The following is a 144179-nucleotide window of genomic DNA, read 5'->3' as shown; positions in this document are numbered from 1 at the left end:
ATTCACCGGCCCACCAGAGCGCAGGTCTGAATTCATGAACATAATACGCATCGACCACCTAATTTGTTTCCACTGGCAAATCAGTCCATATGTCTTCCTGTCTCTAATTCCATCTATGTTTGGATATCTGTTTTCTATCATTTTCATCCAAACGGCATGCCTACAAGACAGTTAAAGTAATAGCTCTTCATTGATTCATCTACAATGCCATGAGTCTGCTGCGTTCCACTGTTTTCTTTGTCCTTTCCTATATACCCGCCGGAATTTATAGGTAACCCTGAATAAGACAGAAGGTATGTAATCTTACAATCCATTTCAACATTTCTTAGTTTCTTCTGGTGTTGGATGAAAAGAAGAAGAGAAAATCAATCAAAAGCAATTTACGTCATACAGTTATTGGTCTTATCTGCCAGCAAACTTTTGAAATGCTCCCAAACACCTGAACACCCTGATGTTCTTTGCTCAGTCAATTTACATCATCAGACAGTCTATGGCGTCTCTAATTATGTGTGCTGAATCAAACAGATACTGTACTAATTTCTCATTCAAAATCTTCTTGCCTTTTAGAAACCAGCTAAGGTTGAACATGAGGAGTGACTCCTGTGTGGAATATATAGCAGACAGGATGGAAGTACAATGTGGAAATGGCTGTAAATTATGGTTTGTAATTTTTTTAAGCTAAACAAATTGGCTCTACAAAAAGCTTGATGCAATTACCTCGGAGAAAAATAAAAAAATATACGGGTATATACATATTTCTATATACAATGCAAAGACATTTGTATGGACAGAAAACGAAGTTGAATTGTATATTACGGCGTCTCAACAAATAAACTACAAAATCCTATGAAAATATAGACACAAACACCGTTATCGTGTATACGGACATACAAAAGTGCAACACTTAAACATTGTCACGTAAATCCGGCCAATATTGTATGTTCTCAATCAAAGATGTGGATTTGTTTTGTATGAGTGGTACTAAAGACAGTAATGAGAGTAATAAGAGGTTTGTGCAGCACAGGGACCAAGCGTCACCACTGTCGTACGACACAGATGTCGGCACACATGCCGCTTTTGACTCAGGAGAAAGACAGATGTTACCACATGCAAACGAACACTGGCGCTTTCCCTTCCAAACCCTGATTTACTGTATACAGGATGATTTCCTTCCAGCAGATCAGACAAACACTTGACATCCAGTAGGCAGGCTGTAAACTGCCAGAGCATCAGTTGAAGTGCGAAAGTTGTTGGATATCACATACTTTTTATTCTTTGCAAAAGAATTCACACTCGGCCATTTTAAGTATTTCTTCTACCTTTTTGTTAATGTTTTATTTCATTCACTTTTTGCAGACACTCCTTTCTCAATGCGACAGAGAGCACAAAAGAAGAACATCAAATGAGAGCTGATATTATTTGCTTTTCCTATTCAGTCGGATCACAAAGTCTCTGAAGGACAGGACGTGTCTAGATTTCAAGCACCAGCGCAGACAAACGGAGACCTTCAGGAGCTGCTGGTGATGTTGTGACTCTGCAGACCTTGACTGACCCTCTTCAAGCGTCTAGCTTCCCCTCATGTACCCAAAGGAGGACAAAAACAAAAAAGCAGTTCTGGTCATCTTGAACTGAAACAACCCCTCAGTCTGGGTAAATTGATTCTTATAAAAAGACCAGTGACTCAGACCGTTGCGCCAAATGACCTGCATTATTTTCCATTTCATCATATCTGATCGTTGCCCTTTTTTCATCTCGTCTGGAGGAATGAAAAAACATCACAGCAGCGTACTGGTACTTCCGCCGTGCAGGATGTGATGAAACCAGCTCTGAATTCAGATTGCATCAGGTAATTACGGCTCCACTCATTACTTTTATGTCCAACTTTATCTGCTGAGGTGGAGAAACATTCCTATCAACAGAGACGAGCAGATGAAAGGCCGACATTAGTGGCGAGCTGTGGCGCTGCCGCCGCAAAGTTCTTTCCGGATATGCGACGCCACTGTCGGTGCTGTTTCTGTGGTTTGTCAAATGAAAGCATTTAATCTCAATGACAATCTCTTCTATCATCAATGAATGTGGAGAAATTCGTCCTGATGACATTGGTGGAGAAAAGCACATTCCGAAGCCTTTTTCTTAAGTGGTGTGATTTTCTCTCACGGAAAAAAAAAAGAACCCTTTAATAAACAGTAATACAGAATATTTCCTGAAATGAACTTCAATCTCTGTACGTTTTTTCCACCCAGAGAGTGACTCAAGGTTAAATGCAGCACAGTAATCGTTTAGTCCATTCACATTTAGAGGTTAATTATTGCTCTTTTAAAGGCAGGACACATGATTGTACAGGCTCGGTACAGAAAAATGAGTGTTGTGTCCGACATGCTGGATCCAGATTCCACCTTTATCCCTCCACCGCATGTGCAATTTATGGTGAAATGACAAAACAAGGACCAGAAAGCAAGGCACCTTCTGTTTATACGGGTTTATCCTGACCAGATGCTGGTCAATGCTGGCATTTTGAAACAACCTGTTGCTGTGTGTTCTTTTTTTCACAATGGATTTGTTGTCTGAATGTTTAGAAGGCCGTAATAGGTCCAATCTGAATCCACAAATTAATTGCAAAGTGTATAAAATATATTCCTAAAAAATCTACTTTACTCACCCTCTTAGGCCCACTTTAAATTACAATGTTTTCAGGTGAAAACAGAAAAGCTATCATTGCGTTTTGTCTGATTCACATGACAATGGTGTTCAGAGTCACTTAAAATGCAACTTATTTGAAAATGGTTCCAAAGGTGCAACTTTTCGAAAACGCTTTGACAGAATTGCTGTTACAATGCCTGCCCACCACGGTGGTAGTAAAAAGTTCTGCACATGCATAGATGGACAATAGCAACAATGGTGGCCAAGAAGATATCGGTGCAGAAAATAATCATTAATATGAATCTGGTAGCATCTGAATCAAAGAAAGTCTCTTATTTCTCTATTTAAAAACTTTCAACAATTATTTAGTAACTTTTTTAAACTCTGCTGCTGGTAGGTGGCATCAGAATAAAAGGTAAACTAAAGAAAGGATCTATTCCTTTTGATAGGGGTAATTTGATGATAATAAATAGTAATCTATTACTTGATTGTATGAAAAGACAGTGATAACAATTACTCCACATTGTGTGAAAAACTAAAGACTTCTGGACACTAGTTGTTGCAGACCCATTATTCCGACACGATGCACTTCACATCTTCTATCCGGAGTTCCTGGGAAGCTGTGCTGAGTGCGTGCAGCCTCCTGTTTGCTCTCGTCAGGTACCGGAGAGGAGGGTCACCGTCGAGTCATTTCCGCTGTATTGGACTAAACCCTGTGAAAGTGTCCCCGGAGGCCAAAGGACTCATTAGGTGCGGGGACAACGCTGCTGCTGCAGGAGGTGTCATCGGGAAACCAGCTGACAGGTCCTTAAATATAACACACACTTCCTGTGACCTCCCATCCAGCCAAGCTGCTCGGGCGGCCAATATATCTTCACTCGCACACAGCCATTACCCAGTTGGCAGGGATTTATAAATTACTCTGACCTAAAAAAACAAAAACAAAAACCCAACTATAAAATCATTAAACGATAAAATTATGTGTTCGCCAACATCTAAGTGATGATTCTGACTGACACTCACTGGTGACGACCCCCGCCCACACTGGGGACTGTGATGTTTTATTCCCATTGACAATAAAAGGACAGGAGTTGCTTGTGTTGGCTGCATTTCCCAGCTTTTTTTTCCGCCACTTCCTTTTGTGCGGCGAAAAACCAAACAATAGAGCAAATGTTTCACTTTGCAGTTCATTGTCGGGGGAACGAGCGGCTCCACTTTGTATGCCATTGTTATCTCCCCCACCCCCCGCCCAACAACACACTCCACAGCAACACTGGCTCGGGCAACCTGTTTCACACGGGGCCTGATTTGTGTTTGCGGATGTGTTAGAAGCAGAGATGTAATGTGCTGCCAAACCACCTCATCGCTGACGGAGCGGAGGGCGAGGTACACTTCGTACACAAGGGATTTCTTCTCGCTGAAATGTGCTCTCTATTTTCCGAAATGCTATCTTACACATAATATTTGAGCAGAAATCAGGTGGAAGAATGTAAGTACTATGGATGTATATTGAGTAATGTAATGATTTATATAAAACTAATATTATAATATTAAAATCTAAGCCTGGTAAATCAGGAGTTATGAAATAATTAAATAATCCTTGATATAAAGCCATAAGTGTGATTATTGCAGACGATAAATAGATTGACCATCATGTTCCAGGTAGGACTTGATATAACTTTACTTGTGTGAGTTGAAAGCTCCGGATAAAGCAAAGATGGATTCATTATTATTGCATGTTCACTCCGTTTTGTTTGCACACTTCAGTTTCCATTCGAGCATAATAGATGATTCTTAACTGCCTTTCATGTGTAAATATGAGTGAGTGTGTGAGTGATTGTCTGTCTCGCTGTGTTTTCCCTGAGACGGACAGGCTACTAGTCCAGGATGTAATCAGTCTTAACTCCCTGTTAGATGGGGTCAGCTCCAACATCCCAGAATCACATAAAGCAGTAAAGAAGATTGATTGAGGAGTGTAACAGCCGACAATATGTTAATGGCGGTAATATAGCAGCAATACCTGCCAATAATGTTAGAATGTTGGCCTTTTCAATGTGATAAACGCCATGATGTAATAGTAATATACACAGTTACCATTAGTGAAGTAATATTTAAAAGAATCATAATAAGCCAAAAAATGATGTAACAAAACATAATTACAGGTGCATTTCTTTGAAATATTAACATATTTTTTTGCCAATTTTGTGTAGTTTTATGAATACAAGGCCATATTGGATGGAAAAGTTGTCATATTCAATCTTTGAGGACACAAACTCTGCAACAGTGTCGCAATTATGCTTGTAAAAGAAAATCTTTATTTGATTATATTAATGCCAAGTTTTTATGTCATTGGTTTTAGTGCACTCTGAATGGCGAAGGGGATTACATTATTGCTCATTGTGACAAGATGCTTTCTATACAGGGTTTCGGCTTTCATTTTTTATTTCATTATACACGTTTTATTTGTAATATGACTTCTGGAGGAGCTGGACCAATATAAAGTTGAAAGTGTTTACTTCCTAAAATATGTTTTTCATTCAGTGTCTGTTTGTTTTTATGCATTAGTCATACATCATGCTATTCAATACAAAGGAAGGAATAAAGTTTAATCACCTTAGCTGCTATCAACATAATAATGAGATAACAATTTCAGTGTATTCCCAACATCAACTTCTGTGTGATCTTGTTTTAAACAATGTATTTTATGTAGCTTATAGTCCCACAACAATTTATTCTATTGCCTTTTGTTTGCATGTAGAACTCAATATGATTCCCAATGCAGAGACATATAAAGGCGATAGAAATGAAGATTAATTTGGGATTGGTGTGTTTTCCAGGGTGTATTTTGGTCTCCATACGCTCGTGTTTATTTTCCAACAAATACATTCAAAGTACATGCATGAGTCAGTTCTAAAAAAAACAATTTGAATGTAGACCTATGTGAATTGTTCAGGTGTACGTGTGAGCACAGCGTTCCCTCATCTGGGGCATCTGTTATAAGGTCTTCTATTTATGCTGGACACGTGCCAGTTTTGTGGCACAGAGCTGCAGTAACAGCAGTTGTGTTAGCTCCGCACACAAGCCTTAATAATCATTGTAATCCCCGATGCATCTGATTAGTCAAACATCGCAAGGACTCGCTCTGTGTTTTCTGTACCACAGCCTGAGGCCGGACTGCTGACAGACGACTCCTCACTGTGTGTAATAATAAACATGGGACAGAGGAGGAAACACGAGACCCGGCTTGACTTCCAGTGCTTATAGGTAATCCATCATCGCAGTGCTGAGCGGCTAACTTTCACGTACCCGTGTGGATGACACACAATACAGCTCGGGGAGTCACAGAGGGTCTGGGCCCTTCACGGATGTATGTGCGCCCCCCCTCTCCACCAGCTGACACGGAGCATTGTTTCCCACTGTTTCGGCTGGTGCGTCGGAGACCACAAAGGATAAACAGAGCACTGAGCTTGGCACAAAGTTTGTCCTCCTCCCTAATGAAGTGCAACCTCCCCGAGCACAAACATCATTCATCATACTCCAGCCGGCGCTCTGGTGTGCGAGCGAGCGTCCATGCCCAATGTCTTCTCCATATCTGCATCTCAGCGCACGTGATTTCATCTTCTGTCCCGCAGGCAGCCAAACTGAGCTTGAATAACTTTAACTTTAGGGAGATTAAACAAATGGGTATTTATGTTTGGCAGCGAACTCACGCGTCTCATTTCCTGTCTATTAGATGATGATCACAATTCTTTCTCATATCAGATTTTCCTATGGAGTTACACCACGCAGGAGTATCCTGCTAATGTTGATTTATGCACCATTATGCCACAATGTCACAGTTACTCATGAATGAATTAGCTATGCTCCAGCTGCGCCATAATATTTACATGATGAATTGTTAGCCTGTGTTTAGTCTGTGCTCAGATGTATATCTTAATGTAATGTTTTTCCCCATCACAGTGTGCCAAGTGTGGATTATGAATGTCTGCAGCACAAGTCATATATAGACTTGTGTCCTTGAGCCCGGGTTCAAGCCCAACACTCTATTTGTTACCTCAGCGACTGCCTGAGCAATTTATTAAATCATGGCTAAACAATTAAAAAAAAATAAAACCATTCGATGAAATTCATTTTGGGATGTAATTTATCTTGCAGGAACTCTGGTTGTGGATATAAGAAACCTTCCATATGTGCAGATGGAAAACAACAAAAGGAACTGAGCATATCCAGGCATGGCTGTGTGGAGTGTAATATATGAAGGTCAATATGTCTGCTCTGTGTCACATGTTTGCTGGGGCATAACAGCTAAAACTCTGTGTCTGTGTTTATCATACTGACAAATCATTTCAGAATCCTACTCTAATTTCTAACTTAACAACATCACATGTTCTCTTCCAAAAGCTCATGAAAGTGAAAGAAATAAGTCATATTGACACATTGGTTTTCATTGTAAGGAGTTGGGAGAGCTCAGGATGGTCAGGAGGATGCCTTTTGCCTGTATGATTTGCATCCTGAAATTTTGAGAATCATGATAAAAATAACACAAGAGGAAACTAACACTAATTTGTTATGATACAGTACATTTTATCCTTCAATCTATCTTCCCAGACTTTTGTCGACACTAAAGGCCAAAATACACTTCTTTTTCACTCGTGAGTTTGTACATATGTTTCCAATGTTGTCATGCGTTCCAAAGATTTGTGTTGTTGTTAATCAATACTGCCAGTAGAGGGCAGTGCACTTTGTTGGTGTCACATGGAGCAACATTTCTGATGCAAGCTAATAATTGACACAAGTTAAAAACTGTTGAATGAAGTATTTGTATCCTTCGTAGTATTTAAACTTTGGTCTTGGGGGCTAATCCCTTGTCTTATTTTTTAATCTTTAAATCATTCCTAAAGTTTATCAACTGTTCACATAACTCATCTGAAGATTCTTTTTCCGAAGCATTGTCCTATATTTGCTTGTATCGATGGGCATCTTCAGTCTTTCCTCAAAGGTATCGTTATTTCTGTTCTTTTTCATGTTCTGTTGTTTGTGCTGGTCTCACGTGAGCTACAATGCACTTCACTGCCACCACAGGTCATCGGTGGTATTACTCTGTTAGCTATGCATCTTGTAAGCTCTTTGAAAATGTACCAATTAAACATTCAATGAAGGGCACAGAAGGCTCCCTTCGTGTTTCTATCTGAGTATATATTGTATTATATATGGGCCTTTATGGTGTCAAAATTGTCACATCAATCTACACATCATCGAGAAGCAAGACATTCGTATGACAACTGTCACCACTGGTGTGTGTGTGTATGTGAATTGGTTAAAATGATAATAGATGTAACATTTCACCCTCTAATTCAATGTTAACACCCTGTTTCTGTGGTTATTGTTCATGTCCGATGGGAGCCGCTGCCTACTGAGCATTTTCAATATATTCCTATTGAATACTCCTGATTCAAATAAATGACTTGTTTTCAGGGTTCTGCAGAGCGCCACGAAGTGCAATTCATTTTCATCAGGTGAGTTTCAGCAGAGCAACATCTGAAACGCGCATACTGATGGGTCCCTGGCGACCCGGGGTGGGGTAGGTTGGGGGGGTACAGCTGCCATACAGCTGCTCTCCACAGCTGGGTCACTGCAGGAAATCAGCAAAACACCACATAGCATATAGTTTTCTCACTGACATGCTCCACTTCTTTGGAGATTTCACAGTTTGTAGTCGAAATGTGAAATATTTCGATAGTTATCATTACAACAGGAGAACAAAAACAGCTATGAAAAAAAGTGAATACCTTTTTAGTGTCGTGCTGCAGATCTTTATAGTGGTGTGTGGATTTGTAATGACGAGATGCAATCCAGTTTGTACTCTACTTTTTAAAAAATTAAAAAAATTAATATATATTTTTCTCCAACTGCTCGCCTTGAAAATTGTGCTGCTTTGTGGATTTAAATTCAAGGCAATGTCTGCAGCAGTGTAGTTCACCTCATATGGCCCACCGCCACACAGACCGAAGATAAGAAACTATCATAACATCAGGTAACATGAGGAGAAGTAGGTCATATTAAGGATATGAACCTCAGTGTGTGTGTGAGTGTGTGTGTGAGTGTGTGCGTGCGTGCGTGCGTGCGTGTGTGTGTGTGTGTGTGTGTGTGTGTGTGTGTGTGTATGTGGTGTACACAGATAACTCTCCCCTATCTCGATTCCATTTAGTGCCGCCCTGCCTCGGTCTGGGTTACACCGGCGCTCTCCTCGGGGGAAATAAGGATACGGCTCTCGGGTTCCCAGCAGGACCAACATATGGGAGCTGCTCTCATCCAGTGGAGATGAATTCATCCCAAACTCATCTCCTCGCACAGATTAATTTGGCAGACATGGCGAGGCAGGTGGGACGTGTTGAGCAGCATCTGCGTGTGCGGATGAGATTGATGTGGATGCTACACTTTTTTTTTTGTGTGTGTGTCTCACTTCTGTACCACTAAAGACTCAGGTGATGGAAAATGGAATGAGATGTCAGCCTGTTGTTATTTACCGTCACCTCGTCTTATTATCAGCCCCGGGAGTGAAAGATGAAAACTTTGTAAATTACAGTGTGAGCGCTGACCCGTGAATCAAGGTTGTGGGTGTCACTTTGGCATTTCTTACAATGGCAATTTAGATTATTGCAGATCAAGACTTCAGTCAGTTCCTATTATATAACAGATCCAAGATATCGTGTAAGTGACAGCAATGACGGTGTTTGACGAGAACGGGCACTCAGACCACAAACCTTTGCCAACGCTACATTTGTTTGAGGAACAGAGTTAGCATCGCGAGCACAGTAGGATGAAACACTGAGCGGGTGCACAGATAAATTACCTGAGTTAATTCCTGGATACTTGCCAAACCGAGATATTAACTGCCAGTTGCGGAGGGTCTCCATGGCAACAGACTTTGATTTCATTTGATCTCCTCCGTGACGTGTCTCACCCAGCCGCTCTGTATGGGACGTTTTGGGGATTTATTCAGAAACGGTTAGCCGTTTCCCAAAATCTAAATCGATTGATCCTTGCATGATGACAAGTCATCCTTGAAGATTTCGTGCATTTCGGGTGAGTAGTTTTTTTAGAAATACACAAAGCCAAAAACATAACCTTCTCAGAACAACTTTTGTTGGCAAAGGTGATATATGAAGATAAAGCAGTTCATATTGTTTTGGAGTTTGAATTGGTTCAATGCAGGCATTTATTTATTTAAGAACATTTTCAAAGTCCCATAGCTTTCCTGGTCTTCCATCTTTGGCCTTAAAAACCTATCTATGCCCACACACTCACCTTATTTACCCCTCTGAATATAAAACAAACATGAACACAGACAGCCAGAGAGTCAATGAAACCGTGGGGCTGCATTAGGTCTGTTTCTAAAATTGGAGCTCAGGGAAGACTTAGAAAACAATAATGAAACTGGTGCAGCCTTCAGGCCTTTGACTGAGCTGAAAAACAAAACCATATGGTGGCAAACACAACCCGTCTTGATCATCCAAACCAACAAACAGAGCCATTTGGTCCAGCGGCTTTCTGCAGACACGACTCCAATGCTTCACTGCCTTTCTGGTTTTTGATAGAATGAAAGCAGAGGTTAATGGATTTGGTGTTTGGGGGTTAGCCCGAAGTGATGGGATTAATCTTTTATCTTTTCACTGTCAAACAAGCATTTCAACATCAATCTAAAGTCAAAAAATGAAAGGAAACAGAAATCCTCTCATATGCAAGATATTTCCTTAAGACGGATCAAAGTGAGCAGAGCTGATTGTGGACGATTACCACCATGCACATTAATTGTTCCTCTGTCTTTCTGGTTCATGGCTGCTTATGGAAGGAGAATCCATGTTATACAACACAGTATAAGCAGGGTGACTGAAAATACAAATGCAAGATCAAATACAGTAAAAGACGATTAACTGTTGTGCCATGATGCATCAATTTCCTCAGTGGAAGAAACCGAGGACCTTAAAACCTCTTCAAAGACACAATGGCCCCTCAGACCAGCTGCCAAGCTGTTGGTCTATGGCTTGCGGCAGAGGTTAATAACCATTGTGGTTGCTATCTGATGGTTTCCTCTCGACGACAGGGATTATTGTGTCTGTGCGAGGAGACGAGAGAGCGAGAAAGACAGGGACACCTGGCCGCAGTTCGCGCCGCATGTGCTCAATTTTCCTCTCACACACTGATGCTTTTGGGTGGGTGACCGAAACCAGCAAAACTGGCAGCACTTTGTGAGGGAGAATATTACAGGTTTGAGAAGGGAAAATCAGCTCCGGTTTGCTATCTTTGTTTATTCTGCCAACTCAAACCGATCTCATCGACAACTGAAAGAAAACTGGGCCGCAGCATTAAAGAAAGAGTGTGAAGGACTGAGGCGTATCTCTGAGAATGACTGTAAAATAATAACAAAAATAAAAAATAAAATAACAATAGTGGAGTTAACAAAAAGACAAAAGAAAGCTTTTCAAATAGTTTGCACAATTGCCGACTCACTTATATGTCAAAAAGAGAAGTCTTGGACACACTAGAGATAAAGTCATTGTTCTGACTTCACCTCAAAAGCTACTAGATAAGAGGAAGTTCATTATAGCTGCAATCCCAGTCTTTATAGTTGGACAGTTTTAGCTCTGACAAATGAAAACAGGAAACATTTGTGGCATTTCTGGCTCATTTGCAATTTTTGAAAACACCATCCAATGTTTTTAAAATGCATCACTCTGTCTTTGGCTAAAATGGGAAATTGCAACATTTACGAAATGCACAACGTCGCACATGCACACGACTGGCTCAAAAGCTCTTTTGCACACGAGCAAGTTAATGTTTACATAATCACAGTGAAAATCATGTCACTTGGCACAAAACAATTTCCTGTCATTATTTCGCCTAAACTGCAACACATTTTCTGCACTGGATGTAAAAATGTTGATCACTTTTTCTTCTTCTTTTGGGTTAATGGATGCAGTTTGCATCCATAAAGTTGCATTATCTCCATCTGCTGGTTGCATCCATCCACATACTTTCTCAACGCTCTCTCCGTCCCTGATGACTGTTTCCCTTCTTCTTCTCCACTTGGGTTCAATGGCAGTTGGCATCCGTGAAGTTGCACTACGGCCATCTGCTGGTTCCAAGTAGTCGATACCATTCCCACCACCTTAAAAAAGAAAGAAAGAAAACACTGATCACAACTGTTTGCTATCGTATGAGTCACACAAGCAACCTGCTGAGGTGCCATTTTGCTTTTCATATACATACTTTGGGAGGCCATGTGAACCATTTTATATCTGTATTGGCGCCGTTAAGCAAACCGAGTGATCTCAAAAGGAAATGTTGTAAATGCTGGTGTTCGACACATTTAAAGCAGCAGGGGAAGCCTTCACAATGCCAGGCAGGTATCAGAATTGTAATGGAGCTGCCAATTTTTCGCTGCCACTCGCTCTCATGAGCCAATTCTCCCGAGACCCCCACTGACACATTTGCTCTCAAATCCATTCATTGCAAATTCAGATTAATTTTTTATTTTTTTGGTTTGTTTTTGTTTTGTTTTTTTGCATTGCTAATTCAAAATCTGCAATCTGAGAACTAATGTGACACAAATATGGCACCTTTTGTGTGTAAACACCATTAGGAGATAATTATGACATTTTAAACAGCCACAATAAAACCAGAGTAATGAATGAATTCCTCGTTTCCTTTCCCAGAACAGCTTTTGGAGGCATTAAATGTGTGCGTAAGAAGAAGAAAAAACATCATTGTGCAAGACCCTGGCCCTGCTGGTCAGGATTAAATTAGGCCCTTGTGAGAGACCGCTGTAGCTTCAGCTGGGTGTTGCTGTCTTTCACCCTGTTTGGACAGGATTAGCTTTACAGTGGGTGGTGTGCTGATGCAGTCATTTCTGCAGCAAGTCTATAAATTAAGCCAAACTGACCATGTCGGTGTTTTTCTTTTTATCCCCCCAACCTCTTTCACTTTGTCATATTTCATTGACTCTAATGTGAGAGCCATGCTGCGATTTTATTGCAGCTACACACATTGCAGCTTGTGTGGCTATTTTTTTTTGCGTCAGAGGGACAGACCATCGCGAAAACCTCAAACTGATTTGGAATGGAGAACATTTTTTTCCCCCTCAAATTGGCCGTCAACACATCAGGTATTATGTGACAACAGTTACACCCTGCACATTGTGCTGAAGACTAATCTTGTTTGAAACAGAGTGCCCGAGTCTGACTCTGTGCGGGCATCTGGTGAGGTCAGCTTTGTGCACTTTCTCAAAACATGAAGTCCTTTAAATAAAAATGGAAAAATAAATAACTCACGTTTTTACAATGGGAACCCAGTATAAGGCAAGGCCTTCCGAAAATGGCAGGACAGAGGCTTTTTTTACCCTTGTTACAGCCTTTTTTACTTTGGGAGGCGCAAAAGGGACACAAGTTAAATTCTTCATGAGTAAAATACAACTTTAAATGGACAAAAAAAAAGTACTTGAACATCTCCTCCTGCAACTCACGCCCCATTTGCACAACATTTTAGCACCACTTGAACAATTTGATTTCAGCATACAGTAAAACCACCAGAAAGTAGGGCTGCTGGAGATGGATGATACTGACTGCCACACTCAGTGAGACATCAAAACAGCCTTCAGGGCAAGGGCTTTAGCTGTGCGGATGCTAGCGGTGCTAACATGAAACCACAGCCACTTCTCAGCAGAATTACTTCTGTGGGGAGGAATGGATCAGTTCTAAGTTGCTCTGATTGAAACGGAAACAAACGTGAGCCGTTTCGTGGATGCAAAGGTAATTTTGTCAGCCTTGAAAGCGCTCCAGTGACAGACGGTTCAATCCTCCCTTTCATCAAAAGGCCTCCATTTTCTTGCATTTCCTCTCCCTTACATCTCCCCCTGTCATTCCCGAGCTCCCTTCTCCTGCAGCCCTCTCCTCCTGCATGCCACCGCTCATGAGCGTGACATTCCTCCTCATTTTCTCAATGGCGTGCACGTCCTCCTGAGGCTCTGTCAGTTTCTTCTGCCGGATCGCCGTCTCTTTTTCCCACGCCTCACCATCAAACTCTGAGTCGCTCAGTCCTCTGTGTCATCTTATCTACCTCTGCTGTCACTTAGCTTCCAATCTGAGGCAGACGGATGGAGACGTAGACGCTCTGAGGCACACACACACACACACAAAGGAAAAGTAGTGTGTGTAAGCTTATGGGGTACAAACTTGGCTTCCCAGCCTCTGAGACTCTATGTCTTTTATTTTAATGCAGAGACTGTGTTGTGAGCCACTTCACAACTCATTATGAATACAGATTATCCAGAGAGCATGCTCCTGCACCTTCTTCATTTGAGATTTTGAAGATATTCCACAAGAAGAACACAATTATCCAAAAGGCCACTCATGCTTTGATTGCAGGAACTTTGTAAAACGTTTTGCTGCAGTCTGGCCTGTATGGTACAGTCAGATAGATATACAGTGTTTAAAATTCAGACTTTGTGATGGCACAGATAGATCTGACCTTTATGCTGATAGTTCATCCACATCAGTTCATTGGAGGTTAAAGTAACTTGGGCAATAGTGCTGACCAGACTTTGAAAACTTAATTTAGTCTTCATGCAAAGTCAGAATGACCATACTACCGCAAGCTAAACGGACATACAAGCTTGTTCATTCATGTTAGGCTTTTGGTGTGTTCATCAATCACTCTGAGTTACATTTACTATCTGAAACAAACTATTTACATAAAAATTGATCGACTGATGCATCTCCATACACAACAAACTGATGCACGGTGTGTTCCGACGTCCTCTTATCACACCCGATACCGCTGTTCTTTTGTCCCTTAATCTCAGCCATTGCAGCAAAAAAGGAAAAAATCCTCCATTTCTGGTTCTGCAGAAGTTTTTTCTAATTTTCACGAGATATGTATGTTGGACTCTGAAAGGTGCCTACCACTGCGGGCCATTCTCACCTCACAAGGGCAGCCTTTGAGATATTTTGACCCAGTCGACGAGTCATCACAACTAGCCCTCATAGAAGATCGATGTTACTCATTTCAGCTGTCGGTGGTCTTAATGTTATGGCTGATTGGTGTATTTACACTGTTGTATTGATGATGGAAGTGAATGAAACCACTGCAACAGATATTTTGCTGTGATCAGTGCCCTGATGTCTTTTGCTTTTTGTTCTTCAGAAACCCTTTAAAGAGCACTCATTAAACAAAATGATAAAGAGGTGTTACATTTTTTTTTTCAAAAATTCTATATTTTTTTAATCTGCATTGTGAATTGTGATTTTGAAAAACACAAGTGTTATTGGTATGTGTTGAAAAAGAGTCAAACAGTACAGATGTGACCAAAATTACACTGTATTAAACAACTTAAAGTTTAAATATGAAAATCATGAATGTTTGATTGTCCCATAAATGTTTAATGTTACAGCGGTTTGACTTTAAGTATAGAATCTGATTTTGATGAACTATTATTTAATTGACATTATCTTCAACAATCTGTTCTGATCTCCAGAGGAAGCGGAGGAGGAGGAGGAGGATGAGGAGAAGAAGGGTAACATTCACACAGAAAGCAGTGACATTTAATCAACACTGAAATCTGACACTGACACATCGTCCCGGTTCTTTTTTTCTTCCCCCTAATTGATTCAATTTTATGAGCAGAAATGAAAAATCATGCTGCTGGATTGTTTTGGACTTTGTTGTCCTGTCGACGAAGGCCAGAACAAACATGGTGTCACGACAAATTATTCACGAGTTCCAGCCGCTCCGGGCAATGATTCTGACTCATCACACACCTGTTTTATTATTGAAAGCATGTTTTATCAGATCGAGACGGTGTCGGCACAACAGACATCCCACCACTGTTTCATTCTGCAGAGATAAATAAGAGTCCACTGTGAGGTGTGATCACAAAACTATTTATGTTTGATGTCTCTCAGTCTGGGAGTAACTGTAATTAATCCAGATTCATCATGGCTGGGCTGACACCTCATGTGATGGTGTAAAATTGCAGAGAAAAAAATGCATGTAATTAGATTACGCTTTGTTTTGGGTTTTTTTTTCTTATTGGAGACACGCGGTGGACTCAGCAGATACAGATGAGCACCGCTGATAAGCGGCCATGAAACCACAAACAGAAAACAGCAGTTTCATTCTGTCTTATTCACCCCTTTGAACCAGACACCCTTTTAATTCCGCCACACTGCCAGACTTTTTAAAGGGATCTTTTTTTTTTTGGGGGACCGTTTCTATTAGTCTCCACCATGTGCTGCACAACTGTCACAAACAAACAAACAAACAACAAAAACAAAAAGAGCAACCTTGCAATTACGCGTTGGCACGGGGAGCGGGAATGAGCGGGCGCCGCAACTCGATTAGAAGGACGACAAAACACAACGACACAAAGGGAAACAAATTGCACTGTTGTCAGCGAAGGCATCAAAAAGCACCCAAAGGGACGACCTCACGCGGCTCGGCTCGCCTCCCAAACCCGGCTCCGCCCGAAAACTCCTCACAGCTGCTTCTCCCCGCATGACGAGCCAAGTGAATCACTCATTGGCGAAAACAAACAAACGCATTTGTTGCAGAGTGGCGGCTTTATCGTGTCGTCTGATCATTTTGTTTCTCACTGTTCACCATCAGAAGCCCCTGGTTTCCTAAAGACAAGCCATGCAGATGTGATCGTTGCCAGAAATGATTTGCAATCTAAAACTTTATATCCACTTGTACACGGTTGATGAGAGCAGATGAGTGACACGCCAACGCAGTTTAGGAGTGGCAAAATTGGCTTCCTCATTGTGAAAAACATACTGTTAGACCCGAAATCAGTGTGCTCAGATTGTGCTGAAAATGGAAGGCATCTTGGACTATTGAGGATGCTTGCAGGTGTTGGGGGGGGGGGGGTCAAAGTCAATTTAATGGAGGTCCCACATTTGATCATGAGTTGACCATTAAACAATTAAAGCCTTTATATAGAAAATATTTCTATTGAAAGATTAAAGTTATGAGCTGGATCAAATCCTCTTGGGGTTCAGTTTTACCCCATGAGCCACACGTTTGATATACTTGACTGTCAAGACTGGAATAAAATGCATTTCTAGTGTTTGGTTGTAGTGAGCCACTGTCAATAAAACAGGTCGATTTGAGAAGGGTTGTTTTGGAAGTGTTTAAACATTTATTTACAGACAACTACTCCAACTGGCACACACGCTGCGATGGACATACTATCACAAACAATCAAAAAGAAAAACTCACAGCTAAAGTCACCGGGAACTATCTTCAGTGTGAAGGAGAACAAGATGTGCTGAAAGTGACGGTTTGGCTCCCAGCAAGCTCTCATTTCAACTTCCCAGCTTGACATAAAGGGGAACGAGGGGATGTGAGTAAACCTACGACTCCAGAAAACTCCAAGGTTACGCTCTCCAAGATGTTTGGGACAAACTTTCTAGTGAGTTTCTCTGAAAGCTGTCACCGAGTGCACCGAGAAAAACTGAAGCTGTTCTGAAGGATAGTAACACAGAATACTGATGTCTTGACTGTTTATTCTGCTTGTTTTTTCTTAAGTCAACAAAGATACCGCAGCAATTTTAACACCGTTCTGCCATTGCAACAGTCTGTGGGTTTATTTTTCCACAACCTGCTTTTCCTACTTTGACTCTGAATAAAATGATGAAATTGATATCAAACATTTTCATAGTTCCGCCAAAGACAAAAACACTGATTTTGATTTCATCTACCGAGGCAAATAAATGACAATCATAACAAAACTAAAGTACCCTAAAAGTGCCCTTTGTTTTTTAGGAAAAAATTAACTAAATGCAACCTGTTTAGCTGTGAGCGTGGTTGATTCTCCATAAAACTACAAAACAAAATTAGCTGACATGTCTCTCGAATTAAGCAATTACAATTACAAATGGCATGTCTTATTATTATGGTACTAGTAGAAGTAGTGGAATGTGGAATTGTAATTGAAAATAATTGAGTGTAATATGATTCTTTCTACTTTAAATATAATAATCCTGTCGTAAGATTTTGTTAAGCGTCTAACCTTTTGGACGTCTGTGGGTCCAGTCAACTCCATACACTTTACAAACATGACTTTAGTCATTTAACTGAGCACAGGCAGGTTAGTGTGAAAACCAAACGGCTCATTCAGCCTGCCTTTTAGAGAACGAACTGAGTACTGTGTACAGAGAGCTTCTGCATAGATCTCATAAAGATTTTATTAGAAAGCTATGTATTATCTGCTCGTATTATTATCTGCCGTCCTATTTTTATGACCCCTTTTAGTCCGCTGCGCCTGCATTACATCATTTACCTTGTCATCTCTACACACTCTTCATTCATTAGCATGGATCCTTTCTCCCTTCAGTTTAATTCTTTATTCCGCTATTTCTTTGTTGTAACACACAAACACACAGGCACACACTGTTCTCCGTCTATTTCTTGCTCCAGATGTGATAGCTGGAGTGGTGGACCAGCTACAAATTATTCATGATGTAATTAGCCAGCGGGGAAATCATATTAGAGAATCTTAACTTAGACCTCGGGGAAACTTTAAGCACTTCATCAAATAATGGGCCAGGCATCCAAATAGTATCCCTGCCCCATTTTCCATTTCCCCTGAGATGGACCGCCTCAACCACTAAGAAGTGAGACATATTTGATGTTTGATCCTCCAGCCTGCCAGGTTCAGCGTGGAAAAAAAAAAAAAAAACCTGAAAAATATGGCATAATGAGAGCAGCTGAAGTAGCTGACTGTAATTGGAGATGACTGTAAAAGGATAATAGATAAGAGTCCGTGTTGTGGTTTCTTCATTTTACTTGCTTTTGATCTTGCTCGAGTGGCCCATACTCTGGCTCAGACGTACATGTACCACATGCGTGTTTTGTTTGTGGTTTAAGTTCCCTAACAAGCATTTAAGTTCCCGAACAAGCGTCTGCTGTCTTCCATCCCTCTGGATCAGCCTCATATTAGCGTACAAAACACACCGACTCCTCCCTGCTAATAAGGTAATAACTACTGGTCATGTGGAGAACGGGGTTGATGGGTTTACTCCATTAGTTGAAGCCCATTGTTGGGTCATACTTTATTAATAATACAAGACGGCAATACAACACCATTACCACCAACAACATTTAAAAGCAAAGCATTTCACAGCACAAGATGTCTTTGTGAGCCCTGAGTGATGTGAGGGTTTTAAACCTAGTTCGTCTGGCATATTCCGATGCAGTTTTGAAGAATTGAAAAAAATCCCTCGTTACCCTCCAGTTGTCTCATACGCTTTAAATAGGATCTCTGTGGCAAAAAGTGTAAGCATCAGACACAGGAATATTAATTACCAGCGACTTCCTCCAGCCTGCCCAAGGGATCCCAGGCCGTCTGGGAGATATGATCTTTCCAGCAGGTCGTGGACTGACCTCAGGGTCTTGTCCCAGTTAATTGAGATGGTGGACCACCAACAGAAAACCTATTGAGGGGGGGTGGGGGGTTAAATCAGTTTCAAATCACACCGGAACTGTTTTGCAAACTGAACACAAACTATTTCCATGTATGTACATCACAGTGTGGATGTTGTTGGGATTCAATCTTTTAAATTACTTTCAAGCAAGACACAGAAATGGTGTCAAACTTTATGAGTTTTCTTTGGATTTGATTGTGTTTTATCAATACAATAACATTTGGTCTTGAAACATCAGATTTTGTATAAAAACAATCTGTGTTGTCATTACATCAACCAAACTCAACAGCTACCTCCAGTGTACAAATACATCCCTATTGGCAAATATAATTTCACCACATTCTTCTTTGTCGTATATTTTCCTTAAACAAATTAACTTAAACGAGCAGGTTTCCATTCTTAAGCTACATTTCTGTCTGTAGATTTGATAGTCTTAGTGGGTGGCGGACTCATTTCCTGTCGCTGTACCTCAAGATGTGTGTTTTCACGTGTGTTTTCCACCCTTCACTTCAGCTCCAACAAATGCATTTAGGCTACGCCCAATCTAAACTGAATCCACACTGATTCATTGCACGAGTCTCAGGTAGCTCAGGCCAATAATACAGAATATAGGGGAAATTTACAGAAATGTAAACTGAGCCAGCTTGCAAGCGCAATCGTTTGACTATAATTACATTTTAAACGCCTCAAGAGATCAGTTGAACCCTAAATACTCTAATGAAGTCCAGGTATTTAAGCGTTTCCTTCAATCACGGCTGTGCTGTTGGTAAAAACCGACTCGGTGCAGCCGCGTGATGCTACATGCTAGCGAACACTAATTAGGTGAATAATGACTGGAGGGGGTTTGGGAATAGGAACAGGATACAGCTCACTGTTTTTGTATATGACAAAGTAGAAAAAAAATGGGGGGGGGGGGGGTTGATGCCAAACGAGGTTTGGTGTAAAAACATGAGCCACCTGTTGTCGCCCCAACATGAAGGTTTCAGAGTTCTACCTCCTCTCTTTGTTTCCTATTTCCTTCTAATAACACCACTTTCTCCCTGAGATCATCTTTGATCCCCAGGAAGTTCTGAGCGTGTTGCTCATGTATGCTCATCTGAGCTGTATAAGTCAGCTTTTTATCCCCAATTCAACCAAGTTTTCATATCTCAGAGTCTGTTGTATGAGAGCTTTGTGAGGATTTGATGTATTAATGGGCAAAACCATAATATTGTGTACACAAACATGTGGAAGCGGATCTTATAATGGGAGGAGCATGTCTGACAGATGAGCAAAATGCATTAGTTTGTCTTTATGAATGCAAATAATTCAGCATCCCTACAAAATTAATATACAAGACAGTTTAATTTTCAATGTCTGACTGGTTTTAACACATTTCCAAAAGTGTGAATCAGGTCACCCTTCATCAGGGATGCTGCTATACTAACACCTCTTATTAGCAAACGTATAAGGTGCTTTCTCTGTTGTAAACCAGTTTAGGTCTTGTGGTCTCAACTCTGTGGTAGCACATTTCATTTTGAGCTTGTTGAGGTTCAGAAATCCACACAATCACTCAATCAGACAACTACAAAAATCATAGTTTCAATCAAATCAAAGTTCCCTTAAACTTACAAGACTCCTGTTTACATGTGATGTCGGTAAATGGTATTATTCTTAGTTGATCACCTATAGTGCAATATACAAGAGCATGCATCAATTCAAGCAGGATCTTAGTGAATCAGGCCCTAAGTCATTGTAATTTTCCCAAGTGGTAAATGTTTTATTCTAACAAGCTGTCCTATAATTCGGGACAGTATTACACATCCATTTCCTACAATCCATGCTTCATTTCCAACTGTTCTTTCCTGACTATTATGCTTCACTCAGTACTTCCTCAAAGGCACCTTTAATATTTTGGGTGGCCTTCTGGATCCACCGATGGAGAAACAGTCCTCAACAATTGATTTTGTGTTTTGTAGTTAGTGACTTTAAAGATAATGAAATAACGTAAACAAAAAGGTATATCCCTCTTCCTTTCTTTACCCTGAGCCGATGGCTGCTTTTATTTCACTCATAAATCTCGTTGTCAGCCTATGACTGGTAGATTGAGCAGACAAAATGGGCTGCTACTCTGAGCCTCGAAGGAGTTTGTTCCACGACATTACACCGCTGTTTGCAGGATGCCTCCATCCTGAGAAAAAAGTGGCCCCCTTTCAGCACAGAGACAGGCAAAGAGGAAATAAATCCAGGAATGCGAGGCCTCACTCCGCACAGTGGTGGGACATCTGTCGTCATCTCCACAATGCAAATGAGGTCATTTTCTCGCTACTCAGTAATGCCATTTTGCCTTCATGCAGTTTCAGACTATAGATTTTGTATTGTGAAAATTTTTTATTTGCTTGGGATTCTGTTTTTCCAAAGCAGCCATGCAGAAACGGGCAGAGCAGCACTTTAACGACGCGACTGAAAGGCATTTCCAGCCCACTATCTCCAACAACTCCAGAGTATTTGAGCTTATTTACCCTCCTATGAGCTATCATTCGGTCGGTGCTTGTGCAGTATGAGCTCATCTTTGCAGAAGCATTCTCCAGAGTCCCCTTCGGGCTTTTGTCTTTGCTGCCCATCTTTCCATCATGTCAAGAGCAGTGACAACATTGGGGACTGAGGTGCACTTCGGGACCAAATGGGCTATTAAATGCTCACCAGCTGGTGTTCTAGTGGCAATGTTACAAAGCGCCCAGCAATGTTTAAGTCAACCCTGGGTTGCACATGCACCTTGAAAGCCAATTCTTTAGAAAAAGGCCTTTTTCTTCGGTTTGTAATAGAAGGCATCTGGATACACTAGCTGGTTGTGATGATGACCCTCCTACAACAATCCCAGACTCGTGTAGCAGCAGAGAGAAGGGAGGCTTATGGAGACTGATTCAGAGAAAATCACAAGGAGCATGGGGATGAGAAAAAAGAAATGGGGAATATGAGCAATACGGGCGAAGCAAAATGAGGATTGGAGGAGGGGGGGAAGTGTTTCGCTTTCACAATAAATGATCCATCTGCAGAGGTGTGTTGTGGCTGCAGGGACAGGGTTTGTTTTGCCCTTGGGATATCTCCATCCTCAAAGTGTAAGCGCGCAGCTGGCTCCACATTCAGTGAACGGTAGCCTCGAGTTTAAGGAAGCAAATTTGCTGTCATATCCTGAGCTTTTATCATTGAACAGCAAAGAATAGTTTCCCCTCGTGAAAATCGTACGGCTGAGCGACAGGAGCTACCTCAGCAGAAGTGGATGACGAAAGGGAAGAGACAAACATCTCTGAGTGTTCAATATCTCTGTAATCCAGCCAAATGGAACCTGTATACAGAAGGATAATATAAATACAAATATTGGAAAAAAGCACCAGCGTTTTCTTACAATCCCCAAAGACCAAAGATTTAGGCTTTAGTTAAAAACATCAAAACAATTATAAACATTAAGCAAACACTCCAGACATGAAGAAGAAACTGCAGGAAAAACCCACTGTCGTAACTGAACACTCATATTATTTTGTGGCTCAATAACATTAAAAATAAAAACTTCGAGCAATTAATTTTGAGTAGGCAATAAACGCAGCAAATAATCGCAATGTAAAACGAATACTCAGAAACATGAAACTAATCAAAAATGTGCAAAAACACTTATCGGCTTGAAGATTACAGCTGTGCGTAATTATCTGCCACTACATAATCTTGGTTATAATCACACAAATGCAGCCAAAGGAGTCGAATTCACAGCCACCTATAGTGACCGCAGTAATAGAGGAGGAAGCAGCGTGAGAAGGTCCAGTCATTATGTTCACATATGAGCCGAAAGCACACTCGTTCATCAAGCTTCTTTATTTGACAGCAGGACTTCAGCTGTGTATCAGTGTGAAACCTGCGATGTCGTCCGCTATTTGTTGTTTCTATTGAGCTGAGTGCCGTTGTTGGTCATGGACAGTGAAGCGGTGAACACAGATTAGCCTCGGTGAGCGTCGACCCTGAATGTGTGCAGGTGTGTGTGCGTGTGTGGTCGCACTTTCATTTGACCACAAATGTCCAATTTCCATGGGAAGCAAAACCAAATTTCCAGTGGTCTTGATTTTCACTGAAAGTTTCAAACAAATTGAAAGCTAAACTCACAAAATCACGATGTAACAATATAAAACACATTTTCTTCATATTGGCAATGAGTAAATAAGATTTGTTTTTGTTTTTCCTTCTCCTAAATTATGAAAATGTGCTTGTGAAGCGGACACAGGGTGCTTCAGTCTCCTTTAATTTGTCCCTTGACGTACTAATAAGAGACAACTGTCAGCACCTGATCATTTCTGGTCAAGGTCGTCGCTTCGGTCACCTCAATTCGCCGTTTCTCCCCCACAGAACAAGTTCAACCCGTCTGATTTCCAAAAGCTTCAATGACTGACAAAAGCAAAGAAGCCTGGTTCATGGATAGAGAATTTCATCCAACTACTGAGCAGCATCCAAAGTAGAGAGAAGCCAAACAGCCTCTCAGCAGCTCTGACATGTGGCCCCCTGCCCTTCTTTGATACGCGGGGAGGCCCCTCAGGTAACAGGAGCCGGCTCTTTGGCCTGCAGGGCCCGCCTTTCAGACAGAGACAGATGTGTCATTGAACACATCCAACCGTGACCTTAGAGGCAGGCCGGACCGGCTGGGAGAGGTCTGACGAACAACCAGCAGATCGCTGCGTGGGAACACACACAGCCACCTGTTTTCATGCTCTTATAATCGTCCTGTTGAGAGGAAGTATCATCCACAGGCTGCGGATGTTGAGAAGGAGCTTCTCTTTCTCTTTTCGCTTTCAATCGTCACATTCTTGATTAATTGTTTTCGAAATGGAATATTTTCCCAAGTAAGGTCGATACAGGTGGAAAGATTTCAAAACCACATGTCATCAAACCTCTTATTTTGAGTTTTTTTTTTTTTTTGCACTGAACTGTAAGAGAATTTTACTTTTCAGTGTTTTCAAGGCATTTAGTCAAACAGACACCCGAAATGCTAAGAAAGTTTTTCAATTTTCACTTAAGAATATTGTAAATGGTGTGTGTCTGTGCTTGTGTGTGAACATGTGCTTGCCTTCTTTAAAAAAAAAAGTCCTCATGTTACTGCATGTTAATGCATCAGATTAGTTTTGATGGTTTCATGACGCGCCTCACTAATAGAAGTCTAATGCATTACACTGGGTTGTTTTTTCTGCTAACTTTCAAAGAGAAAAGGAATTTATGGGTTTTTATCTGTAAATTACCATGTGTGGATGTATGCTGAGATTATATTGCTAATTCAGTTTGCTAACGTGTTTTAGCAGCTGCTGGTGGATGATATTAGAGAGGCTTCACTTTCTTACTTATGGATTTTGTGGAGATGCACATCTGCATAGCCTCTGTATAAAGAGGAAAGCTGACTGAATCGTTCATATTATTTCATTCTATGGGAAGATTTATTTAATAATTACATTTTGAAATATGTTTAATGACAATTTTAAGTTCAGCAACAAATTTAAAGCTTTACTGATTCATTTAATGCTATGTTTGTAAGAATTATTATTATTATTATTATTATTATTATTATTTCTATTATTATTATTATTATTATAGAAATTAACAGTAATTAGTTCCCAAATAAATATTTTAAAAAAAATGTTTTAATCTGTTTTGATTCATTGAAACTGAAAATCAGGCATTGAGAGCTATAGCTACATCCTGAAGTCAGATAAATTCAGGTTGTTCATGGTTTGTGAAGTACATTCAATATGAATATTTTCAGTGTATTTTACTTGAGTTTATTGGCTCTAAATAAAGGAAAACTTTGAAGTTAAGGTATATGTATCTGTATATATACATTTTTATGTCTACATTTTAATGGGCAGTTGAAATCAAACTGACTGAAACAAGTTGACGTGTCTGCCCTAAATGACGGCTCATAACAACACACCCTCCTGTACTCTGCTCAACTTTACCCTCATTAGTACTGTAGAAATGTGTTTTCCTATGGTATAGAATCATAAGTAAAACCTGGCAGCTTTGGTTACTGACTTGCTTTGCAGCTATAAAATCACTCCCACTTCACCATTTCTGCGGCGCGCTCCATTGCTTCACAGTTACGGCGTAAAGTGCGAGCGTGCCTGCGTGGACCAAAAGCGGGGACTACTGACCCTGATGAAAACAAATTGGGGAAAAAAGAGAATTGTAGTCTCTCTGTAAACTTTCCTTCTGTGTACCGTTTAGGGGAGCTGATTACAGCACCAAACACTTTAAATTAAACTACTAAAACGAGTGAACCCTGACAGAAATCAAAGTAGTAATTTGTTGTTGAGGGAAACATAATAATAATGCTACCATAATTCTTTTTCCTTTTTCTTTTTTCTACTGCCCAACAGCAATAAGTCACAGCGAAAGTAATGAAGCCCACTCTGACGTTGCACTTTGGGGGATTTATATGAACCACTTTCTGTGGCCTGCAGATGATGAGCTCTCAAACAGCCCTCCCTCACGCTAAACCTCGCTCTCGGGCACAAGTTATTTGATTTGCAGGACAGTCTGGCACACTGACTTGTATGTGGAAGGGCGATTCAATAACTGGGGCTTTACACATTGCAGTTAAAAGGGGTCATTTGGCAGCCTGTGTCTGCCCTCCCACCGTGCTTCTCCAAGAGAGATCAATAGGACTCATTCTTTCCCATTGACTTTCGATCACGTTTCTCTGACTTCCGCCTTTTCCCCACCAGCCGCCAACCGCTGACTCATTACGGGTCTGGGTAAGAGTAACCAGGCAGCCGACGCATTATAGGCTAAATGCCCGTGGGCAAAACGATCCTACCCCGTTCACGGTGCTGTGACGACGGGGCGCTGGTGTTTATGTAGTAAATTCGCCCGCTTCATTCTCAGCGGTAACATTTCTTGTCAGACAATATTGACTCAGGAAAAATCAGTGAAATCTGAAGTGTGACTGCTTTCTGCTGCAAGAGACGGCGCTCCTGAGGAAATGGAGCTCTTGGTTATCACGGCTCGACTTGAAATTGTATTTTTAGTTAACGCTGAGTGGTTTGGACAAAATTTACCGAAAATGAAAAACTTTTGTTTACATGACAACGGTGCTCGTAGCCACCGAAAACACACTTTTTTGAAATCGCTGCTACTGCGCATGCACACCATGGCCGTGGTAAATAATTCTTCTGCACACGATCATCCTGACATCCCAGTCAAAATAGTAGAGAGTCACCTGGAACAGCAATCAAACTTTGTGGTCTGTCCATACAATTGTCTGTAAACTCACCATCGTTAATGTTTATAGTGTTTTCTTCTATGTGGGCATATGTGCAGTTTCATTACAAAAACAAACAACAGCAGCCACTAGTGGCCCTACATGAAAATTGTTTTCAAATTGTTGCAGAGTAATCGCGTGATGAACATGTAAAAAAAGATGCGTTTTCACTTGAAAAGCTGTTGTGTAAATGGGGCCTTAATTTGTTAAACAACTTCTAAATTGAACATACATTAAGGGAAATTTACTTTAGATGTTTTATCAGATTAATGGCAAAAACTGTAGACTTTAAGATAAAAATACACTTCCACTGGTTACAATATCAAGCTGCAGACTTTCTCACTGGGGCTGTAACATTTTTTCTGACACACTCCACTCAAAGTAATTCGAACCTTGAGTTCAGCTGTCCGTGCACGTCTTACTCCATCAGTCCTGAGGCCAGCTAATATCACTCCCCGGTACGAAGCACTGAGAACCAGACACAGACCCGCTGCTGGGAGCCAGTGTTAACAACACTCATCCCATCTGTTCCATTAGTTCAACAGAAACGGGCCATGGGTCCATGTGAGGAAAGTCTTGAAGAAAAACAGAGTCGTCTTCGTTGGAAAATATTATTAGGGCTCCGTGGTTGTGTGTACACAAGGTCTGCCTGCTGCCAAGAACACAAACACAGATGACTTTTTACTGTCTCCTCGGCCTCAAGCGAGAGGTCAGCTGGGAACATGTCCTCCTCCGCTCACTGCTTCTCTCCATGTCTGTTTTACTGATGAAACTATCCACCTCAGTTTAATGTACACCGGCTTGTTCACTTCCAGAACATCCAAGTCTCACAGGTGGAGATTTAGAGGCTGACGGTTCAGGTCATCTTTCTTCTATTTTACTTTACCCTGATGTCGAACAGTTGAGACAGCACGATGATATTACCAATGATAAAATGGTTGTTTGAACACACTGAACACGTTTCAGGATACACAATACAATCACACTTCCGGAAACATATCATAGATCAGGCATATTTTCTGCCTTCCACCATTGTAATCTGGTTGGAAGGGCAAGATCTTCACTGGTATATACATCCCCACTTAAGCTAAATTATTTTTACCACCAATTATCACATAATTCGTATTCATTTCTATAGTTTAAACAGGAACTGTTGGCTGCATGGTGGATGTCCTGATTTGTCACAATCAAACACTTTCAGAGGTTAAAAAGGACTGTTGGAAGCCTTCAAGTGACATTTTCGGTAAAAGGTACAAAGAACATCCTTTATGTAAAGGTATTATTCTCGAGATTTTTCTTCGAGAGCACATTCCTTAAGAACAGAATGATGGTAACTGTAGTGAATTTGCCAAATATGTCCAGTAGTCATTGATAATACATACTGTCTGTTAGACAACCAAAAGTGCCCTGGAAAAGTATTCATTACTTGGCACATTGACATTGAAATATGTCCTACAATTCACATAAAAGACGTAAAGAACTCTCTTTTCAAAGGAACGCCAGCATTGGTGTTTTTTTTTTGTTTTTTTTGAAGAGTTCTCAGTTGATTTTCTGTGACATTTTTCCTTCAATGTTGCTTTTGAATTGCAGGATACAAGGAGAGCCTGGACATCAAACAGGCAGGTGGATTCAAAAAGTAAGGGGGGGACGAAAGAAAAAAGGCCTCAGCGAACACCGAGCTGAGAAATCAAAGCCAGCTGAGAGGCAGACAGAAGAAGAAGGATTGGAGGTGGGAATAAGCTGCATGAGCAGACAGTAATGGGACTCATCCTGGCACACATGCCCGCGCATGTTTTACCCATGAAGGTGATGGAGATTGAGCCATTAAAGGCATTACGATCGTTGTGCTGAGAGGGACAGTCGCCGCAGACACAAACAAAGACGAAATCATCTCATCTGTTCCCTTTACCGTTTATCACTGTTAGAACGACAGCTGCAGCGCTCCCAGTCTCACAACTCAATCCCTCAAGTGTGCATGTGTATTTCTAAGATTCCCTCCTTCGCACACTCAATATTTCACAAAGGAGGATATTTCCAATGATGGAAGGGAGATAGTTTTTTTTTTGTTTTGTTTTTTATAGGAGAAAAACATGATTATGTTGAAAGAAAGCTAAATTTATCTTTGCGGCGAGTGGGTGACCAGAGGGTCATTGGAGTTTCTGTATTCCAGATGCTTGTTGGAAAATGCACACTTGTCTGGGTTTTTTGTTTTGCATGAATATAAAGAGCAGACAACGGGGGTGTCCTCGAGCACGTCGGGCTCTCTTTGTATTCGCTGCTTGTATATTCTTCAGCAGTTAGGAACCCCTGGACACCAAAAACAAACATTCATTCTGCACTTGTCTCATGCGCGCCTGTCTGCAGACTCGACTTCCTGCGTGTGCGTGTCTTCGTCTGCGTGGCTCGGTCCCCTCAGGAGCCCGTCCAGGCCACGACGTTGAACGCCCGGCGCTGAGTCAGTGCATTAGTGTCACGGCAGATGTATCCTCCGGCCCGTCCCCCGGCTCTCACTGCCGGCCCGCAGAGACACATTCAGCTGCAGCCAGCGGCACTTTGCGTGATGAGCCTGGGCAATAGCCGCCAATAACGACTGATGGCACCATTTGGAGGTAACGAGGGAAGGTCGACGGAGGAAAAGGCGGATGGAGAGAATAACGGAGGAAAGAGTCCCACAAGGAGGAGCTGTAGAGGTGGAGATGGAGCAAGGCTGATGGGAGTAATGGTGTTGAGAGATGTGTAATAACGGTGTAAACTGAGCAGTGTGAGCACTTGTAGGGGTAAACTGCTGGTCATTACTGACACACAGTCATGTCCGCTGACCGCGGCCGGCGCAGACACCTACCATTACCCCCGTGAATTTATTATGAGGTACCGGCGGGGAGGTGGAAGAGTGTCAACTTTCCGGCCACGAGTGAATCAATGACTGGAGCCTCGTTGACAGCTGAGCCGGTGGCACGTGTCAGCCGATGGTACGATTTTTAAAAAACTGCTGTGATGGGGAGGGGAGTGGGGGGGGGGGGGGGGGGGGGGGGGGGGCGGCACACAGTAGGGGGTGCCATCTCATTAGCACTTCAGATCCATATTGCTGTGACTTATAAATAATTAGTGATAGGCCACCGTGGGGAGCCAGGCATGCTGCCATTTCAAAATCAACAAAAGTATGATTCATTTACGTGGAAATCATTGATGTTTCACAGGTTCAGTCAACACATGTCAGGAGGCCAGGTAATGCTTCATTTCACATCTGATCAGCTGTTTGCCCGGGGTCATTAAAAAGAAAATGAGCCAACACGTTCATGCTACTCATGTAAATCTGGAACAATCGGGAGCTCGGTGGTCCCATGGTTTTGTTTTCAATCATCCTCGACTGCTCCTATGAAAGCAGAGTAATATTACAGTATAAGAAAGCAAAAAGTAACTCTGGATGGAGCATTGTCTGGTTACAGTGAATGAAAAACAATTTGCAGAACATCATCTTGGGGCCTTGCGAGGACAAAAAAGAAGCAGCCAGATTGTTTTGATTCAACACATCGGAACTGAAACTGCGTCTGGCAAGTGTTTTCAAATGTGGTGTTCATTTCAACCCAAATCTGCTGTTTAACCAGCTAAAGCTATAAAACAGGTCCACTTACAACCCTTTTCGGGCTTGTTTGAGTGCATGAGCTCATGCGTCGCTAAGTGCTTTCAAAAGTCACAACAGTCACAATTCACTCTAAAGTCCTTGTCTGACTCCCAAGTGAGGACACTAATGTCTGCATATTACTGAAGTGTGATAATGAGTTCTTCCGCTGAGGGTCGACTCAGTCAGACAGTTTCCTAATCAGGAGCTGATCACCCACCGACCTCCTACATCCACTTCCATCGAGCGTGATTATCTTGGCGCTGGTTTCCGGCAGCGAGGCAACGCTGCATGACACTCATGTCTGAGATCACTGCTGACGACAGTGACTGCTAATTAAGAGAGCGGGTGGGGGGGGGGGGGGGGACTTTCAGACAGTCGAGACACGTTGCGGGGTAACCACCAGAGGAGCAAATAAAAAGTGTTATCAAAACAGCTACTCTAAAGATTGGCTTTAACTTGGATTATTAGCTTTTGTGCGCCATGAGGAGACAATAAACAAACAAAGTCCATGTGGAAAGAACACTACACGGGGGGGGGGGGGGGGGGGGGGGGGTTCAGAATGATGAAGAAATGAAGAATAGGCAAAAGCATCCATCTATTTTGTTTCAATTCAATTTCATTTTATTTATCATTTCAAGGCACTTTTACAGAGAAAACCTCAACAATTCCCCATGAGCAAGCCAAGCGACAGCGGAGAGGAAAAACTCCATTTTAACAGGAAGAAACCTGCAGAACTTTCTGCTGCTCCGGTTCGGGTTCGAGGATAGAAAGAGAGAAAAAGATAGACAGACACAGATCATTGGGAGGGATTCAAACATGCAGGATATGGGAGTGACTTAACCAAATATTCCAGCAGTCGAAGCTCTACGGTGGGTCCAACGAAACTACTGTTTTTGCAGCATCGTACGTTTTGTTTATAAATTCAATTTATTGAATAAGTTAGTTGGTAACATCAAATGGAGTCACAGGTGAAAAGGAAGATGCCCAGCCGATGAGTATGATCTGTATCATACGTATGATCTGTAGTATCTGATGCGAAGTGAAGGAAAGATCAGTTTTTGACCCCTTTTTGCAACACATAGCATTATGTATCATGAAAATGGTGTTGGTGGTATTATGTATTTAGATTGGAGTGTGAGCTCCAGTGGATATGACTGTGGATGAACAGAAAATTATGGAAATCGCAATGATAAACTATAAAATCACTAAACGTTTGTACTTCTCACACTCACCTTCAAATGGAAAACTGTACAAGTGAACTGTGAACTGTGGTTAAGCACTGCCAGTTCTAAAAAATAGTTGTATATTATAGTAATAAACACTGCAGCCACTGATAATAATGGAAATATTCCTCCATAATCCCAAATGATTGATTTCATTATCTAACAAATGCCCATCTGCCACTCCAACAAACCATCTAACTAATCTATGAGGAGGCAGCTGTTCCCTTATCAGTCCAGTGTGGATCCTGCCAAACATTCAGGTCCTCAGGCTTCTTCCACCTTGTCCACATTTCTCATCTCAGCTGTGAATGCAGGCCAAGCTGAGGTCTCCTGGGCCGCTTGCCACTGTGGCCAAAGTCACTCTTATACTTGGATAGCGGTGCAGACCTGGACGAGTGCTTGTCCAACACATACAGAAGCTGTCAACTACATACACACCAACAGGGTTTGTGAAATAGACATTGCAAATATTGAATATTGGGGTTATGAGAGGCCATCACATCATTGCAGTGCATTCAGTCCCATATAGAGGTAAATTAGAACAATTATGGTCTCATAAATACTTAAGTTTAAAAAATGTCACTTTGCAGCAGTAGCATTTATTTTATTTTTTTTAAAAGACTGCACTTTCGAGTTACTTTGACAAATCAGCCTCCAGAACACCAAACGTATTCCACCTCCCAGCAAACAGACCCATAGTCATTATGTTCCTATTAGCTCTCGCTAACTCTCCAGCTACAAATATTATCGTGCCTAGAGGCTAATGTTATGACTATGATTATCATTATACGTTCCTGGTCCTGGAAACACACACACACCAGTGCTGAAGACCTCATTCCATTTCTTCCCTGCCACGAAACAAATCAAAAACTAGTTACACTGCCGTGTCTGAATACCATCTCTGCTACCTCATCACGACGGCAATATCAACTATTGATAGGAGCCAGCTGGGAAACTGCCGACTGGGGCCCACTTCTGTGCCGGAGTCAATTAGCGAGGAGGATAACCTCTTCACGTGTCTTATTATCACACCCTCACTAAAAAAACCTTCCGGTTGACACTGGTCACCCATAATAGCATCTTCGGTCTGGCGCTCCGTCAAACGAATTCACATTTATGAAAGGTTTGCATGTTTGTGTTGTAAAGCCCTTCACCGACTCAGTAGGGACACAGAGAGGTAAAACAGTTTGTTTTCCCAGATTGATTTTCACCTGTTGAGAGGTTTTCTTGACAGCTCGCGGTATTGTAAACCGAAGACAATGGAACGGCGGTGCGATCTGCTGCTTCAGCCTGGATAATGGCAGCGCAGGAACAAACAGATGCACCCGATTGATTACTTGCCGAACACAATTTTCTTACTTTTTTTTTTTTTTCGTCATTGGAACACGATGAAACAGACTGAGAACACAGTGTCTGTAAACTCGCAGGAGTGCCACTGCAGTGATACGTTAACACTTTAATCATAGTGGAAGTATTTCTTTGGATTTTCTTTTCACGATCGTTCTCCTCCAATGGAAGGTTTCGCAATGATTTCAACTGAACACCACGAGACCTTGGCTTTAGTTGGAAACCAGCACCAAGATGACAAGAAAGCATCACGAATAGCATTCAGATTACAGTTTCTCAAGAGTATTAATGCCGAGGCCTCTTGCTTTCAACCAGATTGTGTGAATCCACTATAGAGACGTATCAGAGTTTAGAAGAAGTTGAAGGTTTGTCCTAATGGAGTGTATCATCCTCCAGACAAACATTTGTTCGCTGAACAAAACAGTCAATTTGGGACAAATAAGCTGAATCACTGCCATTGTCATGATCATCTCCGTTGTTTAAGCTTTCCTGCCAGACCTCCGTCCATGCCACCAGGCCTTTCAGCTCAATCCAGACACTCACCTCTGAATAAACGAACCATTACGTGCTGCACTTGGTCGTAGCTTGTCTGCATCGAAAGCCTGTTTCACTTCTGTTGTTTTTCTGTGTTTTCCTATGCATAAATGATTCTCATTTTTTTGTTTTACAGGATGCTAACATACAGAGAAACAATTCTGTTTCCGGACATCAATCAGTGTGAATCATTTTCATTTTTGAATATTGTTCTTTCAGTGTTGAAATCTTTCAATCTCAGAGATTCCGGGAAGGAACTCCAAGGTTAATGTTGACTGCATGTCCGAGCTGTGTCACTCCTGCTTAAGATTGGCTGAGAGTTTCCTCGGTGGACACATAAATGGATCACCTGTTGCTATAAACACAAAAAGCAGCACATTGTTTTGTTTGGTTGGCTTTAGTTATGAGGATCAAGTGCAAGTCATGCAGTTAATAATTTGACAAGACTTCATAAATCACATTCGTTTTTGATTAATTCTTCATTATTCACATTTTGATTATTAAATCCTGCAGCTTTGTATGTGTGGGTTGTTTTTTTTTCACGTTGCAAAAATCACAGAGCTATCGTCACCATCAGGGCTCCAACATCACCGCCAACCGATCCCCTTCATCTTCACTGCTGCGTGTTACGTTTCCTTTGTGATCTCACACTGACACATCAGCAGAACTCATTTTGGTGACAGTAATCGGAGAGGCATGGAATAAATGAAACACAGCTGGACTCAATTTCAAATACAAATGTGATTTACTTCGGTGCAGCGTGCACCTTTTGGTTGTGGAGTCAAAGCCGTCTCTTCCTTTTGGCTTTCAAACTGTAAATTAATGTGAGCGTGACTGTATGATCTCATGTCAAACTACAGTCATTTTAGTGGGTCAGAGTTCAACGGATCCAACCTGCCGAGTTTTCCCCGTCTTACGTGTGATTTGCTAGGAGGAGAATTCCTCTGTTTTCTGTAACACTTTATCCAATTCAGGTCCATCACAGGTCAAACACGGAGAGAAAACCCACAATGAGTTTGTGTCAACCACTTGTTTTTAGACTGTGGGAGGAAACCGATTACCAGAAGAAAACACACAAACTCCAACACACATTTTCACGATGAGACACGAGTCAACCAGTGACAGAAATTACTTTTCATTCTGCTGAATATGATTGGAGAAGATCGTAGTTCAAAACTATTTGACCCAAGTATGGCTTTTAAGTCACTAAACACAAATGAAGGTAATAGATCATCATTGTTTTCTGCTCCGGTCTTGAACTGGTTAGATGCCACTAAGAATTTTACAAGAAACTGTGTGCTCACCGAGATTAGCATAGCTGGCCGGAATGTTGTAAACACAATGAAATAATTTAATCATCTTTGATAGAAACCAATTCATGAAGAAATGACACGAAGAAACAGCAGCTACAAAACAGCCGAGAACAAACAAAAAAGTGCAGAAAAGAAAAAGTCTCATAAAAAACATTAAACGCCACACATTAAGGCTGGGACTTTAATTTTCATTAATTAAACATTTATCATCAATAAATTCAAGAGGCTTCTGAATAATTACAATTTATTTATTATCTCTTTTTCCTAATCACGTCACACCACTACAAATACATATTAGATGCTGTGGAGACAGTTTAAAATTGACGTCAGATACATTTGATGCTGCAATCAGGAAGACTGTTAGTTCATGATTATGAGCTACTCCCCCGGTAAACAAGAGTTCAGTGAAATGGTAACAATTGAAATAATAGCTTCAGCTAACGCTTGATTAGTGAGTAATTGAGCAAGACACAGGATTTTTTTTTTTTCAGCTTTAAAACTTGACTTATTAAGCAAAAACTCCACCTAAAATTAGATTAATCTTTTAACTATGCTTACTTTAAGTTCATGCAGTTGAACTTTACAAGTGTCTGTGAAGTGGCTGTTGGGAGATGTTTTCGGGGATTTTTTTTTTTTTCTCACCTCATTAAATCCTCATTTTCAACTTCAGGCTTTGGCTTTTGCAGTGAAGTAGAAATTGCATACCATAGCCTGTGAACAACAAGGAAAGCAGATAATTAAAAAAAAAAACATCTTCCAAAACCCTCCCTGCACTCTCAATCTTCCCTTCACCTTCAGCTTACTAATAACAGTCTTAAGTTGACATTCAGCTTTTCCCAGGGCCAAACACTTCTGCCGCTGCTGTCTGCTTTCTAATTGTAATAATAATTGTGGTTCCGGCTAATCTCGGCCCAAGCGGTGACCCCAGCCCGCTGTGAGCGGATTTGAGATAATGAAATAATTGCCCCGAATGCTTTTTTTTTTTTTTTTCGTCCTCCCAAGCAGCCACTGAAACCTGAACCCCTCAGATGAAGAGGCATCAACATTCATTCGGGGTCTATCAGCGGCATTTTCCACTTTAATTGAAATTTAGATTGTTGTTGACCCCATGGGTGAGATTTTCTGGACCGAGCGGCGGAGAGGGAGGGTGGCGTGCGACTCTAATGGGGTGGGCTGGCCAGCAGAATGCCATCTATCCATCAAAGTATGTGTTTGTGTGTTTTTGCTTTCATAAAAGGAGAATGTCTGTGCTATTTGTCTTTTAAGGCTGTGCAGCAATTTCTGCATATGGATGCATTTACCATTTTTTTCATGAGTGAATTTCATAAATAATCCCATCTGTCATGTTTTGGGTTTTTTTTGGGGGGGGGGCTTAAATCTCAATATCCTGACGGCACCACAAGGGAGTAAAAACAACAAAAGGACAATGATGAAAGATTGCGGTGATACTATTTATCACAGTTATTTAATATAATATACCATATTTAAATATATTTTTGCGAGTATATGATAATTGGCCAATTATCATTCATGCCAATTATAAAATCAAGAACTTTGATTGTACAAAAAGAAAATATATATACGAACACAAAATGCTGACTTGGCACAATAATTGGCGCCCATTCGATAAAATCCAACTAACAGGCTTTGTCATTTATTGGCTAATTCAAATCTTGTGAACACTGGCTGCATAAAAGTGGGCTGATTGTTTCTTTGTTTTTGCAATGGTGAAGACAAGAGAACTGTCCGAGAGAATCAAAAATCCTCTAATCAAAGGAGCTGACGGCGCCAAAAACTACAAGGTCTTCAGCAAAGATCCAGAAATCCATGTCTCAACAGTTCAGTGGTGTCCATAAATTCCACAGTCGAAAGTGCTCCCATGCTTTCGAGATGTGTGAAAGTGTGCGAAGGTTGAAAACGGCACACGGGAACGTGAAAGGAGCTTCAGGCCGAGCTGGAACAATGCAAAGTGCTGCTTTCAGCCTGAGTCGCACAGCAAACGCTGTACCAAGAAGGATTTCATGGACCAGAGCAGAGAGGACAGAAACACTGAGTGAAAATCACAAACACAAAAGAGTTGTTTTTGCAGCAAGCGTCTTTGATGAGAAACCTCCTCAGGAATAATGTTTGATGGGCAGATAAAACCAAAGTGAAGCTGTTTGGGAATGCAACTTGAGGAACCCTCACAATTATAAATGACAATGAGAAAAATGTTTTTTTTTTGCTTAATATTACAATAAAAAAAAAAAAACACAGGTGAAAATTGAGCTCAGCTGCTTCCTGTTTCCACTGATCATCCCCCGGGTGTTTCTACGGCGTCACTGGGGTGCACCTGTGGTCAATTCAGTCGATTGGATGATTTGGAAAGCCGCACGCTCGTCTATATAAGGTCCCAGTGGCCCGTGCATGTCAGAGCACAAGCCAAGCATGAAGGTCTGCAGGCCTCTGAGACAGCATCTTTTCAAGGCACAAATCTGGAAAGTTCCAGAAGGGTACTTACCAGTGTGGAGGGAAAAAAAAAAAAAGAATGGGATTTGTGATGGCCCCACACATTAAGGACAGGTATTTCATTTGTAGCTAAGTGGATCACCACGCGTCATTTATCATGCAGGAAGCTGGTTTCAGGGAGCGAATCCAACCATAATTTCTCATTTGTCAGAGCAAATGCCATACATGATGGCGTACGTTTTAGGAGAATGTGCAATCACATGCCTTTTGCCACTCTTCCTGCAGCTGCACGAACAAGCTCCTGCTATTTAAACCATCACTGCGTCTGTCTTCACTTCTATGCAGTCAGTCTTGTGTCTGCGTTCTAGATCAGCCTCGGTAATGACGGAGGAAACCTGCCTGCGCACAGTAAAATGTGTGAAATTACTTTCAAGTCACCTGATGTCTCTTTAAGCAGCTTACGGACATCACGACAGTTTGCACAGCAGAAATGTGGGCTAAAGCTCCCATTGTTGCTTCCTGTGAGGTGCTTTGAGGACACAGCAGCTCGCAGTTTTAACTTGTGTGGCTCTCCAGCAGGTTTAAAAAGTGGAAGATGAATCAAAGTAACTGGGGATGCTTTTTCCAGCAACATAAAAGTGGAATGCTAAATTAATACATGGAAGAACCCAGGTTAGATATCTTGTAATAAATTATTCAGATGGTCCCAATTTAATCAGTTGTTGAATTCATAAGGTTTCTCTCTATTAAGGGTGCAAAATTCTTTTCTTTTTTTCCCCCCTTAATGGACACTGACAGGAATTCTTGCGTTCGCCTCTTTACTATTTTATTGGTTTTTTGTTTTTTTTTCCCCAAGAACTCGACTGAAGTGGAATCACCGTAGTGCACTTTCCGTGTAAAGGATCTTGGGCATTTGTGAGGATCTGACTCATAGTTCTGAGAATATGTCTTCGTTCTGAGAACTGTGGTGGCAGATTGCTCCAACTCCTCCTGTCAGACTTCCATATTTATGTACACGGTTAAATGCAGAACGATGCAGATTAATTAGTAATGGTGCCACAGTGTAATGTTTTACAGGGAGGATTGTTGTGGCCTAAATCCACCTCAAACTTTGAATAAAAAAAAAGGAAATTTTAAAGGATAAAAAGTAGTGTGCATCAGTGACAGTGTCTCACTTATTGTCTTTTATTTTTTTTGGCGAGGTGACACAGAGTGCAAAGGAGGTTCACCTGGTGTATCATGATATTAGCTGCACACCGAGAAAAACACTTGTGCTTTGACCCTCCGGCAAAATGTCTCTGTCTAACACGCAACTGAATGCAGTGCAAAAATAAACAGCCAAGATAAAATTGGTAGGTAGGTTTTCATCAGTGTTAACGTTGATAGCCAAGTGAACATTGATGAAAAATTAAAGCTGGGATAGAGGAAGCTTTTTGTAACCAGTTAATGTCTACAATAAAGCGTATTTTCTTTTTCTATTGTGGCTACAAAATGTAAAACCAATGTCAGTTGTCATGAAGCAGAAGGTTCACGTGTCCCTGATAAATGATGCAACAGCTGCAATAAAACTTTTCCGAAAGCAGGGATCCACAGATCTTTAACTCTTTGAGCACTTAGAAAATGTGAGTTTTATTTTATTTAAATGGGTGAAAAAAATGAAATAAATTGTTCCTTTCTGTTAGTCGAGGATCGCAGTCTTCTGGAAAATGTTCCGTTTCATTCTACAAACGTACGTATAACACACAGGATAGTGTTTCAAAAAGATATAGTAACACCAGACAACATCAGAGACATAAATATGGTGGCTCATTGGGAACAAACTTCACAGGCATTTACTGAAACGATAAAAAAGAAAAATGGCGACAACTATGCAGAATATGGGAACAAAATCCTAAAAGTTGTTTCATATTAAAAGTTCTCTTGCATTATCATTCCATGTTCATATATTATTGTAAAAGGATCTGCACTCGGTAAAGAGGTGAACCAATGAGAAGTGATGGATAATGCATCTCTGGAGTCAACAGGTGTTTCACCCGGTTGATCCCTCGACACCTCCTGGAGGCCGGATCCTGATCTGTCACGTCCCAGACCTTCTTTCCAAAAGCCGGCTCTCACTGCTCATCTGACTCTGCCCTCTTCATGAAACCAAAGCTCTGTTTGAACTCGGTCCAGCTTAGGAATCTGTAACCGGCGTGTGGCTCTTCACTCTTTTGTGGCTTCCTGTCGCTCTCACAACATTATGTGCAGATAAACATTTTAATCAGATTTTTAATGTTGCTCCTAGGTCTTGTCTCACACTTTAATGTGACTCATAAATAAGAGAATGGTTCAGTGTTTGCCACTTAAATATCACACTCTAACATGTCGCCAAACAACAGAAGATGACGGTGAATGTTGTAAACGGCCTGTTGAGTAAGACAATAAAGACTTTTAAAGTTTCACGAATGCAATATAAAGGTAACTTTTGGTAAAAATAGCAAAACTTTATATTATGAAAGTTTATAAACCTTGCATTATCTATATTTTGGAAGTCAAACATGTTTTGCGGCTCCAGATCATAACAATTCATTCTCTCTTTATGTGAGCTCTAGGCAGTGACAATGCTCATGCTCCCTTTCTTAGCACCTGAAACACATTATAACCATTTGAGATACCATTTATTATGAAAGGTAAGGCAGATAGTGTCAGAGAGAAGAGCCTGGTCTGACTTGAACTATCTCTCGGCTGTGCGGTTGAAGTTACTGAAGCATAAATATGCAAATTTTAGAGTTGACACATAATATCAGATGACGGCAAAAAAAAAAAATTGTACAAGGAGTACAATTAGTGTGGAGTTTGCATGTTCAGATAATCCAGAAACCACTTGAGTGTGCCGACTGGATAAATACTTTCTTGAGAAAATGAGAAAAATCCCTCTTATACACTTCCACATTGGCACGTCGTGGCACAATTGTAGTTATTAGAGCTCTGACACAAGAGCGTGGAAAATGGTGGTTGGGAATCCACTTCAGGGCCACAGTGGCCACACGCTCAGGATTAGTGGGTCTGAATTATTGAGACTGTGAAGAGGATGAACGTGCTGCACTGAGATAACAGGTTCACAGAAGAAAATATATATTCTAAACATTATAAAATATGACATCATGAGCTGTATTAAACAATGCTGTGTATATTCATGTATGGGACAATTTCCTCAATGTCTTTTTTTTAATTTTTTTTTTATTGGGAGCAGAACATGTGTTGCTCTGCTATGAGAATCAGGAGAAAAGGAAGTTCTTGTTTACATGAAAACAGACCACATTTACTCCATGCATGTTAATCCAGTTAATACAAATGAATACAAAGGAACATTTTTGCAGTGTTTGAAATAAAAGGACAAAGACAAAGAGTTTTGCTCAGACGTTCGTTCTATAAGTTCTGTGCTGAATGGCAGCCACGTGGCTGTTCCTACACTATTCATCACACTAATTAAACTGACTGGGGAACAAAAGCCAACTTGGCCCATCCAGTTTCCTTAATTGCTTTTGACGTAATGCACAGATCATCAAAGATAACATCCATAGCCGTGTTGGAGTTGGTACAGTTTTTAATTAGCCTCATTTTTAGAGAAGTCCTTTTCATGGAGGCGCAATTTGCAGCAATGTAGGTGTGACCTCATTCATATGAGGACACTTTTTTTTAAAAACTATAACGTAACACAAAGGGGCTAATTCACTAAGTTCCCGTGTAAAGTGTGCTAAATGGGATGCTAACAAATGGATTGTGCTTTTAGATTTTTTTGCATTTTGCTGGCGATTGGCTAATAATAATACTATGAATGGCATCGCACCATGTTTTGCACAAAAGACAATCTGTTGTTTTCATGTTTGTTTGCTTGTGTGGAGTGTTATGCCTCCACAAGCACATGAATGAAATGTGTATGTCGATTAAACAAATGATCAGAGCATTAAACCAAATAAATGTGAACATCGAAAATGACGTGCACTACTGTTGGCAAATAAGAGTGACGGTGGGCCACTTGAAGAACCACAATAATACATTTTCAGATGTGAATAGCATTGCACATATTCATTAATCCATAAGCATTAGACCTGCATGTTCATTAAGGCAAGGCATTAAACAATAGTGTATTTTGTACCAGACGCCCTGGTTAGTAAATCAGCTTCCATGCAATATATCATACACACGCTTCTACATGTACCCAGACGTCCTCATCCATCACATTCTCTTCCAGCTCAACTGGAGGTTCTTTGGTTGAGCTTCATCCCAATTAGCCGTGAACAATAGATCTTGAACGGGAGGCAACCAAGGAGTGTCCAAAGGTGAAGTGGTTCTTCTCGTGTGGAGGCATAGCGACTCAACATATTATTGAACATCTGATTTTTACACGATCGATGGATTCAACATTTAAAGCAGTGGAGTCACTACAATTTAGGGTCTTTTCAAAATGCAAAACTTTCAGTTTATAATATTCTTCAATACTTTATCGGGTCACCAGATATGAATACTGATTTTACAACATGTCACCTAAAACAGATGGTAACTTTCAGAGATTAAATGTTTAGGAAATAAGTCCCAGTTCCTTTGTGATATGTGTCATGAATATGACTGAAAATGAAAATATTAACTTTATTACAATGAAAATCAAACTTTAGTTTCTCTGGAAAGCAACTGTTGGTGTTTATTTATCTACCTTTGTAGTGTTTCTATGACTCAGAGGCTGAGCTGTGCACACCTGGTAAGTCTGTCTATTTTTTTTTTTTTACCTGCCTTTGTTTTTTTGTTTTTTTGAAAAAAGGTTGTATCCAATATTGTACCCTCAGTTTAAGGTGAAATCGATCTTTATGTTAGGAAAGCAAAGAGTGTGTGAAAACATGATTGAGCCAGTCAGGCCATCGACTGAGAGGCAGCGAGTCATTAGCCAGTGAAGAGATATTAAGTAGGTCATTCAGATTGGATGCCGGGGACAATTGCATTTCCCAACTCCCGAGGAACTACTGGTCCACGTGTTTAATATGTCTGCAACTGGTTCAAAGGAAAGCATTGATTAAAGAAGAGTCGTGAGGGTTTGAAGTGGACTCTGACAGAGACAAAAGTTTACGCAAAAGACTTGGTGTAGTGGAAAGTTCTAAGTGTGAGAATCTCTCCTGTTTGATTCTGAGTTAGAAAAGATTTAATGCAGATTTTGCATGTTCTCTCACTCTTCTTCATGTTCTCCTGGGGAATTCCTACCCCCGTCTCAAAACATGCATTTAGCTTAATATATGACTTGATGACCTTATTGAGAAGCCACTTTGTTGACATCTCCGAAGCCCAACATCCCAAGTAAACCGGAATTCAGACAGTTGGATATTCATCTCATACATTTGTGGGGTCAAAATGTCAGCGCGTTGTGGGATTAGAGGGCAGATTAACTCAGCTCTGAATTGGAGGAAGCGTTCAGTTATCCAGGAAGAAGTAATGTCCGAGGCCCGAACTCGCGATTCTGGATGAATTAAACGTGCCCGCTGAAAAAAAAAATGCATCTTACTTATTGATAGATACAAGTCTCAAAGTTGAAAAATTTAACTGTACAGGGCATTTTAAATTGAGTGCAAATTTATGTTTCATATTCGGAATAAGCTTTGCCTGAGTGTTTAATCCAACGTTTCAGCCAGCACTCCTGAGAGGTTTGGAAATGAGATTCTGCTGTCGTGTATAATCCACTTCAATAATGACTTCTCTGTAAAAGGGATAGATAGTCTGAGCCCACAGGGGTTTTGCTAAGTAACTCTGTCAGAGAGTCACGGCTACTCGCCGCTATAACACAGCTGCTTGCTATAAATACCCAGTGTCTGCTGAGCTGCGCGTTTCACAGCTCGGCTTGACACTGTAAATGGACATATTTCTGTGTCCTCGCTGTACAGGTGACAACTTTTGAGATGCAGCCGGCATCAAGGAGAGGCTCGGTCGACGACCGTTACCGGGTACTTCCCTCCCTAAAAGCGAGCGTCTGTGGTGCGCCGCCACAGTTTCATCATGCCTGCCACCGGATCATTAATAATGAAAATTCCATTATGAAGTTTTAAATTGATTCATAAAGTTGTGCCAAGTGGGACCCGCGTTGAGAGTTTGATAAGGCAGACGGGTTCATTTTTTAACTCCCCCCCCCTCCATCATAATACCGGTGATAAAGTCGTTCTGAGCCCATTCTGACAAGATGCATTAACAAGCTCTGATGAATGTGGCGACATCCGCTCCTCCACCGAAACTGATTTTATCCTCGCGTATGAAACGACACTTGACGTGGAAGAGAACTTCCATGAATACGATTCCATACACACCGTGCACATATCCTATTGATGGCTTTATTTAACGCCATAAAGCTCATTTATGCTCTACAGCGTGCATAAAGCAAGATATGTGCTCTTCAAACTGTGTAAACGTCACTGACTGGATACTTTCATGCGTCCAATGCGTCAGAATGAACATTTGGCATCCTGTCTTCCAGATAAATTAACATTCTGGCCAAACCCCAAGAAGAGAAAAGGGAAGGAAGTCAACAATAACTATGATGGTGAGGGAGGAGATTGCACCAATGTTCATTTCTTTACACTATATCATAAAACACTTTACCCAGACTGCATTTAGGGACAATATAGGTGTTATTAGTGAATTTTAAGTGTGTAAGTTATCTTTGAAAAAAAAAAAAAAGATTTTACCTCTATTTTATGTGTTCTTCATCAATGACAGAAGTCAGTGAGTAAATATGTGAATGAAAAGTACACAATGAAACACGAAAAAACACCAGTTCACATCGATTCACACGGAAAGACAATTTACAGTCAAAACTGAAATCCAAACATGTTTTTAAGGCTGCGGGAGAAAAAAACAAAACACCTATTGCCAGAGAGAAAATTTCAAATCTGCAGGTTAAAAAAAAAGAGTCCACATCCTGATCTCCAAGCTACGGATAATGCCTTTGGAGACAACAAAGGCAATTATTTAATGATATTGGCGAGCTGCAAGTTAACTGTGAGCACTAAAATAAACAGGCATGCATGGTGACATTTTAGATCCGTTTGATGGTTTGCACCTCGATGAATCGGTCACTAATGACCAGCAGGAGACGTATTTCAGCCTCATCACTGCCGACTCATTATGCATCAGCCATGCTGTGGAGGTCATCTGATTGCAGCCGGAAGCGACACCCTTGACTTCCATTTTATAAGCATAGTGACGTTACGAGGATTTAGAATGAAGAAAACGGTTTGGTCGACTGGAGCTAGTTCATCTGAGTGCCAGACTGTCTGCACTTTGCACAAGATTAACAGTAATAACATTTTATGCTCTGTGGTGGAGAAGACTGTCAAAGAAAAAAAAAACGAGTCTTAGTCTCTTAAACAAAAGCACCTCATTCAACAAAAAAAAAATCACTGAAGCATATCTATTCCAGATACGTTCCTCTCCTTACAAAAGGTGGAATAATGACCACCTTTCCTAAGAAGCATTGCCACCGGCTGCACTCCTTCAAAATGTCATTTAACAAGAGTTCCTGGACAAATCACAGCCCAGCAAGTTATTTTTTATGTGAGCTCTTTTTAAGAAAGAAAAAAACAACCAAAACCTTCATTGTGCTCACAATAAGTGTGAAATCGAAAAACTGGAGAGACATTATTTCTCTTGGATAAAGATCAAACTGACAGTCACAGTCTGAAACATTTAAGCAGTAGAAGTAGAAAGTGCAGATCTCATAGGCCTATCATTATGAATGGGATAATTTGACTTCTGAATTAACTGGCTTATAACAAAACATGTTCCTGTCCTTTCAGCCAGCTCATACTCTCTTTGCAGAGGAAAGTATTGCATTTAAGAGAGTGGGTGGGAATTTCCATGTTCTGGCCTTTGCAACATTGTCCTTTCTGATGGGAACCACTTTTACACGCCTACGCAGGTGCAGTTAAACCAAATGAAACTGTTTAACCAAAGTTTGTCGCACTCGACAAATGCTGCTGGTAAAGGAAGGCGAAATATTCACTTCTATTATTTCTAGGTCAAATATATCTAGAGAGAAAAAAAAGACTATTAGTTTATAAATGAAATTCTGTAGCACAACAAAATGCAGTATGTAGCGTCTTTGCAATTTCAAGCTTGTGTTTCTGTGAATTCGCTTGTTAATGCTGGGAGTTGCTGGTTGCAGTTTTTTGGTTTCAAAACTGTCTTTGCTGTTGTAGTGATTTAAAAATTTCTGACATATGTCTAAATGTCTGTGCTGAAATCTGAATGTGAAAAACTGACTTGAAATCCTGGAAGTTAGAGAAAAAAGTAAGATGAGGCCATTAAAATAAAATGATGCGCAATTATCAGAGCTTTATTTGGCGTATGGTGGACTTCATGCAAGCATTTAACTTTGAATTGTGAATGTTGACATTGCATTTTAGTTTAGCGTTCACATCAATATAAAACAATAGTTGTGGCTGTAAAATGTGATTTGTTCATTTTAATAACCTATTGAGTCTATTTTCTTTCTGGCTGTTTTCTCCACGTAAACGAGCCATTTGTCTCAATTTCTTGTGAAGACGGACTCTTGTATTTTCCAATTGTCCGGTTCGGTTCTCGGACACTTCTGATATAACAATCCCTCAAACTAAAGAAGTCCTGACTCAAAGGGATCATTTTTATTATTTAGTTCCTGAACGCACTTCACTTCCCCCATTATTTGGTAGTTGTCCATTCAATCTTCCTGTCCATGGTTTAAATGAGGAGTTCATTTGTCCTCGTTTATATTTATCATCATAGGCATCATTTTAGTTTCACCATTTATTTCAAAAGGCAATATAGTCATAGAGGTTTTTTTTTTTTTACATTCCTGGTTCCCTGGTGGTCTGGATTGGGTATTTGGATGCAGGGAATTGATAAAAAATTCCTTGTCGCTCCACCAATTTCTAGTGGAGCTTGCATGTTCTATCTGAGCTGATGTGTTTTCTGAGCCATCCCATCATAATCTAAATAGGGTGACATGATTATAAAGTGTCAAGGTGAGAATGTGTGAGAATAATGGACTATGGTGACTGATCAGAGTGTACTCTGCCCTTCAGCTGTAATCAGCTCCGGCTCCTTCCATCCGTACTCTTGAATAAAGCAGGATACAGGATGATAGATGGAGGACGGGCAGCTTGCAAGGCAATCTTTGACAAAACAAAAGTGGGCGGGGGGGGGGGGGAAGATCAAAAGTTTTGAAAGAACTCAGAAAGGTCAATAAAGACTACAACAAAGTCCAAACACAAGGCAAAACATCAAAATATGAAATTGGGAAAAGATAGGTCTCAAAATCGACAGTGAAGCCAGAAGTCCAGAGAAGGGTTACGTAAGGAAGCAAGCAGTGTGAGTCAGACGGGTAACCGGTGGTAACAGGTGGAGAACATTAGGACAGTATCTACCTCAAGAAACATGGAGAAGTAGGAATAACAGTAAAAAGCTTTAAAACAAAAGTAAGTGAAGCAACAGAAAACGTGGCGACACACTGATAAATACAATGAAACATGACAAGACGTGAGAATATTAGGATTCTGCCATACCGGCGTGTTTTCGTAGAAATGCTTGGGGGGTATTATGATTGGGGCCCTCTCCCTCGCTTCACTTTCTCAACAGTCAAAACATTTCCAGAGTAGGGTCCGGTTCCAAATCACTGCCATGAATCTGTTTTTCCTTCCAGCTTCATGTATGTGTTTGTTCATGTTCCTGTTGATAATTCATATCGTCATCAGTCTGTGGGTTGACCTGGTTTAAAGCCGGCCTTCAGGCCTGTGCTGTGTGAGAGGCTCTAAGACACAGACGTGTGTGTGTGTGTGTGTGTGCGGGCGCACGCACGCACAAATAATCAGGAAGTGCACAAACGCCAACATGTCAGGATGCCTGTGAATCATACTTTAGCACACACACACACACACACACACACACTCAGCAACATATTCCAGGCTATTCAGGCCACTGACCATACATCCTGTAAGTAGAACGCCATGCGGCTCTCCTCGTCGTTGCTCCCAGTCAGTTCCTTTGTCATCAAACAGCGCAGCATACATAACATGCACTTTGCGTTACAAGGCCAGAGCCCACGTTTCCTTTGTAAAGAGCCATTTACATCAAGTCGACTGCTCCGTGGAGCTGCCTTTCTTTCCCACAGTAATCTGTCTCATGCAGTCTGCTGTCATCTTGTTTTAACCCTCACTTCCTTCCCTTTATATATTCCTCCGAGACTTAATCCCTGGTAGGGTCCACTTACGAGGGTAAAATGTTTTCGTTAGATATTAAAGATGTACTTGTGTTTGACTGAAGCTTGTCAAACCCTGCAGATCTTTATCCTAATTGCCGGAGATGGAAAATCTTTTTTTTTTTTTTTTTTTTTAAATCTGCTGAGCACAGACACGAAAGTTGTGGGGGCCATAATGGCTGCAGGACCAGAATGAAGTCCGGACCAGCCCCCTTTGCACATTTCTCCACATCAAGGTTCGAGTCAAAGCCGGAGAAAGCCAATAAGAGGGCTTGCCAGCGGGTCGCCGCACAGCCCGCCTCTCTGGACTGTTTGAAATACGTAATACTTCCTGAGTTTCCCCTCACTGAGAATAATCACCAAAGAGAACCAGAGAGGGTATACATTTTTTTTTTTTTTTTTTTTTAAAGTCTAGGGTGTGTTGATTTAGCAGATTTGTTGCTGAACTCCTCAGAAATGGTTTAGTTTGGACATGAAAAGATTGTATCCCATGTCTCCTGCTGATAAAACTTTATCACTGTCGGCGGAAGCTGTGGAATCGACACAGGAAAAAATAAACTGATATTTTTGCTCTTTGGATGTTCTCACGCTTAGACGCTCGTGTAAAAGGTCAAAATGAGGTCACGCAGCATTTAAAGCTACTGTGTTGGCCGTGTAAAAGAGCCACTCCGCCTGTCATGCACACTGAGGTCAGTGTTTGTTTCCATCGTTTAACTGGAAAACTGCTTTTATTAGTCAATCCTGCAAAATATAACACAACAGGATTTCCTTAAACCACAGGGCTGCTTCCCCCTATAACCAGTGACCTGAGCATAAATGCAAAATATGGAGCAGAGTTTTTGGGAGCAGATGTTCTTGTTTTGTTGTCTAATTGGTTTTAGCCAATCATGGATAAGCAGGCTTTGCTTTGAAGGCAAAAGGTTACTATATCATCCGCTAATACTCTACTGTATTGTGATGGACCCAGTTCACCTTTGGTTTACTTTACTGTGCTATACAGTACTGCCGTGTCAGTTCATGCAATCGCATGCAATTTTATGTAACGATAGGCTTATGCTACAACTATAGTATACGTCACTGCAGGATACCACATACAAATAGTACACTATACCATACATCAGATTTGGGTTTTTCAAATTGTGACAAGCAGAAACTTGCTCACAGCAACATGTCAATCTATAATTCAAGTACATTTAATTAATTGTGAGTGAGTAAATATTGTTCCCAGAAAGGGGGAAAAAAAGCTTTAATTTAAAAAAAAAAAAGCATATTTATTTTTGTTGCGCTGTAATGTATCAGGTGAGTGCATAAGATCACCTCCAATGTCTTTTTTTGTGGCAGGAAATGGTCTTTATGTGCTGGTTTTTTTTTTTCCACATCAGTCTTCTGTAACTTTGATAGTCGGTGCTCGTCGGCCCCTCCGCTTTGAAATCTCATACATCTTTCTGAAAGGTTATCAATCAAAGAGGAGGCTTTTTTTTTTATTTTTTTTTTTACTTCCCCTTCAGAAACCATCCTGTAAAAAAAATGAACACGGCGCGTAATGTCTGGGTCATGAAGGCAGCAGAAAATCAACAAAGGAGGAAAAGAAGAATGGAGAACAAAGAAGGTGGCACAAAGACTTATTTAAAAGTTTTCGTGCAAAATAGTTTTTGAGTCTCACGTCTCTGAATGAGGAAGTTTTCAAGCTCAATTCTTCTTAATCTGCGAGGAGACGAGTATTGACTATTCTTCCAAAGACTGAAAAACACAAACAGCACAGAGAAAAAGAAAAAAGAAAAAAAATAGAAAGGGCCTCCAGATAAACAAAGACGTTTCAACAAAGACTTTTCCTCTGCAATCAAAACATATCATTTCGAGTTAAGTGGATATCTGTGCCAGTCGGCAGAAGTTCACAGGCGCTCCTCGCGAAGGAGACGGGGAGAAGGACCATCGCATTCTGCGGCTGACCGAATCAATGGTGTGATTAATGGAGCTAATTTTACCTGGACACATGCGGATCATTACTTCCTGCTCGCCATCCTGCCTGTGTGGAAGCCCGTGTGGATAATGTGTTTGCTTCACTAATGAGAGCCCCGCAGAGACACAGAGGACGGCAGAGGGTAGAAGCCATCTCAGACGGCAGCCCGGCACGCAGAGATCATATCTGCAAGCGGCCGCTGAAAGCGCCGTCGCGGCTTTCGCAGTCGTGACCTTCCACCACTGACAGTGTGCTGACTTGAAATGTTACCCGGCATACCTGTCTCATAGCAATATTTCATTAGTCTGGCTTTCAGTGGAGGGTTTTCAGCCTCTGAAAGTGTTGCTTCCAGAGACATTTGTGCCACCGACGAGAATGAGAATGCTTGAGAGGCACTAAATCAAATGTCAGCTGTAGGCCAAGCCGATATTCCAATATGAATATGAATGAACATCAGATGTCTGGGATAAGTGCGCTGGTTGAAAAGAAAGTGGCAGAAACCACTAAACTGGTGCATTCGCTTAACATTTAATCCCCCGTGTCATGTCCCGTGATGTCCTGGTTTGATTCCAGGCTTTGGAGCCTTTCCGTGTGAAGTTTGCATGTTTTCCCTGTGCACCTATTTTTTTTCTTTCATTTCTATCATCCAAAAGCACAACATTTTACTTGAACTGGAATTGCCTGCAGGTGCAAATGGCATTCAGTTCGATAAATTGAAATAGATGTCCGGATAAGAAAGTATTAAATTAGCTTTAAATAACTAATTCCTGCTTATCAGGAAACATGCCATGCCTTAATTGTCACAAATGAGTATTAGCAATGCAGCTAAGGTTATCATAGATGTACTTTGCAGCCATTTCAGCTCTCTCTTGAAATCCTTTTTGAAAAGCTAAAATGTGTTATAAGGTCAGCAGAGGGTCTGGGCTGGCTTTCCGGCACTCTCACAAACATGGCATTTTGGAACTTTTCATCCAACAACAACAATAAGCGAAGCCTCTTCGGCTCACTTTAACCTTGAGCTGTGTTTCGGAGCAGGATGTGTGATGCCCTTTCAAGTGAATGTCAATTGCAGGACTCCAGAGGCCACCTGAGACTGAACAGTTTGAAATACGACTGAAAACAAGAAACCTTGGGGGGGGGGGGGGGTACTACAAATGTGTACTTATATTATAGGCAGGGGAGGGAAAACTGGCTCCCAGTGCTATGTTCTTCTTTTTCAACATTTCAACAAAAGACATGTTATTGATTTTGTTGAGTGAAATCTCACATAATCTTGTGAAATGATTGGCACAGAATTTTTACACTGGCTTTGTAAATCTGCTGTCTAACACTGCGACATAGTTACATACTGTCAGTAATGAACAATTCCATAGTTGGCTGCACTCTGGGTTGACTGCAGCGCGGTGTACGTATCCCCACTTCTAAGTTTTTCTTTTTTCTCTTCTGCATAGAGAATAAAACTACTTCACTCTATTTTTTTTCCTGTTGATGTTCTACAGATCGATTCTCACAGTATTATAATATGGCTGCTCCCAAAACATGAAAAATGTCTGCAGAAACCTATTTTTGTTTTGTTTATTATTATTATTATTATATTCTTTTTTTTTTAAATCAGAATTTGTTTTCATTGCATTTACTCTACATGCAGTTGTGAGATTTATTCTCAAAAGCGTAACATAAGTTTATTTACTGAATAATATTTAGATGCTCATATTATTTATTTATTTATTTACAAGAAAAATATTTTAAGCGGTAAATACATCAAGGATTGTTGTTTATAGTCTCGCACCGTAAATCGGTCATACAACCGCAGTAACCCGGCGATAAAACGGCTTACAGCTGTGGGGAGTATTAACTGAATGTACCATCAGATTTATTGTTCCGAGGGCCACTCCTGCACCTAAATGTATCATGATTACCATCTTTAATGTTTGTAGCAGCCAGAAGTTTGCAGAAGTTAACTATTAATGACTACCTGAAAGTGGCAGGGTGATTATAGCAGAAATCTGTTGCTGTGTTTAATAGACGAGCAGATGTTCCTTAAGCTTACTACTTGTTTTTTCTGCATTACGTTCATCTGCATAGTTGGATGACGCCTGCCGCTCCAGCTTCATTAGCTCCTAATTGTTAGTCGTGTCATTTTTTGCCCTCTCTACCATTAAAACAAATCTCACCAGGAGGGATTTTCAAATGGACTCAACAGGGAGCAAATGCACGTGAAGCAGAGGACCAAACTTCATTTAGGCTGCTTCTGTGTTAAACCTATTTCCTCTGTGTCTCGATCCATCAGCCCCATACTACTGGAGTTAATGACGTGAGCGCTGTGCATATAACGGCAGCAGCTGGAGAACCAGAGAGCGGAAGGCTTTCAGTCAAAACATGGTGGGATAGCTAAACACAATGTTAGATCCATTTGGGTTTTTTTTTTTTAAATCTAATTGCTAATACTGTTGCAACAGCACAGAAGTACTTTCAACAAAGGCATAATGTGTCTCATCTGAGTGTCTGGAATGCACGAAATGCCTTGGGTATGTTTTCATATGCATGGATGTGTTATTCTAACCAGATTTCAGCGAGAAAGGTGCAGCACAGGGCGGAAAAAAAAACAAAAAAAATAAAAACCCCATTTGGAACCAATGATGGAAATGATAGAAATTGGAAACAGATTAGGAGCCTGTCTGGTCCGAGTCGCCCGTCCAAGCCAGCAGACAGTAAAATGGTTATTTCTTTGTGTGGATGTAGAGCCCGGTGTGTCGCGGTGGAGAGATGTCATTAATTCGTTCATTGAATATCTTTGTGAATGGAGGTGTGTTTCCGTTCACACAGGGCTGGTTTATGGCTGCAGGAATATGAAGATGGCCTATTCTGTGGTACGAGGAGAAAAGGCTCTGTGGCTCTGAATGGACCCGAGGGAGATTGGAAGATAGCTTTCATCTGTCACACTCCACAGACTGACTGTAACTATTCTATTCCGTTCCTTGTTCGTCCCTTTGAAGGAATGATTGAGGATCCCTGAATGAATGTGCAAGGAATGATATTAAAAGTTGGCACATGATCAAACTGAGAACAAGAACCAGAGAAAGAAAATCAGGCAAAATATGTTTTGTTTAAGAAAAAAAATGAAATTCTTTGTTTAATATTCTAATACATAAATAGAGAAGTTGCACAAAGTTTCTTGATCATCTGGAAACTTTACCTGTTGCTGCCTGTTGTGTGAAGTTTGACCGAGCCACATGAGGAGCGTTGAATTGAATCGCATCATAAACTCAACTGTCATCAATTGTAATCTATCTGCCACTAAAAAGTTGTACCGTATCGTGCAGGGTTTAACTTCTACTTTTGTTTTTGTTTTTTTGGCCTGTCATGCGACCTATGCTTGTATTAATAACTGGGACGACGAGGTGGTGCTTTATGACAGCAGAATTCTGCTAGAATACCACTGAAAAATCTAAATTTCTACTGTTTGTCAATGGCAAGCTTAATGTCGGCAAAACGTCAAGGAGAAATTGTAAAAGGTGTCGCGGGAAACGGAAACAAAGCAGCAGAAAAATGTATGGGGACCTGGAGAGAAGTAGAGTAACGAACAAACCTCTGTCGATGTGACCAGCAAAATAATGAATCGGGGGTCCAGAGGAAGCCATGTTACCTATAATCCACACCTTGGTTCAAGCCAACAAGTGTAAAAACACCCTGAAATACCTCTGCAAGTGTTGTCTTCAAATTTCGATTTTATTGTACTCTTTCAACACAGTCATCCATTCTCCAAAAATTCTCTATGACTTTACCATTGAGGAAAAATGGGGTTGATTTGTCCACTTGTGGATTAAAAACTTTCCATTATGCATCACTTTATCACATTTCTGATCTGGTGCTAAGGTTTAACTCTGTTTGCCAACACAGTGACAATGTGACAAGCACAAGACTTCATTTGATAGAACATGAATTAAACACCCACGTTTACACTATAGTATTGAATGCATTCATGCATGTAGTAATTTAGTATTGTATACATTGTGTACGCTCGCCTTGGTTGGTCAGACACAATCAGAGGTCTTTGCGAGGCCTGCAGGCAGTAAAACTCTGGTAAATAGGACATATGGATGAAAAGTGGTCTGAACAAGGTGGGGACGCATTTCTAACTGCTTTATCAATGTATGTATTGATTAACAGAGGCAGCATATCAATGGACAACAAAAGGACAGTGCATAAATACATTCTATGGCATTTTTTTTTCACACACACACAAAAAAATGGTGTGTCATCAGTATGCCTCCCCAGCCATGAATGGCATGATTGGACAGCTCAATTGAAGGTTTGCTGAGCCTCATCCCTCTTCCTATCTGCGCCTGTCAACCTCTGTGTTTGTGGAGGACACATGCAGTTTACAGTGATGGCGGTGGAAGAATTACCACTCAAAATTCAAGGTAACAGTGGATGCACGGTTTCCGTCGATGGCAAAAGCAGACACGGCGTTTCTACCCTGCAACTGAAAACAACTCATGATTTGATCCTTTTCTTTTCTAGATCTGAGAGATAAACTTGACCACCCCCCCATTTGCTATTTTAATTATCCTTGTAGGATTAAAAACCTACAACCAATGAAAGTAATTTACTGTGGTAATGCTGTTCTACAGTGGTGAACTCCGAATATAATCCATAATACATCAGGGACTTTATGGATTGAAATAGGACTAAATGACAGAGCCTAAGGAGGGAGGTAACAGTTAAAATAAAAATCTGAATTTCCACGACGAAGGTTTTTAAACCTCAGTTATTCTTTAAGATTATAAAGGATCCATTGTCTTGATGATCTTCTGTATTGTTCTCTGCTGTGTAGCAAATCTTATTTAAACTGCCCCTCAATGTAGCCAGTGATGTTCACGTAACACCGGACTTTCCTCAGTGGACATGCTCTTGGATAATTTAAGACTCGGGGGATTTTTCCAGTAGTTCAAAGAAACTCTGTGGGCACATGTTTCGCAGGAGTTTGAGGAACCACAACAGTGTTTGGGGGAGGACAAGTTTGCTCAGTTCCCCACCGCTTCTAACTGTGTTGAAAGACGAGTGATTGAGCATGTGTGTGGTATACAGACTGCGGTAACACGAACGCATATTATTGTGGGGTGTTTCCACATCATGATGGAAAACCACGTGGACAAACCAAATGTCAGACTGGGTCAGATCAGAGAATAGGAATTGAGGGATATACCTCCCTCTGCACTATCTCTATTCTGCTAAATTCATTGTAGAGATACTGGAGAGACATTTTTTCCCTGTCTTTTTATTTTATTTGATCGCGCTTCCATCACAAATAACATCCTTGTAAAGATCCATCTGAAAGTGGTGAATATAGCCTAAGTTAACAAGATTTAACAGTGATTGACAAAAAAATTCAAGCTATATTAAGCTTTACTGCATTCAAAATGGTTTTCAATCAATCATTGCTGTGGCCTCAATTCTGTTCAGAATGAAAATCAATGTCTGACTGTACAAGTTCAAATATAAATGCTATAGAAATGCTAAAAACTATTTAGTGATTATTACTCCAGTTGTTTGTTGGTTTTGTTTTGTTTCTGTAGTCTCTGCAGATTTGTTTTGGCACATTTTTCCTCAGCATCCTCTATATTTATATTGATACATTTTTCAGACCTACAGAGTCCCTAATTCACTGTCACAATATCCTCCATGGCCCCAAAAGCTTCAACACTGGGGCAGATAAACAACTGTCTGTTTTTGTTTCTGTCTGTATTCTCAGCGTTTCAATGGGAAAATCCCCCTGCGGTCTTTTTAACTGCATTACGGCTTCATGCATTTGGCTTCGACACGCAAAACTGCAGTGCATGACGGGCCTGCCAGGCCTCCCCAGGGAGAAACTCAGGGAAGTGACATGTTTGACACTGAATATGGCGTGAAAGGTGAGAAGGTGCTGACACGTCACAGATGAAATCCGTTTAGGTTTTGGGTTAAGCCAGTAGCATTTACAGGTGATGTTGGCGTAATCCTCCAGGAAATGAATGTTAGTCAATGTAAAGTGGCCTGAAGTGAAGAAAACACAGCTGTGTTTATGTGTGTGTGTGTGTGTGTGTGTGTGTGTGTGTGTGCGCGTCTCATGTACGAGTGACCCCCACTAACCTTCAACAAGCTCCTTTAAGCTTCTTCACTGTTTCGCACTACTGACCACCACAAGGACTACACGGTCTTTAACCTGAGAGGTGATGTTACGTTGGGGTAAATTATGATGTATGGCTTTGGCTCAAAACTGGAATGATTAGGAACCAATGGCGGCAGGGGTGAAGAGGAGGATCCGGAGTACTGACAAAAAAACAAAACAGCGTTGTGGTGATCGGCATCAATGTTTCACACGGTTTCGCTGTAACACACTTTAAAACTAGTACATACACCAAACACAACCCTGGGACATGAGGAAAGCATGCACACACACACACACAAACACACACACACACACACACACACACACACACACACACACACACACTGAGCCTGTATTTACAGGAATGGAAAGAGGGCAGACAATGAGTAAAGAGCCTCTGGCAAAAGCAGTGATCTAAACATAGCTGAGCGTATAATGCCTTTGTCTAAAAACAGAGAGGCAATTTCACCATTGAACAGCCCTATGATGAGAACCAATGAAGTGTTATTCCTAAGAGTGTAATTTCATTGCATGCACAAACACGCACGCGCGCAGAAGCAGTGAAGTCAGTCAGTAAACTGGCCTGACCTCCCCTACTTTGTTGTCAGCAACTTTATGTCAAAATATGTCCCCGCAAAGCGAGGGCAAACAGAGTGGGGGCCGTAACGTGGCTCCTGTTTCACATTCAATCCGCAACAAATGCCAGCGCTGCACCTCTGGGATCGTACGTCCACCGAGCCGATCTTTATCGCACCACCCAAAAATACAGCGGCAGACCACAGGACGGCTGAGCAATCCGAGCCCAGATCAACATGTACACACATCTCTAAAAATCAAACACTGCTATTTTTTTTTCTTCTTCCCCTTTTCTTTCCTTCTGCTGGCTGAATACGTCCATGGAGTTCAATGTACATTACTGTTTGAGCCAGTGCCTTTATTTACGGTTTGTCAGCCTTCTGTCTGCACTGCGTGGAGGGTCCAAAGAACCCTGATCACTCCTGTCTCATTTTTTTTTTTTCCAAACGGAAGCCATTTTCAAAAAGTTGTGTTTTCAGTGGCGCAGAGCACCGTTGTCGTGTAAACAGACCCCCCCCCAAAACACAATGAAAGTTTTCTGTTTTCACTTGGAAAAACTGTGCTCAAGGACATCGACTTGTAGTGTGTTATAAGCTAAAACTGTCTCACAAACAAACAAAAAAAGAAAAACATGGTCAGTCGCCTGACATTTGTGACCCATTTCTAAGTTAAATGAAAAAAAAAAAAAGACAAAAAGAAAACGAGAAGGTACCAACTAAACAAATGAGTCAGCGTGATATATATAAAGATCCTGGATGCAGTCTATAAAGCTCCTGGTGGGACGTCAAATAAAACCTGTTGCAGGTCACATCTGTTTCCACAGGTCCGACGTTCCGCAGCGGATTTTTACGCTGTTTCATTTGGCAAACCTGCTGCTTTTTACACGATTCTAGTGAGACACCTTAAAACCTTTCCCCAGACTGGTTCTACCAGTTATTTTCTGCTGAGTAAGTTCTGTTCTTTCGACTTCCAGATTTCCAGCAATCTGGTAAACAAGAATTCATTAATGCGATGTTAGAAATAAACCCCTTCTGTGACTTTTCTGAACAGAGTTGAAGGAGTGCAAGCATCACAGTGGGTTCATCCACAACCAGCCACATTCGGTATTTGATAGGTATTTGATTTTCTCTTATTGGAGCAGCAACAGACACAAACAGGCGCCGGTTCAGAGGAGGGTTGGCCTGGGAACAACTCCCAGGAAGGGTCGTGTAAACTTCTTATCTCTCGATGTGAAGGGGGGAAAATGACAAATGTATGTATGGCAGTGCCTTGAAGTTTTGTGTTGTCACATTATCACTTCAAACTTAATTTTTCAAATTTTTCAAACTTATGTAATTCCAACCATTTTCATTAATTGCCTTTTCACTGATTGTGCCTAGAGACAATTAAACTTACCAGCTTTTGAAAAAGCTTGTAAGACAGCAGTTAAAAATGATTGTTTCATGAGAACACCATAACAATTTATAACTTCAACATGGGAGGAAGTATTCAATATTCGGTACAGCACCATCTCGACTATTGTTGCTTCAATGCAACACATTTTGCTCCTTTAGAGCAATAGAAAACATCATGTCATTCTCTCATTTGTTCCGTCTCCCTCAAGAAATTTATTCCTGTCACTAAATCACAATGTGTGTGTTGCTAAACAATGAAACATTTTTGTCAACAGTGGATTGACCCCATAATAATTTGCACTGTTTGTGAAGACGTTTGATTATTTCAGCCTCCAAATCCATCTGCGATTCATCCAAGTGTTTCTATTTGGGTTTCTTTTGAGGCTGGAATACTAAAGAATCCTTTTTCTTAGCCAGTTTATGATCAGGAGGCGATGAAACGTTTTTTTTTTAATGTCTTAAAACACCAGTCTTGAAGTGTTGATGTGGTGACACTACATTCCAAACAAGATCTCGAACAATGTATAAGAAAGGTTTCAAGTCCTACACTAATTGGAATGTGATTTCAATTGGGTAATTCCAATCTAATCTGAAGTTTTAATCAGATTCACTCGTATAACTTTGGTCCATGTTAACCTTGGCTATTGACATCATTGTGCAGGTATTTATAGATAACTTTGTCATTGAGAAACAAATCTGGAAGATGAGGCCATGAAGAGAGAGAGAGAGAGTAAGAAAACAACACTGCTCCCCATCGTATATTGATCAGTTTATTCATTCAGTTGGGACATATTTGTTTGTCGTCCCAAAGTCTTACACAAAGAAGTCGATTTGAGATGTCCAATTTATTCTGACCAGTAAACAGGAAAGAAAGAAAGATAGAAAAAACAAACAAAAAAAAAACTGTATGTGATCATGAGAACAAACACACATTCAATGACTGCTCGCCACAACGCGAGGACACGACACGTTCGCTAACATTTGGTCGAAGCCAATTTGACTCATCAAGTCGCCCGTCCGATAATTTCCCAGATGTACCACTGAATTATTCTTTGTTTTTAAATCTCTTCGATTGATCTGTACCTGGAGGAGGAGGAGTTGGGGAAAAGGTTATAAGGTATAAAAATAAAACGCAAACAGTATTTTCAAGAGGGGGATTCCTCCTCGGCTTCCGAGGAGGCTCCAAAGCCACGTTGAGCAGAACCGACTGAGTGTACAGTAAATGCTTTAGCATGCACGTTGACACAGGCACTGATCCTGACTTGGTGTCTCACTTGGTGGGTCCTCAGTCACGAGACAAAGAGCACTCTGGGAACTGTGAGCTCTCGCAAACAAGGCAGTCAACAGGATTCAATAAAAAAAACCAAAAAAAAAAACATCATGAAAAAGTCCATTCACAAATAACCATGGGTGCAAACTGTTGTGGGGAATATGGGCCGGGGACAAATCCAATGACAAAGACTCAAGTTCTCGTTAGCCTGGTTTATGTCGCATGGAAATAAGAAAAGTAACAGTAACAAATATCTTAACACACAAAAATAGTGGCTTTACTCCAGAACCTTCCAACATGTACTTTTTTTTTAAAACGATACAATACATTACTCTCAATACAGGCTGACCCTACTGTATATTCTGTCCAGAATAGCTCAGCAAGCCAGTGCTGAGGATCCTGTGTTAATGTAATAAAATCCAGAAAATAGCAGTCACAAGAAGCACTAAATGGGCCTCTTTTTTTTTTTTTTTACAAACAAACAAAAAACAAAAGCAGTATACAAAAAAAAGGAAGAAAAAAAAAGAAAACACCATAAACAGCAAAACCAAGCACAAGTAGTATGATTTATAATTAAGGCGAGTTAAAATATTGCAGAATAATTTGGCCCCTGTGTCTCAGACAGACTGCCACAACAGTCGGAGATCCCCGACTCCCAATCGCTGCAAGGATCCAGAGAAGGGAGCGAAGAATGAATGAAAAAGAAAGAGCAAACAAAGGGAAAAAAGTAAAAAAAAAGAAAAGAAAAAAAAGTGATCCTCTTTGGAGAGAAATTGATTTTATTTGGTTTAGTTTGGTCTCTTCCTCAGGAGTGTCTTAAAGGGAAATGTGAGGACCTCCTTTCTCAAATGAAGTCAAATTCAAAAATTTGGAATTACAAAGTGGCTGTTGACCGCTAACGTGATTAATCTGAGACGGTTTGGTGTCGTTGTTTTAACGTATAATGTAACTGGGAGGGGGGGGGGGGGTCACCCAGATCAGAAAATAGAAAACTGTTGTTGTTTTTTTTTTTTTCTTCCGCAAAAACCTGATATGACAGTTGACAATGCAGCGCCTCATGGGAAGTGTGCGCATCCCCCTGAAAGTCCTCTGATTAAAAGCAGTCGGGCAGAGCAATAAAAGAGGAAGGGGATAGGAAGTCAAGTTTCTGAGATACAAAGTGATGCTGACCCTCTTGTTTTTTTTTTTTTTTATTGTTTGTTTGTTTGTTTTTTTCCTGGACCGGGACTGAAGGTCGTTTCTAACGAAGAAATCATCCCTTTCCCACCCACACAAATTGTCTCTCTGCCCCGGTGTTTGTTAAAAAGGCTGGGGACCAGCAGAGTCAGCTTCAAGTCCGAGGATCCCCTTTTGTACGAGGGATCGTGAACGCACCGTCCGGCTCTTTCAGCAGGTCTGAACGAAAGCATCGGACCACCCAAGAAGCAGGACGAGGCATGGCTGTGTGTGTGTGTGTTTTTTTTGTTGTTGTTTTTTTTAATAAAGCTGTCCAAAGTCTGCCATCCTCTTCTGGGTGAAAGTGGGTTGGGCGGGGTTAGGCTGTTAGCTGTTTTTTCTTTTTCTTTTTCACCAGCCTCGCGCCACCGTTGGTCTCACACCCACTCCTGCATGGAGCGTTTGCAGTACAGTATGTGGCGCGGCGTCCCCTTCCTTTTGAACTGCACCACCGTGTAGACCAGCACCAGCAGGCACAGCGCGAGCACGCAGGGGATGACGATGGCGATGGCCTTCACCGTGTTGGCCTCGTTGTCCAGCTCGATCACCACGTCCGAGCTGCCGTCGTCGGCCGGCGGGCGGCCGGGGTCGATGGGCGTCAGCTCGCAGCCCATAAAGTCTTTGAGGATGGAGCGCGGGTAGCCCGGCTCCACGCGGAGGAACTGGTTGTTGAACTTCCAGTACTCCTTACCCTTGTAGAAGTAGGTGAAACCTGGAGAGAGAGAAACACAGGAGAGTCAGTGTTAGTGTTAAGAGTGATCTAAAGAGTGACGTGTTTTCACCGTTGGAGACTCCTAAATATAAAACTCCCGAGTCCCAGGAGAATATGGTCTGGCAGACATGACACTCTGGAGGCAAACCTTGTTATTATTGATCATCTACTTGCACATCCGCAGTCAAAGCGTTTTAGGAAAGTTTTCAAAAAGCTCCACCCCTGTAGCCGTTGTCAGTGGCTCCCAGTATTGTTGTTGTGTAAACAGACACCCAAAACGCAAGTGATGTTTCTCCCATTTTCACGGGGCCTAAATGTTGAGTTGTAAATCACATCTGCCTGGATAAAGTGGGTATGAACAGTGGATTATCCACCAATCCATCACTGATTTTCCAAAACATTACAGGAAAGCGAAACACTAACACTACACCATATCACATATCAAAAGACATATCTATCCAAATCAGGGAATTTTAAAGCCATAAATAATGAAATGTAATTGATTTTGGTCAGCGTAAAGCCTTTAAACATGTTTTATCATGTGTGAATAGCACATACTGCAAGTGTGTATAAAGTATTGAGTTATCCTTGGATAACATTATGATTGCGGTATTCAGTCATTTCCCCCATAAAGGGCAAAGTAATTATGGTAGAGAAGAGAAATAGAGGAGATGCCGTAGTGATTATTTGTTCATTTTGAATTACATCAAATACCTTGTTGGATATTTAATGAAATATGATAAAGTAAAAAAAATAGACAGCGTGTCGTAGACAGCATAGGGCAACTAGGACAGTCATATTTAACAGGTAAAATAGTCACAATAAAAGACTTCTCTTGAATTCACTGTGAACCTCATTCCTAAAGACGTGTGATTGATGCAGGACCTGAACGTATAAAAGACAAACTGGCCGATATAGTCTTTGTTCAGCCTTACTTTGGAAAAGGTTCTTTTTCTTCATAATTAAAATATTAAACAAATGCTGTGTCCTTTGATGGAAGAAATGTGATACAACTGGAGTCAAAGTGCAGATAACCTGACAGTCGGGTAATTATAATTTCATAAAATGGCGTGTGCAACTCTGCTATTGTCCCGTCGTTCCTGCTGCAGCTCAATTGTTCTTCGATCATCCCTCAGGACTAATTACACTTTGCTCATGAAGGAGAAAACACACCGGAGCAGCAGCCAGACCTCATGAATCGCACCAAATGTTACGGAGCTACCAGGACGATTTCCCCGCTTCCTCACTCGGGGACGCCGCTTGCCCACTTTTTTGCTGTCCAACTAACAATGAAGACAAAAAAAAAAGAGTCCCAGACACATCAGCAACTTCCCGTCCAAAGGTCGCACCTTTCGGGCTGACGCTGAGCTTCTATGCTCTCCGAGAGTCGCTGTCCCCGAAACGCTCGTTGGGAAAATAGATGCCGTGTAAAACTGAGGCTGACAGCTTTGGCTCGGACACTCCAGCCCTCCTCTTCCTCGCTGGCCCTCTTTACACTTCGAGCCTGGCGATTTATTATTTATGCTCGCTCTTCTGTGGGAAGATGAGGGAAGAGATGTTCCAAATTTCCAGCGAGGGAGAGAGCCGGGGCTTTTTTTTTTATTTAAAAAAAAAAAAAAAATCACTTGTTATGTGGAGATGTTTCTGGCGAGGATGTGAGGAGGCAGAGGATGAACTTTTTAAAGATTCATCGGGGGAAAAGAGACGGAATGATCAAACAGCACGGGGGCGTCCACAAGGGGAAAAGACGAGTGATGGAAACCGATGTGTTTTCTCACGTCTTCTTTTCTCTGAGGCTAAAGCGAGTTGGTAGTGTCGAAGGCTGACTTGATGTTTGCAGGACAGAATTGCAATTACAACCAAAGTCAACCGCATGTTGTTCACGAACGCGACGCTATACCGAGCATAAATGTAGATGATCATCAATAACCGCTTCCAATTGTAGCGCTCTTATCGGAATTAAGTCTCTGCCATTTATTGATCCTGCCGACTCACACACATCTCAAGTCACACGCTTTAAACAGAAGTATTTTATGGCTACTAAATGTAGCTTCTAAACATAAATAAAGTATGTCTGTGTTAAGTCAGGAGAAGTGATGAACCTACTTCAGTGTTGAATATTATTTATAACTACTCTTCCTGAGCACAAAATGACAATCAGTAATAAGTTAATGTGTAAATTTGGATAAAAATTGGTTGTATTGTTTGGTTATTTCATCTACTAAAGGTCCATGCAGATACATAGAAAGTAACATGCGATATTGATTTTGCACATTGGATTTATGAATACGGAATGTCAGGTGGGTTTTTCACATCAGACTCTTTTAATGTACATCTTGAGTTCATAAGAATTGGATTGATTAGCAGGATCATTAATTAATCATTAATTAGCATTAATCTTAATAATTTCTTATCAAGAATCAATCTTATGAAACACAAGTCAATACACACATTGACTGTTTTGAACCAAGGCTTAAAAAACCAACAAAACTTCAGTTTGAAGAATTTCTTATCTGATCCTATGTTTCTGTTTGCAGCTTCGAGTGCACTTTGTCCCACAACATGGATGGAAAAAACCCCAAAACAAACTCTTTAGAATCCAAAAGTGGAATACAACGGAGATCTTGTGACCAGAGGTGATGGGAGGTGATGCAGGCTGAGCCTCGACTGGTCAGAGTCGGGTCAACATCACCTCGGGGCCTCGACTGTAACACGTGCAGCTTCACTGGCTGCTGCTGTGCACTCAATTATGCCCAGTTATCTGGGTCAGTGTTATGAGCTCAGAAACACGAATGCAGGCTGACACACATCGCAGCAGAGATGCACACAAACACCCACCGTCCCCCCGGATATCAGTCCACCCTTCACGCTCTGATTGATGCCCGCTCCACCTGGCCTCACCGGCAGACACGCCCGGCTTCGGCTCTGGCAGCGGATCCACCACGCAGATGGCTCGAGCCTTCAACACCACCTGCTCTGCTTTTTTTTCCCCAACTGAGCCGCTGCCAAGAACAGAACCAAACCCACCTGGCGCAGAGCGACCAATGGGCGAGGCTCCTTTTCCTCTTCGCGCTATCCGAGCAGCCTATCTGTGTGCTCTCTGAAACATACAAGTTCAGCCTCTCCACCCTTGGCGAAAGCCAACTGGCTTAAACCGGAATAAGCGCTCAGTAGTGGTCTTGTCCTTTCTGCTTCTCCACAGTCCAACTGGGTCTGATGACACTCTGAGTAGGATGGACTGATTGTACACCAAGCTGCCGGCGAAAAGATAAAGAAACTCGACGGCCCGTTTTCACCCCACCTCGACGACTCACAATCTTTATCCATTGCCCTTCATAAAGTCTGAACATGAACGTGTTGCTCGTGGAAGACTCGGTGCAATAACTGGGGCAAATTTTAATCGATGCTACCCTGGTTTGCCTCGCACACAGTGTGTGCCACTGACCGGCACAAATCAATGCTTCCTGGCACATGAACCGTGACGCCGCTGCCAGATCACGAGACGGATCGGACGGGACAAATCGTACCATTGACTTTGTCGACGAAGGCCCCCTGTGGCGATTCAGGCACACCTCTCCACACTGTGATGGCCTTTGGATAACCAGGGTCCATAGTTCTCATCTCCTCATTGTAGCGCCAGTACCTGCAATTGAAATAAACGTGAGGAATGGATGGCAAAATGTGTCTTGCAAGCCAGTCAATCATGTCACATGTGAGATTAAACGTGTCCTCTGGATGAGCTGCGAGCAGCCTTTAACAAGTGATCTTCACACTTGTTATTTCCTTCGTTTGAAACTTTTTGTCATTTTAATGACCTGTGAAATACAGACTGGTGAAAGCAAAAATTTTAATACAAGTAATCTCTTGCAGCGTGATGAAATCTCCAATCCACAGACCCGAGGTGTCATCGAGCTGATTCCGTAGCGTTCCTTCACACTGTCATTAAAGCAGCGAATGAAACCAGGATAGATTGAAGGTGTGTGCGGCATGTGGTCAAAGTATAATCGATTGCTGCAGGTAGGAGAAATTACTCAGGATTTTTAGCCCTACTTGCTGCCTTATCACAAAGTCACTGTTTTATTGAATGGGTTTCTCGTTGGATTCCGTCAAAATGTTCTGTGCAGTTTGAGGAAATCTACTGCTTCTGAACTTGTTCTTGGAATCTGAGACTTGTTTGCACCCACCTGTCCCCTTTAAAGAAGTAGGTTTTGGCCACGTCTTCCCACCACACAGCGGTCTCAATGCTCTGGGCCGGCATGCCGTGGCCAAACTGGGTGATGTCCTTGGGGTAACCGGGCTGCAACACCGTGTCCTTAAACACCCAGAACTGCTTCCCTGCACGCCGAGGAAGAGAGAGGGAGAAAATGAACTTGGAGGAAGAAGGACGAGCAACAGCGTGGATTACCTCGCAGGAGGAAAACATGCACCAAGGGCAGAATTACAAGGACACATACAAGATTTGGAACAAACGGGAGGCAATAACCTGTTGCCTTGTATTATTGTATTTGATGTTGACGTTTCCCTAAACTTGAAATGGGACACAGCGGACGTGGTGACAAGCTGTCACTGCCCTTGCTTAGAGGTACTGGGAACTTTGCAGTGCTGGAAAACTGAGCTTGCGACTGCTCGGCTGAGATAAAAAAGAAACAGCAACCTTGTAGGAAAATTGGCGACCCGACAGTCAAATTATAATATCCTCGCCCCACGAAGCCAAGCGAATACCTGGATACTGAGCAATGTTTGGGGAGAGCTGTGACAATGATGTTTAAATTATTAAATTTGAAGGAAATCATTAAATTCTGAGAGTTTTTCTGTTTGTTCCCTTTTCTCTCCGTGCCCTGTTTCCTGCGGAGTAATTGGGTTAAACAGCACATTTCTGACACCGAGCGACCCCAGGAAGTGAGTTTGTCTTCATCACTGACGGAGGTGCTGGGTGGGCCTGCAGGAAGTGTGCGGGGGAGGCTTGTGATGGAAAATTAGACGAAAAGGCAAAGGTGAGAAGACAAAGGCTGAGCACGCGGTGATTTTGAAACTTTATAGCTCAGTTTTCACTTGATAAATGGCTGTTGTCAGGCTTGTGGCTGGTGATAGTCAGTATTTTATGCACAGGAAAATAAAAAGTCATGAAAAAAGCCTATAAATAAGATAACATCTTTGAATTACAAATCCCTTTTCTCACAGAGATTTCAATTTGTGTCTTTTTCTCTCTCGAATGAAAAGAACACTGACAAAGAGGAGAAGCAGATGGAAAAATCTGGCCCAGAAACACACGATAAGCCGGATTCTCATGTCGCAGGTTTCCCCTCCTAAAACTTTCTGACAGTTTGATTCTTTACCACTTGATTATTATTGAAGAACACGACCATCTCCTTCCCAAAGAAAACAGGGAATAAATCATCCAGATTCAGAATACCAGAGTGGGTGTTTGGAGAAAGTGATTAAGTAGCAGCGTTTAAAGGGCCGGATCTTTCCCTCGATGTGTCTCACCAAACACCAGCGAGCCCGAACGGCCATGTGGAACTTTTGCAAGGTCAGCGCCGAAGCGGCCCGAGCACTTTTCTTTAATAAACACAGGAAACATGCATGAAATGAGGCAGACACGACCCCGGCACTCACTCTCTCTGCTCCATCTGACATTTAACCTTGAAGACGTATTTAAGCTGAGCGCGGTGGACTGAGAGGAGGAAGGAGCAGGAGGGCAGGGTGTTGGCTCAGTATTAAGTGGAAGGAGAAACCTGTGGTGGCCTCGTTTTTTTTTGGAAAGGAAATTCCTGTCATTTCACGTCTTTCTCATACGGTGCTCCCCTCGCTGTGGGTCACACTTCCTCTGGCCTTGATAAACACACGCCGCACCCTCAGATTAATAAATCTCATCCCCGGAAAGAATCAGCACAAGTAGATTCACTGGAGAGAAAATGCTTCAAACTCCTTTTTCACCCGACTCATCCGACATAAAATGGGATTCTCCCTTTTCCTTCTCACTCCTTAAATCGGAGTTGACTTGCATCGCCCTCCACATGAAAGTGGAGCTTCGTCTCCAGAGCGGTGAGGCCTGCTTTGATGTAGTGGCGTCTCCGGCTTGTGCTGCAGTGCGGAGACTAATCCCCGGCTCGTCCTCCACGATGTACGGGGAAGGTTATATACGATGAAGATTTGTTCCTAAAGAGAGACGACTCCGCCTCACACAGGCCACACACAAACACACACACACACACACACACACACACACACACACACACACACACACACACACACACACACAGAGATGCCCAACCGCACGTCTGCATGTGGGCACTAAGTCACAGTGCACAGGCAGGACAATCACTGTGACTGTGGCCCAGATTAATGAAACTTTGGTGAAAATCACTCTCAAACCAGACTATTAATTTTACACTGTTGTTACTACCGAGTAAGAAACATCTTTCTTTGTATATTGGGTCAGTTGATGTGTACTGTTACTGCTCTCACACCATATCAAGGTCACATGCAAACCGAATGCTTTCAAACTTGTTTACACTGAAAACGGCACTTTATCCAAAAAGACTTTTGGAGTGCTTCATTTTTTTTTTTTTTTTAATGCATTGGTCTCTATTTAACAGAAAACTCAAATTTTCGGAAACACACAGGACTTCACATGCCCACTATGCTTGTATTAAATATGTTTTTATGCACATGTGAGAATAGATCAACAATATTACCAATGGCAGATTCCAGGGTACTGTTTAATGTACTCCATGAAGCATGTACTTTGTAATGTTCACAGCATACTGTGTGCAAATAGTAGCCTGACCTGCATATTACAGCCTTTCCAGCGTTCCAGTATCTATGGAAATCATAATCGAAACTAAAAACGAAAGCTGTAAAATGATGCTGTTTGCAGACGATTGTTCTCATGTGAACAGAACCTGTATTTTAATCTGGTGACCCACATAAAACCAGTTCCTGACCCACATTGGATCCCGACCCGTAGGCTGGGAAACAGAGTAAAGCAGGCCTGATGTGACTGGTGTATGTAAATGTCAGGTTGATGTATATCCAGAGTCTCAGAAGAATGCAAACGGTGAGCGACGGTCCAAAGACTGATCCTGGGCTTTACTGCAGGAATGAACAACACATGCTGGCTGAGCGTCTAATGTATACCAGCAATGTCTTCTGTCTGACCTCCTCCACTATGTCTTGAAAGCGCTCAGCTAATCAGCTCCGAGTTCCGCACCAAGTCCACTCTCGTGTCCCCATGTGGACATTTATGAAACCAGCAGCTGTGTGAAGGATATTCAAAAACGGCTGCTCAGAGCTGTGCTCCGTTTCCTGACCGACTTCTTTTTTTTTTTTTATCCCTAATTTCTTCCTCCGAACGGGGACAGACAGAATGAAGCCTTCTGGGAAATCAGCTGCATGTGTTCAAATGGAAAATGGCGTTTTGTTAGGATGAATTTTCTAAATCTACCCTGCCTGGGTAAGGAGCGGGGTGGAGGGGGAGAAGGAGCAAAATTGAAGTGGCGGAGGTTGGGGCGCACACGGGACCGGCGGCCTGTATTTCCAGGAACTGTCTGGCGTCGAAAACCGAAATAGGTTTGAGAGAAGATTTGTAGTTTTTATCCCAGCAGACTCTCATTTCTTACCCTAGTCTACTTTCATCAACATCCCCCTCTCTCTCTCTCTCTCTCTCTCGCTCTCTCTCTCTCTCTCTCTCTCTGCCTCCTCTCCAGAGTTTATGTAAATACGAGGACTCTCGTGCTTGTTTGCCGTTTTACTTTTAAGTGGCTTTCCAACTTTAGATGCAATTAGCTTCAAAGCTCTGTGTTTTGGGCCTAGCTTAGGCCAGATTTGAATATGTCCACAAATCGTTTTTTGAGAAAAAAGTGGGAGAAATCAAAATCAGGCATCATCAAAACACTGACAGTAAGCGGCGAGGCTCTTCCCTACATGCTGTGACAGTGATTTCCAACAACTCTGCATACTAATTTTGCTGAGCTACAGTTAAAGACGCCCACCGAACCATGACACTAGAACCAACACCCTTATGCATGTGCTATTAAAAAATCAAAACTGGGGGATTATAGAGGATTTTCCTGGCCAGCAAAACGGCTTTAATCTTTTCTAGTTTAAAATTAAAGTCACATCATATACAGATAACATCAAGGCGGTACTTGAAGTGAGCTAGATAAAATCAAGCTGTTATCAAAGATGGGGGGGGAACACAAAAAACAACTCTGTTTGCTTCTAAATGCACACAAAGACAAAAAATGTGTGCAGAATATTAACAAAGTCTGAGAGTAAAGCCTATACAAAGAGCTGTCAGGCTTTCCATGTAAACAGCAAATATCTAGGGATTCCTGCAGATAAATTATACACAAACTACCCAAAGCTAATGTAAACCACAACTGCAAAGACTCAATATTGGGATTCGGCTTCAACACTGCAGGAGCAGAACAAATCAGAGCTTTGAGAGGATTTCTAAAAACAATTTGATGACATCACGGCGATGCTGGTGGCGGGAAGCAGCGCCTCACCTTTGAAGAAGACGAACTTGCCCTCGCTGTTCTCGTACACGGCGTCTATCTTGGGCGGGAGGCCCCTCCAGAAGACGCTGATGAGCATGGGGTATCCCGGCATCACGGAATTGTCTCTCACCCGCCAGAACCAGTGGTCCTGAGAGGAGAGCAAAACAAATGGTTAGAAAACAGAAACTTGGGGTGAAAATCATGGTTGACTTCAAAATAGGACAGTCTGTGTGGTCTCATTGACTGGATACAAAGATGAGTGAAGTCAAACTTGTTAAACCAACTGCTTAGTAAATTTGGGGTCGTTGAGGTTGTGACGAAATCCATGTGGTTGAATTGTTTGGTTTACCTTCAGTAGCTCAGATTTCAGTGGATTTCAGTGGGAAAATGTTAAAAATATCAATCAACTAAAAAGGTCTGAAGTTTTAAGTAGCGACCTAAAAGCTGTGAATATTGACTGCTAATGATCAATCTTATCAACTGTACACAACGACTAGCAATATCTCAAGAACTCTGCATACGTATTCTCAGTGTATATTCTTTTTTATCGAGTTGAAGTGCTGGTGCACACACACACACACACACACACACACACACACACACACACACACACACACACACACACACACACACACACACACACACACACACACACACACACACACACACACACACACACACACACACAGTCAGTGGTGATTTCTAATATCTGATGCAGGTCAATCCAGATCAGATCCTCATCGCTGATGGACACCGGGTGCGACTTGGACAACACGGATGCCTCTACCGACAGGCTTTCTCAAATTGCTTGAAAAGCATCCCTCGATCGCCGCTCCGCATGCAGGACAAGAAGAACATACTGGGAAAACCATCAAGGAACGGGGGCAGAGTGATAGCCAGGAGTTTTTACGAGAAGCCAAGAGGCTCCGATTTCCTCCGGGGTGGAAACGTGAGTTTGGCCAAGTGGAAGGTGTGTCTTTTTGATGTTGGATGAAACTTGATGACAGAGTGAGCAGGGGGGGGGGGGGGGGTGTAAAGCCAGCTGTGAAAGGCATTAGGGCTCGGAGAGATGTCCCACCCTTTGGCAATGGATGGCCATTTGCGCGTCCGGGCCAAAAAGCTCAACCTCGTAACGAGGGATGCAGAAACGGAGAGAGGGCAGACTACACATCATCACACCCAGCTTCATTCACAGTGAAAGCTAAATAAACAGGCCATTCATCAAACACTGTGCAGCTCTTTCTTTGTCTAATCCAATTGTTTCTCTGGGACTCTCCACCCTCCCCAGACTCTTCCTCCTCTCTCTCTTCATTTCCTCTCATCTCACGTTCCAATTTAACTTGTATTCCCCCACTCTTGCCCTATACATACGGCCTCCATAGATTGCTAATGTTCAGCATTTTCTCCTGAACACGACAAGGTCCTATAATTGAAAACAGATCAAACTGGGAAATCTGACCCCTTTGAATCCTTTTGACTTCAGAATATTTTCTTTCTGTCGTCCACCGCATTGTCCCACTCCCACTTTTAAAAGAACAACTTGAGAATAATTACAGGCCGAAAATAAACATCTAATTCTGCAGGTTTTCATCTTCAAGAAAAAGGTCCAGTGCAGGGTTTGTGATGTGTGCCCTGTAAGGCACATGAAAGTGCACTCAGGGCCTCGATTACTCTCTATAGGAATCTACGTGCTGCACTCTGCTTTCATAAACCGTCTCTACCAATAAGTTTTTGCCAGTGTCGAGGAAACTTTGTGGAGTGGAACGCAGGCTGCAGAAATTGCTCTGCCAGTGGCTGAATGGAGTGTTTTGGAAGCTCGAGATCGATACTGTACAACACTGGATGTAGTCCACACAGTGACCGAGCTGCTGAGTTAACAAAACAACAAAACTACTTTCAGCTTTAGAACAGATGCACAATGATAACTACTTAGTTTTTCATTAATATTTAAACAACAGGAATTTGTACGGACTGGTCATATATATATATATATATATATATAAGTTACATAGTTGAATTACACTGTTACAGCCACAGAGATGTCAAAAAAAGACACACAAAAAAAGAAAAATGACCACAAAGGCAAACAAACCACGAGCCAGGACAAAATCCTGATTGTGAGAAATCCCAGCATGACATGTGGAGACAATGAACTTTTCTTATTCTTAGGAGGAAGAAACCCCCCCCCCCCCCCTTTTTTTTTTTTTATCTATCGGGCTCAGGCCCAACTGTAACAATGAGGTCAAATGGAGAAGCTCGTCATCACTGACATGCGGGTCAGCCCCGGGTGAGCGTCTGCTGCAGCCGTCTGTGCGAGTGACGAGGTGAGAATACGTGAGACAAGGGTGTCGGGATGACAGAGGTGTTGACCTCTTTATATGACGCACGCACTCGAACGTGGGCGCAAATAATTCAGAGAGACAAGAATCCTCGTTGAAGACTCAAAATGTTCCGAATTTCTTTTCTTTTCACAAGAAGAAATAAGCTGAAGAACACCTGCTTTCCCAGTGTTTGAGTGAGTGTTTGTGGGCTTTTTTTCTTATGTGCCAACAGCCAACACACAGAGTGGAACAAAACTCAACTGCACGGAAATCACCGCAACTGTTGTAAATAATGAAGCATGACCTTGAAATGTGGTCACTGGCCCAAGCCTTCCATCTGCAGCTGTTTCTATTCCGCTGCTTTTCACTCCGATATGGCAGCATTCAAGCTTAACTTGTGCGGCAACATTTTCCTGTGAGCACAATGCATCGCAAGTTTATTTCTTTGGCCTTTAAAATCAGAGTAAAGCAAATGTAAAGGATCCTGTGTCTCCAGATCAACACCACAAATCTTTAAAATCAAGAGGAATATACCAAAGATTCTTGTTCAATGATGATTCAAACCAAAAAAAAAAAAACTCACAATATTGGACTTGACAAAACTAAACAATTGATAAAAAACTCAAGTGCCAATAAAAACAGTTCAAGTCTTGTTTTTTTTTTTTTTTTTACTTTCTTTTTCCTTCCAGCCCCTGGTGGAAAATGGCTCTAAGAAGAGTAGACAGCTCTTGGTCACTGTATTCCCATTAAAGGTTGGTGAGAATCAAAGTGCGACTCCTGAACAGCGAGGGTTCCTGCGGTGTCCCTGCTCTGTGTGTGCGCCCACATCAAGGAAGGGACTGTCATTTGTTAAGTGGTGAGCAAGGAGGGTGGTAGTTTCCTTTATTACAGTGTCTCATGCTGAGTGATAGGCGAAAGGCTGATGATGGAGGCTGGCCTGGGGGGGGGGGGGGGGATGTTGCCTCTTTGTTACAATCTGCATGTGGACGCTGTAAAAGATTGTGAAACTCAGCAAGATGCCCCTGAACTTTTCAACCAGGCTAACAAAGGATATAGCCATTCTTCTGTTCTTGTGTTTGTATAAATGTTGGCTTCAGAGAGAAATAAAAACACAAACGTGTTCTCATAATATATTATACTATTTTTTTCCATAATAAAATCACAAAGCTCAAGACAAAGTTGCAGAGAATGTTTTGGCGTAAATCCGCAAATCCAGGTTTGGATTTTCTGGTTCTGTAAACCCGAAAAGATAGCGGCGAGCCATACGCACGAAATCCAAACTCCAATAATAAAGTCTGAGACCCTGCATTCATATTTTACTATGTGCCGAGCCTGATGGGAAATGAATGAACACTTGGAAACTTTCTGTCTGGTTGCTGTCAGGCAGCGTGAGCATCACAGTTCGGTACATTTGCTGTGCAGATGGAGGTAGCGGCTCGCAATCAAGCCTTGGAAAGAGAGAGAAAAAAAAGAGGCTTTGTTCATATATGTGCACATGCATGCATGAGACAACGAACGCTCCTTAAAAGTCCAGCGGGACCCATATGGCTGGTGAGTTCATGGAAAGTTGAATGTGAAGTGACAGCCAGCGTAAAACCGGTTAACTTTCTGGTTTTGATGAGACGTTTACTGGTGACATTGGATCCAGGCGCTCATCCGTGAACCTTAACTGACCGTTCATCACCGCACCGGGGAGAAAAAATGAGCGACCGTAAAACAAGCACCATAACAAGCGTGACTCGTGGCCTGGCTTTTGTAGATTAACACGCCACGAATAAATCAGGCAACTCTCAGCGCTGTTGGGAATGTGAGGTAAGATTTAGTATTTTTTAGAATCTCACTGCAGACCCTAAAGTGGCTATTTAACAGCACTATATGCGGGAGGCAGGGATAAATTATAGGTCAGGTGCAATTTGTGACATTTCTTTTTGTAATAAGAGAACGAGAACACGGTGACCCTTTAAGTGCTGCGCTACAAATCAGAGAAATTGCATTCCTGATAGCATGAAGTTGCATGTGGAACTATTTTCCCAGCAGTCCTTTGACAAAGTGTTACGCTGCATTTAAAAAGTGGAACATTTAAAAAATGCCTCTGAATTCTGGTTTTACCCTTTTCTATTGCTAAACAATAACAATCCACAAAGACAAATGGATTCAGTGTCGCTTTATAGTGCAGGCACACATTTACCGACATCCTTCAGTCCATAAGCGAAATCGGAAATTCAAATGTGAATCATTGAGGGCAAAACAAGAACCTGTAGCCTCAAATATACTTTTCAAAGCTGGAAAAAAAAGAAGATTAAATAGGTTCCAGCATTTTGACAGAAGTAATAATCACAGTGGTGCCCTGGCTGACAGCTTTTGTGTAAACAACTATAATTGACTATCATACTTTGTCTTATTTGCGTTTCTCAAGAGCTTCCACGGACTCAGAGTCTGCGCTAAGCTGCCGGAAAATGACTCAAAAAGCCACGCTGAGTCATTCGTTTGTTATGTAAAAGCGCAAGAAAACACAACACGACACAATTTAACCACATGAAAACAATTTTGCTCCTTATAAACAACATCATTACTCCAGTGTATTTTACCAGATAAGCCTTGCTCTGAAGCAACCCCCCCCCCCGTTTACGTTGCTGGACCACCTGTGGAGCTCAGGGGCAGCAAGATTGCTGGGATCTCTGCTATAATGACTTGGCATTGGCCCGACTCCCGTTCTTCCAAAACAATCAAGTTGGGATGGTGAGTGCAGCCAAGCTGTGCGGGCCAAATGGACCTCCGGACCACAGTAACCGAGCAAGGAATCAATCACACAATCAAGCCGAGGAGAAATCACCTTTAAGAATGACAGTAACAAGCAACAAAGACTCTTAATAAAACCCATATGACATATAAAAGTACATAATAAATAACCCCCCCCCCCAACCTTTCCCTGTGAGTCTTCACTACAGCCAGACTACGGAGTAACATCGACATGCCCAATTGTTATTCCAGATAAACTGTTTTTCATCTACCAAGAGAAATGAAGGCGTGAACACAATATGTCGGTCCTCACAGAGAAAAATTGGCAAAAAAAAACACAAACGGAGAGTCAAGAAATATTAGGACCACCTGCTCTTCCTGTGAAAAACGCACTGACGGAGCGAATCCAAGTCAAACTGGCGATCGTTTATTGAGTTCCCTTCATGAAGCACGTCTGATTCGTGGGCCGGGGCGCAGATCGAGAGCGAGCAAATAATGCCGGTGGTCCTAATGATGTGAACGCCGGCGGATTTTACAGCTACTCTTACATGTGTTCCACAACAAATCACCGCCCTCCATCAGTCTTTCCTCTCCACTCCTCCGGATCTTCAGGAAAATGTGAGCCAGCTGGTGCTGGTGAAACATTCAAAAGCATCAGAAAGAAGTGGAAGGACGGCAGCAGAAAGCCAACTTCACATTGATGCCTATGCCCACTTAAGCCAAGTAATTACAGGTACTCCTACTTATGTATCACGCTGTCAGAAACTGCATCCAGCGTTCATAAAAAAAAAGAAAAAAAAGAAAAAAGAAAATCTGGCAAATAAAGCGGCTGCACTGGAGACTTGTGGTTGTATCCGTTACATGTCGGTTAGTTTTTGAGCACTTGCCACACGTCATGTTCTTCTCACCAACACTGTATGAGAAATTACAGGACAAACAGCCTCTCATAACGTCGAACCCCCTTCCTCCTGGGTTATTCATAACTTCATTGTAGTTCACATTTCATCTGCTTTTGGATTAAGAACTGATCCCGTCCTCACTTTGGGAATGAAGAATCCTTCTGCAGATTTCAAATAAACCCTGAGGAAAACAGTGCGAGGGTTGTGGCAAACTGATAAGAATTTGGCAGAACCCTTGTTTACAACAAGAGCACAGAACCATGCACCGTTAAAATAACAAGAAAAGACAAGTTTCATTGATTTTTAGATCTGGTTTTAGTTGGCCAACAGTGCAACTGCTCTCCTCTCCCTCAGGACCGTGATGCACCTGACCACACTTCATTCCAACACGACCACGGACACAGATTCAGTTTTAAAACCACCCGGCTGTGGGAAACATCTGAATCTGGCATGAAAAGAATCAGTGCTACAATTTATTTTCAGACTGACATTTCTTTTCACAGCCTCTCTCTCCTTGCCGGCTCCACTTCCTGAACTTGTAAAAAAAATAAAAAATAATGAGGTTTAGCTGATTGCTGAACATCCTTCTTGTCTGTGCGCCGCCTCTGTGGAAATCCCATGATCCTCATCACTTCACCAGACCAGGCCACCGCCTGGCGCTCCAGACGCCACGTGAACGAGAGACGCGGGCAGAATTTATGCTATTGTGACAAGCATATATTATTCCTCCTACTGAAATGACACTGTGTAGGCTCGCGGTCTAATTGCGGTTAAATGCCTCCACAGGTAGAGGCTCAGGCTCCAAGTCAGATTTGTTTAATGAAATCTAAACAAGCAGATTCGAAGAGAAGGATTTGGAGAACGGAGACAGAAAAGGGTTTTCCCCACAAAGTTCCACAAGCCTCTTATTTAACCAATGAATACTATCTATTTATATCCCCAGAAAATACAGTCACACTCATATGGAGCATTAGAGGCACTCTTTCTCCTTCCTGCGGAGAACACAGGACAGCTTTGTGTAGCCTCAAGGTTTTTCTCTGTTCCTTACTGGATGCTGCCAAGACCTTGCGCTCACAAGCTCAGGCCGAGGATAAAGACGTGTACGGAACTGAAAACCAGGCTGGGTGTATTGGAAGAAAGAGGCATGGTATTCCTTCCTTGCTAAATTATCCTCTTCCTCCAGGCCCTGTGTAACCGGGAAAGAGCTCCCTCGGACATAATCGTGTCTTTAATTAAGCAATGAAATAAACCAATTTCAAGATAACAGAACAGGTTTCACTGTGATCTGAACGCAGTGAGCGCAGTGTCAAACTTTGTCTCCCAAATAGTTCCAGCCAACTTTCCAACAGAGTCATTTACATTACATCCAAGTAGGGTTTTTTCTGCATTATAAACACAAGGCACATGATAACTATGAAGTCGATTTCATGAAAGGCTCCCTCCCTCTGTATATTTAGGTAATCCTACAAGCAATCCATTCGCCATTCAATCGATGTCAGCTCTCTCTCTCTCTCTCTCTCTCTACACTCGCAGATTTCAAACCGAAAGGGCTTTCATACTGAGCAGTAATAAGGAACGAGTTCTTCCTTTCAAGCATCTATAAGGTAATGAAGCTACATAGTATATAATAATAAATTTTATTCATACTACACTCAAGGTCACCTCACAAAGGTTAAAAACTAAATAAAATCAATGCAAGACAGGAAAAACAGGTACTATAATTAAAAAAGGTGAATATGCGTTAATAATGTGTGACACAGTATGCGATACTGGAAACAGGACCATGTTTTCTCTGCAGGCATGCAGAGCTGCTGCAAAGACTGATTGCTGTGCTTTACACACTGCAGGGATGTTCAAGCTGTGGGCAAAAAGGCAAAACACCTCCAGGCCTTAAAATGATGCTTCAAAACAAACTCAATGTGAAAATGGCCCCGGGTTTTATTTTTATAACGCTGCCTTATTCATTTACCTTGAAGACGAACATTTCCCTCCTCAGTATGGCCAGGGTGTTGAAGCCGCCATCGCAGATGTTGGGTTTAGCGTTGGGGTGTGACGGCCGGTCGCCAGGAGGCAGCCTTGGGGGTCGAGTCTGTCTGTCTGGCTTGCGGGGGTCCGAGGGTGGATGTGAGCGAGGAGGCGGCGCCGTGGGCAAAGGCTTGGTAGGCTGCGGGATCTTATCGGGAGGTCCTGGAAGAAGACGAGAAAACACATCTATGTTTCGCATCCAACTTCTTTTATAGGCAATTGCAATGAATCACACCTCATCACAATGAAAAGACACACAAGCGTACACACACACACACACACACACACACACACACACACACACACACACACACACACACACACACACACACACACACACACACACACACACACACACACACACACACCTTCTGTTGCAATCCATCTACAACCACACTGCACCTTCAGGCACAGCACTACTGCGCATACTGATGGTGATAACATGCTGATGAAGATTTGAAAGCTCCTGAAGCACAGTTAAGAGATAGCAAAAGTTATTACAGTTGTTCCCGAGGGAAGCATAAATGGGTGGAAGAGAAATCATGGAAACCCATCCAACAGTTGTGGAGACACAAAACCCCAGATGTGAGCTCGGAGACACAATCAGGAATTTGATCACAAACCTCTTCTTTAAAAAAATAAAAAAATAATATATATATATATATATATATATATATATATATATATATATATATATATATATATATATATATATATATATATATATATATATATATATATATATATTCTGTGTTCACGCTGGAGCACTAAGGACGAGAATCGAGGAGGGTCTCACAAGAGCTTATGCAAATCAATGCAAATCTGTTTGCGGGTGGAATCAGGTGAGTGACAACAAACCCGCAGACCCCAAACTCATGCCAGTAAGAAAGATGGAGCCAACAAAGGATGTCGGCAAGAAGATAAAAGCGTACGAACAAATCCGAAACAAGCCTTTTCCGATATATGGAAACAGTTGTTACTGATAAAGACGACAGAAAGCTGGACTTTGTTGTGATAGAAGTGGTACAAGTATTCCACACAGATCAGCTGCCACCTGTTTCTACTTCCCCGCATAAAGCGCTCGTTCCAAAGGATTTTGTTTGATCCATCTAGTTCAGTGATTTTAAACTGGAGGTTCACGACCCAAGAGTGGCTCGCCAGGCCGTTTTCAGTGGCTCAGGGTCGTTTGAATGATCTTTATTTGTTTCCAGATGCTAACTGAGCATGGCAAACGATGAGATACGAAATTCATCATGAGTGTGATGCAGGACAAAAAGATAATTTTGTTGTTTATCATTAAACATGTTTGTTTTCTACACAAATTGTAATTAAATGAATTTGTAACATCTTTTTTTGGCGCAGCATTAAGATTTGTAATGACCTATTGAAAGGTCCCTGTTAATTGCACCCTCGGGTTTGCATGGTAACCATCATAAATATAACACTACTGAATTCATTTTAAAGGATCAAACACAAACACTTTTCTTATCTTAGTAGCAAATACTGCCAGATGATTTCGTGGCTGTTGACTGGATTGAGAATCCTCAGTAATGTGTCCTGTACGAGGGTGAAGTGGTGAATTGTTTACTGGCTGTATCACACTTTTTGAACTCTTGAAATATATGGTCAAGAAAAACAACAATTATACAACTGGTGAAAGTAAGTTTTATTTTCCGTGGAGCTCTCACTTCAAGACGGGATGAGAATCTTTACAACAAGTAGATCCACTACAGCTCCTTATGGAGAGAAAGCAGTGAGGCGGTTCGGCCTTAGGATCCACCCCCGGGTGCCTTTTGTTGTACATCTACCAGGCACAGCCAACTTGGACAGAAACAAGAGGTCGACCAAGGTGAACCAGCTGGACTATATCTCCCACTTGGCTGAGAAACATCCCAGAAGAAGACAAGCTGGAGGAGAGTGAAGGGAGCAGAGATTGTCTGCTTCTTCTGATTTCCACTGCGACCCAGAGCGAACTGAGAGGCTGAGAAGATGAATGAAAAGGAACTTAAATCTTGACATGCTTGTTGCGCGAGGTGAAAATGATCAGTCATCAGAATTCACCCTCAGCGCAACCTTGGTAAATGTCTCTCTGGTGGTCTGGCAAAAAATGCATCCCTGAGACCAGGCTACAAATCCCTGAAACGAAGTGAAAGTACAGTAAATGGGGCAAATCGGATCCCCTTAATCCCCATATTTCATGCATTCCTAAATGTTTTGGCCCGGGTAGTGAGAAGATAAACTGGCTTCTGAAGATGATATTTCCAGATGAAACACTTTGCTTGATATCAATTAATGGCAGCCAAGGACTTTCCAACTCGCAGAAGAGCCAAACCGGGCAAAGCCAAATTTAGGCCTATTACCTCAAAGTGAAACATCATTTACACAAAAAAGAGATGTGGAGGGGAAAACTGTCACCAAGGCATCAAAGAGCAGAGAAAAAACCAGAGACAGATGAAAGAAGAGAGAAAAAAAAAAGCCAAACTGCTGTTAAGCAAAGTTCAAGGTACTCTGTTAATTAGCATAAAAACAGTCAAAAGCATTAAGGACACAACTAAACAACAATGTCAAGGCGGTGAGGGTAAAAATAAACGCTCGTCCAAAACAGAGGCCCAGACGTGCCTGGGTGTCATCTAACATTCATGAATTACAGGAGAGAGAGCACGCGAGCGGGGAGAGCGAGCGAGTGGGAGCGCGTGTATGAATAATTGAGAAAACGACAACGCATGAACAACACACTGTGTAACTGCGACGGTATGATGACTTTCCATGTGTTGATTGGGGCTCACAGATACAGGAGGAGACGAGTACATTATGAAAGAAGTAAACGTGACAAGCAATACCCGAGCCTGGTCCAGAAAAGTATTAATGAATAATGGCGGCGTGTATAAATAGCGATCCCGAACTGAATCGACACGCGACTGAAATGTGAGGATTAAGGCCGTGAATGAGCAAAACAATCTTTTCACTCGATGGGTCAATCTACAGTGAGCGGCCAGACTTAAGCAATGAAAGAGAGATAAACTGTCAAACTCGTTGAGGAATCAGACGATCGCGGGGATTAGGACTTCGCTGGGTCCACAAACACTGATCAGCGGTTCTACGCGAGAGAGATTCCATTCACTGACTGAATTAAATCCCCTGAAATATATCCCAGATTAGTGCAGCCAAAGCACTCGGCGGTTATGCAAGTGTGGGGAGATTCACAGTCAGATGGACTTGTAAACAAACAAATGTGAAGAGACACGCGGCCGTCAAGGTAAAGCTATGAATTTAATAGAAATCTATACATTTGAGCTGCTAATTTTACATCTGCGTCAGAGCTCCTCAGGAGGCTCCACGTGTTGGATTAGACCAATCAGCTCATTGCTCTGATTGGTACCCTTGAAACCAGAGGATATGGATCTAATCAGTGAACTCAGCTGCTGCAGTGACTCAGCTTTAATGGGCCATAGATGGAGGCCAGTAATCCATATAAAGAAGAAGGGCATCTGTGCAGCCAATATGATTAACCTTAATAACACGGACCACCCATGCAGCCATGAAATTACCTTCATATTCCCACTAAGTTTGCTCAGCTTGATGTATCCCAAAGAAATAGTGTTCAATTACATAAAAAAAAACGTAAAGAGGCGCTTTGACGACCCGATGGTGATGTTTTGACTGTCACTCAATAGTGGTGATAACAAACAGATCAGCCCCGACAGTGAACCCAAGATTAACTACTTCAACTTAAGTAATTTTCATGGTTAAATTAATTAAGTAAAAATGTCCTGAGCTTTGTGTACAGAGCAGGAAAAATTAAACTACAATTGAAATTAGCCACAAGCAAATAATTCCTCCTTTTGGATAAAAAGAGACCCATTTTGTGATCTGTTGCACTGATTGGTGTTCAACATGACTAAATCGGCCTCCAAGACTCATAATCAATACATCTTTTAGTGCTAATCGATCATTTATATGAGCGTTTTGATGTTTTTTTTTTTTATTTATTACTGAGTCTATATTAAGGTCGGGGATGAGTATTTAAGGTTGACCTTCACATTCGTGTACCAGTTTGTCATGGATGGTGTCATCTTAATTCGAGTCTTGTGTAAACAGGAATTCTACCATTTTCTTTACAAGGCGAGGAAGTCATTAGGTTGAGAACTGTCCACAGGGGATTCAAAGGAAAAACAATTACAGAGTACTAGACAGTAATTTCACATCTTTATGTTACATATGATCTCCATTCATTCTTGTTGAGTGCGTAAATTCCATTCATTTCCAAGGCAATAAATATCTGGAGCAGTAAACGGAGTTATTATTCATGTGAAGTCATTGTGTTTGTAAAGGGAATATAAATGATGGGAGTAATAAATGCGAACAGCAGGCGTTTCTTCCCCACAGCACTCAGACTGAACAGTATCCGAATACTGTAACCGTGAATTCATCCCACAACGTCACGCTCATCCGAACCGTCGGACGCCTTTGATTTTCAATGTATCTCACATACCTTGCTACCTTCACACGGAACTATGTCCCTCTTTATCTCAACGTTTCGCATCAGTGTTGCCATGAGGAAGGAGAAAAAAAAGGAGGCCACTTGCTGCAGGGAGAGGTGGGCGGGCGGGGGGGGGTGGGGTGTATTTGAGGCTTGTCTTGCCCTTTAACTTCTGCTACAAGAAAAAGGAGAGAAGAAGTAAAACACGAGAGGCATAAGGAAAGATTTGATCACTTGCCCGTGTCTGTCACTCCCAGAGGGGTGTACCCCGACCATGTAGGCAGATGGCAGGTTCGTGTGTGTGTGTGTGTGTGTGTGTGTGTACGAGTGTGTGTCAGGCCCGGGTCCTCTCAGCAGAGGGTGACTGCTACACAGCGCTGACAGCTGGAAGGGACAATACTGTTGGTGCCTAACCTACATGTCAAAGTGAGGTCGTGACGACGGCGTCAACATTCAGATTATACCCCCACCCAAAAAAAAAAAACCTCAGCAGCTTCTCCCCAGCAGACCAACCTCAGTGGAGCAACAGATTAAAAACACGACGAGGCTGAAGGTCTCAGCAAGAAGTGCAGAGTCTGTCGCCCCGATCGACAAATTCAGCTCAGCGAGTGTAAAAAAAAAAAAGAAGAAGACTATGCTGGCACTTATATAAATCCTTTACCGTCAAATTGAATTTCACACTTCCGCCCCAGAGCTGCATCAGCTTTGTGAGCAGACAAAGCACAGACTCATATCTGTCAACATAAAGTGTATGTCAAAGTGCAGAGCATCCTCTGATGATTTTCATTATATTTTTGAATATTGGCGCCAGGTTTTTATATATTTGTCTTTTCTCTAACTGGCGTAGAATGAACACATAACAATCCTTCAGTGAGAGGTGATGGAAGACATGTCAGCATGGAAGTGGCCAAACAAAAAATCCATTGTGCTGAGTTTGTAAAGTTTGTAAAACGGAGTCTGGTTAGCATGAGGTTGAGGACTTTCCTTCAGAAAGACAATAACTCGGCAACCAATAGGAAAACGGCAACAGAGCTGATGGTTAAAATGAAGAACACGAAGAAGCGAATTGGCTGAGGTGAAGCTTCACTTCCTTGCGACGGTTACGAGACACCATACTGAAACTCTGTCCTGAGAACATTGTGCCGACTCATTTTCGACTTCCTCGCTTGGAAAGCTTTAATGCCTGGCAGCCGTTAGCAGGTTGTTGGTTAGCTGGCAACGTCGGCCCTGCTTTGCCGACGAGCCTTTCCAGTAACCGTTTCAGCAAGCGTCTGCAACCACACATTTCATAACAACAGGCGCATACTCATCACGGTGCTTTTCATGTGGTGTGCCAGTGTTTGGGGAGTTTCTGAGTTACTGTGCATTGAAATGAAGTCAAGAGGCCTTACCGTAAATCTTCTGGATTCCCAACAGGTCATCCATGGGCAGTTTGAAGTTGTCCGTATCCATGTACTGGTAAAACGGAGCCATGATGGCCGTGGGGTCATTGGAGTGTTCGAGGCCCAACGCGTGGCCGAGCTCGTGGACCGCCACCAGGAACAAGTCGTTACCTAAAAGCACAGAGCCAGAGGAATTAGAGGAGAAGAAGCGGTGCTGTCAGTGCCGTCGTGTTCATCGCGAGCGTTTGATGCATTTCACAGGCAAACACAGACAGATGCAAAACAGACCAATGCGTTACACCGAAACACGTCTGCACACACGCACTCGGACATCTACGGGCACACGCTCCTCCTTCGCGGACCACAGAAAACCCCACGCTCTGTAATTAGTACTCGAGCCGTGGTAAGCCGATGACTACGCCGAGTTGACCTTTTGACTCAAAAGCCTTACGTGGCCACCAGCCAAGCCCCGAATTCAATCCACCGCTGTATTAGAGCGAGATATTTGGGATTTAAAGCCGCCTGTCTTCGTCCCAGTCAAACTCCTTGACTTACGTCACTGGCAAACAAAACAACAGCAACCGCTCCTCCTCAGCTTCTCCTCTCATGTTTTGCCAAGATGCCGAACGTGACCCATAAAAGAAGCTCATCCTCATACAATTAGGGTTAGGCTGCCACGTCTTCTATTATTTATACGGCTGCCCAGGATGTCTGAGGGAAGCTAATAAACTGATTCTACTGACCCACATCTAACGCCTCAAAATGTTATTCTTATACTTCAAAGAGATTCTTTTTTTCCTCCCTCTCTGGAATGAAAAGTTGCCGTTTTGGGAACTTTAATGACACTTAGTAGCATTGAAATGGACGTCGGCATCGAGCCGGACAAAAGCAAGAGCTCGCATTTTGCATTTTTTACTTTCAAGGTCGCCCCTTTGAAGCTCTCCCCACTGCTATCTCCCTCCGGTTGTACCTTTCTCCCTTTTTCTTATCACACCAAGACTCGTCTCAGGAATGGAAAAGAGCATCACTTATTCATTGGAATTCCTACTAAAGTGAGGCACTTATCTGCTGCAAATCTGTCACATGAATAACGCATCAGCAGATAGAGACGGCGATTCAGATAGCTCCGGAGCAGATACAGTGCCATACTTGAGAATTTACAGTCCAGGCTACCACTGAGAAATGGCTTAATTGGGACCTTGTGGATGATATTTGGCTGTATAAATGTCAGCGGGTCTTTATAGGCTCGAGGTTAAGGCCTGCACTGCGTGGGATTCCATTAACATGCAGGATTTTTGCAGAAAAAGCTCCGCGTTGCAGCCAAAGTCTTCCAATGAAAACAGAGTGCTTGTAAAAGTGGGCGAAACCCTGAAATTGAGGCCGAATTTATGCATGCTTGTAATACTGAACAAGTGTCTGGATATGTGGCTTTAAGCAAATTAAAAGAGGCAGAAAGGAGATAACGAGAGGGGACAGGTACAACTCAGCGGTTTAGTTATGGTACAACAGCGAGGCTAAAGCTAAAGGAAACGAAATCCTTTTGATTTCTATACTGTCCAAGACACTTTTTCTTAAAGTTGCATGTAATCGATTGCTGAATTCTTACTAAAATTCATATCCATGCAAAAGTTTTAGTTTAAAAAAAAAAAAAACGCCATGACAAATCACTGTTTAGCAAACTGCTGCATCCCTCTGGAGAAGTGGAAAAAGGACAAAATCATTCTTTGTTCTCTTATTAAATAGTAAGAACTGGTTTCTGACTTAACTGAATGTCTTAACACACACCAATGGTTGAGGCCACTGGAAGCAAGTAGCGGTTCAACGTCGTGCGAAAAGACGCCTGCTGTGGCTGCTAATGAGTCAATGCATTAGCTGAGAGGAAAAGAACTCATTTAGAAGAAGGTGTTTCTACACTATAACCAGCCCCAGACACTCGAAAGACTTGAAACCCCAGACTTGAAAGCATAACCGACCAAGCATTGTACTTTCCTCCATTCAGTGGGCTGTGCACCCTGGATCTGTCTCCTAGATTTTCCCCATCTGCAACAGTTAACAGTGATGAGAGGATCTGAGACATCTGAAGGGGGACCTCCAACTTTTTGTGCTTGGAGGTGTGCCAACTCAGCTTGTTTGTGGTTACCTCAGTCGAGATGATTTTTCGTGGCTTGTAGTATTTTGAATCCTGACTGTATAAAAGTTGTAATAATATCAAATTGTGGAGTAGTGGTTGGCATCGTCACCTCATAACGACACCTTACGCTGTACGATTCTGGGCTTGGTGGCATTTCTGTGTGGAATTTGCATGTTCTCATTTGACAATTCTGGTTTTATATCCTGCAGTTTGAGATTAATTGGTTAATTGAAAACTTGCCTGAATTTGTGGATGTATGTGAGTGACGGTCTGTTCTGCCTTGTGGTGAGCTGGTTGTACAAAGCTGTACCATAGACTTTTCCTCATAATCACCATTTTGAACATGGATGGATACATACAAATACATTAATATTAAAATTTGTCATTTTATCAACAAATGTATTTTGGGTATATTTGTCAAGGAAGACTCTCAGGTGGTTGCAGACGAGGGAATAAGTTGGATGAGGGATTGCTGAGTAGCCATAATCAAAATTGGTGAAGTTGCTGAACCTTTAAATACACTGCATATTCTTAACTACCTCATGTATTACAGTCCTTCATCACTCAGCTGTCTGTGGCTTGAAAAAAATAAGTGTTTTAAGGCTTTATATTACTGCAATGTGAGCACATCAGAGCTGTACGGTTATTACTTGTGATACCACAGACGCTTCAGGTCATGTCAGCTGCTCCGGTCAAACGGATGCCTGTCTGCGTCTTTTCCCCGTCTGACTCAGTCCCTCTGTTTACAGTCAGCCTCTCGGCCCGCGGGGTTCGTCTGAGGTCAGCGTCGTCACTTTGTTTCTGTCTGCTTATGCAAGTCATGTTGCGATTGATGGGGATGTCCCGTCAGCCCCCCGGGGGCCGCAAACAAAGCCGAGGCCGTCTGTACCGTCTGGCTAATTATCGGCTCGAAAGGTCCAGCGAGCCGCACACAAGGAAACGCTAGAATCCTCCCGTGGAGAGGGATGGGTCAGTGTCAAGAAGAAAGATAAAAGTCACAAAGAGCGAAGCGATGGTGGGAGGTGCATGAAGAAAGAAGAAAGATAAAGGGAGAAGCCAGAGAAGAAGTTATGAGATGGGGAAAACAGATGAGCGAGAAAGTTAATAAATAAGATTTCTTTTTTAAAAGTGGAGGTAGACTAAGGATAAAGGACATCTGGACTGATGGCTGCGTGAGAGAAAGTGGGAAAAAAAAACCCCCTGAATGATAAAGAGAAGGTGAAATGATAAGGAGCGGGACTGTCTCTTATCTCGTGAGATATTCCGGTGTCGGTGCAATCGCAGAGGATGGAGATGATGAATAACACAACTTTAACCTCTGACCCGGGTATTTATAATATCAGCCTCCCGTCAGGAGATAGATCTCAGCCCCCAAACACAAAATAATAAGGTTGCAAATAAAGAATACAGGGGAAGAAAAACATCTCCGGGAGATAATACGCATTACAAATCTCCGCAGGCCTTTAGCGATAACCCGCCGAGGGCAACAATTTGTTTTGTTCGTAGGTGAAAAAGTGATTTCTTTATGATATGGTGAGTCATCATTCTCCACGGTGCCATTTTGCCAGTTTGGTTTTGGTTTTATCAAAGAAAGAAAATCATTTGGAGCATCTATTTAAAGTATGAAAGTTACATTTGAAGTAACAAAATTCCACTTCTATTAAATTATTGAGCAGTTTTTTTTTCTTCTTCTCCATGTTAAGTGGACAGTGATCACAGTGGCGGCCGGCGGCAGCAGCGGTCTCGCTGACACACCGCTAAGAATAGGTCAAGGTTGCCGCTAATGAGACAGCCAAGATGCAGAGGGAAGGAGAAGAAGACGGAGAAAAAGAGGAATAAAGATAGAAAGATGGATTGGAAGAGGTGTTGCTGAAGGAGAAACTGTGGGGATTTATGATCAGATAAACCTCCCTCTGTCTTGTTCCCACAGGGTTGCAGTAAAGTAAACAAGGGTTGTGATTAGAAACCAGAGACCTCTGCCTGCTTCGTCTCACAGAATTTACCGTCGAGATTTTCCTGCTACAGACCATCGGCCGGCTGCGGGGTATGAGGGCGGGGGCACGTGACACCAGAACACCAGACACAAACACACACAGATAAACACACAGCGGTCTACAAATCAAATGTGGGGGCCCCGGCCGCCGCTGCTCGATTGCAGTAATAGCTCAGGTTGTCAGTGGATGCCTCCGGGGGCCCGTAACCCTCGCTGCCTCCTTGCTGCTTAACTAAGCACCCATGGTTTACTTGATGCATGACATCTGACATAAGCTACAAGCATGGGCGACCAGCAGGCTGTCCCCGTGTTGCTTTTTCCTCTTATTTACTTCACGAGGTTTTCCTGAGCTCATGATCACTCTCATATATTTTTTTTTTCTTTGCCCACAAGAGGGACAAACATCCCCCAGTGACATTTAACACCATGTCAACATCTTGAGCGAGTGAGAGCCTTCCAACAGAGCTAATACAGTTCTCCAGGAGAAGGGGGGGTGGGGGTCCAAGAGAGATGAACACTTTCAAACCCCTCCTACCCTTCTTTGGGTAACACAGCTGCTTTTGTCTTGCCGTACAAATGTAAGCAAGCATAAGCACTCAGTGTATCCCAGAGGACCTCAATGTTTCCAATTGTTCAGCTCCAACAATTCCCCGAACGGCTGACGCTGCACTTTTCACCGTTTGTACATAAAGTAGCGCCGTACAATATAGTTGAAATAAAAACATTTTTAAAATCCTAGAAACAATTGAGGACGACTTTCATACCTTCAGAGTCTGTAAGAGAACCAATGTTGGACTCATAAGTCAAAAGAAAAACAAAGGTCACCGCAAGAGTGAGAGAAACTCGAGAGCGTTAAGGGATGAGTCGAAGGTGATCAAACACAATAATTTAATCTTACAGGCTAAAATAAATTAACATGTTCAAATCAGAGCAATGGTTCAAATTCTGAGATGAAATTATTATATTGCATTTCCAGTTGCGTATTATATGAATATTTTCTCAGAATTATGTAACAGCTTTACATGTATAATAATTTATATTGGCTTATACACTTACACAATTCAGTTGCTTAGCAGTGCAACATGTATGCCTATAAGCCTTCACACACACAGAGAAAATGCCTTTTCAGAGAAATGTGTTTTTACAATGACCGACTTTATTTTGTTGTTGTTGTATAATAAGGAAGACGCAACATAAATTAAGATATTTAAACTGACCTTTTCACACTTTAATACGGCGTAGTCTAAAGTGGCTGTGACTATATAAAACACTATGTGTGGTGTCCATTCTCTCTAGGCAGTGCACAGTACATATAGAAAAATTCAATTTGTGTCGATAGGGTCTGAGCAAAAAAATAACATTAATAAAGTGCGTTACCACCACTGATTCAATAATTGGATTTTAAGAAGTGAAATACAAAGCAAAAACAATTTTTTCAGTCTCAATGATACCAACAGACAGTTCATCAGTGTGGTTCAACAAGGGCAAAGGAAGGAAATCAGTCTTATTTCAGCTCATGGGGTGAAGTTCACGGAGATGACGCAGGGCTTCACCAGAATTCCGAACAACCTCGTCTGCTAAGGAAGTTTGAGATGGTGAACGTGAATTGAGAAACGAGGAGCTGGGAGTAGCAGACACGCAGCAGCAGACAGTGAAACGGCGTGTGAGTCCAGGAGAGAGTGGCGTTGCAACACTGACAAGCTGCCAGAGGATCTCAGCCCAGTGGTTCAGTGCCTGGCTCAGAGGGCCCCAGGCACACGGAGCTCTGCTGGCTGTCACACCGGGGCCGCGTGCCTGATTTGACAGAGTGACCATTGTGAAGAATGCAGCCAAAGGACAATGGTTGCATTCTGCTATAGCGCTGCTTTCTCGCTCTCTCTGCTTCCAACCAACCCTCTCAGGACACAACAGAAACACAGCGAGTGCCATTTAGTGGGTTTTCACCACATTAGCTCGCTGCACCACAAGAACAAACACTGAGCTCTTCAGACTGTACATTGCAGAAGTTGAAAATATAATTTCTTCCCAGTTTGTTGTGGGAACAACTCAAGACTATAAAATGTTCATGTAATATTGCAGAAACAATCAGTTCATTGCACAAACCTGTATCTTGCCATTGAAGCCACAAGACAATCCAGGCAATGATAATGATAATGAAATGATCATTTCAGTAACATTCATGTCCATCGGTGTGGTTTTTGAGGGGGTCGCATGAGATTTCATGTCCAAAGTTGAAGTTAAAGAAACATCTGATCATCTGTTTAGCCATGTAGCATTCACATCATTTAGTCAGTTGCCGCATGCCAACACAAATTAAGTGAGTAAAACTTTAAGTATAGGCAAATGGATCATTTTCAGCCATGCTGGTTGTGACAGAAGGAAATGAGTAAACCTACTAATTTCAGCCTCATAGTTGCTTGATGTCACTGGCATTTCCCCAAAGTGTGGCAGGTCGAGAAAGTACCTCCGGTCTGCTACAGACATAATTATTGCATCTTCTCGTAAAATGATTTCCTCGACGAATACTTTTTAATGTTCCTTCCTTGAATCATTCCGATTCATCGCACCGTTAAAATGTGATATTTTTAAACTACCCACTTGCTTCTGAAAGGTTGAATGAGTAACATAATTTTCCCTCTCGCGGTGTGATGATGCAGTTGTCAAATGGTGTTACGAGGCGGTTTCTCTGGTGGAAGATGTAAGACCACAACAAAATATTCACCCCGTTAATGTTGATCTGCACTCTACATACAAAGCACATTTTATCTCAACACATGGACAAGCCATGATTCTGGATGTAGACAATCCCAGATAATGACGTGCAAACGTCACCACCAGTCCTCCAACACAATTCTGGAGACCTCAATGAACCTCAAATTCTTATTTCTGGACTGTGGTGGAAAATGTAAACCAAAACAAATGCAGGTAGAAGATGCAAACTCAATGACTCAAACCTACGACCTTCTCCCTAAGAGGGGAATGTGCTGACCGCCAGATGAAAATGATCATCCGTGTTATTAAGGTAAATGGTGTAACGTCTAAAGGCGTAAATACACTGAACTCAGATGAAGCAATGACACATGAACTATTTTTGGTATTTATGCTAACTTCATGTGATCAGAGTGTATTTCATTAACTATTTAAATACTTCACAGCAAATGTATAACATTTATGGGACGTCCCCTGCTTTGTTTTCCCCAAACTCTGAACCCTACAGTCGACCAGCCCCGTCCAAGAGTTCCTCTCTCGCTGTTCCTCTTTTCTCTCTTCTCCTCCTCTGCTCCCTCTCTCTTTGTCTACTCCCTCAGCTCCGGGCTGTTGACACTGGTTGGGCAACGCTTGTGCCGCTGAATCTATTGCACTTAATTCTCGTAAGCTTGTCAGAGAACAAAACCGTGGCTGATGAAAGCAACATATGTACACTGGAGTAATTATTTATTTACAGAGACTGCTACAGAGTGAAATATGCCGTGTGGAACTTCGCCAGTGAGCCAAATATTGGCTGCTCATGTGGACTCAAACTAAATAAACCAGCAAAAAATGCAAAAGAAAAAAAAAGAATTGGGGGGGGTACCAGAGAGAGTACATCTTTTATTCTTGTCATGTTTATCTCTGTGCGGCACCTGTGAGCAAGACAGGGGTGTGTGTACATTTTCATGGTGATCATTAATCATTAATAATGCATTGGCCATGGGAAGTGAAGTGACAACGTGTGCATGTGTACTTTTGCTTACGCTCCTGCAGCTGTACCGAAAGTAATGTTGCTATGTAGCGGAGATACGAGGTACATTTTCAAGGGCTCCACCTTGTACCAACAAAGTGGAGGGACAAGTAGTAGCAAGATGTTTTAAAATCAAGCTATACCGAAAAAAGAAAAAAATAATAATAAAATGAAAGCGATCTGACAAGATGGCAAAAAAAAAGGAAGGCATGCTCTTGCTTTTTCTGATAAGTTGATTTTTCCACACTGTCTATTGAATCTGACCCAACAAAGTCCCCAAATGCCTTGAAAAATCTCCACAGCAGCATTTTTTCAGCGTTTTCAACACAATGTTCCTGCTCCTTGGCAGTAGCTGTGTTTCGGTGGGTAAAAAGCTTGAGGGTGCGACGATGCTCCCCATGCTGATTAAACACTTTCACACAAACCCTGCTGCACCACAACAGGGAGGCTAAGATCAGTGAGGAACTGTGTCAGATTGCAAAGGACTTCAGTTGATATCTGACATGAAAAAAAACAGAGGGATACACCCTTTTTGAAAAATAGCTAAAACGACTTTTTCTTGAACTTTCCAGCGGCACTCAATACTTTCACTTCCAGGTCAATTTAATCCATCTAACACTTCAGCTCCTCTCAGCACTCGGAGCTCAGCTGGCGCTGAACTCGACTCAGCACCTAAACTGACACTTCAGCTCCTTTTCTTCCTTCCTATTTTCAACGCACCTTCGCTGAGTATTTATCTTCTTACTGTCACTTCTCAGATGTTTCTCTTGGAAAAAAAACCCCCGAAAAACCACGCCTTTATCTTTGCTATCATCTTGCGTTTGAAACTGAAATGTTTGCTGTTGTTTCGCTGCTGCCAGAACCCTTCATGGTTTCCCAGTGAGTAGATCAACAGAAGCATTATTAGCAGCGACAGTCTCCCACGACACAGAGCAACAAATCAGATATTTAAAGACAAAAACTGCCTTTGAGTGACTGTGTCTGAGTTTGTAGCCTGGGGTCTCAATCTAAGTAGGTTACAAGTCATTATCTGGGTTTTGTTGCAAACACCATTTCAATAAAGAACAACAACAAAAAAATACCCCAAATCTCATTGAGGTATAAGCTGCTCGATGTCCCAAAGCATCATGCAGACATGACGAAAATGTTCCCTTGGAGAGGTTGACAATGACATGACTACTCCCATACTTAAAATGCAAACGTGCTGGGTACATCAGAGGAGACACAAGCGCTAATCCTTTGTTAAAAATGGTTGGGCTCCCAGAACGAGACGTACCCTCAGCAGGGTTGTTTACACTTTTAATTTTTTTTTTTTTTTGTGTGTGTGTACTAAGGATTATGGATACCAGGTTATGACAGCATCTGACTGAGTAGCGGGAGGGCAAGCCTCCCCAGGTGTCAAATATGTGTGCCAGTGTGCGTCGGCGCACTCATGTGCGGGGGCGGAAGAGCGTACCGTCGCCCACATGGAGGTTGATGCTTCTGTCAGTAGGCGGACATCTATTTTTGAGTGGCAACCTGGTGGGCGGGAGCTCGTGGTGATATCTCACCACATCTCCCCATTTTCATTTTGAGGGTGTGAAAGCTGATTTAAAACCATCGTCTTTGTCCAAACGAGCAGTGCCAGTTGAAAACATGGTTACACAACCCAAAAAATATATATATTTGCCCACGATAAACAAGGTATTACAAGATGCTGGTCCCAAATTCAAGCAATCTTACAAAGATGGCAAAGAAACACCTGCCATGACTGTCACAGCTTCTATTGACACACATTTCTCAACATATTTTCCTCAAAAACTCAGTGGCTCGCCGCCATGAAATCTATGTTGTATTTTAGCTTCTCATCCTTCACCGTTATCAGTGGTTTTGGCTCAAACTACACATTGGTGCACTCTAGCATATGTCTGTTTTTATTTACTGTAAAGCAAACAAACTAAACAAACAAACTAATCCTCTGAGAGTCATTAAGGATCGCTGTTTCTCATTGTACTGCAATGAGATGACGACTTAAATAGGTTTTCTTTTACTACTTGCAGTCGATTTTGTTATACTAACTAAGGATGCTTGCCTTTTCTGTTACTGTCTCTTACAATCAAGATGTGTCTGATGGCCCTGAAATACTGCCTGCACTATGAAACCTTCACAGATTTCTAGCAAACTCTGCATGATGACAATCAGGTTTTCTCAAGAGAAAACCTGTCTTAAAACTGCATTATGTTTCAATGATAGCCATATTTACAAAAAAGAAAGAAGAAAACAATCTACTATAGTTTTCATTTATCAAAATATTGTTTATTGGTCGTTTATGACTTTTATAGACTTCTCCAATCACTCTCCTGACAGCCTCTACCATCTGCTGCCTCTAGAAAAATAAAGTCCGTTCAGTCTTGCTGCTGTTGCTGCTTGAATACGCTGAGCTGGATGCATGACGCCATAATTCAAAGACATGCATGCATTTCATAGCCTAGCATGACTTTATGTATCATTTCATCAAGCGCATTCTTCATGGTCTTAGACCGACATTTGTAATATTGGTCTCTGATCTATCAAACTCCGTTGTGTCACATCACTGCCTTACATCATGTACTGTGTGTTGTCAACTGTCAGACTGCATCCTTGAGATAAACTGCCGGCAGAGTGCCGAGCTCCTCTCGCAACCTTGAAATGGCATCAGTGTGCATTTGTTTTACTCTCTTCGACGGACCCCAAAGCTTAGAGCACACAACACTTCAAATGTACTAAAATACGAGGCTCCATGACGTTTTACATATTTTTAAGGTCTTGGATGTGCTTCTAGGAAAAGGGTCCCAATTTAATTTATCGTATTCTTTCTGCCAATATCAGGGTGAGGCATTTAGTTGTATTAAGCCAATAAGTAGTCCCCACAAGAATATAAAGAACTGCAACCTCCATGTGTGTATGTGGTTTACCACCTATGTCCTCCCATACCCACAAATTACTCTGAATTATCCACGCCATCAGTACAGGTCCTGTCGCCTGCGTTTATGTAGCCATGCTGGATGTCCTCGGGACTCCTACATACAAATGTTTCCAGTAAAAGATAAAGATCTACTCCAGAGGTTGGGGGGGAAAAAAGCATCTGAATCTCCCCATTTATTTTCTCTGGGAGATAGGGACAGTGGCGGAAATGGGAGATGAAAGGATAAAGATAAAGACTGAAGGACAAAGGGAAGATTAAAAGTCTTTATAGGAATGGCCGGATGTGGAAGCTAACCTTGAAAGAATAAGGACTTTATAAAAAAAAAAACTTTAGCAGCCCCTTGAAAACTTGTCAATGTGTAAACTGCTAAGAAGTGCACAACAGAATTGAGTTTCACTGTTTCCAATTCAAGAGAATGGAGTAACTAACTGACGCACAAACTGGAACACCAAGCAAAGGCAGGCCAACTGACAAGGGGGGGGCTGATAAGAAATCTAAAAAAAGACCATGATGGTGTGCAGAATGATTGAAAGGAGCTCAACTCACTCTCCAGACAAGCTCAACTTCCTAAAACTTTGTCCAAACATCATACACAGACATTCTTTCCAACATTTGGAAAAAAAAAAGAAAAATTACACAGTAATTTTAATGTCTGGACAACAAGGCAAAATTACTCTCCAGTCTGTTGAAATGCTGGCTGTTAAATATGTGACCGCCTGCCACATAAAATAAAGGACAGAGGGAAATATCATCAAGTCAATGAAGCAAACAAAGTGGGCTTCTCCGCTTCTTTCTTCTAGTTCAAGCAGTTTCAAACACATCTGAAGCAAGATTCGTGTTTATTCTTGTTTTTGTTATTTTTTTGCCACTTACTTTTTGTCGCCATTATTATTTTAAGAGCGCTTTGGAGGCACTTCAAACGTCCTGCCAGCCAAACCCAGTGAACCTAATGGAGCGACGAGTGCGAGAATGACAAGCGAGGAACAACAGAGGAAAAGAAGCGGGGTGGAGGAGACAGAGTGCATCGCTTCCTCCTCATCACCCAGTAGGAGTAGCAACCTAAAAATAAACCTGCAAGGACACCATATGCTCCTGCAATCCACAACCGCTCCTCCTATTTCCCCTCACTTGTATTCTCCCTGCTGTAATTATTTCAGACCTGTCCATTTCCTCTTTCTCTACAGTACACAGACTTGACAGGCGCTGCGAGACGCCATGTCTTCCCCGCGCTGTTCTGCTGATGGGAAGCTAAAAATTCAACACTTTTCTTTGATTTTCTGGCAAAACCATTGAAAACACAATCCTGTAAAGAGATTGGATGATGCAAAGGCAACCTCACACGACAATCAGTGAAGTCAGCCGATGAGACGATATCTTCTCGAGCTGCCCCTTTGGTTTACTCCCGGTCCGGCCGCTACCAACAGACAAAAATTCTTGGGGTGATTTCTCTCCTGTTGGCGGCGTGTTTTTCTAACCTCTCTGGTTCATTTTGGGGGCAAAGGGTGAAGAACATAATAAAGCCCAGGAATCTCTCATTTCCTGTGTGTAGGTCTCGGTCTCATGCCTTGTTGTTACATAGTTTTCACTGATATTTCTGGAGGCTGGTGGTCCTCAAAGACATACCAGGCCTTATAAGTCACCCCCTGGGCAATACTGAGTGTTTGTGTAAAGTCGTGGCACGCAGGAACGGTGATGATTTTTTTTTTTTTTTTTTTGGCCACCCCTGGTGTCAAGCTTTTTTTGCTTTAAAAAAAAAAAAAGAAAAGAAAATGTTTATTTGTTGGTAAAATCCAATCATCCTCAGCATGACTGAGAGTCTAAATGGAAACCGCCTTATCTATATTCCTGCGTGAATCACTTTGATTCCTCACAAAGGGAAGGGCGGCCGCAGCTCAGTCGAGATGACCTTGTGATAAAGCAAAGAGGAGCGCTCGCTTGTTCGTCTTTTTCAGGAATTGAAAACCGTCCAAGAAAAAAAAAAAAGAAAAGAAAAGAGAGAAAACAAGAAAAGAAAAAAAAAAGAAAAAAAAACTGCTTGTGCAAATGCGCCTCCTTTCAAGAGTGGTTGCGGCAGCGGTGAGATCTGATGAAAAGACAATGTAATCACCTCTATCGACAGCCCCACTTCTTTTCTTTCTTATCCTACATTCATACTAAATCCTTCCACAATCTTCTCCTTTCTACCCTCAAGCACTCTGCCTCCGCATCCCCCTTTATTTTTCTCCATGTTTCATGCAATCATGTTTCATCCTCTGACTCCTTCTGTATAATTTCCCTATTCAACTTCTGGTTACTGCCAATTACATATTGGATCTTTACTTCATTCTACCTTATCAATCCGAGTAATAATCCCTCACAGCTATGCCTCCATTGGGCTCTAAAGCCAAACGGTGGACGGGCTGCAGGAGCTCCCGGACCACTGGTCACTGTTTTAGCCGTCGGGCCTCTGCCTGCACTCTGAATGGGGATATTGCCCCCCCCCCCCCCCCCCCCCCCCCCCCCCCCCCACACACACACACACACACACACACACACACACACGCTTCCCTGTTGTCTCATCCTGGCTAAAATAACACTGTGCAACCCAACGATGTGGGAATCCTCACAGTGTGAGATGAGACGAAGCAACGTGAGGCGTATGAAGATGGAAGGAAAATCCAAGGACGGAGCGTGTCAATCAGCGCGGTTCACTGTGAAGGACTGAGCAGTTAGGGGGGGGGGGCAACAGGTTTTGAGGTTATGTAACGGTGTTGTTATCTCGCTGAAAAACATGTACACATTCCCCAACAGATTACATACATTTCTTTTTTTTTCTCCCCTCCTCCTACGAGAGATGTATTTGCTTTCATTACGACAGAATAGAATGTCTTGAATCTCTAATCCACTGCTGTCTCATTAAATAAAGTGCATTTACTCAAATGCGAGCCTTGTTTGTTTTAAAGCGCCATCAAAAGCCAACACACACACACACACACACACACACACACACACTTCACAAGTAATGAACAAGAAGAATAAATAAAAAGACAGAGACTAAAGAAGCAAAAACATCTGCCCATGCTTGTTAAAGTCATGATGCAGGGGGTAAAATTTCTGTCTGGAGTTTGCATGTCCTGAATCGAGCGATATAGAAGATCGATGTATGGAAGATTAAAGCTCTTAAGATCTTTCAAATATGTACTCCGTGCAATATTGTTTGGCATTTTATACTAGATTTGTTATCAAAAAAAAAAAAAAAAAAACGCCTCTGAAAAGCCCCCGGGATGTTGCTTTTAATGGATGCACAGCTGACGGGTGGATGAAAGTGGAGTCTCCACAGATGGTGTGCCACAGCCACGGCGTGTTTACATGTGTGAGGGGCCACAGCTGACACTCATTATCAATTAATCATCATCAATTATGTTCACAGTTAATCACATTGGCTATCAAATGTCTGAAAAACGAAAATAGGGGGAATAATTGCAAATATCATTTCCCACCACAGTGTTAAAAAGACAAAAAAAAAAAAAATTATGAAAATGAGCTTGTAATGAAGTTTTCAAGAAGGAAGCATAACCTCAGTCCTACTGCAGGTCTGTCTTGTCCTCTTCCATATAACTGAAGCGTCACATTGCACAGGTAGAGAAAGCAGCAGCTGTGAACGGCACATCCAAGTATCTCGCGGTGCCATTAGCTAATCCTAATAAGTGCATCATTCTGCAGCGTGTGCTAAAAATCCCGCTGAATGTAACTTTGGCGTAATCCTCTGTCCTCAGACGCCAGTGTTGCAGTGTGAGGGAAGGCGGGTACGAACCGGCGGAAAGTGTATGGGTGCAAAAAAAAAAAAACCTCCCATGTTAGACAGAGGTTAATCTCCCGGTGCGCGTCAGTGACGTCATCATCCAAAACAACAACAAAAACAGCGGCGGTGGGCGAGAGTTGCCGGGACGACTGATCCTTCGCAGCAAAAGTGTACGGGGGATTAGGCATGACAGGGCCGGGCGGCTTACCGGGCAGCAGCAGATCATCATCGGTGTGCGCGTGGGACATGAAAACGCAATGAAAAGGAGGGAGGGAAGAGGAAAGAAGAGCGGGACAGTCCTGTGTTGTTCTGAGCTGAAATGACATCTCTTCCAGCTGTTTGCATGGACACGGAGAAATCGAGGAGGTGGATGACGGATGGATTACAAATCCTTCAAACAACTCTAAACTGCAGCTCTGTGGAATTATCCATCCCTGCTGCAACAATATCTAGATTAAAAATTAACATTTCGATTGTTTTCATTAAAGCACTGGATTTTGGAGAAAAAAACCCCCCAAAAAACTATTTGCTTTCAATCATTGGACACATGGATTTTTAAATAATCCTTTCATAACCAAAGCAGTTTTAGATTTCGCAATGAGGGGGACACATTATTTTGGACATATGTTGTTTTAATCGTAGGTACTCTCACATAAGAGAAATTGCTGCACATGGAGGTATTTAAAAAAAATATATATTTAACTGTATTTTCAAAAGAAAATGCTGAAATGTAGCAATTATGCATATTTTTCTTCAAAATATGAAACTGAGTGCAGTCCTTTATCATAAAGAAGAACTTTTGGAGTTACGAGTTGTTCCAAAATGTTGTTGTACTCCAATCTTATTGTCCGGGTCTGCTGGAGGTCACACCGGGCTGTATGTGGCCCCTGTGCTGAAATGAGTTTGACCCCCCTTCTGTGAGGGTGTCAGCGTCTCCTACAGACATCCTAAAATATGTATGGAAGTGATGCAGGTGAGCTCCCGCTACCGTCTGGCAGTACGGAGGAGGACGTTACACCTGCAGAGAGAAAACGTCACCTCCTGAAGTGTGAAAATTCTTTTCTTTTTTTTATAATATTATAAGGTAAAAAAAGCAAAAAGCAAAAAAAAAGACCTTCATATGGGTGATGTTCAATCCGCTTTTCGAAAAAGCAATAGGAAAACTGTGATTCACCCAAACTTTTCCCAAAAATATACCATTTTCTCAACAGAAAATTGCCTAATCCAACAGGGGGACATGATGATATCAGGACATTATTAACCTTTCCTGCAGATTTCTGAGCAGTGTTTGATTTCATGGAACTTTTTATGACTCAGACAGGCAGGGATGCCATAACAGTTCACCTATCAGGTAGCAAACATACCCCTGATTCTGTATTTATTCTGTTTTGGAAGAATAAGTGCATCAAAGATTGGATAATGTCCAGTGGAATCCAAGACTTCATTTAAGGAAGTCACAACTGTAAAGATCTGGCTTTAAGATCAAGGATAAGCTGAAATACTTTCAAACAGATTTACAAATGTAAAACTAAGATGCTACATCATATCATTTATATTTGTTGATCATATCATTGTGTCATGTAAATGTACTTGCTCAGAAAACATATCATGAGTTTTGTGTTTGTGTTGACCCTCACAGGCCACTGGACATCTAAAAACACTTAATAACCCTTCTTATTAACTTATTATTACTTATTCGCTTTGGATTCTCAACTGGTTAAGAAGGATGGACAGATAACGCCAATAATATGCTCAAACTTCAAGATAAGATGCAGTTTAGTAAAACAGGTCATCTTCCTTCTAAAGGTTGGCGGTTTGATACCCATTTCAGACACTGAATGGTGAAAGTGGGTGAAAATCACTTGGGTTGTTCAAGTGACGACAATCTACTAGTTTCAGCTTCAGTTCGTCATATCAAGAGATGTAAAAGAGAATATTAGCATTAGAGAATGTTTCATGATATATGACTCGGGTCGCTGCCGCACACTTTGCAATGAAACGTGGCAAAGTTTAATTATAAGTCGTAACGCGAGTTATTACTCGCTGTGCTATAATCTCACAGTTTGCTTTCTTTCTTTTTTTTTTTCCCTTTTTTTAATTCTCTGCCTGCCAAAAGCTGCACACTGCCTCAAAGGTTTTGCTGCGGTGCCAAGCTAGAAAAACATGCTGGCAGCAGTACAGAGTACCTGATAGTGGTAGTAGCTTTTGGCAAAGGAATTGTTACGTTTTAAGATATCCAGGCTCAGCACAAAATGCTGTTAGCAGGCTGCTTCGGACCGTATCTGCCTTCAGAAAATCGTCTCGGTGTAACGCTGGCCATCTCGCGGGGGTCAAAACACTCCCGTGCATTTCCCACAAGGGAGCCAGCTGGAGCGAACAGAACTGCATGCATTATGGGATGTTTTCACAGAAAGCATGGGCCGCAGCAGGACGGTATTAATATTGCATCGAGGGCTAGACGAGAGTGTTTGTGCAATGTGTCAGCGTGTGCATGGAGCCTCACCGACACATAGACTGTATGTGTCAAGTCAATCGGGTTCTTGTTTTTTGTTTGCTTGTCATTGGAAGTTGGGGTAAATGTGATCAAACACTGCATTTTCCAAAATCCTGTTCACGACAAATTATCTGAGCCTCCGAACAACTCCGAACGGCTCCTGCTTGAAATTCAGTCTCCAACAGCAAGCTTGCCCACTTCTATTTCCGAAGCGTAGCGCTCCACAGCTCCCACTCATCTCCTCCGCTCTCCTCTTCAAATGTTTTCTTTGCTTCTCGCTATGCCGCTCTTTCAGTATTTCCCTCTCCGTCTGTCTCTCTTGTGAGCTCTTGAACCTCAAATATTTGTCTAGAGATGCTCTGCCATTCCCTCACATCCTCCCATTCGCTCTCTTTTTATCTCTGCAGTCTTCCTGCGCACAAAATCAACCGTTATTTATTTATTTATTTATCTTTCCTGGTTTGGGACCTTGTTTCTTATGTCTTTTGCTCTGTCATTGGTTTGACTCGTGACCCCAGAGCAGGGTCGCTGCTCGGATTTAATTAGGAATTCAGTAAGCATTCAGGGACAAGTTTGATATTATTCTTGAATTAATTTAACCGAACTTGTATTTTGTAATACAGCTCTGTTTCCTTCCATCCTCTATATCCCCGTGCTCTCTGTTTACGCCTGCTTGACGGATGCTCAGGATGCTGAGGGATGACCTGGGAGCTTAGTGGACCGACTCCGACTGATTCACAAACACATGCACACAACAGTGGAGATGAGCTGGACCTCGGCTGAACAGCACCGCAGCTGCTCAACATGCAACCCACGCAACCGGCTGACATACGGGCCCGGCTAAAGGCCGCCTGACAAGCTGCAAGGCCACGAGGGCAAACATCCAGCTCGGGCACGGGGCTGGAGGTCAGCGCAGACTGAGGGCGATATGATTATTGTAGTTCGGAGAGAAAGAAAGGACTGAGTGAGCATCGGACTTAAATCACACCGGAGCCGAGGAGAAATCAGCAGCGGGCTGACCAGTGAGAGCAACGTTCACCATGTAACAAATCTGACCTGTGAGCAGAGGATTAAGAGCTGATATATCGTGCTTAATACAATCCTGGTACGACCGCGTCAGTCTTGGCTGTAGCTTTGCAAAGATCAACGTTTGACCACGGATGTAGTTTTTCTGAACCGCTCAAGATTTGAACCGAAAAAAAAGATTTAAAGCAACCAACCGAGCAAATGGATAAATGATTCTCCTGAAACGTTTGTGAAAAGGAGAACACACAACACACCCTTTAAGAGACTAGAAATGTGCAACGAAGGTCCTGGTTACATGTTTCTAGTTTGACTTATTCAAAAGTAGCAAGTAAGTTATATTTATTTTACTTCAGTTTTTATTCAAAAAATCCACTCAAAGTTAAGTTTACCAGATTTGGTTACTTTCAGTCGTATGTTTTTGTTCGTTCGGTCTAAATGTACATATTAAAACCCGAAAATAAGATTCTTGGCGATGGTTACAATCATCTTAATGACATGAAATTGCTGATTTGGGCAAAGTTACTGAAACTGTGACAAAAGTTGCAAGTGTTCTAAATAAAAAATAAATACATACATTAATTCTCTTGTCATATTGCTTGTAGCAAAGCTGAAATTAAAGGCAGATTTCTCAAATGTGTCAAGGTTTTAACTCAGAATGCCACACTTGAGGCCTTTTCCAACTTCTCCTCTTCAAATCCAAAAATCAACCAAGGCGTTGAAGTTAGGAGTTCTAAGGCACTTTAAAACGGCGAGAAGCGAAACAAAAAGTATGTCAATAAAGTCTTTAACATGGTTCAAAGGAGAGTAGAGTATAAAGGTGGCAAATCAAAAATGAGAAATCGATGTTTGGGTTTCTTCAGTTTCCACATGAAAGCACCAGGAGAAAATATGTTTATTTCAGGATGAAGTAAAGTGATTTAATAAGTCTTGCACAGTTTCGATTAAGGCCCCGCAGTGCTCACCGTCATGGTTGGGGTTGCCCAGCGTCCACGGCTCGTCTGAGTCAAAGTGCGTGTCGCCTCCTATTCCCGGCCCTGGGAAGTAGGCGTGTGCCAGGAAGCCACCCTCCCCGTCGAAGGGCGAGCTGTCGCCGTGGAAACCTGACGCGAAGATGATGGTGATGTCCACGTCCTTCTTGGTCCTCTCCAGCTCGCTGTAGGGCACCGCCTCGAAGCGCAGCGGCGTCACGTTTTGCCACACGTCGAAGGCTCGCCGAATGGCATCGTGGGTCTCCTCGGCCCCCACCTTGGGCGTCACGTTCTTTATACTGTGGCGACGGGAGACGGGAGAGGTAAAAGTTAGGCTGGGAAAACGCTGGAACTCTTAGTAAACATTCCACACCACCAGATAATTTTCTCTTATCGTCACAGGCCAGTAAGCCTGGGATCGGGATTTCTCCTTCAGCTGTCACGACGAGCAAATCCATTGTAAGGAGCACTGATAAGACTATTGGGTGCTCAGAGCGCTTGATAAAACAAACACACCTAAGAGCGGGTTTATACTGCTGGATGTCCACTCAGAGGGAAAAATGAGAAGAAAAGAATCTAATCAGTGAAAGTAAATAGCGTTCAACTCCTCTGGAGCATGAAATATAGTGGGATCAAAAACAATAGTCTCTTCAGTATAGCATAAAGGCTGAAGCTGGCGAGCGCAGCAGCATGTCAATCTCTGCGATCTCACTATACAAAAAAAACAAAAAAAAACCAACTATCGCCGCTTTCCCCGCATGCTGCCATTTCACGCTCATCCTGTCTGCCAACAGAGAGCTAAATGGAGTGATTTGCGGGGGTAAAAACAGCTGAGCCCTCCCCTGCCGGCTCTGAGTTGCTGCAGGTGTGGAGAGGACGGGACAATTTCCTGCCTCTGGAATGTATTTTCTAATTAAGGATTATCAACAGCCCACTGCCCGCTGAGAACCCCAGTCTGGTTCTGAGCAATCAGGAAAATCCTCCCTCCACTTTATTCGCTCCGAAAATATCTCGGTGCCACGCTCTATTTAAATTCGTCTCCGGGGAAAGACGGATAGGTGTGGCTTGCGTCGCCCAACTTGGAAAACTTGCAAACGCACGATACTCTCCGTGCCCACACGACGCTGCTGGTGGTTGGCGGATGTTCAGATAAGTGTTGATAAATAAAGTGTGCCCCCCCCCCCCCCCCCCAAACCCCGGAAAAAACCCCGGCACCGTGGCAAAGTCTTTGTTGTGTTTCTTTCCCTCCGGGCCTTCTTGTTCGAGTCTTTAAAGATAATTCAACATTCTCCAGTTTTCTCCTCCTGCTTGTACCCTCAGTCACCTCCTCGGCTTTTGTTTCCGTTTTGATTCCTCACAGAGCCTGTGTTTGTCTGTCAGGTTGTCACTTCCCATAATGGGAATGAATATTATCACAACGTCTTTGTCTGCGGCTGCAAGGCACCTTATACGCACTGTGAACTTGTACCGCATGTAAGCACTGATTCATTAATGAAATCAAGCTCTGTGAATGGAGGGGACCTTATAGGCTGGTTATAAAATATAAATAGCGAACTGCTGAATAACCTGCAGTGTTCATTTGAAACGTCCTAATTGCTTATTCCGACTCGCAAACTGCTTCTCTTTTTCAAAACCCACTGGCTGACAGCCACTTTAGCAGAGCTGTGTTTGCTATAATTACACTCTTGAAACTTTTGCAAAAGTCACCTCTTTCTACTAATGATTTCTGTTTTGACATACCTGAGCCTAAGAAAATGGTATTATTGTTGTTTGGACAGGTTGCAAAGGCAGGTTAACGGAAACAAAACAATCTGAAAGAGCAGGAATGGTCTCTGTCCAAGGCACATTATGACACTGTTTCGTTCCGCATATTTGGTAAACAGCAGCTCATTCATTCATATAGAAGCCAGAAAGCAGTGAAACGTTAGCTTTCAGTCCACCTGATGGATGGACAAAGGGATTTCGGATGTCCTCTCCTACATTTACTAAAAGGCTACAATATTAATTAGCAGTTATAACATTAACCTAGGGCAGCACAGTGTACTGCAAATTGTTATCAACAATAAATTCAACATCCACAACATACATATTGCAAAAGACTGACTGAACTCTGATAAAGTGTGTTTCTGTGCATTCATGCTCTGTTTTATTTAAATATACAAGACGAATGCAGTTAGTTCATTCAAATAGGCTAATTAACTAATCGAAAAACTGTACTTGATTAAAACCCCCTAAACATTTCATAGCTGATGGCTGAAGAGCAGAGTCATAGGCACAAAAGTCAATGAAAACACAGAACATCAACAAAGTACTGCACTTTAAAAATGCTGCTGATGGGAACTTCAGATGCACAGGCAATAGAAAAAGTAAAAAAAAAAGAAAACCGGGACCGTTTGCACCACAGGTGTGAATTCAAGGCAAGAAGTGGTGAGACGTGTGCTCGCCATGATCAAGAAGACCGTAACCACATCTGATGGCGTGTTGTGACTGTGATGAGATCTGGCTGGAGTGATGCAGATCGTGACGAATGCTGTGCTCGACCTTGATTGTCCTTGTCAAAGTGCGAGTAATGAAGGCGTACATCTCGAGATAGGTGCTGACAATTACAGCAACGGCCTTGGACAGAAACTGAGGAGGCATTAGCGAGATAGTTTGCCGTTGAGTAAGCAAACCATCTCTTGCCTGATTGAGGCCACTTAAGGAGGCGGCTCGGATTGCCGCTTTGTCTCTTGAAGGGTTTATGTAGAGCCGATGGAAGTACAAGCATAACAAACCCAAGAAAACAGCCCCTCTTTCAAATCGATACCAGCTGACCCGGAGAGAGAGAGGACGACTGCAAGCGTCCTCGCTCGGAATTTAATGAAGAAAAAAAAACATTGCGGCACCCCCAGGGCTCGCCATGAATACATGCCCTTGTGCTGCTGGGTCTGAAAGACCTTACCAACAACTGTGACCACTTGAGGAATAGAAAGATGGTTTCCTTTGACTTTTTACGACCCGTCTCACTGTATGCGCATCCTATTTTAAGGGCTCGCCTGATAAACAAAGGAACCACATGCGGTGAAAAAAGCAACAAAACAACACATAAAAAAAAGGATCCCAGCCTGCTCCGAGTCCACATCACATATTAAACTGCATGTTGTGAGGCGATAATGATTCCGGATGCAACTCATGTGCAGTAATAGTACCTGCATGCAGGGAGAACAGTGGGGATGCCAAAGCTAATTAGTGCCTCCCCACAGCAAGGTCCGCATGCGGCTGCGTGGAAACCAGCACACACCTGGGGTGGTCATGCGTTTGATATCGTTTCGAAATGCCAGAGTTGTTGTTCAAGATGATTTCAGAAGCTTAAAGCCTGAAAGTGGAAGAAAAGGGTCTTTCAAGGTTTTTGGGGTTTTTTTTTTAATAGACTTTCTCCCACTGAGCCACCAGGAAACTAAAAACTCCCAAAACTCAGTGTGATGCATTATGCGCGTGTGGTGTGGTAGCATTTCCTTTCTACCCACCAGATGAGAGGACACTAAACAAAAACTGATGAAATAATGATATTAATGACACTGCTTATTAACTTATTGTATTTTTTGTGCATGATGATGTAGAACTGCCACTTCCTGGTTTAATTTGGTGTATTCATATAAACAAAAACAATCATTTTAGGGTGAAATTAAAGGTATTTTCAACCTTAAATCTTTTTTTTTTTAATTGGATGTCACATCACCATCTTGTATAACTATTTTCATAAAACTATTCTAGAACAAAGGCATATGTCAATGTCATGCATGTATACATGGCTTCTGGCCCAAAAACCCAAACTGACCTGGTTAATTATCATGGTACAATCCATGCAGTCAAATAAATGAAGGGCAGAAACCTCCGCATACGCATGCAAAAATATGCAAACTTTAAAGAGTCACAAGAAAGGAAAGATTCTGAGTGGGAAGAATGCTCAACGCTACACCAACAATCAGGGTTTATTTGCAGGTTTCAATGTTCCTTCTGCCTGTAAATGCACCATTAAAAAAAACAAAACAAAAAAAAAACGTTTCTTTAAATGTGGATTAAGTCTCGCAATGAAGGGTGCTGCATAGATGCTGACAAGAACAGAAATGCTTCATCCCTTGAATCGGCGCCAACGAAGCATCTTTCCTTATTATGGACATACTGACAAATATCACCTTGGAAGCACACACACACACACACACACACACACACACACACACACACACACACACACACACACACACACACACACACACACACACACACACACACACACACACACACACACACACACGCACACACACACACACACACACCTTTGAGGGGGATCTTGAGATGGATGCGCTGCATTCTCTAACTACCTCCATTGCGCCAATTGGAGATAAAAAGAGCAGCTGCAGGCACATCTGACTCTTGACTAGAAGCCAGGCACACATCCATGTACAACACACACACACACACACACACACACACACACACACTTATGCACACACGAGCAGACACACTCAAAACGCTCCCATCCTATTACATAACCCTAATCTGTCAGAGAGCACCCTCTGCCTTCCACCGGGGTTTCCTCCACTCCTCTCCTCCCCTCTCTGTTCGTCTCTTTCTCTCTGCAGCTGCTTCTCCTCCCTCTTCATTCCCACCTATGTAGTACTTACTGCGCTCTTCATCAAGCCGGCTCATTTGCCTCTTTTCATGCCGGTGTCATCGCAGATGAAGAGCGCACTCGGGCGAGCCATTTCAAACCCGATCCCAGCGCAATTACTCAAAAAGAAAAAATGCGCCGGCATGAATCTGGACAGTCGTGCCATCAGTGATATACAGTCCTACTTCAGCCGAGGGTCACTGATCCACAGATTATATTTAGCATGCAATACAGCATGTACATTTATCCCAATGGCAGAGTAAGAATTAAAAAAATCAAAACATGCTTACTTCTTCAGGATTATCTCATGGAACATGGAGCCTGGGGCAAGCCGCAGCATCGCACAAATAAAATATTGCAGAATCTGGGCGACTGACCTCACGACAATCAGCGGAGAAACATTATGTAAGTGCATCATGTTGTCCTGTGCTTCATTACATATGCAACTGGATGTTCGAAAATGTGCTTGTGAATTATGAAATTGGTGATTAGGTCGGTGCTGCATGTCTTCATCCGACATGTACAGTTCCTTCATTTATGTTACATGTTCTCTTTGGATGAAGCTGCAGCGTGAGGTTAGAAGAACACGGAACACGTGTCGCATGGGACATGATGTCCGATAGATGTGAAAGTCAAGGTTCGTATATTGCTGCAATTCTGATCTGTGGAAAACAATTTAAACTTCTGTTCAAAATCTAAATCCTATGTGCGTAGTGGGTCGTAGTAGTTAGTGCGCTTACGTCACTTGAAGAGAATATCTGGTTTGCATCCAGTATTTGGATGGAGAAAGAGATAGAAGACATCTAGGATGTAAATTAGAGCTGCTGTTTGCTTTTTGATGGTTTTAGTTTTTCGTCATGACGACTGGTTAAGCCTTGCGGGAGTGTGTGTGTGTGTGTGTGTGTGTGTGTGTGCTGATATCAGGTACTTCTTTGTGGCTGTTGACTGGGTGTCTGGATAACTTGGTCTTTTTTGGCATACTCTGGTGATTTGAGAGATCGAAAAGAAGTTGGAAAATGTGTAATGATGCTGCCTCAATATAAAAGAGTCAATAAAAAAAAACCAGAACGGAGAAAATGAGCAAAAAAGTCAGACTGTTAAGGACACGATGAAACAATGAAACTGAAAATCCATAAATTTCAGTATTTCCAGTAAAAATGCTCCCAAGTGAAAGAAGATGTTGTTTCAGATTCGTTCGACCTTTTCAGTTGCCAATCAAAGTAAATGTGCATTACACATTTTCTCCAGACTCACTTCTCACCACCTCATGCAATACTACTACCACTCCAATACTCATTTTTTTTCAAAGAAATGAAGTGGTGAATGACCACTCGTCACGTAAAAACAAGATATAAAACAGTAAATGTAGTTTTCCTTTTGTGTGATCGTTGAGAAACACAGTTCATAAATATGAAAGAAATGTGAAGCGATAGTTACACCAACTAATGATCACAGGGTTTTTGAGACATAATAGTGTCTTTGTGAAAATGTGTGACTGCCCTGAAAGTTTTTTTTTTTTTTTTTTTGTGAGATCTCATTTTCAAAAATAAATTCCTTTTAAGATAGTGTTTTCGGTCTGATGGCGTACTAAAGAAAACCCTTGATAAAGGAAATGGAAATCTACGCACCTGTACGTGATATGTTTGTGTTGCCACTTCTGTCCCGTGAGCGCGTACCGCCGTTTCCTGACACTGAATTTGGACGCTCCGCCTATCTGATCAGGAACTCCACACCGGGGCCTCCTCATCCACCTGCAGGAGAGACGCAACGTGTTCACCGAGGATATACCTTTTTTTTTTAATCAATTTAACTTGAATGAAACCCTGACAAAAGATGATAATTAAAAACAAAACGATTCATATGAAGACAAACAAAACACATAGAAAAAGATTACATGCATGTAATTCAATGTAGGCACAAACACATAATACACACAAAAGAAGGCTCACCTTACTGTGTTATCCCTACATCAACCACGAGAAGCAGAAAGGGGAGGGATAAAAACAGACGTGCTGTTAGCTTATCATATTTCACTCTGTGTCAGTCCAGTGGTTGGACAGATGTTAGTCTGCATTCACATGGGTGGGCACGACACCGCACACGTTACGGTTCACTGGCCTATTTGAGCTCGGCCGTGTTTGCAGCGCCAACGGCTGACACGTCGCTCACTGATATTTGAGCGACGTGTCAGTTGAAGGATCCGCAGGTATGAAGGCATGACGCTCCCACGCAGAGGTTAAAACTGGGTAAAAAGCCGGCCTCCAGTTGGTTCAACCCTCTGATGAGGAGTGTGACTGGATTCATTTTGGATTTCGAGCCGTACAAGATAACGACATTGTGACATTACTGTGTTTTTGACATTATTGAGAAGCTAATATTCATAATCCTGTTAGCCGCAAACATTAAAGTAATTTAAAGATTGAAAGTCTGAATGAAGTGTTTTGTTAACTTATCATTATAATTAAAATAAATGGCAGTGGGGAGCTCGTGGGGAGCATTTATTATTGTGATTTATTTTGAAAGCCACATGTCTAAGTGATCGGATGAGGCCAAACCAGACACTGTCTCTGTTCCCTCCTACTCTCTCTTCCCACGAGTATTAATACGGAGGCATTCTGCAGCCTTTGATCTCACATCGGAGGTGTACCCGCTCCGCAAAACGTCCCTTTGATCAGATTAAAACGCCCCACTTAATCTATGTCAGGTTAACTTTGTGTCTGGTGGGGGAAAGGACTCCGGCTGCCTTCAGCATGCAGAGCACGGGCCGACCGAAAGAAGCGACAGCCGTTTGGAAAACGTCGAGTCCACTTGAAACAACCGTCGCTTCGAATCTTAATCAAGAACAACGACGCGGCCGTAACGACGGCACTGATCGGGGGCATGTTTCTGCCTCCTGGCTTTTGTTCAGTCCTCCTGGAAAAACTTGTAAGTGTGCCTGAGGGCCCGAGATAATTTCATCTGGTTGTGTTTATCGGATCATACACATCAAGCATAACAGCATCAATCAATTTGGGAGAACAGCTATGATATCAAAGGAGCAGGCCTCTGCTTGGTCTGGTGTGGTGGTACTCCCTTGATTAATTGTATTTATGTAGTAGCAATGTATTATTGTTTACCATTCAGTAAAATGATGCTGTTGATTGTTTATTGGAATTTTGGGGCAAACATGCAAGAAAGCAGTTGAGTATCATGATCAGAGCATTGAGTACATTATGTGGAAATGCATAATTTACTTCAGTTCAGTTCAGTTCTTTTGCAAAAATCCATACTGTAAATTTTGTGATATACCATGTGTGTGGGTTGTTACATTGCAATGGCAATAAGCGTTGCTCTCTTTGAAACGCCCTATCACGAGCCAAACACAGACGGGCCCATCTTGAAAGGTGCTTTTGATGCTGGTGACTCACTCTATAGTGTTGCTGTCCAGAGTCCCTGTGACATTTAGACCATAGCGGCGCTGCATGGCAGCGATAGCAGACTGCATGACTCGGGCCGAACGCAGCACTGACATTCTGGCGTCTGCAGGAGGGAGGTAGCCATACCTCTGGAGCCATGCCTGCAAACAAGGAAAACAAAGAGGACAAAAGGTTACACATTATAGTGTTTGGAGAAAAGAGGTAAAACATGCACAGAAGCCTCACCGCGAAAGGACTAAACGTGATGGAAATGGTCACGTTTAATGCGTGAAGGTTTTAATTTTTTCCCCACTACAGAGATTCAAGATGCTGGGTTTCTACCGCACGCCGACACACTAATGCATCTCTTCTGGATCTCCTGCAAACTCAACCATTATGGTGGGAGCCATCAGTAGGTGACTGAATATAAAATGCTCAACACTTAGTTAAGGATTCATTTGGCTCAAAGACATTAGACGCACTAACTAATCCCTCCAGTGTGTCACTCCCCTGAACAGCTTTCACAGTGGTGAGCTCTGTCACCTCACAGCAAATGGTTCCTGGTTTGGGGCTGACGCAACCTTCCGGGGTGAAGTTTGCACGTTCTGCAGCAGGATTGGATGTGCATGTGCACAAAATGTTGTGTGTCTCTGTGTAAGCCCCCAGTGTTTATTGCCTGATGTGAATTTTTAGAATTGCATTTGTGCATTTAAATCAGTTTGAACTTTTCATGAATACATTGAGGCAAAAATACAGCTTGTTGTGCATGACCTACAACTGCATTCCAATGTCATCAAGATACAGCTTTGTGCAAAAGCGAGAGAGAGCAAAGATCAGCAAAAAACAGACCTCAACTCAATTCTAAAAGGCGTTTGTAAAAAAAAAAAAAAAACCCAAGAAAAACAAAACGATAAGGAGGGGTATTTTCTTTTCTTTTTGCAGTTTATTGAGCAGAATGTCATCTGTTATCATGTCATTTGGCTTGCTGGGGACAGGCTTTGGTGTAATGGAGCTTTCAGTGTCCTCATACAATCCAGCCAGAGGGAATCACAGCTCAGATCTCTGGACCAGGCAGGAGATGGGATGGATCGGCCCGGGCTTCCCCACAGAAGAGCCTTTAGGGATTTGGATTGTCTCAGTCTTTGAAATAAAGATGGTAAACGGACTGGCCAACTGCTGTATTTAGCACTGCAAAACCAATAAAAGCTAGAGCGAAATAGTTTTTGCCTAAGGTGTGGAGAAAGTGAAGTCTGGTCCAGAGCCTCATAGACACAATAAGGTCTGCAGATTTGTCTCATACATTTCTCTTTTTTTATTTTTTTAAGTTTGTTTTTTTTATTCTTATTATTCCTCATTCAGCGGCGCTGTGAAACCTGGGAGCTATTCTTGTACGCGACGTTGTCAAGGCTCTTCAGTCATCATGGAGGCCTGCTGCTCAGGATAGCAGACACGCTGAGAATGAAATTCACGAAACGGGGAGGCGGGCGTGGTGTGAGAGCAGGCGAGGAGAAAGCAATAAAAAGGCAAACCATTACTCAACAATGGAACAAATGTGAGTCCACAGCTTTGGTTACACTGAGAAAAGCCTCGTGCCAGACTACGAGCAGCAACAATAAGCTCTTTACAAACTAAATGCATGGCGCTATTTGTATACACGCAAACAAGGCAAAATAAAACTGAGAAACGCTGCAATCTGTAAGGAAATAGCGACGTCATTTTTTCAGTTGAAGTAATTTCAGGATGATACTCAGCAAACATGCAAATGAAGAAAGTAAATGAGAAACATCCCCTATCTGTCAGCGTCAGCATAAGCTGGAGAGGTGCCCAGGTGCATCCACGCTGCAGGTATATTAATATGCAGTAACAAGTGGTGAAACAGTGACTGTGTAAAGCAGATTTCAGCTATAAATTCAAGTGAGAAATTGTTCAGCTCAGATATCATGAGAGCAAAACATGTACACAATGATTTCCGGGTGCATTTTGTGGGTGAAGAGTGTCCAGATATTGATAGATTAGTATATTCCCAATGACATTAACATCTGAGAGCATTTATTTTTTTAAACCAAAAAAAGCAGCTACCATCTTTTTGGATGATAGCTGCCGTGGTAAGCACCGTGTACCTGCTCATCACACAGACTTTATAAGAGAAAGACCTTCAGCTATTGCTACCTTCCTCCTTTCATTTTATGCAATACACAATCTCAAATACACAATCTTACAAAATGCAAAACCATCTCGAGTTGGAAAAACTTGCTGGTTTTAGATAATATATCAGCAGCACATCCCAACTGTCTTTAAAATTACATTAGAACTGTTTACTCATTCTGCTGCTTATTCAAGCAGTATATCACATATTGCACCTTTAAAGGTTTATGGGTAAAAGGCATTGTGGGGTTAGATTTTGTTTAATTTATATAACAACACTATTTTGAATAGTTTATGCAACTCTTAATTTTCTCGTATTCTATCATTTCTTACCAAAACCAATTAAAAAAAAAAAATAGTACAGTTGCATATGTACCAGTACAAATTGACGTTGAACCAACAGTACAGACCACTAAATAACTATTTGGAGCAATAAAACATGTATTTAGTGCACAGCACGTTGAGTGAACATGTGAAAATGATGAATTACTCTGCAGGAAGACGTATAAATTAACTCAAATAAAGAAGTCTCTTAATAACTTAACTGCTCAAAATAACTCATCAAGCACTTTGGGAGTCTTAACACTTGTTTCAGTTTTTTCCTCCACTGAGCCCCGACTTAGTGTTTATCCTGTAGGGGAAAGTATTAATAAAGTAAACTGGGGACCCAGGTAATGAAGTGTAAATACAGTAACCAAATAAGTAAATCCTGAAGGATAGTGAAGTTTACAATTAAAGTATACATTGATATCCTGCGTAGCCACAAATCAGATGGAGGTTCACTCCACAGCATCTGAGGCAGATTTTCTCCTCATGATGTGATTGGCGCCAGCGCTCTACCTACATGCATTCCCTCAACAGGTAGGCACACGCACGCATTGAGTAACTTATCGTACCTAATTCTCATCAGCGTGGCAGACGTCAGAACTTTATGCACGCTTCATGATTCATGCGTCCTAAAACTTTCCTGTGCACATGAGGTTTCTCCTCTTTTTTTCTTTTTTTTGTTCCTTTCGCTTCCATCTTTCCCCTTTCACTTCTTTATCTCTCTCTGCTGGGAGTTATCTGCACGCTCACCATCTCCATCCCCCTCCTCCCCGCCCTCCGCCGCCTCGCGCCCAGCGAGTGGGTGATAACATTACCATGTGTCAGGCTTTTTGCACTCTGGGGAGAGGCGGTTCATGGGTGTGATTTTCATTCAGGTAAAGAAACTACGCCTCTGTAATCTGTCACGCATGCACACACACACACACACACACACACACACACACACACACACACACACACACACACACACACACACACACACACACACACACACACACACACGCTACACACCACTCAGACACACAGTCATGAAAGCACTTGAAAACAAGCTGACAAATGCACACGCTAAAGCCCAGTGACACTGTCAGAGAGCTCAGCCATGAAATGACACATGACGGGCGGCAGACAACACAGCGGCCCCACAGACAAACATCCACAAATCTCTTTCCAAAGACACTTCTTCTTACAATCAGGCATGGTGCAGTTTTCTGGTGTTCTGGTGAAAGACAAAACGCAATGACTTAGGCCTAAAAATGCAGATGATTGAAGCCTGGTAAGCTTATAATTGCCTTTCCAAAAAGACAACGCCGTGATTGTGATACTCGTGCAGTTTAGCTGAAAATGTCAATGAGATCTGGAACGTTGCCCGTGTGCACTTTAAATAGTTTCTGCTGGAAATAAATCAATATACAAAATGAAATATTCAGGCGTACAGTTTGCGTTCAGACATTCATTAGACGCTTTGGATTTAACTGGTGAGAAGAAATAGGATGTGAAAAGCAACATTTAACGTCATCGTTGGAGATCTGCTATCAGAGTAAGCCCCAGTGCAAGCTCTTTGGTCATCTTGGCGTCATGACGCATCTGGAGCTGCACTTATACCATCGCTTCGGGCCAGTCTCGGCAAGATTGCTTCGCTTCAGAGAGATTTCTGTACGTGATCCCAAAATACAACTAGTGAGCTGACGCGGGATCGTAAGTGCAAAAGTTCAAATCCCCCGAGGAGGACTTTTTGCCCGGGACACGACGGGCTAAATAACTATCAATAACTTTCTTTCTTCCAAAACAGCAAGCGTGAAAGTGCTCTTAAATTGAAGTACTTACTTTGATCTCATTTTTGAATCATCAAAGATCACCAATATTTTAAATTTAGCATGTTTGCTCTTCGAGCGGCCTTTTGACTTCCTGATGTCTTCAGTTTGGTTTTCATGTGTTGCGTTTTCTGAGTGATTAAATGTTAAAAACACGACTCAAGCACTTCACACGATCTCTCTCGCGAAGCTTTGTGTTTACTTTTGCCACATCCTGCCTCTGTCATGTCACTCTTGTTTTCCCTCTAACGTCTATTTTGCGTCTTCCCGTCCTGTAATCATCGCCGTCCCTGCCTCTCGTCTCCTCTCTTGACATTTTTATTGTGTGCTTTGTCCTGAAAGTACTGCCCCCGTGAGCTCTCTGGTTCTTTTCGGGTGAAACAGTCACAGAGGAAAAAAAAAAAAAAAGAAGAAGCTGATGAAAGAGTCGACAGTTCAGACGTGGCAATGCATATCTGAGGAAAAGGCCTTTTTTTCCCCCTCTTATTTGCAGTCTTAAAATAATACTGTACAACCTCAGCCTGAGAATAAAGGGTTAGATTCCACACAAGATTAAGTACATCAAGCGTCAGATTTTCGAAACTTTTTGTTTGATAAAATACACTTTTAAGGTCATTTCTTTCTTCTGCAAGAAAACTTCACATTAAAAAAAAATTATGATAAAAAACTATTGCAATGGACTAAAAACTGTGTGCAAAAACAAAACTATTAGACTATTATGTAAATGAAAGCTGCAAATCCTCCAAAAGTGTTGTTCTTTTTGAAGAGGTGTTGGATGTAAGTGAAGTGTTTGTGCTTGCAGACAATGCAGCCATTATCAAACGCAGCGACGGATCGGAGGCTCGGGAGTGTCAATCTGTTATGTCTGTCACTCAGTCGCTGACAGGATATTGGATGGCGGCGATGCGATGGCGCTGGAGGTGAGGGGTGGCTCAGCGTCCCATATGGGGACGAGATGGAGGCAGGATGAGTGTGTGTCATGTCGCTCCGTTATATACGGTGCCGCGGGGAGAGGGCACATAGGACGAACGCAGCAGCAGAGGAGGACGGCTGATAATTTCAGTGAAACTTTTCCAAGCTGACAGCGGAGGCAGTGGGCCGAGTCGTTCTGGTCACCATGTCTTCTCTGCAGCTATTTCTCAGTATGATTTTTTTTTTTTTTTTTTAAGCACCAACTGGTATGTCCAAAATACGCTCAAGCTGGTTCCAACATGGAAATGCTCCAACACTTCCCGTAGTGCAAACGAAAGTAAATATATTTTTGCCTTGTCCAATTCCCTCAATCCCTTGAATTTCTTCCTTTTTAACAACATAGTTTTCACTTATTAACTCAGCTCGTGTTGTAATGATTTGCAATAAATACAGACACTTAAGTACAAGACATTGACGTCTTTGTTTTTTGTATTTCCAAATAAGCGGTCTATATGTTTGCACAAGCTGTGAAAGTAATTTCGTCCTTCTATCAAATTGCCTCAACAGTTCCTACTAGCAGTGTTTCTGAAGCGAAGCGGTTTCTTGGATGTGTTTTTCTTACCCATGATTCTCCTGACCTCCGCCCTGTAGCCATCAGGCATGGCAAACTGAGAGTTGTCATTTTGAAATTGCACAGCATTAAAGCCCAGCACATGGAAACAATCGATGGTGGTTATTCCTGATATGCTGTGCAGCCCCCTGCATCAGGGAAAAATGAAAAATCATTCCATCATGTCCACTTGTGGCAAAGGTCTCACCTAAGATTTGTACTCCACAATTTCTTGCCATTTTGAGTTCGTACCCAAGTGTCTTCACTTTGTTTTGCCTCTCTCACTCCTAAAGGACCTTTCCCTTTAAACTAAGTAGAACTTTTGATCCGACCTAACCTTGAGCAATATCATTCATGCCCAGTCAAATATTCTAAATCTCTCCAACACACCTCAGGTCACTTCAAGACTTTCCCACCCGAGAACAGTCGCGGTGCTACCGCTGGCCATTTGTGTCGATTAATTTGTCACATAGAAAAACCGAAACACTTCACGGCCAAATAAAAGTTCCCACAGCTGCACTTCCAGAATCAAAATCCACCTTCTTCAAAATGAGAATCAAAGTGGGACACCAGCTCAGGGCTCAAATCTATTAATATTGAGTACACTCCGAGAGATTGGAGCCAAGACTTTGATCTTCCATTCCATCATCACGCCTAAGTTCAGAGGTTGCGTCTCAACTTGAACACCATTAGCATTTTGTGGCTTCTTCGGAGAAAAGCTCCCAGGAAGATGAGCATACGTATTATTAAGTTTAGTTTACTGCAAGTAAATCGATAGCGTGGGGCAATGGTTTCCAATCTGGGGACCCCATTAAGTGGCCACAAGAGATCATAGAGGAGCTAAGGATTTAAGTTAATAAGACACTAGGGAAAGCATAATAAGACACCGGGAAAACATAAATGCTTTTTTAAGGGCTTCTGCTCTTGGATGGGCGTCGACCAACGTTAATGCAGATCAGATATCCGGGAGTGAGTTTACGGCATTTCAATTTTCAATAATTCAAACCTGATGTGCAACAACGAGTGTAATTAAATCTGTTGTCCTAATAGCTGAGTTTGCTGCATCCATCAGGGGAGCCCCTTTCCTCTATAATCCCAGAGGAAAAAGATCCTAAAAATGAGTTTTGCTGAATCAGTGCCAAGCTCTTTTACTTTGCTTTTTACTACCTTTCACTCTCCAATCTGTCCTTATTGCGCTGTTTTACTTCTTTATCTCCCTTCTCTCTGCCGCTCGCCTCTCCTCCTCATTGATTTGCTCTTTCAGTCAGTGATCTATGGTTCCCGGTGTTCTGCCAATGTAAGGGTTCCTGGGAGCGGGAGGCGCCGGCTGGACAGGCTCTTTTATTCAATAAGACAGAAATTCCTCCCTGTCCTCTCTCAGAAAATGGATAACGAGTGTGCTTGTAAGCATGGACGGTGCTGTTCTACGGAGCTGCAATTTGGACTGCTTTTTGGTGTAATAACAGTGACAGGGCGGTAACCAAGCTTTATGTAGTCGCCAGGTCCCACAGCTTTCAAAAAGACTATAGCGCCAACAGGAAAACTGTTTCGACCGGAGTGTCAGATCATAAGAGAATGAGAAATGAGCAGCGTTGAAAACAGCATGAATTGTTAATGAGGAGATATTAAGAGCATGTTTGCGTCAGTAGTTCAGTTCCCTGCATCAAAGGAGAGAATGCTACATTAGTACATTTAGTTTTCAGCCTTTTAGGGTTCACGGACCAAATCATAAACTGTAATTACCGGGTAGCTTTGGCTGAAGGCAAACTCACTACAATCAAAGAGTGGAGACTAGAGATGATCACGAAAAGGACTGTTTTTGAGAAATACACAACATACCAACACAAAAACATTATAAGGCCTGACTATAACATCCAAACTAACCCAGAGGTTTTACCGAAATCTTACTGTAGATTAAACGAATGGTCATGTCAAAAAGGCAACGTTAAGAGAAGTATTTCCATTTTGTTTGTTTTTGCTTTTGCACTACTTGTATTTCTGAAATCCGACCCCTTCATTTTAGTGCTGAAAACTAACCAGAATGACTTTAGTTACCATAACCTTCCTCAAAAACCAACGTGAAGATTGGTGTCTTGATATCTGACATGACCTGCTTGGAATCAATATGCAAAACTAAGCCAAGCTTCTATTAGCAACTGATTCAGATTGCATTAAAAGTCTCATCAAAACAGTGAAATAACGTACTCTAAATGTATTAAATCTGTTAGACAGATGAAAGTGCTTTTAACTCCATTAAACTGTCATACATCAGTTTCTGCACGTCAGGTGGTCCGTGCTTGTGTTGCATTCTCACCACAAAGTAACTGGAAATCGTCTTGGCCTGTCAGTTTAGTTCGTTTACACGTTCGTCTCCACCGTAAGTCAAAAGCCAGAGCGGAGTTGAAGTGTTTGAAGCAGCCGAGTGGTTTACGTGTCACAGAGCAAACACAGGTCTCTCATGTGTGATCTAAAAATGACGCTGCTGAAAGCGCCGAACACTTCCTGTGAGCAGAAAGCCTTGAGTGCTATAATGAGGTTAAACTTCTCCAGAAATCAAGGCGCTCTTGAAGTGGAAAGATAAGGCGTCCGGCAGCAGTGGCCTGACGAAGGCGAAAATCTCCAAAATGCATCAGTGCCTATTTTTGGGTTCTCCACACTTGATTTCACTTCACTTTGAAGTAGATTTCTCTCATGCGTCAGATGCAAGAGGAACCTGGCCTAACCTCACCTCCTTCCACACTTCTTCATGCAGACTTTTTCACCTCAGTCACATTATGGGAAGAAAAAAAAACACATAGCGAGTGCTTTAAATCCTGGTCCTCACAGCTCCCCTAAAAGGACTCACCAGTGCATTTATAGACCCTTAGCTAAAGAAAAATACAATTTCCCACCTCTCTAAGCCTCTTATCCAGCATCTACTTAAAACATTTTAGGTAGAGAATGATCTTAAACACAAATGTTTAAACCAGTATCAGCATTAGCGACGCCACCTCAAGTACACTCAGAAACTAGCAGGCGAGTGAAAGAGAGGCCAGACTAGCGGAGTATGACTCAGAAGCCTTGTCCTCATCCAGATGTCTCACACAAGCACTGAACCAGGATGAACTCGCCTCGCTCGTGTCCCCGGACCAACTCTCCACCAGCCGGCCGGGCGCTTTACCTGACGACCAGAAGGCGAGCTAATTAGCCGATGGGTGCCATCAAAAGGCCAACTTGTAAGGCACCGGAGTCGCTCTATTATGAATGAGACGGGGCTCAGGAAGCCCGGTCGGCATGGCAACACCGCACAGCGCCCCTACTGATGTTGACGCTTGTGACTGATCAGCCGGTAGGAGCCGAGTCCCCTCGGGTTACAGCGGCTTGTGCTCCGGGATCACATGTGCATTAATGTGGGCGAGTCGAGGATGTGCCAGTCAGGAGGTCGGCCTGCGATCTTGACGTTAAGGGGACTTCGAAACGACTGAAAATTTTATGAGACGGCTAAAAAAAGACATCAGAGGAAAGACCAGGGGACCTGAGCCATGTCAAGAGTTGTATTATGTCACAAATCTTCAAGTTAATACGGCTCTGTTTAGGCAAACATCACTATAAACTGATCTCATCATTACTCATACATTACAACATTGCACTTTAAAGGGAATTAGTCTTCCTTCAAAAATTATTTTGATTTACTTTGTGGAAGTCCTTGAATGAATGCAGCAATTGAAGAGTTTGGTGATCAGCCAGAGATGTTTAGAGAAGCCTTTTCAGGCAGAGGAGATCAACTATAGCTTATATATTAAATTAATAGCATTGTTGAGCATTATAGCATTAGCATTATACCTGGAATGATGCCCCAGAAGTGATGAAAGTCTGTCATCTCTCTCCCTAGCTTGTTTAATTTAAACAAAAAAAGTGTGTTTTTGCAAATCAGAAATCAAACCCTATATAGTGTCGCCAATCCCAATCAAGGTAGAGGAAATACTGTCTCCTTTTCCCGAGACGGGCATGTGTAGGGGGAGCCAGCCCAGCACACAGAGACACAGCAGATTCTGAATGCAGCTCATGTGATCCAATATTGAAATGGCTGAAAATCAAGGAAAAGCTGGATTTTGGGGTAAATGTATATAATGCTTGAATAAAATGCTTTTGGACCCATGAGACCTGTGAAATGTTGAAAAGCCATATAATATGACCCCTTTAAGTGACGTTTGTAAATGCAGATGAATAATCATCACGCACACATCCTATTCGACCATTTGTTATATTTTGTGCTCCCGACATTTATATTTCAGCGGATCCCTCTGTCTGCTACTCGATGGTGCCATTTCACTTCACCGAACTCTGTGTGAGTCAGGTGAAGCATTGTCAGGAAAGAAATTCTGCCGGCAGCCTGCAAAATGCCAACAAGCTCCTCTGCTGGAGGCCAGCGCCTGTCAGCAGTGGCCACGGATACTTCAAGTCCGACTTGTTTTCATTCTGCTCCTCCAATCAGTGAATGATTTACACCCGGAGATGCTGGCAGAATACAATTAGCTCCCTGCTAGGATGGAGAATCAGCAGTTAAAATATGTTGCCGTAAGTCTTGTTTTTTTTTTTTTAAGGCACAAATAACAGGTCGACTCATCATTATGTGCTTTATTCAAACCAGAAAGACTTCATTTGAATGATGCGATAACTACTTGGACTATTAATAGCAACAGCTGTCATGTTTCTGAATATTACTGGTACACAGAGTCTGCCACCTGCTACTTCTCGCCGGTGTAATGACACATGGCAGGCAGCGACGGGCAGATATGGATCTGCCTGTTGGGACGTGATCAGCGATCGTTGGCGGACACAGGTGGCTCGCGGGAACACGATCCCCGGGCCTCCCGGGAAAGCCTGCCCCCTCTGACCCTGCCCACCCCCTGAATTATTCATCCCCGAACCGCTGGGCCCCGAGTGTGTGAGGGTCGTCAAGGCAACCGCAGCCTTTCCTGCCCACACCGATCACCACAAGCCCACACACAGACGCGCATCACTCGAATTTGTGATCATAGAATTTAAATTGGACGGAGGAGCCAAGTTGACTTTTAATGACACCGAAACTATCATCTGCACATCGTGACCCCGATGCAATGTGATTACTGCAGAGGCTGAACAGGGCGCCGCTACATATTTAGCCTCCAGCGCCCACACACACGCACACACACACACACACACACACACACACACACACACACACACACACACACACACACACACACACACACACGTTTTATGCATGCCATGTCCTGCATCTCAGTGGCCCCATTAGGACAAAATGTCACAAAAATGTCACCCACAAATGTCACGGTCTGATCATACATACTGATCAGAACTTTGGCTTTGGAGTGGAGAATCTTCAGCGGGAGGGGGAGGTTTGTCATAGTAGTTTAATATCTTAAAGATGATGAAAAATGAAAACAAAAAAAAATGTCTCGATTATTGCATCTGACACTGGCTGCAGCCGGATGTCGATACTCAAAGGCAATACAAAAGAAAAAAAGCTCATGAGGTTGTTTGAAATTCAGCTTTCAACTTATGCTAATTTGAGGATGAAGCACGGAGTAATCACTTATTCAAACATGCCGGAATGTGATTATAGTAGTGCGTGCAGCGGCAGATTGCAACAGTTTTCAAGACTCACACAACAAGAAAAAAATGCCACACACACACACACACACAGAATAGTGTTTCTGTCAAAAGCTTAATTGACAGCCAGTCACGTGACGCCCCATCGGCACCATGTGATGTCACAGCTGTCAGTCACATTGAAGTTTTAACAACTCAGTAGTCTGTGACCAAAGGTAAGCCTTAGAATGAGGGATTCTGACACACACAAAGAGTGAGTGTGCAGTGCACAATCACAATAACAAGAGGCTGTGCGTGCATGTGTGTGTGTGTGTGTGTGTGTGCAGAGGTTATGAATCATTTAGGCCTGTGCAGTTGTTGTTGTATTTCTGCAGGATTGGGTGACCAGACACCCTCAGAAATCTACCCTCTCGCCGGAGCCAAATGACGTCAACAAAAGACTCGCGCGTGCATGTGTGCATATGGGCATGTGTGCATATGGGCATGTGTGCATATGGGCATGTGCGTGTTTGTGTGCGCACGCGTGTGTTTGCAATCCATATGATCGCCCAGTGAGAAACGGGGGCGAGAGCACACCAGAATAAATACACTCAAAAATACGCCTGCGTGCACTCAGACACAGGAGGGGTGAGCTCATCCATACAGAGTGTACAGTATGTAGGAGGGAAACGTGGCTGCAGGGAAACAACAGCAACAATTTAACGACTTTGGTAAATGCGAGCGTGTAAACCGGTAGGGAAAATAAGGGATATTTTCATGCAAATGCAAGACATTTTTTTCATGCAAATGCAAGAAAATTGATTGATGGAACACAGGAGCAATTACAAGAGCAGGTTTTACATGCGCTGCTACGAAGAGAGATTCATCACATATTAAACGAAGCCTGTTTTGAATCATCGTGTGGCATTGTTATTGAATATCAATGTTGAAATCCACCGCAGCTCCTGTTGCAGGGAAGCAACAGGAGCGTTCAAAATCCATTAACCAAAATTCAAAGTGAAAAAACAAAAAAACACCAAAGTACACCGTTTGCCTGCCAACAATTTCTGGAAAATGCAGCACGAGAACACCATGCCATCGAGCGATTATCTCCAAAAACTGCCAGTCAGATCTTTCTAACGTTTTTCTCTTGTAACCAGGCATATTCGGGCCTAAACCAGTGACCTGTATCACCTGTATTCATCACCTGCAGGGACAAAGTTCATTAACCAAAACTACAACCTGTCTAACACCCAAGTCGCAACTTTTCTTTCCAGAAAGGTGTCAGTATGTCGACACATTTCGCCCCCCGCAATTGATTGACACACATACACAAATAAACAAATGGCTGCAGCGACACGGACAACAGAAAGTGACACACACACACACACACACACACACACACACACACACACACACACACACACACACACACACACACACACACACACACACACACACACACACACACACACACACACACACACACACACACACACACACACACACACACCAGTTGGTTTCCATTATTCAGATGCCACTCAGGCAGAGCATGCCAACTAGTAACAGGAGCTGAGAGAGCGGGATGAAGCTCTGCCATTCCTCACATAGCGACAACAGCACTAAGCAGTTTGCAGCACTGACACCGGTGTGACACGGTGCTGAGAGCAGCGACACCGCTCAATCCGGTATGTGCTGAGTGCAATCTGGCATTAAACACAATATGATGCGAGATTTTTACTCAGACTAAGCATTTGTGTGGGATAACTTAATTTACTTCAAGCTAAAACTATTTTTTTTTGTTTATAATTCACATATATTCATGCATATTTGCTCATCTTGCCCAAGGTTCCTTAAGAACTTTGATAGCAATATACTTTTATCTATTTAGATGCTGCTTAAACCAGGAGGCAATTAAAGCCCAGTGCTAGAAACGTCTTTTCTTCCACTTCTGAGGCTCACTAATTAACACATTTCATCTCATTTGTTTATTGCCTTCCCGAACATGAGTGTAAAACTGACAGGTCATTATTCTCAAGTCACTGCGCCCGACCATGAACCGCTTCCACCACACAACTCCTCTGAATTACAGTTTAGTTTGTGCACGGATAATCCAAACAACGACCCAACAAAGTGGAGAACTTTAATGATTCCTGGAGTTTTCAGAGGACCTGTTTTCAGTTATAATGCTAAGCTAAAGACATGCGGTGTATAGTTTCATATGCACAAACATAATGTGATACAGCTGTTGGTGAAATGAGTAAAAAAAAAAGGGGGCTGGTGTTGAATGCAGGTTTGGGGTTTTCCTGTGTAGAGTCTGTTAATATAAATGTGTGTTTTCCCCTGAGTGTAACCCTTCATCAGCAGGGATCAAACCCGGCATCTCAGTATTACAAAGCACATTTAATATGGGCTTTGTCAATGCTTTTGTTGAAATAAACATTGCAAGCAAGCAGATCTTCCCAAAAAAATGGGACTGCTTGCACCAACTCGTGGCAAGAGGTTGGAGAAAAGAGCTTGTGGCTGGTTCGAAACCCAGTGCCAATGGGTTTCCACTATCCGACTGCTTCCCAGATGCTTCACGACTTTGTTAACTCCCACATGGGGAGTTAACTAAGAATAGGATAGGTTAAATACAGAGAAATGATGGTAACTGAACTTAATCCAAAATCGAGGCTTTCTATGAACAAAATAATCCTAAACATGTCTGTCTTTCAGGATTACAGCTGAAACTCCACTGTCTGACTGTGTCGTCACGGATCAATCGCTTTCGGAGGAAAGTTCAACCGTTTCAGAGTATTTCATGGAAATCCGGAGCGGAGATAACTCGCCGACAAACAAGACAAACACGGGGAGCAAATAAAACCCTTAGTGGAGTTAATAATCACCGCGTACAGTCAGCAGAGTGGAGTCAAACCACCTTTCATTAATTCATTCATCCATCTGAGACAGGATGTGTTCACAGATTGGAGTACACACTTTGCTCTCTTTGTTGCGGAGCCGATTATCTCTGACTAAGCACTTTCTCTTTGTCTCCGGCGAGCATAGTGGCACAATTCAAACACTTAATGTGACTCAGAGTACAGCAGCGCACCTGATGCCTCGTCGCAAAATATCGAGCGTAACCAAGGCAGCACGACGCTCATGAGGCTTCAGCGCTCGAGCTTTGCTGCTGCTGCTGTTGTTGTTGTTGTTGTTCTTTCCTGAAGTAAGCTTCAGCACTGAGCAGGAGTGGTGGGAAAAAAAAAAGAATCAAAATATCTCCAATCCCCACTGAAAGAAAGAAAGAAAGAAAGAAGAGACCAGAGAGCGCAGAGTGCCAAAATAGCTGTGAGAGATATGATGAGGCGGTTTATGTAACACAACCATTTTTGAATGCAGGCAGGAACAAAAGGCACAATTTCTAAAAGCGTATTCAAAAAGTTTAAACCATAAATAAACTCGGCGTGAAACCTCGCTAACCCTTTAAACCTCTTGAATAAGACGCTGTTCCACAAATTGAGGGTCTTTCTGGCACTATCTGTGGCAATATTAAGAGAAATGTCCCCTCAACTGCCCAAACACTGTCAAACACATGCAGGAATAAGAGATTAATCCTCCTTTATTTCTTTTTAATTACTCCAGTTACATAATAGCTAATAATAAAAATAACTCAAGTTGGCTCGGCTGCTTGCGCGGCCCACCTACAGTGCAAGGCCTCGCAGAGAAGACACTAAAGACGTGATTTCACCGGCTGTCACATAAAATCATCGGCTTCTCCATGTAAAATCAATAAAGAGTAAAACTCGCACCGAAATAAATAAAATTAAGCAGTGACTGTGCCATCGTTAATGACGTTGTCTTATTTAGAGAGCAAATGACTTCTTCAGAGGAAGAGAATCAGATAAATAAATGCTCGAGAGCTCTTTTTTTTCCCTTTCCTGCAAAGACTTCAGCAGTGAGCACAGATCTATAGAGCTGGAGTGAGGTGTTGCGCTCTCGTATTAATTACTGTTTTATCACCCGGTGACAGACTGCGCTTTCCGTAAAAGTGTAATCCAAAGAGAGGAAATGGAGGGAGGATTGGTGTGTGTATGTGTGGGGGGGGGGGGGTTGATTGGGGAAAAAGGCAGCTTTAATGTTAGCTCAGGCATGAAGACAAATCCAGGAAGTCGGCACTAAAGCTGCCATCCGAAAGAGTGAGGGCTTTTCAAGAGACCGCAGGCTGACCAGCAATTACAGGGCCGGTTCTGGATGACCTCCCACCTCAAACCACAGCCTGGTATTTAGAAGAAATGCTCATCTCTGGCTTCTTTATTGCCCCTCTCTAACCTGCGGTGTAGGTAAACACGCAAACGCACACACACACACACACACACACACACACACACACACACACACACACACACACACACACACACACACACACACACACACACACACACACACACACACACACACACACACACACACACACACAGTCATAACATGGGCAGTAAGTGGCTCCAGTGAAAGCAGTTCATTCCAGTTCATAACAGTTTAAACTTGTGATTGTCAAAAGGTGGTGTGGTTTGACTCCCATGAGGGGGCGCTAGAGAGCCTGGGCGAAGAAAAGAAAACATAGCATGGGGGTCAGGGGGATGCCTTTTTCTAATTTTTTGAGATGAAATTGTGATTACAAAAAAACAGGCAGAGGGCAAGGCTATTAATGAGTGAAATAAGAATAATTAGAGATGCACAATAACTATTGGAACCGATGATTATTGGCTCGATATGGGGAAAAATTAATGCCACAGATAAGTCTGATAACTACTTCTTTTTTTTGCAGACAACTAGATCCAATTATAAACAACCATCACAGTCTTGTTTTCACCCATTTTCACTGTTTCTGTCAAAAGACAACGCGATTGCAGTATAACACAAATAAAAAAGACTTACTAGATATTTCAAATGAACGGCGTCTAACTATCACGTGACCATGGATCCCACGATTTGGACACCGAAAACACTTGGGATGAGATGAAGCTCATGCTCCCACACAGAATGCATGCAACAGAACGAGTTCAAACAATGGCTTTTCAGCGCTCACAAAGTTGCTCAGCTTTGGGTACATTTTGCACAATCGCAAAAAGCCGGGCGCGCTCGCCGCCCGCCTCCGTCACCGCTCTTGCCTCCACATCAGCGGCAGCTGAACGAGAGGTCGTAAACGTCTCACGTCGCGCCGGGTGAAAGCATAACTACATGCAGGGGCGCTGAAAATCCCACACGCACGCAGCCCTACTGGGAAGCACAAAGATGCTACTGTAAAAACCTGCGCGCCTTTCCATCTCTTGTCTCTCTCCATCCTGCAGGCGGGATCGTGTCCCGACAACCGTGAGCTCAGCAGCGTCTTCACATGTCAGGCTCAGCAGGAGTCTGCCAACATGTGGAAATGTGTCTTTAAAAAACAAACAAAAAAAAGCTCGGGACCTCCTGCTGCTCATCCATTAGGCATTAAAAGTTACAGATGTGAGAGCTTTTGTTTTATTTTTTTCCTGGGGAACAAGTGAGAGCACTGTGTCACAATCCACACCGCTGTGACACAAGGTAGAGAGCCGCAGAGGCTTGAGGGAGGATAATCACATTGGAGTGGAGGCGGAGGACGTGGGAGAAGGGAATGCTGTAAAGCACAATGATGATGTTATTACCAACAAAGGGCTTTTAATCGGGGATACGTATGGAAATGCAGGGCGAAAAGAGGAGAGGAACTCGGTCCAGAGTTCTTCCTTTACATGCATCCCCGGCTTTGTCATGTGAGCTTGGACATCTTAACTAAATAACCTGCAGCATCTGGATTAAATCTGCTGACTTTCTGCAAGGAGGGGGGGGACCATGTGGCATACAAAGCTTGCAAATCATGTGGCTGCATGCATGTATGGTTGGAATCACAGTCGGCACACATGAGCCAAAGATGCATCTTTATGTGAGAGACAATGAAGGAAACTGTTTACACTTTCCCCAGGAGACAGAAGGAAAAAAAAACGAGGGAGAGAAAGCTGAGACAGTCTCCAGGGGGAGATGAATAAAACGCAGGCTGTTTTTCTTCTTTTAAAAAAAAGAGTAAAAAAAGAGGGGGCTGATTGAGAGTTCACGTTTTTAGTGGCGTAACACTTGTAGCCCGAGGACTCCGAACAATCCATTAAGCTGGGAGATCAGAATCGGGAATAAAAGGCTCCCTTTGTGAAGAAGCCCACTTTGCTCGGTTCAAATCTCATCTGGCTTGCCCACATTGTTGCCTGTGACCCCATCAGATCTCTTTCTGGAGAGTTGAGCCTTGGAGCATGTGCCGCTTTTGTTACAATAACAAGCGATGGTATCTGAACGTGGCAAAGTGGAGGATGTCGTCTCCTTTTTTCTTTTTTTTTTTTCTTTTTAAACAGCTGCTCCATTCATGGATGTTATTCAATTATTAGTGGATGCTGAGTCGCTTTAAGTCATGGATGTGATCACATGGAGCAAAAAGGAAAACATGAAGACGTTTCATTTGCGTGTCGATTTGAGACCGATGAGAATTGTTTTCATTCATTAAGCGAATATCTAAAAGTGCTAGAAATAAGAAAGTGCAGCCCAGCTGGGCATGTGACAAAGACGCTGTTGTTGCTTTAACGTCAACACAGTCGCAACACGACCTCTAAAGACTTTATTTCTTACGGATTACGCACAACAACAACAACAACAACCCCAACAAACAAAAAAAAAGGCAGTTCAACGGGAGGGAGATGGGAGAAGCTGCTTCATGCCAGTCCTTACCTCGACACTGAACGGCTGCTCCTCTCCGTTCACCGCACATAAAATCCACAGCAACAACTGCAGGCATAACGTCCCCATACAGCAGCTATTAAGACATCTCCTGCTGCGGAGCGCCGATAAAACCATAGTGGAGCCCGCTGCTGGAGCCGCTGCTGGAGCCGCTGCTCAGGCTGCCTTCACGGCGATTTACTGTCGATCAGACACACGGACAAAGCGCAGATAAATCCTAGACATTTAGCGGCAACATTGCTGGTGTCTCGGTGTCTTTCTTGCGCCGTAGAAATAAGAAGAGTGTGGAGAGGAGGTGGGGGGGGGGAGAAAAGAGCGCAGAAAAAGCAGATTCGGTGCGCTCGCCGCGGCTTTCCGGGAAGGAGGGAACAAAACCAAAAAAAAAAAGGAGGTTATCCCCGGGGAGAGGTTCGCTTTTGGGCGCCTGTCAGCAGCACTCCACGTCCCGCAGTTCCCCGGGTCGGTCCTCCGGTGCACCGGCCGTTGTTCCAAGCGGACGCGTCCAGCTCGTCTTCTGCAGAGCGCGGCATAGCTGCTCGTTTTCAACCGCGCTTCCCACTGAGTGCGCATGCGCGCCACGGTGAGAGCGCACCCCCCCTTCCTCCTCTTCTCCATCCACATCCCTTCATCCACACGCTCCAATCAAACAACAACGTTTTCATTATTAGTTCGTTGTATGCATAAAAGACCATTTTCACACGCAGCGTGTACATATTTGGACTTCTATAGATTGAATAACCTCATAATTAAAAATAAAAACACAACTTCCTCTCAGAGGTCGACAACCTTTACAACAAAACCATTTTTTACTAATTGGCCACCCAATATAATTCGTCTGGAGCAAAGACGCATGTTCAACTTGTTGCATTTCTGAACTAGTTCAACAATGTTTAACTGTTCTTGCTCAAATCACACTAAGGTCCACATGCTGAATAGCATTCTTTCCTTAAACCAAGCATGTCACTGGATCCTTCCTTGGCTGGGCTTTGCAGTTTGCACGTTCTCCCTATGCATGCATGAGTTTTCTCCAGTTTTCTCACACAGTGGAATTTGCCTATAGTGCACGCAGCACCTCAGAAATGGTGCAGAAAGAGGTAATTTGGGGATTCATCACATATTCATCACCTCGTGTCAGGCTTCAGTCAAATGGAAACGAAGAGATGATACAAATACTGTAGTTATTAGAGGTGCCAACGAGCAGAGTGTGGCTCTGGGAAGCGTACTCTTGGTGGTAACGCATAATTAAACCTTTATATAATCCACAGCTTGAATTTTAACTGATTCGCTCAAAGGATTGTAAAAAAAATTAAAAAGATCTTCAAAGATTTAAAAAAAATTCATTTAAGAGAACAGTCATTACAAAGACATTACAGTACAAAGCAACCTGCAGCGTCTCAGTATTTGTCCGCCTTTGGTGGTGACTGTGTCTCTCTGAGCCACAAGAGGGCGGTGACGGACCCGGGCTTCAATTCAAACAACCACAACCTCTCAGTGTGGGTGAGTAATCCCTCTCAGATGTCTTTTTTTTGTGTGTGTGTCAGTGCAGCTTCCAGGAGAGGATGGTGATGCAATCAGGACTGTCACTGATGTGACTGTAGAGAAACTTTAAAAGGCCCTGCTTTTACAAGAAACCCTCTCATCAAGCTCTAATCTCATAGAATACTGGTGTGTGGCGCACTGACACAAACCCAAGGTTACTGCATGTGAAGAGTCATCCCCTCAGTATGACACAGCTTGTCTTTCTTTAATCTGATTCGAGGATATAGATCCTATGAGAGTAGGATCTGATGAGCTGGATCAAAGATTTTTTTTTTCCACTTGGGATGAGGAAAGTGAATGTATGACAAGGATTCAACACACACACTTTGCATGTTCTCCTGATTCCACAGTTCAAAAACATGTCACAAACTGTAGATAACACAATTATACTAAACGCATTACACCCAAAACAATCCAAAGAAAACTACTAAGATTGAAGCACGGTATCAATAATAGAATAATGAAAAAAGATAATGGATCATCACGGTTAAAGACACAGACAAGGTGTTTTAAGGTGAGGAAATAAAGAGGTATTGAACCTGTGTTGAGAAGTAATAGATCTCAGAGAGGTACGTGAGAAGATTATTCCAGTCAGATAAAGCTCTGTATTAAAAGCTGCTCATCCAGTTTTCTCAAACTTCTCGAGACCAACTCTTATCTGTTTCAGGGTAGTTGTGGACCGGAGACTTGCCAGTGTGTGTGTGTGATTGGTGTAGTTCAACAGAGACCCTTTGGCCTGACATGTGACATAGATCATCGCAGATCACCATGTATGTGAAGCGGGGAAAAAATAAAACACTGGGAACCACGTGTAAACCAATGATTCCTCACACAGTAAAAGAGTTTTACAGAAAGAACAGGAAAGCTCCATGTACATATCTCATTAACACAAATTCAATCTTGAATATATTATATTATAATATATAATATAATATAGTCAATATAATCTTTTTTCGAGAGCGCTATATTTGGCAGTATTCTTTCAGTAGGGTAATGTGAAATGTTTCCACATTAATGTGCTATTAACCTAATCTTGCAGTAAGTGACTCTGAGGATTTTTTATAGTCGTATACTCTGAAATATCTCAGGGAATGTGAATCAATTTTAAGTTGAGTTAAAAAAAAAGTATATTTTTGTGTAAATATATATATATGTATGTACATACATGTACATACATTTGTCACAATGAATTAGACAACGGTTTGTGACTGCTGTGATCCAAACTATCTGTCCCTGACGTCACTCAATGGATAACAATGTGGTCCGCTGACTCATTGATTCCTGACTTACCTTTTGCTTTTGCTGAGTCACTATTCGGTACTGAGGGCGACATTGAAAGGCAGAAATGGCAGTTTTACCTCATCATCATGAGGTAAACAGACATTTAAAATCCTCCCCAGTATCCCCAGAAGTGCATTTAAATTAATACAATCTCTCGTTTTCTCAGCACGGACATGATGATGGCGTCTCCACGTCAGTCAGCAGAGCCAGCGCTTGTCGATATCCTGTTTAATAACTGAGCAGCAAGAGGGGGAGAAAACTCATTGCCCCGATGTCAGGTCAGCTTATTTTCACATTTTCAGGATTTTTAAAAAGGTAAACTTTTGGAAATCCACAAACCCATTCCAGTAAATTTACATGCAATAATTGTTCTGGTAAGATAAGCCAACAGAAAAAAAAAGATCCAGTTATTAGCAGTGTGACAAACTGCCTCAAAATGATAAACATACAGTTTTTTTTTTCATTCAAGGCAATAACACACTATGCACTGTCTTACTTACATTCTAATTGACGATAACTAAATTGTAGCACAGGAATGGTTTAAGTGCGTGGAAATGACAACATAAATGACGTGTTGACAAGTAGTAACATAATCAAAGCCATGTCTTTCACTGTGCGTGTCTTTTTCAGATCTAATAACAGCAGTTATTGATTATTGTTATTATAAACAAATACAGTGACAAAGGTTTCCTTCTCCTGGGTCCCAGGCACAATTAGCTTCACAGTCATCGAGCAGAAAGAGATAATATATTTCATTTAATACTCACCTGTGATGTGTAGCCTTCCTGTATCTTCTGAGGGGGAATTAATAATGTTGTCTGTCGATGATGTGTCGACTTACGCTCACTTCACCGAAGTTGAAAACCAAACGTGGACTCAGTGCACTTTCTGAAAACCTCAGAATTAGTTTGAATTCACAGTTAAAATTAATGGAATGACAACATGACACACCAAAACTTTTTGTGCCACCGTTCATTTATTCTGTTTTCAACTTTGCTTTAAGGTTTTTACATGTGACATGTCTTTTTGGAGTGATTAATTTTTTCTTACCTTGAACTTCTTCACATTCACTTTGAACACCTTTGTAACCTTTTTAGGTTAAATAAACACCTCCAGCATGGGTGTTTCTATTGACCTACTCAGAGATGGGATTTTAATCCAAGAAATCCTTTTAACCACTGCACAATCAATTAACCTCATCATAAATCATCAACCCCAATCCCCTCCTTTTAGGAGAAAACAGCTCTCCTTTCATTTTACAACTTTATTTAAAATGCTGTCATTGAATTCACCAGAACAGCCGGCATAATGTACAGTATATCTGCAGAGCGAGCAAATCACTGAGACGATTTAAATGTTTTTCTTATATTCCTCATTGCAGTGACTCGTGTGTCTGATGATTGAAAAGTGTTCAACCTCAGTTCAACCTCCGTAATCACAATTTCCATTGCATCATTTCCATTGGTGTTTGTTGCTGAAAAAGTCATACAAGCAAAGTGGGAAAAAAAAAAGAACTGCAGAGTTGCAAGATGAACGTTGTGTCCCTACGTTTTAGGGATTGAATTAATTTCATCACACTTTGTCATCGTACACATTCACAAATAGTTGTTCCAGTTGTTAGAAGCCTGACATCCTTTCTTTGTTCTCGCTAAGCTTATTCTGAAGTTTGTTGGCAGGCTGAGTCACTTTCTCATCCTGACTTCCTTTCTCCTGTCCCTAATTCTCTATTTCTTCCTCTCCTTCTCCTTGATGATTTCCTCTCTCGCGCTGTAATCCTGAATACCCTTTTTGAAAGGTTCTGGCCCTTTCCAACTGGTCCACCCACCAGCACAGAGCTTTGCCAGGATCCTCAAAGCCTCCCTTTGCGAGAACGACTCTGTCTCATAACGGCTGCATCTGCTCCCAGTCAGACCTCCTGGATCTCCTGGCAGCGTGAATCCAAAGCCTCCCGTCTGTCTGCCTTTCTCTTAAAGCTAAAGAATTTAAAATATATAATATGAAGTGCAGCAGTCATTGGTAATCTCAGAGTTTCTCATGTGAAAATCTAAAGACTGAGAAATGTGGGTATCCCTCCACTTTGGCTCAAGCAATAGAATTTGACATTTTCTCAACAAAACGCCATTCAGAGCAGGAATTTCCGTCATTTCTTTGGGACTGAGGGGCCAAATTATTGGATGTTTGATTTCTATAATGTTTCCTGTGATTGGGTGCGTTCACAATTCATGTTCACAAGGGTCGGCTGGAGAAGCACAGCAAGAATCTGTCCTATTTGTAGAATACCTTCTTCCACAGAGGTGATTACTGGTATCGAGAGCATGTGCCGTGTTATTGCGTGCTTCACTCTGCCGAGAGTGAGAAGTGACAGTCAGGAATAGAAGATAAAAATCAAATGCAATACAAAGGTTACCATTGCAAGTCTTCGATTGATTTATGTGTTATCGTGTGGCCAGCTGTAACTAATAAAAGGGGAAAACATCTCCTAAAAACGAATCATAACGGTTCCAACAAGAGTCCTGTTACTTGTTGGGTCCGAACCAGAAATTACATCCAAACTACAATCAATTCATGATCATTAGTATTAGATTTTGGTCATTTAAAGCAACTGTTATTCAAAGTAATCGTAAAAAAAAAGTTTCATGCTTTCCAACATAATAGATCCAGACTTTTTTTTTGTTTAATTAAAAAGCTTTCTTGTTTCATTTGAAGCCTAATTTTATCTCAGAAATGTTTTTTTTTTTTTTTTTTCCATGTGTGTGGAATAGAATATTAACTGTGTTCCTCATCTGGTGCATTTTTAGGAGTTTGGATCTGAAGCTTGCCAGTGAATATGTCGTCATTAATTACAATAGCAGACAAGATTTATAAAAAAAAAAAAAAAAAAAAGAGGTGAATTTTCTCCAGCATTGACTGTATCCTTCCATATGTCAAAAACAGACTTGTACCATTTCAAAAAAATTTTAAACTAAACTAAAAAAAACAAGTCTGGTAGCATTTTTTTTTTTTTTTTGCATTCTTTCCTACATGTGAATTAATCAAAGGATTTCACGGTTTTGAATCAAAGCTTGGCTCAAACTCCAGAGAGCCAATTGACACTGGAAATCAGCACATCTGGTCACGAGCCATCAGAAATGTGACTGGACGTCTATCTCGGAAGTTTTGAAATACAGCTTGGAGGTGATGTCTATTAACACGGCGGTGACGCGAAAGTTCACGTGGAACTTGGGCTCCAACTTGTTTAAACTTCGGACAGCAGAAACACACTGGTTATTTGCTCATGTGGACTCGTTGGGTCCTTCTCTGTGAAAAAGCACCTAGAAATGTTGTATCTGATGCTATATAAATAAAGTTCAATTGAAAGTTGAATTGAATATTTGCACAATAAGCTCAGTCTCGTAGGCAGATTCACACCAGCTCGAACTCTACGTGGAAAATAACTACCGCGGGATTCGCCACCTGACTCAAAAATCAAAAGCTTGGAGTCGCTTGAGCTGGTTATTGAGGACAAAAATAGATGAATGAATGAGTTGAGTCAGGCAGCAGGGTGGTCCGTTGATTTGGCAGTAAATTGGCTGAGGACGTGTCGGAATGACAATAGATATGTTGGCTTTGAAATCCTGGCAGGCTCCTCAGTGATAAAAGCTCAAACTTGGATAAATGGAACCTGGAGAGACAAAGGGAAGAGAGAATGACAAGAGGAGAAAGTGTGTAAAAGGCTGTTAAAATCAAAGTGTACCGGAGGATGTACCACACTCTTTATAACATGTGGATTGTATCTTTGTAGGCCGGACTATTAAAGGAGTTCATTCATCTATAATTGTTATTTCAGAGCTTCGGGTTTTCTCGAAATCAAAGACCTGCTGTCAGTCTCCATTTTCAAAAGTAAAACCAGGGAGAGGCTTGATCTTTTAAAAATCCCTATGGATCCATCAGGAACAGATTCTTGGGATGCAATCTGCTTTACATTTCATGGAAATAATTTTGGAGGCTGAGATTTAGAATCTGTTGATGTAGATTTATCGTGCTTCTCCGATAAACTGATCCGCCCATCCATTTTCTATTCCACTTCATCAAGTTTGTTACCCCTATACTTCTTAATGTTCATCACAAATGATTTATTTTTAATTAGCTTCAGCAACATTAATTATATCGTAGTCAATGTTGCTCCCATAATTAGTTTTTCCTTTACCAACCAGACTGGTAAGACTTTGAAGATGAAGTTTTACAAAGGCTATTTACATGCTTTTGGAATATCTGGTTCACCCCTTGCAAAAATATGTTTTTTCATAAATTAGTTAAGAGTTTTAACATCCACTTTTTTTCGTTCGTCATCAGTTCTGATTTCAAAGGCAACATTTAAATCATATTGGGAGGATTAAGGCATTTATATAAGGCATTTTCCCAATACGTTCATCCAAACATTTGACGTTTGTATAAAATTACCTATTAAGAAAGATCATGCCTAAATATTTCACTCACATTTCATTAAAACATGTATCGACGGTCATATACAGTACCCTGTTAGCCCATTAGCCCACGAAACCGTGTTTAACATCTTTTGACAGTGTGTGCCAACAGCGGCTTTGAATGAGTCAAAAATAGTTGCACGGAACCTCCCTGTGGGTCTGATAACGCGAGGAAATAAGTTTCAAAGTGGAAGCAATGGAAAGCAACTTCCCGCAGGCACACAAATACAGCCGCAAACACACACACACACACACACACACACACACACACACACACACACACACACACACACACACACACACACACACACACACACACACATACAAAAGAGATTTTTCTTTGTGATTGGTTGTGGTTACAGCGGCTCTTGGACCCAGAGTTCCTGCTTCCACCCTTCCTGTCCGGGGTAAACATTTGCACCATGCAGTCAAACATTGGCCAAAAATGTGAAACTGATATTCACCAAATTAAAAAAAAAAAAAAATTGGAAGTAGGTCAGCTGGTGCTGTTGGCAAACGCTCCCTCTCTCTCTCTCTCTCTCTCTCTCTCTCTCTCTCTCTCTCTCTCTCTCTCTCTCTCTCTCTCTCTCTCTTTCTCTCTCTCTGGCTCAATGTGGCCAACAGTTTCTTTTTTCAAACTTGTGCTTGTGGGAATATGATGCCATAACAGAGCCGTTAATAACTTCAGTGGGAGAAACTCGGAGAAGTACAACACTAAAGAAGGTAAATTCCACTTCCCAAGCGAGCTGCCGTTTTAATGGACGGATATAAAAATATGCAGTTTGTGTGGAGGCCGGGCATCCGAATGTTTATCTACAGACACGGTGGAGCATAAACTTTCAGGGATGGTTCGAACCGTGGAGATTCAGCCAAGATCAGAATATCAATATCTGTGAATATTTGTGTCTGTTCAGTAAATAAAAATGCAAAGTCATCAACTCGAGAAAGAAGAGTTATAAACTTGTGTTGTTTTTGTTTTTGTATGGATCAATCAGTCACTTCAAAAAGATCCAGGTCCTTGACAGGAAGTCAAAGATGATTACATAGCACTCCATCTGGATCTTCAAGGACAAGATCTGAAATCTGAAAGTGCAGGAGTGCATCGGGGAGAGTTGAGTTTCGAGACTTCATAAGTGCTCCTTTCCTCTGTGCAGAAAATGTGGGGCATTTCCTCCGACACACGTGACGGCTGTCTGGAACCGACTGTGAGGAAGTCTCAGCCAGAGTTTGCTCAGTGATCCTGCGCATGGTTCTCAGCGGGAGAAGTGAAGTTCAGCAGACTTCTATGGCATATCTACCTAACGTCTAGTGTACTCGTCAAAACCTTCAAAACTCTCAACTGCTATCGTGAGCATTGATTAGGGATTCTTTCTTAGGCCTCGTTCCCTGCGACTTCTTGATTTCAGGTTTAGCACCGAGTCAAAGGTGATAAGACCTGGACATTACCCAGCATGCAAGAGTAATCATATGGCCGGTTCCTACTTTTCATACGTCTACCTTTTATACACACAATCGTTCATACCTACAGGCAGAGAATTATCTCAGTGGCATGTATTTGGAGTGTGGGAGGAAACTGAAAGTATAACTCTAACTTCACACTTTGAGAACATGCTGCTGCCTACTGTCTGTCTGATGCAATAATATATCAAAAACACATCATATGCCTTTTTTTTTTTTCATTGTCTTGTGATCATAGCTGTTGGTGTAGGTGTAAATGCTCCACTAACACTGGAAGTTGCAGCTGGTTGCATTTGTTTTCGTGTGAAGCAAAAAGAGAGATGAGTTGTGTGAATTGCTGCTTCAAATACATTAATCATTATTAGAGTCGTTTCACTCAACCAGGCACAAAAAGCTCCCGCGCAATGAAATTGGGAGACGGGGTTTGCTAGCTGACCTATTATTCACCAGTTAAGGGTGTAATGATATCTGTACCATCTTCTCCAAATGTTTGAAATGTCATGAGGGAAGAGTGAGGAAACATGCAGGACTTTTTGTGTGTGTGTGTGTAATATGTTCAGCCTGCAGTTAATAAGTTTAATACAGTCGATATGAAGGTGAAAACATTCATCCACCTCTGGTGTCCTGGCTGACGTTCGCTGCCTGTCGTCGAGCAAAACGCACTGCTGAATAAACGCTGAAAAGATCAAGTTCAGCACTGAGGGGACTGCTACAGCAGAGAGGTGAGCAATGCACTCACTGCGCTATTTTGAGCAATTATGATTGATTATAGCTCCCTGAAGCAGTTCTCACACCCGTCTCGTCCAAACGCTAAATTGGTTCTTGGCTCCTGGCAAAGCATCGTGTCACACAGGACCATTTTAAAGCAGCCTGCAGAAGTGGGTTAGCTCACATTTACCATGAGAATTAACAGCATGCTACGCGAGAGGAGTTTTATTCTTACTGGAAGTGCGACTGCAGTAATCCAGCTGTCGGCTCAGATTAGCCCGTGGTCTGAATGTGCTGAGGAGCGAACACCCGGACACTTTTTATTACAGTCTGGGCTCGGAGGGCCACCCCATATGATTTTTTTTTTTTTTTTTCAAATATGTCTGAATTGTTGGCTCAGACCGGCCCAGGTCACAACATTGTGAAGCAGTAGCAGACTTCACAGACAAAAAAGTTTTTGTCAGTTTAGCTCAGGGGAGGGAACAGAGAGAGTGCAGGAACTTAAGTCATTTTTTAACAACAATGCCCACACTGACAGCGCGCATCTGCTCGAATTCCCAACGCTGACTGCTCCACTCCTGATAAGATGCATCGGACAAACATGGAATAAGGGAATAAATTGTTTGCGTGTGTGTGTGTGTGTGTGTGTGTGTGTGTGTGTGTGTGTGTGTGTGTGTGTGTGTGTGTGTGTGTGTGTGTGTGTGTATAAGTTCATATTTCATGTCTTATGTTAGTCTTAAATGTCTCACTGTCTCTCTCATTTCATTTCAGACTCCTTGACTTCCCTTCCTCATCACTAATTGGCTCGCTCCGCCCCGATGTCTTTCACCTATGCCTGAGTGTGTGATTGTCTGCACCTGGCGGCTGTGGTATATATATATATATATTGGTCATCTTCCGTGTGCTCTGGTTGTTGGGTCGTTCTGTTAGGGTATGCTCAGAGGAAGACTCAGGATGGCAGATATCGCAATTTGTGGAGCAAGAGCTCATTTTATTAGGAGGAAAATAAAAAAGAAAGTGATTCTTTTTTTGAATGCATAATTCTGCATGCCTGTCTTTTTTTAAGATGCAAGGCGCAAAGAATATTATCCAAGGTGCCCGTTTAATCTTTTTTCTGGCGTATAGCTAGGTCTGCATGCCAACAAAAAGTATATCAAATAGTGCAGAAAATTCAGGAGTGGAGTGCTATGACTTTTGTTGAATCAGCAAATTGTTAAAAAAACAAAAAAAACTGTCCTATTATTGTAGATGTGATTTTGGTGGAAAACAATTATCAGGTCATTTTATCTACGGCTTTGCCGCTATAACATCAGTACATTTTGCACATGACTGGCTCTCTGATATTCCCGGAATACAAATTATAGCGGCTCTAACTTAGATGTCTTAAATTTGTACTCTTTCTCCTGCCATGCCGTTCTCTTGTCATATCTTGTCATGTCAGCGCTCGACTGAGGCAGCAGGGTTTATGAATAAAGGTGATTGAATGACACTTGGTATAATAAGTATTCATAAGCATTCAATCCATGTAAAAATATATATATAAAAAAAAAGTCATGGCAGATAATGATAGTAAAGAAATTGAAGCCTGTCCCAGCTGTCAGTGGGCAGAGTCCCACATACATTTCACTGTACATCTAAAATGTAAATGTGAGCTGGGATAAATTAGCCTTGAGCCAGGAAGAGTCACTTGATGAAGCACGCCATGGGAAAACCATTATCTTGCAGATGCTTCTCAGATGGATGCTCATATTAAAATAAAGGTGTTATGACATTAGAGGCCTTTAGAAATGTTAATTGTAAGCAAAAAGCTCGGGGCTTTGGAAGACTAATTAACTCCAATGTCTAAGGAAGACTTTATGAGGAAAGTGTGTTGCAGACAAACAGCTGATATGAATTAAAGACAGGAGGGTTTTAAGGTTGCGATCATTAAGTGAAACATGTCTTGTTAATAAGCCGCATGAACTGGAAGCTTTGGTGAGAAGACTGAGGGATTTGAATCATGTTTGGCAGCTTTCAAACAGTGCAAGTCGAAGCGATACAATGAGCATTCGACAGAGGAGGAGGTGGGCTTGCTGTGCTCGTTAACACCAAATGATGCAGCCCCATTTAAATAGATCTACACCCGCAGCTCGGACATTAAACTGACATACAACTAATCAATTCCAGCGAAACTCCATGAACCCGCTGCTTTGTGGCTGTTTCAATCTGTGAAGTATTGATGCATAGATGTCAGATAATCAAAGAATACCATTCAACACATTATATAGCTTCAGTTTAGTCAGCCGACTGGACACAACTGGTGCACAATAGCATACAGAAACAACTGAAAGGTACAACCACAAAACTGCCGTCATACTGGGACAAATTTTGATTTGCCAAAAATAAATTATGTTTGCAAAGCTGCTCAGTTTGTTGTGGATTTTGATACGTTTTGAGGCGGAACTTTGGCCATCTCTGACAAAAGATTGACAGTTGTGATGATATTTGAATTATTTCACTGCTTAAAATCTGTGGGTTTATGGGCCCGTTCAGACTATATATATATAAGATTATAAAAGTCTTCTATCTTATACAAAATAATTATTATTATCATTATTATTGAAGGTACAAGGAATATTTCTCTCATTAATATTTAATTGACATTTGATCATATTGGCATATTGAGCCCAAATGTATTTATTCAGTAACTTTCCAGTAAAGTAAAAAGAAATACATTTTCTATATTTGTAACAGTTGACAATTGAACTGTGTATTTTTGTCTGTATGTGTTTTTTTTTTTCATTAAATCAAATTTCTGCATTGGGCCAAGTGCCACATGTCACACAATAGCACAAACTAACAAACGAAATGGTTTCCATTGGGATCTAATAGCTTGAAATAGAGTTATGTGACTGTCCTGCTTCCTGTAAGAAAAGGCTGCTCACCTGCAAAGTGAATCATGTAAATGCTCTATATATAGCACAAACACTCAAATATGGATGTTTTTATTTTTTTTTGCAAAGATTCAGGTGCTTTCTTTTTTCACTTCAGGCAATACACTCATCCAACAACATCCAAAACAAGCCTCTTCCACCAGTGAACCATTATCACTTGGTTGTCATCAGATCTGAAGTGGGATTTATTTGAAAAAAAAAACCAACGAAAAAAACAAACCCAAATGTTTGTTTCAAGAATACCCAGACACGAGTTGCGTAAGGCAGCTACATCAAAATCAGACAGCATACCTTACACAGCGTCTAAATTCCTCCACTCCATCAATAATTCAAGAACACCAAAGTAGTCCTCGGCACCACCTGTCTCCTCAGAAATCTGTTTTGTTGGCAGGTCTCAGCTCTCCCCTCTCCTGCTTTAGTTGCATTGTGTCGAGTGTCCTCACTCTCCCTGCATATGAAGAAAGAAAAAGATCTGCAGCAATGTGCCGTAGCTCCTTCTCTACGGTAAAGTCAGTCTGAACTGTGGTGGGTTTTTAGCACCTATTTACCGTGCACAGGCAACAGGATTCAACAGGATTGCTGAACGTGAAAGCAAGAGGATATAGCAACGCAGACATATAATAAGGCCGTGCAGCGTGGAGCCAAACTATAGCCAGGGTTTTTATATCCCTGCAATGCTCCATGCAATGCTCCATGCTCGCTGCGACTTTGGCAAATGGCCAAATTCTGAATATAACACCATGCTCGATTTCAGGAAGCTTCAGTAACTTCCACAGCACTGTTTACACCACTGGTAGCAGCAACCAGACTTCATGTGGTCCAAATGGAGGAAACGTGTCCAAAATGAGAACCAGAAGTGAATAAAATGTAAATGTCAAACAGGCAAATTTACCAAAATTGCATATGGGTCCATTGTAATTTTATTGTGAAACTTATCTGCAACTCCGCCAATCAACCGAAACCTGCATCTGAGCGTGAGATCAAATGTGGCAGACGTGGTCTTGTAGTCCATTTTCACTCTCGATAGATGAGAGTTGCCATACCTTTGACTTTAAAATACACTTTCTTATCACTTTCCGCCGAGTGACTTTGACGACAATGAACGAGCCTCAACCGCGGGGCGGGAGACGGTCCCTCCCATCCCCTCCAGGCAAATTACACCCTGCAGCATCCTGTATATAAGAGAGAGTGTGTGTGTGTGTGTGAGAGAGAGACCAATGGATGCAACAAAGCTGACGAAGCACGCGTATGTGCGCACTTTGCAAAGTACAACCTTGCAGCGCTGAGACAACATGTCATTTCCTGGCACTATTTTCCCTCTTTACACACTCGTGTGACGGCATCACAGGAAGTTCACCTGCTGTTTTCTGCCCTGACTCATAAACCAAACAGCCAAATGGGGTGAAGAAAATGTACCCTGTGCTCATGTGTGTGTGTTGGACCCCTGCGCAGAGGATGTAATAGGTCACATCCTCTGATATTTACTAAATGTTGGCCTTTCGTTAAAAGTCAGAGGCGCGTGCACGCACAGTCACATACACACACTCACAGGTGATTAAAGTGACTTTGAACATGGCACGACTGTTGGTGTGTAGTTCACATATTGTTGATCTACTGGGTCTTTACTGAGAACTGAAAGAAAACAGGATAGTCGAGACAGAAAGGTTCCCTTCTTGATATCGGAGGTCAGAAGCCACGAAGAGTTCAAATTTAGAAAAGAGCAAAACTAATTCTAATAACCTCTTATAATCAAGGTATGGCCAAGAGCATCCCCGAAGGGCAGCAGACGAGAAATCGGAGGCTACCAGTCACATGGACTCATCACGTCGAGAGAAACAATTGAAAAACTCAAATATGTTTCCACATTCAGATCAATCTGCAGTTTTAGACCATCTCCAATAGAGAGCCATGTACTTTGCTTTTCTTCCCCCTGCACCCTCACAATACACACCACGCATAGCAAAGTTTGAGTGTATCACCTCCGCCCGCTTCTGAAGGGTGTATATAGAAGGGCTGACTTGAAGAGTGTGTTTACACACAGGCGCGCAGCAAATTTCACACTGTAAATTTTTCATTATATAACTCCAGACAGCTTTGTGGATTAGGGTGGGATTGTTGACCACAGGTGTGAGAGCAGACTTTTTTTTTTTTATTTCTTCTATTTTTTTTTTATATGATCAGTTCTGCTCATCCGGACTGCGTAGAGCAGGCCTGCGATCTCCTCCCCGAGGAAGATGAGTTGGGCCCCGATGAGCGGCTGGCGGTGCAGAGCCGGCCTCATCAAAATGCCACCGCAAATAAATTCAACCAAGGGGAGCACTGTTGTTTGTATTTTGTGGGTCCGGACAAACAAATCTATCAAAAGGGTATTCACAATGAGAAGATATATTCATTTGAAAGGTCAGACTTGTCTGGAATGGGCAGCTGAAGAGATCTGCAAATATTAAATTATCTATGTATGAAACAGTTTGAGGCGAGAAGGCGAGAAGAGCAAACATCCGCGAGTTCAACTGATCAAGGAATAAGCTCCTGCATACAGATGGAGCCTCAGATTTATTTGTTTATTTCTTTACAGAGAAGCGTGAGATTGATGAAAAACTTTGCAGATAATCGCTGCTACAGTCTGTTTATGGAGGGGGATGATCCTCGCTTCAGATTTTACGATCCTCCGGTGAGACGATGAGCATTTTTCCAATCTGTGCTTTTGTTTGGTTTCTGTACGTCCTATTGGCCAATTTGTTGTGGTGTGCGTGCCTGTCTGAGTGCACACTTGATGGACTTATAAAGCCTGCTGAGTTCATTATTGCCATTAATCCCAATTACAAAAGCAAACAATGCTGAATCACTCCCATTCTGTTTGGTACTGAATGCAGTCAGTGCAGTCCTCCGCTGGCGAGCCAAGCGGCTGCTGGCCGCAGCTCGCTGTCTTCCTGCAGCGATTTCCAGCACAGATCTCAATCTGCATTGTCATCCATCTGACCCTATCTAGGATCACAGTACATGGGGGCTCCGGGCTTTTATCTGATGCTATGATAGGCAACATGTGAACTGTGGTTAATGGCTAATAACCATCAAGGCGGCTCAGTGGCTCATTTGGACCGCCAGGTGGAATTAGATCATCCGATTGGTCCATTTTTATGATTTCTCTGCAGAGCGACTTAGCATTTTATCCAGCTGCAGGGTAAATGTTCCAAGCGGGAAGAGCAGAATCGCTCTACACGATAACATATGAGCTCAAAAACATGCAAAATTCTGTTAATTGAATGCACTTATTGGTATAAACAGTATAGAGCAAAATATGTTAGTAAATGTTTAGTCTTACATTTTAAAAGAAGCTTTCAGATACTGAAACCAAGCAAAATACTGATAAAAAAAATAAGCATCATACAACTTTTGTAATGTAAGCATCTGCCATTGTATGAATTCTAATGTCATGTCATCGTATTTATTAAAACAACTTGTCCACCCATGTCCAATTGAGAGCTAAAGCCAAAAAGCTGTGTACACGGAAGAAGTTAAAAGTTGAAACAAAGCATGTTGTTCCATGACGATCCAACTAAACCGTGACAAAAAAAACCATAGTTCGAATCAAATCAGAGGAAAAACAGAAAAAATATGTTTGAGATGAAAAGAGAGAACATGCACAAGAACACACTGGGAAGATATGAACCATGTAAACATACAACAAAACAAAATACAAAACAGAAAGAAACGACATGAAACCAGAAATGGACTAGAAAACAAGAAACTAAAACCAGAACATGAAATGTTGAAAATAGGAA

The 144179-nt window shown here is 42.1% G+C and overlaps 1 protein-coding gene across 1 annotated transcript; it reads right to left on the bottom strand.

Annotated features, from left to right (window-relative positions):
* Positions 1 to 57964: 57964 nt before the first annotated feature.
* Positions 57965 to 128507, bottom strand: mmp16a (matrix metallopeptidase 16a (membrane-inserted)). The gene is made up of 10 exons (XM_080514897.1): positions 128007 to 128507; positions 109872 to 110020; positions 108093 to 108215; positions 101808 to 102112; positions 82765 to 82926; positions 76838 to 77055; positions 68919 to 69057; positions 64590 to 64740; positions 63933 to 64048; positions 57965 to 60405 (listed from the first exon to the last, which is right to left on the bottom strand). Exons 1-10 carry the CDS (start codon positions 128130 to 128132, stop codon positions 60071 to 60073), a joined length of 1824 nt encoding a protein of 607 aa, XP_080371023.1. The 5' UTR covers positions 128133 to 128507; the 3' UTR covers positions 57965 to 60070.
* Between the last annotated feature and the right edge of the window lie 15672 nt (positions 128508 to 144179).

This window comes from Blennius ocellaris (assembly GCF_963422515.1).
Source record: "Blennius ocellaris genome assembly, chromosome: 19".
Taxonomy (NCBI): domain Eukaryota; kingdom Metazoa; phylum Chordata; class Actinopteri; order Blenniiformes; family Blenniidae; genus Blennius; species Blennius ocellaris.
Note: the sequence above shows the minus strand (reverse complement) of the source record. Positions and strands in the feature narration are given on the sequence as shown.

Bases quoted from the DNA above. Each gene is read 5' to 3' on its own strand.
- mmp16a (XM_080514897.1), bottom strand. From the start codon at position 128,132: ATGGTTTTATCGGCGCTCCGCAGCAGGAGATGTCTTAATAGCTGCTGT. The intron at 110,021-128,006 runs GTAAGGACTGGC...CCTTGTTTGCAG, and splicing joins AGCAGCCGTTCAGTGTCGAG to GCATGGCTCCAGAGGTATGG. The intron at 60,406-63,932 runs GTACGATTTGTC...CTCTCTCTCCAG, and splicing joins CTTCGTCGACAAAGTCAATG to GTTTCACCTACTTCTACAAG.